The following is a 125,654-nucleotide window of genomic DNA, read 5'->3' as shown; positions in this document are numbered from 1 at the left end:
TTCAGAACTTTGGTCTTTGGCTGATGGTGAAACATATTCTTTGCGTCTTTGTATCTGGTGAAATATCATTCAGTCATTAACATTCTTTTGTTTTGAGACCAAGAAGATGAACTTTTTCCTTAACTACACTGAGTGGATGTTGGTTCTTCGGGGATTTCCCCACTTTTATTTTATTTTTTGTTGAATACTTTCTTTTTGATTTGACTAAATTCAGGACTCTTAAGAATGAACAAACATCTGTGATACATGTAACAGATTTCTGATTTATATTTACTGGTGTGCCTTCAGATATCACTATATGACATATCTACAGTCTGTTGAGACATATCTTTGTAAACTTTATAACTATTATCTATACACTGTTTCTTACTAATTAAGTTGTATATTACACTTTAAAACACCAATTGTTAAAACTTTATAACTTTTCTATACACTGTACTAATTATATGTAAAACACCAAATGTTTAAAATTTTAAACTATTTTCTATACATTTTTTCTAGTTACATGTATATGATTACACTGTAAAAACACCAAATGTTTGAACATTATAACTATTTTCTATACACTGTTCTGCGTTATATATTACAATGTAAAACACCAAATGTTAAAACATTGTAACTATTTTCTATACAATGTTCCTCGTTATATATTGCAATGTAAACACCATATGTGTAAACATTGTAACTACATTAATGTATTTTCTATAACTGTTTCTAGCTATATATTACACTGTAAAACACCACACGTTCAAACTTGATATCTATTTTCTATACACTGTTTATAGCTATATATTACATTGTAATATGATATATTTAAACTTTTTAACTGTTTCTGTATATTACACTGTAAAAAAATAAATGTTTAAACTTTATAACTATTTTCTATATAATTTTTCTAGTTACATTTAACACTTTAAAAATACCAGATGTTTTAACTTTTACTATTTATACCACAAAATGTATATTAATGTAAAATACTGGATGTTTAAACATTGATAACTATTTTCTATTAACACAATGTGGTTCAGTATTGTATTCTGATTTTGGTACAGAGTATAGGTATTGTACTCGTCGACAAACATTTCTCACTGAGAACCACGAGTCCTGTTACTGAAGTTTTACCATTGTAGTTTAGCATCGCAATCCAATGTAATGCTGTTGTCAGGTCAGTGTAATAAGTTAAATATCACAGCTTATAATAGAGCTGAGGACTCACAGATAATTTGATCATTTTGACAAATAATTTGATCATTGTTAGATCACCTGAGGCCAGGACTCAGATTTAGATAATTTAGATTTTTAACTTAGATCTAAACTCCATTCCTACCAAAGGGATTCCAATGGAACCTTAGAGAAATGATCAGTACATAATCCTGATGAAGTGCTATTATTGTTTGGATCCATTTGATATCCAAGGTAATATATAAAATAAGCCTGGTAACATGTCAATATATGTGTTAGCCCACTTGTATCTTTTGTAGTTCAGGAAAAAATAACAACAACTATTAAATGTTATTTTATTATCCTGTATAAGCTCATCTCTTACTTCCAGCCGAAGTTTACAGGTTGAGTTATGGCCCTTTGTAGCTTATTGCCATTTCATCTTGTGAACATGATAATTTTGGTAAATATGAAAAGATTATCATGAAACTTGGCATGCAGCCTTATATTAATAAGACCTCGGCCATGTGCGACATTCCAGCCAATTTGATTGTAACTTACAAAGTTGTGGCCTTTTGTAGATATATTACTATTGGACCTTACTAACAGGATAATTTGAGTAAATATGAACTCTAGGGCTTATTACAGGTTAATCAAGGTAATTATTTTAGCTGTGACTTTGCTTGCATAATATTTTATGGGCACATGCATGTTGAAACTGAAAAATTAAAGATAGCAATGACAGTATGCCAGGTAACAAACAAACGGCAGTAAATTTTAGATTTACCAAGACTTAATCTTTAATTCCAGGACATCAACAAGGTACTAGTAAATTACCTTTAGGTTTACTTTCACTTTCCTAGTATTATACATAAACTAAATAAATCTACATTTACATCATTTCTTTTAACATGTAGGTATACTTAAGGTGAAGCTGCAATATTCTAAAGAATATGAGATTATTTATTTTCACTGAATTTGTTGACAGTTGTGTGTGTTTTAGATTTCACCTTATCATCAGATAGTTCTGTTGTTTACACATATAATTAAAGCATTGTACATCTGTGGTCATTTAATTTAATGATGTAAGTACTAGTAGCTTTAGTGTGAGGAATCAGTGGAATAACAATCCCATGTAAAGCTTTAACATTCGAGTTATATGCAATTTTGTGCAATATATGATGTCAGTTATTGTAGAGAAAATGAAGGAAAGAATGCATCTGTGAAGAGTGTATAGAATATTTTAAATGTCACAATATTGTTGATAGTTTTACAGAAGACTTTAGATACCAGATATGTAATGTTATTGTAGTAGTGCCTTGGTGTGGTGGAATAAAGACTTTATAAACTTAATTCTTGTTTATACTTTTTTTTTACATCTGTAATAGGGATGAGAACAATATCAATTTTATGATACATATCACAACATTGATTTTAAGAACACAATATCAATTTTATGATACATAATATTACCACAACGTTGATTCGAAGAACATATATATCATAGATTAATGTCCTACTCAGGAATCTCATCCAGAGTTGTTTGTATGTTTGCTGTATGGGTTTATCATCTCATGAACTTTGAAGTTGAAGTTGTTCAACTGTTTAACCATTTGACAGTTACCATGTATGCTATACAGGATTAAAATATCACATTCAGATCCCTCTCTAAAACACTGTATACCAAGTTAGGGGAAAAGGATTAACTAATATTTTGAAGTGATCTCGAAGCCTTGTACACATTGGCTATATAGCCACAGTTTATAGACCTGACCAGTTTCGCCACCTTGTGACTAGACAATTAAAGTTGGGTCAGCTTGTCCATTATTTATACAAAATTGTGCTTGCACCAGTGAGCCCAGACAGAGCTAAGACGTGTGGTCTGACTCAGGACATGGTTGAGCAAAAGTGGGAATTAACCTGTGTGGTTAATATGGACATATGGAAAGTGTTTGTTAACCAAGAATCCTGATGTGAACAGAAATGGAAGCCGGTGACAGGACATATGATTCAACAACATAGATGAGATGACGACAATATTTAATATGTTCTACTAATATTACCCGGGAAGTATTCATTTACCAGGTTGTCAGATGGAATATTACGCACCTATTTGAGAACCTGAGAAACTAACCTGTAGAAATTTCTTTTAAACAAATGACTGACCCTCTTTTGATGTTTTGATAAAGGGGAAAAGGAAAAAAATATCCTGTTCCCACAAGCGCTCAAACTATATCGACCGCTTGCTCTTAAAAAATATTCAAGTATTATGCCCTATTGGTATTTGGAGGGAAATTCTGCCCAATTTTAATTGATAAGCATTAAAATCCTAACAAGTATTAAAGAGATCTGTGGGGTTCTGAAAGAATTATATATCTCATGAATGATGACAAGATTTTGTTAGGGTGAGGGGATGATAGAAACTGGAAAATTATGATTATCCATTCGAATATTTACAATTAGGTCCTAAGGCATAAAATTCATTGAGATATAATCCTGACAAAATATATCAATTGATTGGAAACAAAATATGTAATTTGTGGATTTCAATTTGAAAATCTGCCGTGGTATCCAGTTAATCCGGAGGTTTCTGATGTTTTATCAGCATTTAAAAAAACACTATTGGCCCGTATCAGATTTTTAAAAGATTGTTGAAACATCAGAAACCTTTGGATCCTATCAGAATAAATAGATAAATAAATTCAGCAAATAAACATAAACCTGTAGGTAATTGAAAGTCAAAGACCCACTAATTTTTCAGAAAGGGTAATCATGTATCTTCATGGCCCAACATACCTCGATCCTGTCATTAGCACATCCCATCCCAAAATAAAAACCGAAGTCTGATAAATGTTTGAAAGTTACCTGAACCTACTGGAGCGTGAAGTGAAAGTCCAATTTGCCAGCTCTACGTTTCTGAAGTTATGACAACATACGGTCTCTGATAAGTTGATACAGGTAATTTAATTTTGCATACCAACGGAATTTTTGAGTTTATCAATGTGAATAAATTGATGTGAAGTGAACAGCTGTGGATTAGAATACTGCTTGGCCCGACTTGATGTGAAGTGTCATCAGTCATCAGCTCTCTGACATTTCTCAGTTGCAGACACTGAACGATTGGAGACAAATGGAATCTTCGTACGGATCTGTCGATCCAGCTGATGTAAAAACTCGCATCAATGGAGAGGCAAATGGCCATCCTTCCCCAAAGACGACGGTATCAGGTAGTGTGACATTTGATTAGAAATCCGAATACCATACTTAACAATACTTATATATTGGTCTAATAGTAATATTGTAATATAACTGTACTTGCTTTTACATAAACGTGTAACAATAACATGTCACGCGCTACATATACTGTTAGTCAACACATACCTGCTGCAAAGATTAAATAGTATGCTTGATATACAGCTGTTTAAAGTTTTAATTTACAGACCCTGCTCGGTAATAAGCCCATCCCATGAATGAAGTTTTTACAGGTCGTACAGATGAAGGTCATACATAGAGAATACATGGTCAGTGTCTTAAAATATAAGCTGTGTTTTGGCGAGGGTTAAGAAAGACAAAAGTGGCGAGCCTTGACGAGCCACTTTTGTCTTTCTGTCCCGAGCCAAAAATACAGCTGATATTTTAAGACACTGACCATGTATTCTATTTATCCTGCAACAGACATAAAAATAATCATTTTGAAGTGAAACGGTGACAAAAATGACAGAAATATGTTCGCCTTTTATACGTAGTTTCACTTTGAAGTAGATCAGTCGAACTGACGCACGTGCCAAGATTCCAAAATACAGCTGTTTTCCGTCACTGCCGTATACAGCAAAAATATATACGGTGTGTGTATTCCGACAATGCGGTGGCAGTTGCAGGATAAATGGGTATATTCGGATGATCCAAGTGTAAACGTAGAGAATATAATGTCACCTTACTAGCTCAGACTAGTGGGAATTTCCCTTTAGCCTAGTGGTAGGATGTTTGCCTTGAGAGCGAATGGTCGCTTGTTCGAGCCCCAGCGCGGGCAGGGTATTTTCATTACTTCTTCCTATTACACATGTAAATTTTGCTCTCTAATTTTAATTCTGGTTATCTTAATGGTTTATCACAAGTTCAAATGGTTTTAAGTTTACAAGTTCTGCATAAGCATGCAACTGTGTAATGTAGCTTTTCTAAGTTTCACTGTTAAAAATTGAAGTCTGGAAGTCCATCTATAGGTATAACAAAATAGAATTCCCATTACATGCAGAGTCAGAAATTTTATGTTCGAGATGATTCTGTTTCACCATTGTGGCGATTCTTTTAAAAAGTAAACTGAATATTTCAAACTAAAAAGTGTCATTTAAACATTATGTCATGAAGGCTAATAAATTGTACAAAGTGTACATAATATTAACATTATGCATTCATTCTGATATCTACTTTGAAAGAAACACATTGCCTGGGATTAATGAATAATATTTCCAGATTTCCAGATATTGCTATTGCTATTGTTTTTTTCTAATACTGAGATTGACTTAATATTTTATATATACATGTATATCACTATATGTAATTGGTACCATATACAGTGTATTATATACTAAGATATAATTTGATATACCTTCTACCAGCCTTATATATGTGGCAGTACATTGATCATCACATAATCAAATAATAAAATTATGATAGAGTTATTAGTTTTAGCAAACAAGTAGAGCTTTGACATTTTTTTCCATGTATCCAATGTGTGGCTCTTTAATTCTCTTCTATAGGAGCACCCTGGGTTTAGTGTCCGAGTAAATTAACGACTAGAATTAACCTCAGTATGAGTAGAAAGCTCATGCCAGAGTCAGAGTCTGAGGATGAGCTATATACTCAGCTCTCTGGGGAAGGTAAGGTCCCTGTATACTCACATCTTGATGTTGTCTTTTATAATGCTTGGCCGCTGCATAATGTTGTCGGTAGAATAGCATCCCATTTATCTGTATACAGTAAGTGTTGTAAAATTGAGTGTTGTCATATGATAAGTGTTTAAACTTTCACTTTTAAATTTATAAGTCTGAGTTTAGTTTGACCTCTGTCCAGTATTGTCATGAGAGTTTGGTCTCTGTACACTGTTGACCTCTATACTGTGTTTTCTAATGAGTTCATAACCTCTGTGCATTTTTGCCTGATGAGTTTGACCTTTATACAGTGTTGTCTGTTGATTTAGACCTCTATACAGTGTTGTCTGTTGATTTAGACCTCTATACAGTGTTGTCTGTTGAGTTTGACCTCAATGCCTATTGTCAGTTTAGTTTGACTTTTGTCCAATATTAACTGATGAGTTTGACCTTTATACAATGTTGTTTGATGATTTAGACCTGTATTCTGTGCTTTGTTGCCTGATGAGTTTGACCTCTATACAGTGTTGACTGATGAGTTTGACCTCAATGCCTATTGTCAGTTTAATTTGACTTTTGTCCAATATTAACTGGTGAGTTTGACCTTTATACAATGTTGACTGAGTCAGATGAGTTTGACCTCTATACAGTGTTGTCTGTTGAGTTTAACCTCAATGCATATTGTCAATTTAGTTTGCCCTCTGTCCAATATTGTCATGCGAGTTTGACCTTTATACAATGTTGCCTGATGAGTTTGACCTCTATACAGTCTTGTCTGATGAGTTTGACCTCCACAGTCTGATGAGTTTGACCTCAATAAAACAGTGTCGGATGTGTTTGACTTTTATTCATTTTATTTGAGTTTGACCTTAGTGTCAGTTTAGTTTGACCTCTGTCCAATATTGTCTGGTGAGTCAACCTTTATACATGTTGTCTGTTGAGTTTAACCTCTTAACAATGTTGTCTTATGTGTTTGGCCTCTACACAATGTTGTTTGTCTTCTATACATTGCTATTATGATCTGTTGAGTTTGACCTATTTACAGTGTTATCTTATGAGTTTGGCCTCTTCACAATGCTGTCTTTTGAGTTTCACTTTTGTACAATGTTGTTTGTCTTCTTAACAATGCTTTATGATCTGTTGAGTTTGACCTCTATACAGTGTTGTGTAATGAGTTTGACCTCAATGCCTATTGTCAGTTTAGTTTGACTTTTGTCCAATATCAACAGGTGAGTTTGACCTTTATACAATGTTGACTGAGTGATGACTTTGACCTCTATACAGTGTTGTCTGTTGAGTTTAAGCTCAATGCATATTGTCAGTTTAGTTTGACCTCTGTCCAATATTGTCTGGTGAGTCAATCTTTATACATGTTGTCTGTTGAGTTTGACCTCTTTACAGTGTTATCTTATGTGTTTGACCTCTTTACAGTGTTATCTTATGAGTTTGACCTCTTTACAGTGTTATCTTATGAGTTTGACCTCTTTACAGTGTTATCTTATGAGTTTGACCTCTTTACAGTGTTACCTTAAGAGTTTGGCCTCTTTACAGTGTTATCTTGTGAGTTTGGCCTCTTTACAGTGTTATCTTATGAGTTTGACCTCTTTACAGTGTTATCTTATGAGTTTGGCCTCTTTACAGTGTTGTCTGATGAGTTTGACCTCTTTACAGTGTTATCTTATGAGTTTGACCTCTTTACAGTGTTACCTTAAGAGTTTGACCTCTTTACAGTGTTATCTTGTGAGTTTGGCCTCTTTACAGTGTTATCTTATGAGTTTGACCTCTTTACAGTGTTACCTTAAGAGTTTGACCTCTTTACAGTGTTATCTTGTGAGTTTGGCCTCTTTACAGTGTTATCTTATGAGTTTGACCTCTTTACAGTGTTGTCTGATGAGTTTGACCTCTTTACAGTGTTACCTTAAGAGTTTGACCTCTTTACAGTGTTATCTTATGAGTTTGGCCTCTTTACAGTGTTGTCTGATGAGTTTGACCTCTTTACAGTGTTATCTTATGAGTTTGACCTCTTTACAGTGTTACCTTAAGAGTTTGACCTCTTTACAGTGTTATCTTGTGAGTTTGGCCTCTTTACAGTGTTATCTTATGAGTTTGACCTCTTTACAGTGTTATCTTATGAGTTTGACCTCTATACAGTATTATCTTATGAGTTTGGCCTCTTTACAGTGTTATCTTATGAGTTTGACCTCTTTACAGTGTTATCTTATGAGTTTGACCTCTTTACAGTGTTATCTTATGAGTTTGGCCTCTTTACAGTGTTATCTTATGAGTTTGACCTCTTTACAGTGTTATCTTATGAGTTTGACCTCTTTACAGTGTTATCTTATGAGTTTGACCTCTTTACAGTGTTATCTTATGAGTTTGACCTCTTTACAGTGTTACCTTAAGAGTTTGACCTCTTTACAGTGTTATCTTGTGAGTTTGGCCTCTTTACAGTGTTATCTTATGAGTTTGACCTCTTTACAGTGTTACCTTAAGAGTTTGACCTCTTTACAGTGTTATCTTATGAGTTTGGCCTCTTTACAGTGTTATCTTATGAGTTTGACCTCTTTACAGTGTTATCTTATGAGTTTGACCTCTATACAGTATTATCTTATGAGTTTGGCCTCTTTACAGTGTTATCTTATGAGTTTGACCTCTTTACAGTGTTATCTTATGAGTTTGACCTCTTTACAGTGTTATCTTATGAGTTTGGCCTCTTTACAGTGTTATCTTATGAGTTTGACCTCTTTACAGTGTTATCTTATGAGTTTGACCTCTTTACAGTGTTACCTTAAGAGTTTGACCTCTTTACAGTGTTATCTTGTGAGTTTGGCCTCTTTACAGTGTTATCTTATGAGTTTGACCTCTTTACAGTGTTATCTTGTGAGTTTGGCCTCTTTACAGTGTTATCTTATGAGTTTGACCTCTTTACAGTATTATCTTATGAGTTTGGCCTCTTTACAGTGTTATCTTGTGAGTTTGGCCTCTTCACAATGCTGTCTTTTGATTTTGCCTTTTGCACAATGTTGTTTGTCTTCTATACAATGCTTTTAATATATATGATCTGTTGAGTTTGACCTCTGTATTTTGTCACATGATTTTGACCTCTACAGTTTGTTAAGTTTGACCTCTGTACATTGTTGTCAGATGATTTTGACCTCTACAGTCTGTTAAGTTTGACCTCTGTACATTGTTGTCAGATGATTTTGACCTCTACAGTCTGTTGAGTTTGACCCCTGTACATTGTTTTTTATGAGTTTTACCTCTACACAGTGTTGCCTTTTGAGTTTCGCTTTTGCACAATGTTGTTTGTCTTCTATACAATGCTGTTATGATCTGTTGAGATTGACCTCTGTACATTGTTGTCAGATGAGTTTGACCTCAGTACATTGTTGTCAGATGAGTTTGACCTATAATTACAACACTGTCAGTTTGACCTTTAAGTTTGACCTTACACTTCCTCCTTACCTCCCCATCACTATGAAATAACAGCCTTTCTCACTTTCCTTTAACTCTAACTCTAAACTGAGTTATAGCCTTCCATATACATATGTAATCGTGTTTGCTTTAATTCCAATTCAACCTGCAAATTATTTCAATTGCTGCTTCAACTCGATCCCCATATTTTAAACTTCAATTTTAACCTCCAATCATATAGCTTTCACTGCCAATAGCATTTCACTTTACTTTTAGCCACCAGATATATTTAAAGATGCTACATCATCGACAGTGTATACACTGTTTATCACAAAAATATATAAAATGGTACCCATGGTACCGAAGTATATCTAATTATGGATGTAAACAAGTGATAACAATCATTTAAACATGCACAGCGTCCTACGATTGATCGCTTTAGGCCTAAAAAATAATGACTGTTTCCGCGAACATACCAGAAAAAAAATAGGGTAGTTAGGTAGGGAAATCTGTTTATCTTTAAAAACTTTGGTGTTAGGCACACAAATTGAAGGTTGATAGGGTTAGCGGAAACAAAGTAATTATTTTTAGGCCTTATAGGACTTAGAAGAGGTGGTACACAATATATATTGTTTAGGTCATGCAATTATTTATTCACGTTAGAATAAAAGATTGGAAGAAGCTCAAAGGAATAAGTGTAAAGTGTGTAACAATTTGTAATGTCTAAAAATATACAACAGCCAAATCTTTCAATTGATCATAATTACTGACTTTGTTTGGTCAGAGATGTAGCATCTTTTAACTTCTATTCCCGATTGAACTAACCTTAAAGCTAACTATGTGTATTTATTTTCACCCTTTACATTCACATAATATATATAAATCACCACCTTAATGCTACGTTGGTGTTTCTGCTTTCAGATATCAAAAATGTTATAAATAATAATTATTAGTAGGTATTTTGTACAAATCTTTTTAGCACCTGATCGGAACACGTGTGATTTCTAAACAACTTGCTGTAGTGCAAACTACTAATTGTCACACAATTTTGGTGTAGGGTGTAGGGTGTGGGTTCAAAAGGAACTTTCTGCATGGGCATATGTTAATATCTCTACAAACCTTTTGGATTCAAAATGTTCCTTTGACAATTTATCAAGTTTGTTCTAATGAATGACCTTGATGATATCCAATGTCATGTCTATAAATAGCTTTAGGGTCCTGATGTCGACATAATTATCAAATTTACATGATTACATTTGTTTACTGACAAAAAAAAGCCACATGAACTATATGTGAAGTAAATTTAGTTTAAAATAAATTTGGTCTTGAACTGCTTTGAAAGCTAGCTATTACAGATTGTATTACTAACAGCCTATTTAATACATATTACTGGTAGGTGAATTAATATAGGGCTATACTGTAGATATGTATCTTATTCTTTGTATCTTTTTATTCATTATTACATTCAGTCCGATAAGAAAACTTTTTTTAACACCGCTACTTAGCTTCAGTTAAAATCACATGATACAGCTGTGTTTATGGTTGTCTTATTAGTAGTCCCTGCATGTACAGAATTCTGATGTATATAAAAACTATATGACTCAGAGAGAGTTTTGATCCTGCCATAAACTATTCAGTAAAAAACATGTATACCATTACAGATTCACATGGAATGGAGAGAAGATCGAGTACTGATCCAGGCTAAAACATTTTAAAGTCTGTTCAGGGTCTGTTGGTCACATTATAAATGTGTGACTTGAAGTAAAAGTTTGAATGGATATTTTATATATATACATGTTGTGTACACCTAGCCCAGATGTTTGGAAGCTTTAGGCTATATACTTATAAATATGCTGACAATTAGTATTAGATTGTATTTCAATTGTAATATTGAAACTATTGTATTTCATTTTAAATAAGCACAGCTGTCATTTTACCAAAGAAAGAGGATGTGTGCTAAATTAAACTCCATATAGATATGTGTGTCTGAAAATTCTGCAAAAAGACGGAACTGTAGATTCAAGTGATATCTGCAACTCTGTGCTTCTAAAATGTGTATCTTTTTTTTTTTTTATCTAACACTGAATTGACATGGAAACATAAAAAAATTTTGAACCTGGAAATGTTTCTTTTATTGTGCACATAATGGTCTGAATTACAGTGTACACTATATCTATAGACGATCTAGTTATTGTAACTGATGTCAAAACTTGTTTGAATTGTTAATTTTAAATGTTTCAGTTATAAACATGTCACTTTCATTATACTTTAGACACTGATAATCCTGGTCACGTGGTAATATTTAATTGTTCTGTTTTTAGCCTCCATGAGATGATAAACGTATCTTGTCAGCCAATTTAAATACACCACAGTTTATTTCTAATGTACATGTGAAGAGTGAAAAATATGGTAAATATTTTACTGGGCAACATCATCTGTCATGCTCTAAAGTCCAGTTGTGAGTTCAAAAATAACATTTGTGTATAGAGTATTTTATTTATTTCATTCGAAGCAAATTTAAAAACTTGGTTTGAATTAAAACAATATGTACATTTTTATCATGATACAGAAACTCTTTGGTCACTAACCTAAAGAAGGCCATGAGGTTGGAGTCCGATGAGATATATGAATGACCGAAATTTTACCATCTTCATCCTCAGGCATAGATAAGCTATAGAGCCAAACATTCTGCAGCGTTTAATTACATTAATGTTATACAGTTTGGCCTGTAGTATTATAACACATATGTTTTTATGTGTTCTATCGTCATTTTGTTGGCAAAATAAACAGTTGGTCTATTTGCATTACTGAGAGGTGACCTAGATGTGCTGACATAAAGGGGGCCGTGGTGGCCCCGTGGTTAAGGTGACCCGACACTTCGAAACCCATGTGGGGCAGTTGCCAGGTACTGGCCGTAGGCTGGTGGTTTTTCTCCTGGTACTCTGGCTTTCCTCCACCTCCAAAAACGAGGCATGATTATTTTCGCTTTTTGTAAAATTTTGATGCTCACTTCTGCCCCTTGTAATCCTGCTGGGGGAGGTCCACTAGACCCCCATTTTGTTTTTTTTTCTTTCCTATGCAATCATGTCTGATAATTATGATTTGCATGTCCGGTGTCATGCATGATATGTACCCCCCTACCAAAAGGTATCCGGATACTTTTTATTCCTGCATAAACTGTACCCCCCCTTGCATAAAAAATTAATCCCCCATCTCACAACAACCATATAAACAAAATTTCATCTGGCTGATTAAATTAACTCTAAAATGGTGATTATCTTGGCACTATACTGCATACTAGTTTTTGTGATGTAAAAATTGAAACAAATATAGAAAAAAAATACAACCAATCACAGCTGTTGGTGTTTTAGAAGATTTTGTATTCAAATGTTTTATTTTGTTATGCTTTTTTTTTTGGTGACACAGATGATAGTTTACTGAACTCAAATGCAGATCATGATCAGAAAGTCAGTGGCAAAGCCTGGGGGCGGGTGAAGGTTAGTACTAACAAGACACTGATTACCATGTTATATCAACTTTTGTCAATTTGAAGACGAATACATGTACGTATATTGAGGAATCATCCTCGATACTTAATTGGAAATGATCACATATTGAGGAATGATGAAAAAAAAGCTAATTTGATTTTCAAAATTTACAAATTTATAACCTCTCATGAAAATTGAGGATACAAATGGTTATGTATCTGCAATGATGAGTCAGATATTTCAGTTTTTATTAGCTTGTTTTTATTTTATACAAGTACATGTAGCATTATGACTTTTATGTTTATTAACATATTGATAAGCTCATGCACTGTCAGATGTGTTGAGATATTATCTTGTGTGATGATGTCAGTTTGTGATATGGAGTTGATGGTTTACATGTATGTGAATTTAACAATTTCAGAATGTGTTCACAAGAAGAAGGAAATATCCTATCAGCATATTCTTCATCCTCGGCAATGAGTTCTGTGAAAGATTTTCATACTACGGAATGAGAGGTATATTGTCCTATTATAGAATGAAAGCACATTTTCTGGAACGTGAGATGAATTGCAAAATAACCAAACTGTGGCTGCATTAAATTTATGAGCATATTTTAAAAGAAATTACTGAAAAAAAATTGTTGAATTTCTTCTTTAATGAGTCACATTCACCACTGTAAATAAAATGAAGTATTAGGGAAGTCAGGAGATAAAATGTTTTATATTGTATGTGTAAGATATATATTTTATCAAAAGGGATACAGAAGGGTAATAAGATAAGGCCAGTGCATGATCGAGGGTAAAGGCATAATCCGGGTAAGCCCATGCTTTGTGACACATGTCACAGATACATTGGTGTAACAGCTGGAATCCCTAATGATTACAGGGACTTGGGAACAAAATCATCAATTCTATATGCAGAACCCCTTTACTGGCCCCGGAATACGACACAACCCCCTTTACTGACCCCAGAGTAGATCTAGGTAACAGGATAATAGTCGATAGTATAAAGTGTACAGTCTGATAAAGCCGTTACTACAGAACCCCCTTTACTGGCTCCGGAATACTACAGAACCCCCTTTACTGGCCCCGGAATACTACAGAAAACCCTTTACTGGCCCCGGAATACCACAGAAACCCCTTTACTGGCCCCGGAGTAGATCTAGACAAAAGGCTAACAGTCGACAGTATAATAGACTAAATAGCATAATGATAGATAATACTTTGACAATGCAATTATGGTATTACTGTAAAGTACATTATGGCTGTATATCTGGGGCTTGATGGACCTCGAACATGATTGGTTTAGTTTGGTATTGTTTAACATCCTATTTACAGCTAAGGTCATTTAAGGACGGCCTCACCACTGTGTACGATACATGCGTGTGTTGAATGTGTGTGTTTTGGGATGCTGCAGTATGTTGTGTTTGTCTCCTTGTGATAGCGTAGAACTGATGCTGACTTTATAGTGCTATCTCACAGAAGCATACTGCCACAGACACACAGATGTACACCCCACCCGGTCACATTATACTGACAATGGCCGAATCAGTCAATAGATCCTAATCAATTAGGCTTACATGTAGTTAGATGAAATAGAGAGAGACTACCAGTGTATTACCAGTAATCTGACAATATAAATAAATCGCTGATAAGTTCCTTAATAAGTTGTAGCTCATCGATCACATTTAAGATCACAGGGATCTACAACTGTTGTAAATCAATTTAAAACTTCTAATGTATGAGTCTGTTCATTTGATATATAAGTATGGTAATAATAAAATATACTGTTGTTCTGTATCAGCTATTCTTGTCCTGTATCTGACGAGATGGCTCAAGTTCACCGACGACCACGCCACGGCTATCTTCCATGCCTTCGTGATGCTGTGTTACTTCAGTCCATTGTTTGGGGCCATTATAGCCGACGGTTTCCTTGGCCGACTCAAGTAAGTCAACTGTTTACACCTCAGTCCATTGTTTGGGGCCATTATAGCCGACGGTTTCCTCGGACGACTCAAGTAAGTCAACTGTTTACACTTCTGTCCATTGTTTGGGGCCATTATAGCCAACGGTTTCCTCGGACGACTCAAGTAAGTCAACTGTTTACACTTCAGTCCATTGTTTGGGGCCATTATAGCCAACGGTTTCCTCGGACGACTCAAGTAAGTCAACTGTTTACACTTCAGTCCATTGTTTGGGGCCATTATAGCCAACGGTTTCCTCGGACGACTCAAGTAAGTCAACTGTTTACACTTCAGTCCATTGTTTGGGGCCATTATAGCTGACGGTTTCCTCGGCCGACTCAAGTAAGTCAACTGTTTACACCTCAGTCCATTGTTTGGGGCCATTATAGCCGACGGTTTCCTCGGACGACTCAAGTAAGTCAACTGTTTACACCAATCCTCAAAAAATAGGGCATACAAAAACCCAAATTACCCAAAGAAACCACAGGTGGTTGCGCAGATAATTCGTTTTTCATATGATCGGGAATTGAATCCCGACCACTAGGGGAAAGGCAAGTGCATTTCCACTGTGCCATTTGGATTTTCCCAAACTTTAGTTGAATACAAATAAAGTGAACCCTGAAAGAACAAAATCTTGAAGGAAATCTTAAGGTTGGCAAGAAAGAGAATCTATCTTGAACTAAATACCCAGGAAGAGAGAGTTTTACGGATGATTTTCAAAGATATTTCTTCCTGGGTATTTAGTTCAAGATATATTCTCTTTCTTGCCAAACTTGATGATTTAAAAGCAAAAATTCTTTATTTTACTTTTTGAATGATTATGTTTCTTTTGTCCATTTCTGATGACAGAATCTATGCATTATCTACATATGACATCTAATTAGTGTTCCCCACCTGTGATCTAATTTCCAGGTACCTGTCACATGATCAGGAAGATGTTTTATGTACCCACTGAGGCACTATGTAGCCTACAGCTCAGGGAAGGGTTTATAATAGCTCAGACAATTGGGCATCAGACTAACACAATCTCTGGTGATAACCCTAGGTATGCTAGTTTAACAACTCTTACCTAAGGCAGTTTGTATTTCTCAGGCAGCTGAGGTCACAGACCCTCCTATGTTGCTGTATTTGTGTCCTTAGACAAAACACTTTAACAGTATTGCTCTGGATATAGCATGCAATAGACCTCTGGTATGATGTCCAGTGAGGTAGCCACCAGCTACTACAAGGACTCCAAATTAATCTGGATAGCAGTACCATATATACAAGCCCATACACATGTACAAATATGGGAAACACCTAAATGTTTCCCACATGCAGTCATTTGTTTGACAACAATTTTGAAACATGTTATCGACTCACAATAATCACTTTTGTTGACCTGGATGGAAACGTGGAGTTTTTTTGTTGCCACGGTAACTACCTTGGAAAGTTTGAATAATTCCTGGTGCCTGTACTTTTCAAACTCCCCAATATCATCACAGTGATTATACTATATATGGATGGTTAGCATGTACATGGTAAGAAAAAACCTGAAATATCAAGCTCCAATAGTTCAGACATGTACATGTAGATTGGTCCAGACATCTTAGTAATATGTTAAGCAAATATGATATTTAAATCTCAAGCAGTGCCCTAGATATTTTTCTATATTACGCAAAATTTAGCATATAGCAAGAAAAATAATTTGATTATACACTTTTGTTTTCTGCTTTTCAGAACCATCTTATATGTGTCTGTGATCTATGCCATTGGGAATCTGGTGATGGCACTGACCGCTCTTCCCTCCACCAGAATGGTAAGTGAATCATTTCTCACAGCAGGCTTTGGTGTCTGTGTAAACTTGAAATACCGAAATAAACCGAGTGATGCATTGAACCTGATGTCCTGTTTGATACTAGCACTATAAACGAAACACAAGGGATTGAACAGTAGTACAAGGGCTGGCTCAAAATCCCAAACCACAGTACAAAACTATGAATGTATCAAAAGTAGCTAAATATTCGTTGAAAGATTTAACAACATGTTTATATAGTGACCTGTGAAATGTAAGAAATACCGTATTTTACCGGGTATAAGCCCAGCGGGCTAGTGCACTGAAAATGGGCAAAGGTCGGGGGTTTGCTTATCCCTGGATTTACCCTAGCTATGCAAGAAGGGAAAATCGGTCCAATAATTTGTATCTGATTTATAAATTTTGTATTCTTGTCTAGGATTGGTCCAATGATTGGACTAATACTGATTGGCCTAGGTACAGGTGGAATTAAACCATGTGTGTCAGCATTTGGTGCGGATCAATTTAGACCGGACCAGGTAAGATTTTCACATCAAATTTCATGGTCTGGATTGTTATTGTGCTTCTTATGAATTAAGGTAATTGTAATCATATTTAATAACCCAGTATGAGATTATGTCAATTGATGCTCTACTTGAACAAGTCATACAGAATTGTTGGCTTTGTCATTATTATGCTGAGTGTTTCCTTTTTTTAATTTCAGGAAAAGGAAAGGATGACATTTTTCTCCGCTTTCTACTTCATGATCAACCTCGGCAGTATGCTGTCCATCTTCATCACACCAGTACTCAGAGGTGGGATTAGATATTTTATAGCTCACTTGGTTTCAGGCGAGCTAATTCAGTAGCAAATGTTTCCATTGACAATCTTTCATTTAAACAATGTCTTCTTCAGAACCATGGAGCCTAGAGTCATAATATGTGATCTGTAGTTCAGATATGTGAGAATGAAGGAATTGTTTAGTTTCAAAATACAAGTACAGTAATAAAGAATGATCAACAATTTATTTCACTTCAAATATAGCATCATGTTATCTGTTGATGCTTAGTGCATAATCTTAAAAAATTGTTAAGAATAAATCTTATCAATAATACACTTTGATAGTTTTGCTTGGTATCTGAGTACAGTATATTTTTCTCTGCTGATGTTGATAGACCTCTTTGCTACCTTTTCAGCTGATGTCAAGTGTTTTGGGGGAGAGTGTTATCCCCTAGCCTTTGGAGTACCTGCAGTACTGATGTTTGTAGCTACCAGTAAGTAGTGGCATCACAGGAGTTAATACAAGGTTACAATTACATTATCTTTTAGTACATCACGTGACTGAATACTGACTTCTCATTGGCTACACACAGGGTGCTATGAAGCTATAGTGCCTGCTCATCCAGGCACTATCAAATACAGTGCGATGTTCAACGTGGATCGATTATGACATCACTATTACGCCATGTTACTGTTCTGCTTGAAAATGACTGACAATGGAAACGGCCCAAAATTGACCATGTTGTATCACAATAAAACCAATTTTGGTGTATAAAAATGGAAGGGTGATGTACTAAACCCATTATTTTCATATAATGAGATAGTGCCCTCGCCTTCGGCTCAGGCACTATTCCACCCCTCCACAATACTTAGATGGTAAATAGTCACTATGGAAAGTCACTTATATACACCATAGTTATCAATGCCTTATGCCTTATGGTGCTCTCACACAACTTAATATTTTACTATATGTTATTACCAGTGACTCCATCACCTCAATCACTAAAATTGAAGTTCAAATGATTTGAAATCCATATCAAATTAAATTTTAAAGTTTTCACTACCTGACAAATGATGACATTGGATAGGTTTAATGGCATATAAGGGCATAATATGAGTTCTCCAAAGACAGTAACACCCAACACCCTCTGACTGGAATTTACAGCGGGAGGGGGAAATCCCCACCTGGAGAATCCCTTTTTGCACCTTTAATCCTGTGTAATTCTATATTCAGTAGGAGTGTAAGTTTTAGATTTACAATTCTTAACAACTTTCTGTTTATTTTCGTATATTGGACGTACCTATTTCATATGTTAATTTCTCAGGTAAATAGCTACAAACCTAAGAAACAGATTTTCTTTAAGGACTTGGTTCCAGTGAAACAGTAGCTCATCGGTTGAGTTAATTGTGTGAGACTTGGTGTCTTCATGAAGGTTATCTACAGTATATAGTAACGCTATAACATATTCTGTTAGTGCCATTCCAGCATTTGTACCATAGTTTACATTAAGTACATACTCATGTAAAGTATCAAAGAAATTATAACACTGGACTTTGTACAAAATATCTCTGACCTGAAGAGGAAATTATTTTGGCGACTTACATGTTATTGAAAAAGAATTAGAATAACAATTTAAGTAGGACTGGAAGGTTAACAGTAAGTTTTGTGTGTTTAATTTTTCAGTTATTTTCATTGCTGGGAAAAGTCAGTACAAAATCACCCCTCCAGCCGGTAACTTGGTAGGGAGGGTCTACAACTGTATAAAGGTATCGGTGAACTTTATATTATCAATTCCTTGTGAACTGATAAACATTGGTGGGGAGGGTCTACAACTGTATAAAGGTATCGGTGAACTTTATATTATCAATTTCTTGTGAACTGATAAACAATTTGTTATTGTTCAGTATTCTTTCTAAAGATATATATTGTTGTAATAATTATTGACATTGTAATGTGAGTCAACTATATACAGGGTTTGTGTCTATATTTTTAGGCAGGGATTGTAGGTAAAGTGAAAAACAGAGGAACAAGTGTGAAGATGCAACACTGGCTAGACTATGCGGAGGAGAAATTTGAGGTAAGAACATCATGATTATCTCCCCTGAGAAGTAAGAACATCATAATTATGTTCCTGGGGAGAAGTAAGAACATCATAATTATCTCCCCTGATGAGAGGTAAAAACATCATGATTATGTTCCTTCGGGAGTGGTAAGAACATCATAATTATCTCCCCTGATGAGAGGTAAAAACATCATGATTATCTCCTCTGGGGAGAAGTAAGAACATCATAATTATCTCCCTGAGGAGAGGTAAAAACATCATGATTATCTCCTCTGAGAATTAAGAACATCATAAGTATCTCCCCTGGGGAAAGGTAAGAACATCATACTTAACTCCCCTGAGGAGAGGTAAAACATCATGATTATCTCCCCTGATGAGAGGGTAAAACATCATGATTATCTCCCCTGATAAGTAAGAACATTATAATCATCTCCCCTGAGGAGAGATAAGAACATAAATATCTCTCCCAAGGAGTGGTAAGAACATCATAATTATCTCCTCCGAGGAGAGGTAAGAACATCATAATTATCTCCTCTGGGGAAAGGTAAGAACATCATACTTAACTCCCCAAAGGAGAGGTGAGAACATGATTATTTCCCCCAAGGAGAGGTAAAATCATCATAATTATCTCCCCTGAGGAGAGGTTAGAACATCATACTCATCTCCCCTGAGGAGAGGTTAAAACATCAAGATTATCTCACCAGAGGAGAGGTAAGAACATCATACTTTTCTCCCCTGAGGAAAGGTAAGAACATCATACTCCCCTGGGGAGAGGTCAGAACATCTTAATGATCTCCCCTGGGGATTGAATCCATCTTATAATTCCAAGCATCCCAACTTCTTCTAAATAACAGGTACACAGAGTCCGACAAATCCAATGAATATTGAATTATTTTCTGCATCTGGACACAATATCAAGGTTTATCCAGACAGAGAGAGGTCTAGTCGATCCTCCATTGTCAGAGATAAACTATTTTCATGGCACGTATACCAATGTTTATTGATTAAAGTGATCTTTTCCATTTACAATGATAAAGACATTAAGACAAATTTGACGTATTGCATGGCAATTCTGCAAAAGCTGCTTTTGTCAGTGTTTCATGTTATTGTTGTTTGAACCAAGAATTTGAAAAAAAAAGATGTTTTTTGTGGAAATGGTGAAGGACTCACACAACTAATTGTTTTTCTTTCTGTTATTATGACTGACTCCATTCCCTCAATTGCTCATTTGTAGTTCAAATAGTGTGAAATTTATATCAGACTAAAGTTTTCACTTTCTGAGAAATGATGTTATTGTATAGGTTTAATGGCATATAAGAGCACACATTGTACAGGTACTTAAAAGAAAAATTGACAATTTCTATATAAGGTCTTTGTACTTGGATAATATCCAAACTATTGTCATCAATACCTGTTATGATACTTCAGACAGAACTTTAGGATCAAATTCGTTTTAATCATTTTAATGCTAGTGTGTTTTTGTTTTCAGCCTGATTTTGTTGAGGAGGTGAAGACCCTACTTAAAGTACTGACCTTGTTTATACCTCTGCCTTTGTTCTGGGCTTTATCGGACCAACAGGTAATTATCTTGTAAACTGTCTGTATATGTCAGACCAACAGGTAATTATCTTGTAAACTGTCTCTCTGTGTATGTCAGACCAACAGGTAATTATCTTGTAAACTGTCTCTCTGTGTACGTCAGACCAACAGGTAATTATCTTGTAAACTGTCTCTCTGTGTACGTCACACCAACAGGTAATTATCTTGTAAACTGTCTCTCTGTGTACGTCAGACCAACAGGTAATTATCTTGTACGCTGTCTCTCGGTGTACGTCAGACCAACAGGTAATTATCTTGTAAACTGTCTCTCTGTATATGTCAGACCAACAGGTAATTATTTTGTACGCTGTCTCTCTGTGTATGTCAGACCAACAGGTAATTATCTTGTAAATGTCCATCTGTGTACGTCAGACCAACAGGTAATTATCTTGTAAACTGTCTCTCTGTGTATGTCAGACCAACAGGTAATTATTTTGTAAATGTCCCTCTGTGTACGTCAGACCTACAGGTAATTATCTTGTAAACTGTCTCTCTGTGCACGTCAGACTAACAGGTAATTATCTTGTAAACTGTTTCTCTGTGTATGTCACACCAACAGGTAATTATCTTGTAAACTGTCTCTCTCTGTACGTCAGACCAACAGGTAATTATCTTGTACGCTGTCTCTCTGTGTACGTCAGACCAACAGGTAATTATCTTGCAAACTGTCTCTCTGTGTATGTCACACCAACAGGTAATTATCTTGTAAACTGTCTCTCTCTGTACATCAGACCAACAGGTAATTATCTTGTACGCTCTCTCTCTGTGTACGTCAGACCAACAGGTAATTATCTTGTAAACTGTCTCTCTGTGTATGTCACACCAACAGGTAATTATCTTGTACACTGTCACTGTGTACATCAGACCAACAGGTAATTATCTTGTAAACTGTCTCTCTGTGTACGTCAGACCAACAGGTAATTATCTTGTAAACTGTCTGTGTACGTCAGACCAACAGGTAATTATCTTGTAAACTGTCTCTCTGTGTATGTCAGACCAACAGGTAATTATCTTGTACACTGTCTCTCTGTGTACGTCAGACCAACAGGTAATTATCTTGTAAACTGTCTCTCTGTGTACGTCAGACCAACAGGTAATTATCTTGTAAACTGTCTGTGTACGTCAGACCAACAGGTAATTATCTTGTAAACTGTCCCTCTGTGTATGTCAGACCAACAGGTAATTATCTTGTACGCTGTCTCTCTGTGTATGTCAGACCAACAGGTAATTATCTTGTAAACTGTCTCTCTGTGTACGTCACACCAACAGGTAATTATCTTGTACACTGTCACTGTGTACATCAGACCAACAGGTAATTATCTTGTAAACTGTCTCTCTGTGTACGTCACACCAACAGGTAATTATCTTGTAAACTGTCTCTGTGTACATCAGACCAACAGGTAATTATCTTGTAAACTGTCTCTCTGTGTATGTCACACCAACAGGTAATTATCTTGTAAACTGTCTCTCTGTGTACGTCAGACCAACAGGTAATTATCTTGTAAACTGTCTCTCTGTGTACGTCAGACCAACAGGTAATTATCTTGTAAACTGTCTCTCTGTGTACGTCAGACCAACAGGTAATTATCTTGTACACTGTCACTGTGTACATCAGACCAACAGGTAATTATCTTGTAAACTGTCTCTCTGTGTATGTCACACCAACAGGTAATTATCTTGTAAACTGTCTCGGTGTACGTCAGACCAACAGGTAATTATCTTGTAAACTGTCTCTCTGTGTATGTCAGACCAACAGGTAATTATCTTGTAAACTGTCTCTCTGTGTATGTCAGACCAACAGGTAATTATTTTGTAAATGTCCCTCTGTGTACGTCAGACCTACAGGTAATTATCTTGTAAACTGTCTCTCTGTGCACGTCAGACTAACAGGTAATTATCTTGTAAACTGTTTCTCTGTGTATGTCACACCAACAGGTAATTATCTTGTAAACTGTCTCTCTCTGTACGTCAGACCAACAGGTAATTATCTTGTACGCTGTCTCTCTGTGTACGTCAGACCAACAGGTAATTATCTTGCAAACTGTCTCTCTGTGTATGTCACACCAACAGGTAATTATCTTGTAAACTGTCTCTCTCTGTACATCAGACCAACAGGTAATTATCTTGTACGCTCTCTCTCTGTGTACGTCAGACCAACAGGTAATTATCTTGTAAACTGTCTCTCTGTGTATGTCACACCAACAGGTAATTATCTTGTACACTGTCACTGTGTACATCAGACCAACAGGTAATTATCTTGTAAACTGTCTCTCTGTGTACGTCAGACCAACAGGTAATTATCTTGTAAACTGTCTGTGTACGTCAGACCAACAGGTAATTATCTTGTAAACTGTCTCTCTGTGTATGTCAGACCAACAGGTAATTATCTTGTACACTGTCTCTCTGTGTACGTCAGACCAACAGGTAATTATCTTGTAAACTGTCTCTCTGTGTACGTCAGACCAACAGGTAATTATCTTGTAAACTGTCTGTGTACGTCAGACCAACAGGTAATTATCTTGTAAACTGTCCCTCTGTGTATGTCAGACCAACAGGTAATTATCTTGTACGCTGTCTCTCTGTGTATGTCAGACCAACAGGTAATTATCTTGTAAACTGTCTCTCTGTGTACGTCACACCAACAGGTAATTATCTTGTACACTGTCACTGTGTACATCAGACCAACAGGTAATTATCTTGTAAACTGTCTCTCTGTGTACGTCACACCAACAGGTAATTATCTTGTAAACTGTCTCTGTGTACATCAGACCAACAGGTAATTATCTTGTAAACTGTCTCTCTGTGTATGTCACACCAACAGGTAATTATCTTGTAAACTGTCTCTCTGTGTACGTCAGACCAACAGGTAATTATATTGTAAACTGTCTCTCTGTGTACGTCAGACCAACAGGTAATTATCTTGTAAACTGTCTCTCTGTGTACGTCACACCAACAGGTAATTATCTTGTACACTGTCACTGTGTACATCAGACCAACAGGTAATTATCTTGTAAACTGTCTCTCTGTGTATGTCACACCAACAGGTAATTATCTTGTAAACTGTCTCGGTGTACGTCAGACCAACAGGTAATTATCTTGTAAACTGTCTCTCTGTGTATGTCACACCAACAGGTAATTATCTTGTAAACTGTCTCTCTGTGTACGTCAGACCAACAGGTAATTATCTTGTAAACTGTCTGTGTACGTCAGACCAACAGGTAATTATCTTGTAAACTGTCCCTCTGTGTATGTCAGACCAACAGGTAATTATCTTGTACGCTGTCTCTCTGTGTATGTCAGACCAACAGGTAATTATCTTGTAAACTGTCTCTCTGTGTACGTCACACCAACAGGTAATTATCTTGTACACTGTCACTGTGTACATCAGACCAACAGGTAATTATCTTGTAAACTGTCTCTCTGTGTACGTCACACCAACAGGTAATTATCTTGTAAACTGTCTCTGTGTACATCAGACCAACAGGTAATTATCTTGTAAACTGTCTCTCTGTGTATGTCACACCAACAGGTAATTATCTTGTAAACTGTCTCTCTGTGTACGTCAGACCAACAGGTAATTATCTTGTAAACTGTCTCTCTGTGTACGTCAGACCAACAGGTAATTATCTTGTAAACTGTCTCTCTGTGTACGTCACACCAACAGGTAATTATCTTGTACACTGTCACTGTGTACATCAGACCAACAGGTAATTATCTTGTAAACTGTCTCTCTGTGTATGTCACACCAACAGGTAATTATCTTGTAAACTGTCTCGGTGTACGTCAGACCAACAGGTAATTATCTTGTAAACTGTCTCTCTGTGTACGTCAGACCAACAGGTAATTATCTTGTAAACTGTCTCTGTGTACGTCAGACCAACAGGTAATTATCTTGTAAACTGTCTCTCTGTATACCAAGTTATGGTGTTTAACAAGATTTATTTCATGTGAATAGATGGCAACGAAAACACAATTTATGGAAATGAAATGGGGACTATTTTCTGGCATATTAATTTTTAACGGATGTATTGTGTGGGAAATCTGCGTATGAAACGAAGTTTTCAATCTGTATTCTTTGTGATTTCATAGTCAATTGTTTGCTGTTTTTACTTTGGTATGTTCATATAAAGATCAACACTCACAATGTAAATATAATTGAGTATATGCTGTGTCCATTAATTAAATCTAGTTTCTCAGGCTTAGTTGTTATTTCATTTGATCTACATTCATTAAACTTACTACCTACCTTATACAAATGTAATTGTATTAGAGGAATTTAGTTCACTTTGTTTGATCTAGTAAACCATAATACAGTGTACCCTCGACCTATCGCCACCCGAATATACCGCCACCATCGCATACCGCCACCTACACCCCTAGAACGGATGTACATCAATTTACTCATTCCTAGTATTAGCCCACCCATACAGTTTAGTTTACAAAAATTAAAAACGAAAAAATGCTGTTGAATTATTCTGCAGTAATCCCAGCCCCTACCATGAGCCGAAGTTTATGTGAAGGTGGCAAGACCCCCTGGCCTCACTTCATACACATTTAACAGTCTTTTGATGGCATTAAAAGTTTATATGAATGACATGTGTTTGCAGGAAAATGTACCATATTATGTTCAAATCTGAATTGATGCTTTAATGAAAGTACATTGTGTAATATCCATAATAATTGATCTCTTGTTATATGATTATTAAAGAGATGGTTATAGAGTTGTACTTGATTTCAGGGATCACGCTGGACTCTCCAAGCTGCCCAGATGGATGGTGATGTGGTAAGGTCATTCTTTAATGTTATGAGAATGTTTCCTGTGAATGGTGACTTGATTAAGCGATATGGAATCTACTGCTGTGTTTGGAAACTCTTTAAGTGTCATGAGCAATTGCTATTTCTAAAATTAGGATTGATAATTGATTGATCATGAACAATAAGGGAAATATAAACAAACGTTCCTTTAATTAATTAAATTAATGAGGAAAAATATGGTCAATATGTTTTAAGATATCTTGGTGTTTTAAAACATTGTCTTAATTCATTTTGATGTAAACTAATTGTTTAATGATGAATTATGTTTCCTAGGGAGTTTTTGGACGGATCAAACCAGACCAGGTCATGGTGAGTATTTTCTCTACAGTGGAACTTCGTTAACTCAAACTCGGATAACTCGAATACCCCGCTTAACTCGAAGTACCTCGCCGGTCTCGGCCGAATTCTCTCTTTATCTTAGTAAAAAAAACTCGGAAAACTCGAACTCGGATAACTCGAAAAACTTGGATAATACGAAGTGAAAATTTGGTCCCAACAATAAAAATCCTATTTGAAATGAACGAATAACTCGAAGTATAATTTTCGTCGATCGGTGGTAAACGCCGACATTTTTTAAGAGCTAAATTCCGTTTGTAATACTGAACATATTGGCACTACTAACCTACATGCTATTATAAGTGTTTCATAAATTTATAAAAGAAATTGTCGGTTGAATCTTATAACAACAAGTCTTGGTGATAAAAAGTACTGCTTTACTTACATCAGGTAATTTCCTAAGGCGGTCGCCGATATTAGTACACACGATAGTCAACAACTCATCTACCCGCTCGCTCAAGCGGAACTAATCTCTGACACACCGGTAGATCTACCCTGCTGATGTTTTTACAGGTGTAGAAATGAAACAGTCACCGGCGCCTATTAAATCTTTAAACTGCTGAAACAATAGCGTAATTACTGCCGAGGTGTTCATGTACAACTGTAACGGTCAGTGCTGTCTATTAAATCGGATAAAACGCCAACTCAGTCACAGTAACATTTTATACGCACATGCGCAGCCCAACTTCCGGTGCTAATACACATGGAAATGGCGTGGTTATCAATTAAAAGTAAGTAGGCCGATCAAACAGTATTTTATATGTCCAATAAAAGGTAGTGGTTCGGTTACGTTTTGCATGCAATCTGTGTTAAACTTAAACGGTTATTTGATTTGACATGAATAACTTGTTATTTTGTCGAATTCCGTTTTATCGTTTACTTTTTGCAAACATGACTTGCACATCAGATCGTTATTGAAGTGACTAAGTGAAAGAAACTTTATCGTGACTGTATATCGGCAAAACTACACCAAATTACAAGTGACATAACGAAACATTACAAATATATTTTCATGTATTGACCAGTTTTCACACTAAACTGATGAGCGACAGAGCGGAGTTATAATGATTATATAATATTGACAAATATTGACCAAACTTAATTCGAACACTCGGATAACTCGAAGTTTTTTCGTGGTCCCGTCGACTTCGAGTTAACGAAGTTCCACTGTATCTCCAAACTTCAAGCAAGAATTTACATTAATTCCAAATTCAAAGTCAGATGATTGAAGATATTATATCATCAGTACCACAAATTAATTAAGCTGTGCACATGTCAGGACCTTCCCTCACTACATTATTGTAGGTCTACTAGACACGCCATTTTGGATTAAGCGCCCAGCGCGTTGTAATCTGTGTTGTTTTGAGTGGACTTTTTATGATCAAATAATTATATTTCGAGAATATTACGGCACTTTTCTAAAGAATATAAACTTGAATACATATTTAATTAAAACAATTGATTAAAACAATTTTTGACTTAGTTTTTCTTTTTTCATTTTTTTTTTTTGTACCTCGGGTACTTTCGACTATATTTGTCTTGTAATATTGTCTAGACATGAAAGCGGTAAACGTGTGCAAACCTTTGCAATATGCCTCGTTAGCATATATATACAGGGAATGCTTTTCGTAGAAAAAAATATAATAAACAGAATATTTAACGTGAGTCTTCAGTAATACCAGCTATATTTCACTTGTGTGGATGATATTTAAATATTCCTCACTCCTGCTGTGCACTTGTGAAAAATATCAAAATAGTAACCACACTTGTGAAATATATTTTAATTTTGCATTACTAAGACACTCTTAGATATCCTATATTTTTTTTATATAATTTGTACTCCAATTTAGATTATGTAATGTTTAAAGATTTAGTTCTTGATGTCTTGAAGCGCGAGTAGGTTTATTTTATCAGAACAGAAATCAAGTTATGATAAATTTCATTCATTATTCAAATGTATTAAAAATGATATTTTCTCATTAACAGGCTTTGAACCCCCTCCTCATCATCATTTTAATTCCTGTGTTTGAACAAGGTGTATATCCCCTTTGTGACAAATGTGGGATTCTGACAAGGTAACAATTATAATCATCAAACATTTTATGAATTGTGTGAATCTTAAAAGGAAGCTTTATATAAAATATGGTAAGGGAATACTTAACAGATTATTATCATAATAGTCAAAACAATTAGTTGTCAGGGCATCCAGTTCACCATTCATGTTTATGATAAACTGTCTGTTATTTCAGGCCCCTACAGAGGATGGTATCGGGGATGTTTATGATAAACTGTCTGTTATTTCAGGCCCCTACAGAGGATGGTATCAGGGATGTTTATGATAAACTGTCTGTTATTTCAGGCCCCTACAGAGGATGGTATCAGGGATGTTTATGATAATCTGTCTGTTGTTTCAGGCCCCTACAGAGGATGGTATCAGGGATGTTTATGATAATCTGTCTGTTATTTCAGGCCCCTACAGAGGATGGTATCAGGGATGTTTATGATAATCTGTCTGTTATTTCAGGCCCCTACAGAGGATGGTATCAGGGATGTTTATGATAATCTGTCTGTTATTTCAGGCCCCTACAGAGGATGGTATCGGGGATGTTTATGATAATCTGTCTGTTATTTCAGGCCCCTACAGAGGATGGTATCAGGGATGTTTATGATAATCTGTCTGTTATTTCAGGCCCCTACAGAGGATGGTATCAGGGATGTTTATGATAATCTGTCTGTTGTTTCAGGCCCCTACAGAGGATGGTATCAGGGATGTTTCTGACGGGTGTGGCTTTCGTGGTGGCAGCACTTGTACAGATGAAGCTAGATGTAAGTTTGGGTTAGGATAATTTAGTTATTTTAGGGCAATGTTATTTCTGATTATATTCAGTAATACTCTACTGCAATTTCCATAACCCAGAAAAAAAATGTTTTTACAATATTGAGTTACTTCAAAATCAATATGAAAATGCTGATAATCATTCCACTTTAGAATGATTAATTTCATAAAGAGTAGAATATTGTGAGAAACTTTAAATTTTCATAGCATGAATGACATTTGAACACTGTTTACTAATTAATTTTAAATGGGTGTGTGTTATTTTGACAATTTTTGTAAGGAGTTGCTGAATAATCCAAATATAATCACACAAAAATATTCTGATTTATATTTATGTACTGCCTGGTAGGTCATAGCATCCTCGATATTCCAGAGGTTATGATAAGGGTGTAATCTGTATACAACACATTCTACTAACTTTAAGGAAGATAGAAATGTGTGATTCATATGTTTCAACTACCATTGATAACCTGAAGTAGGAGGATGTATTTATGATGACAAGTGATTGGTGTCTGTTTTATAGGTGTATTTATGATGATATTAAAGTGATTGGTGTCTGTTTTATAGGTGTATTTATGATGATAAGTGGTTGGTGTCTGTTTTATAGGAGTATTTATGATGATAAGTGATTGGTGTCTGTTTTATAGGTGTATTTATGATGATAAGTGGTTGGTGTCTGTTTTATTGGTGTATTTATGATGATAAGTGGTTGGTGTCTGTTTTATAGGAGTATTTATGATGATAAGTGGTTGGTGTCTGTTTTATAGGTGTATTTATGATAAGTGGTTGGTGTCTGTTTTATAGTTGTATTTATGATGATAAGTGATTGGTGTCTGTTTTATAGGTAAAGAGAGAAGCCCCTCTCTCGATGTCAGAGAGCGGTGTGACATTCATCAACACATTCCCGTGTCCTGTGTCTCTGTCCTCTCCTATCTACTCTGAGGATCTGTCATTTTCACAGGTAAGTTTGATGTCACTTCCTCCTCCAAGATCTGTCATTTACACAGGTAAGTGTGATGTTACCTCGCCCACTACTCTGAGGATCTGTCATTTACACAGGTAAGTGTGATGTCACCTCCCCCATCTACTCCGGGGATCTGTTATTTACACAGGTAAATGTGATGTCACCTCCTCCTCCGGGGATCTGGCATTTACACAGGTAAGTGTGATGTCATCTCCCCCATCTACTCTGAGGATCTGTCATTTACACAGGTAAGTGTGATGTCACCTCCCCCATCTACTCTGAGGATCTGTCATTTACACAGGTAAGTTTGATGTCACCTCCCACATCTACTCTGAGGATCTGTCATTTACACAGGTAAGTGTGATGTCACCTCCCCCATCTACTCTGAGGATCTGTCATTTACACAGGTAAGTGTGATGTCATCTCCCCCATCTACTCTGAGGATCTGTCATTTACACAGGTAAGTGTGATGTCACCTCTCCCATCTACTCTGGGGATTTGTCATACAAGGTATTAATTAGACATTCATACTGGTGACAATTTAGTCTTTTCAGGTATGTGGGAGAGCTGAATGACTGAAGTGTCTGTACTCTAATTTCTGACCAATGACAGTTTTCAGACAATTTCAGTCCTTGTAAAAACCTGGGTATTTTTGCATTTGGATGATTGTGGTTTCCTTTTATCTATATTTCAGGAGTCTGACTACCTACGAATGTCGACAGGATCCCTGACCCTCTCTGTTACAGCAAATTGTACAGGAGAGACTGTTAAAAACACTGTCACACTTGATACCAGCTCTGCTTACCGAATTATCATTTTAAAATCACCTGACCTGGGTAACTTAGCTGTCTACAAGGTAATATGTAGATCTTCTATCTTAAATTGATTTGAAACCTTTAATGCAACTGTTACAATAGTATTTGTACTTGGAAGCTGGTATTTCCTATATTTTTAATACCAGAATTCCCATGTTGAAAATCTGAAGAAAGTGTAAGATTCTGTATAAATGCATTCAAATTTCAGACAGGAGGGATATATTTTGCTTGGACATTCTTGAGGGGTGTAACATTTTTGTTCCGTAATCATAACAGCACTTAAAAAATACGAGCATTTATTATTTTATTGACCAGTGATTTTAAAGCTGTTGTATGCCTCATACAATGTACATTGTTAATAGCGTTTAAATTTTTGTAGAGCTGACATTTCATTCATTTGAAACGATGTCTTAATTAGTATTTGAATTAATAGAATAAATTAAAAAAAACATATACAATTTCAGACTTACAGCTACTGTAGATATTTTTGTCATAGTAGATGCCACAGCGGTGATTGAATTAGGTCACTGTTTAAGATTGTTTTATGCATGATCTGATGTATTTCAGGCTGAAGACCAGAGAAACAAGCCAAGGGAAGGTGACTCTCTTATCAGGTACGTGTTCGTAGATTTTACCAGCTGAAGAATTAAGTACAAATGTATATCAAATACCCTTTTATAAGAAAATAAATAAACTAAATTTAAACTAAGTAAAATTCAACAACCCTTATCTTTTATTTCATATTAAATTTTGTAAATGATTTTTATTCGTTAACTCTCATCATAGCCATAATTCTATCAATATGGACATAGAGGCGTATGTTTTACCTGCATTCACCATTTACTTATCTTATCTTATCTCATCATTGGTTTGGTACAAACTAATTAATCTATATTATTGTGATAGTTAACCTAAGGACATATGATACATTACACTGTTTATATCAAAAATATTTCATATTGTCAAACACAAACCTTTTATTTGTCCGAGGTTAATGAATCTAGACTCAGTTTTTGTGGTAATTACACTTAAGTCTAGGCAATAGATAATAAAGGATTGTATGACTATACCTGACCTGTAGCTAGCAGTGTTCTAGCTAGACCAAATTAGCAGGGCACTAGGTCCTGCCCTTATATTAGAAAATGCCCAGCATCCTGCCCCTTAACCCAGCCTACTTCCCTGATATGGAGCACTCTATCACTATAATGAGCACCCTGCCCCTATATCAATCATCCTACCCCTAAATCCATCATCCTACCCCTAAATCCATCATCCTACCCCTAAATCCATCATCCTACCCCTTATCCAGCAGAGACCCCGAAGCCATCACAGACCCCAGAGCCAGCAGCAGACCCCGAGAGCCAGCAGCCGACCCGAGAGCCAGCAGCAGACCCCGAGAGCCACAGCCGACCCCGAAACCAGCAGCCGACCCCAGAGAGCAGCAGCATACCCCGAGAGCCAGCAGCATACCCCGAAACAGCAGCAGACCCAGAAAGCCACAGCCGACCCCGAGAGCCATCAAACCCTAATCCTCATCATACCCCTATGCCATCATCTTACACCACATCCTACCCTAATCCATCATACCCCCAATCCATCATCCTACCCCTATATCCATCATCATACCCCTAAATCCATCATCCTACCCCTATATCCATCATCCTACCCCTATATCCATCATCCTACCCCTATATCCATCATCCTACCCCTAAATCCATCATCCTACCCCTAAATCCATCATCCTACCCCTAAATCCATCATCCTACCCCTATATCCATCATCCTACCCCTATATCCATCATCCTACCCTTAAATCCATCATCCTACCCTAAATCCATCATCCTACCCCTATATCCATCATCCTACCTACCCCTATATCCATCATCCTACCCCTATATCCATCATCCTACCCCTATATCCATCATCCTACCCCTAAATCCATCATCATACCCCTATATCCATCACCCGACCCTATATCCACCACATTGCCCCTATTAGACCCGGCACCCTACCAATGTATCCAGCATCCTGCCCCTAAATCCAGCACCCTGCCCCTATATCCAGCACCCTGAATGTCCCTATATCCAGCACATTGCCCCCATTAGATCCAGGTCCCTGCCCCTTTATCCAGGGCATTGCCCCTATTAGATACAGCACCCTACCCCTATATCCAGTCCCCTGCCCCTATATCCAGCACCCTGAATGTCCCTATATCCAGCACATTGCCCCAATTAGATCCAGGTCCCTGCCCCTTTATCCAGGGCATTGCCCCTATTAGATACAGCACCCTACCCATATATCCAGTCCCCTGCCCCTATATCCAGCACCCTCTCCCTATATCCAGTCCCCTGCCCCTAAATCCAGGGCATTGCCCCTATATCCAACACCATGCCCTATAACCAGCACCCGCAGCCCCTTTATTCAGCTCCCTGCCCCTATATCCAGTTCCCTGCCCCTATATCTAAGGCATTGCCTCGATTAGATCCAGCGCCCTGTCCTTATATCCAGTTCCCTGCCCCAAAATCCAGCACCCTGTCCTTATATCCACTTCCCTGCCCCTAAATCCATCACCCAGTCCTTATATCCAGTTCCCTGCCCCTAAATGTAGCACCCTGCCCCTAAATAACAATTAGGACAAAATTTACTCCACTCCGATCCTCTGTTGGAAATGCTTACTTGGGAAGCTACCTAATTTACTTATTATGCTGTTTACAGTGTTAATGCTGCTGTTTTAAAATCAATTTAGAGTTTTGTTAATTAGACTACTTGTCTGTATTTCCTAGTATACTGATGTCGATGGGACCTCAGAAAGAGATCACTGTGAAGCTTGTACCACATTCCTATTCCTATCAGAGGCTTGATGACCGTTCTCCTGGCATCAGTTTTGTTGTCTCGAGTTCCAAACCATCTGTATATAAGGAGGTATACCCTGGTCTGTAAGTATACCCTAGTAAATCACTGACAGGAAAACAGTTTATTCTATTCTACCGACCTTTATTACGATGCACCATATACTTGTTATAAATATTGTATCAGTAAAAGTGTAGTGATGTCACTTCATTGTCTTGTTAAAGGAAAGTACTTATAACAGTTTGAAACTGTATGTCTTGAAGTGAGATAATGCATGAAAAGGACACTCAAGGGAGATAATGCAGTTTAAACATCACTCAAGGGAGATAAATGCAGTTTAAACACCACTCAAGGGAGATAAATGCGGTTTAAACATCACTCAAGGGAGATAATGCAGTTTAAACACCACTCAAGGGAGATAATGCAGTTTAAACACCACTCAAGGGAGATAAATGCAGTTTAAACATCACTCAAGGGAGATAATGCAGTTTAAACATCACTCAAGGGAGATAATGCAGTTTAAACTCCACTCAAGGGAGATAATGCAGTTTAAACATCACTCAAGGGAGATAAATGCAGTTTAAACATCACTCAAGGGAGATAATGCAGTAGATAATGCAGTTTAAACATCACTCAAGGGAGATAAATGCAGCTTAAACATCACTCAAGGGAGATAAATGCAGTTTAAACACCACTCAAGGGAGATAAATGCAGTTTAAACACCACTCAAGGGAGATAATGCAGTTTAAACACCACTCAAGGGAGATAAATGCAGTTTAAACACCACTCAAGGGAGATAAATGCAGTTTAAACACCACTCAGGGAGATAATGCAGTTTAAACACCACTCAAGGGAGATAAATGCAGTTTAAACACCACTCAAGGGAGATAAATGCAGTTTAAACACCACTCAAGGGAGATAAATGCGGTTTAAACATCACTCAAGGGAGATAAATGCGGTTTAAACATCACTCAAGGGAGATAAATGCAGTTTAAACACCACTCAAGGGAGATAATGCAGTTTAAACATCACTCAAGGGAGATAAATGCCGTTTAAACATCACTCAAGGGAGATAAATGCAGTTTAAACATCACTCAAGGGAGATAATGCAGTTTAAACACCACTCAAGGGAGATAATGCAGTTTAAACACCACTCAAGGGAGATAAATGCGGTTTAAACATCACTCAAGGGAGATGAATGCAGTTTAAACACCACTCAAGGGAGATAATGCAGTTTAAACATCACTCAAGGGAGATAAATGCAGTTTAAACATCACTCAAGGGAGATAAATGCAGTTTAAACATCACTCAAGGGAGATAATGCAGTTTAAACACCACTCAAGGGAGATAATGCAGTTTAAACACCACTCAAGGGAGATAAATAGCCTTTACAGGTGGCCTTTATAAATGTAGAATAGATTATGTTATGTGAAAAAGTTTAGGACAGGTTCAACTGTATATGATCAATAAAATCTTGTTTCAGTAAAATGAGGAATCTAAAATTCAAAACTTATTTGATTGTCACATCCTGAGCACATGTCTATAAGCTTCTAAAAACCATACTGGTAAGAACCGGCTATATACATATGTATAGGACATATGTATATATATATATATTGGATGGAGGGATGACTTATTTGCCTCTCAACTACTAGCCAGGCTTTTCCTCTCACAGTGAGACCACTTGATTGCTTCAATCTGAGCATACAAAAGGGATTAATATTTTTAAGTCATTATGACTTCTTTTGCAATAGGAGTTCAAAAAATTTACATTGCTTTTAACAAGTACAATCAACTTAGATAAACATAAAAAAATATACAGCACTGTGACATTCAGTTCAAATGCATTTCAGGTTCTATATTTTCATACAAAAAAATGATGAAAGCTGTATGTGTGAATTCAAAATTTCACAGGTACAATATATGGCAGAAAGTCCTACCAACTGTGAATTCCAGTGAAACTTGGAAGATGACAAATGCTAGTGTCAATGTGGGCACCGGAGCATCTTATACCATCCTTCTATATACCAACAACTCAGACACGGTAGGTTATAGTGTAGGTACCAGAGTCCTGTACCGTCCTATATACCAACAACTCAGACACGGTAGGTTATAGTGTGGGTACCAGAGTCCTGTACCGTCCTCCTATATACCAACAACTCAGACACGGTAGGTTATAGTGTAGGTACCAGAGTCCTGTACCGTCCTATATACCAACAACTCAGACACGGTAGGTTATAGTGTAGGTACCAGAGTCCTGTACCGTCCTATATACCAACAACTCAGACACGGTAGGTTATAGTGTAGGTACCAGAGTCCTGTACCGTCCTATATACCAACAACTCAGACATGGTAGGTTATAGTGTAGGTACCAGAGTCCTGTACCGTCCTATATACCAACAACTCAGACATGGTAGGTTATAGTGTAGGTACCAGAGTCCTGTACCGTCCTATATACCAACGACTCAGACACGGTAGGTTATAGTGTAGGTACCAGAGTCCTGTACCGTCCTATATACCAACAACTCAGACACGGTAGGTTATAGTGTGGGTACCAGAGTCCTGTACCGTCCTCCTATATACCAACAACTCAGACACGGTAGGTTATAGTGTAGGTACCAGAGTCCTGTACCATCCTCCTGTATACCAACAACTCAGACACGGTAGGTTATAGTGTAGGTACCAGAGTCCTGTACCGTCCTATATACCAACAACTCAGACACCGTAGGTTATAGTGTAGGTACCAGAGTCCTGTACCGTCCTATATACCAACAACTCAGACACGGTAGGTTATAGTGTAGGTACCAGAGTCCTGTACCGTCCTCCTATATACCAACAACTCAGACACGGTAGGTTATAGTGTGGGTACCAGAGTCCTGTACCGTCCTCCTATATACCAACAACTCAGACACGGTAGGTTATAGTGTAGGTACCAGAGTCCTGTACCGTCCTATATACCAACAACTCAGACACGGTAGGTTATAGTGTAGGTACCAGAGTCCTGTACCGTCCTCCTATATACCAACAACTCAGACACGGTAGGTTATAGTGTAGGTACCAGAGTCCTGTACCGTCCTATATACCAACAACTCAGACACGGTAGGTTATAGTGTAGGTACGAGAGTCCTGTACCGTCCTATATACCAACAACTCAGACACGGTAGGTTATAGTGTAGATACCAGAGTCCTGTACCGTCCTATATACCAACAACTCAGACATGGTAGGTTATAGTGTAGGTACCAGAGTCCTGTACCGTCCTATATACCAACAACTCAGACACGGTAGGTTATAGTGTAGGTACCAGAGTCCTGTACCGTCCTCCTATATACCAACAACTCAGACACGGTAGGTTATAGTGTAGGTACCAGAGTCCTGTACCGTCCTCCTATATACCAACAACTCAGACACGGTAGGTTATAGTGTAGGTACCAGAGTCCTGTACCGTCCTATATACCAACAACTCAGACACGGTAGGTTATAGTGTAGGTACCAGAGTCCTGTACCGTCCTCCTATATACCAACAACTCAGACGCGGTAGGTTATAGTGTAGGTACCAGAGTCCTGTACCATCCTATATACCAACAACTCAGACACGGTAGGTTATAGTGTAGGTACCAGAGTCCTGTACCGTCCTATATACCAACAACTCAGACACGGTAGGTTATAGTGTAGGTACCAGAGTCCTGTACCGTCCTATATACCAACAACTCGGACACGGTAGGTTATAGTGTAGGTACCAGAGTCCTGTACCGTCCTCCTATATACCAACAACTCAGACACGGTAGGTTATAGTGTAGGTACCAGAGTCCTGTACCGTCCTATATACCAACAACTCAGACACGGTAGGTTATAGTGTAGGTACCAGAGTCCTGTACCGTCCTATATACCAACAACTCAGACATGGTAGGTTATAGTGTAGGTACCAGAGTCCTGTACCGTCCTCCTATATACCAACAACTCAGACATGGTAGGTTATAGTGTAGGTACCAGAGTCCTGTACCGTCCTATATACCAACAACTCAGACACGGTAGGTTATAGTGTAGGTACCAGAGTCCTGTACCGTCCTATATACCAACAACTCAGACATGGTAGGTTATAGTGTAGGTACCAGAGTCCTGTACCGTCCTATATACCAACAACTCAGACACGGAAGGTTATAGTGTAGGTACCAGAGTCCTGTACCGTCCTATATACCAACAACTCAGACACGGTAGGTTATAGTGTAGGTACCAGAGTCCTGTACCGTCCTCCTATATACCAACAACTCAGACACGGTAGGTTATAGTGTAGGTACCAGAGTCCTGTACCGTCCTATATACCAACGACTCAGACACGGTAGGTTATAGTGTAGGTACCAGAGTCCTGTACCGTCCTATATACCAACAACTCAGACACGGTAGGTTATAGTGTAGGTACCAGAGTCCTGTACCGTCCTCCTATATACCAACAACTCAGACACGGTAGGTTATAGTGTAGGTACCAGAGTCCTGTACCGTCCTATATACCAACGACTCAGACACGGTAGGTTATAGTGTAGGTACCAGAGTCCTGTACCGTCCTATATACCAACAACTCAGACACGGTAGGTTATAGTGTAGGTACCAGAGTCCTGTACCATCCTCCTAAATAGTGTCAATAGAGGCAATAGAGCATCTTACACTAGGACAGCAGTGAGCCAAAAACTGGGGTCTGCCTGTTGACTGTAGACGGCAACTGAAAATGAGCGGTCTACAGCATCAGAGCTTCTCTGTTTTAAAAAAGACATTGACGAACTTCAGACAGGAGTATACAGTCATCTCAAAAGCGTTTCTCACAGGAGATGTGGTCATGATGATGATGATGATGATGAAACCCTGACAGTATTGTCCCCTTCATATTTTATATGCGATACATGTAATAGTGTACTATTGTATTATTAGGGTGGTAAGAATGTAATCTGTACATTATACAGGTGGACACTGTGGTGTACAGCAGTGTGACTGCCAATACTGTGTCCCTCCTTTGGATGGTTCCCCAGTACGTCATCATCACCGTAGGAGAAATCCTGTTCTCCGTGTCCGGACTCTCCTTCGCTTACTCAGAGGTATGATGAATATTTTGCTGTGAAAAATTATTCTTATTTCCTATTGTTGCCCTGTTTTATTCTTATTTCCTATTGTTGCCCTGTTTTATTCTTATTTCCTATTGTTGCCCTGTTTTATACTTATTTTTCTGTTAACCTGGACTGGGATGTCCATAATTTTACTTGTGTGAGATTTTCTTATCTCTTACCTTGGACAGTAATATCTGTCATTTTACCAGTGTGAGATTTTCTAATCTCTTACCTTGGACAGTAATATCTGTCATTTTGCCGGTGTGAGATTTTCTTATCCCTTACCTTGGACAGTAATATCTGTCATTTTGCCGGTGTGAGATTTTCTTATCTCTTACCTTGGACAGTAATATCTGTCATTTTACCAGTGTGAGATTTTCTAATCTCTTACCTTGGACAGTAATATCTGTCATTTTACCAGTGTGAGATTTTCTAATCTCTTACCTTGGACAGTAATATCTGTCATTTTGCCGGTGTGAGATTTTCTTATCCCTTACCTTGGACAGTAATATCTGTCATTTTGCCGGTGTGGTTTTTTTCTGATCTCAGCCTTAGTTGAGACAAGCTACACCTGCTCTTTGGACGTTCTCAACAATTACATTTTATCACGTCAAAGATACCATGATGTCATGGCAACAATACAATGATATCACGTCAACAATTTAATCATGTCACACCAAAATAATGTCTTGCCTTGCTGTAACTTCCATATCAGAAACATACGAAGGCTGATTGATATGTTGTGAGCCTCGTATTGAAGGAGGTACTCAAGGGTGCTCTTTTTCCTACTATTCTCTGACTATATAGGGCTGTGTACCCAAGGACTGGTCTCATTTGTTTGATTTATATCGAAGAGGTAGCTCTCTTAAGTAAACAAGACAAGCGGCTTTTGCAAAATGGACAAAATCGGTTAGGGATAGGGTGAAAGAGTCTGTCATTGCCATGGCTGTCATTCACGATTGTTCATGGCTTTAGATATATTGAGCATCCGCCTTAATCACGTGATCTCCCTCCATTAGACTTCCATCTATTTCCAAAACTGAAAACAGCTATTTCAGGCACCCCAACCCTAATCCTAATAGCAGTGGATGACTGAACAGCCAAGAAAAGGAGTTCTATAAAAGTGGGATTGAGGCCCTTAAACACCACTGGTAAAAGTATATAGATACTTAAGGGGATTGTGTTGAAAAATAATACAAGATGTCCGACAAAATTCTAATCGTTCAATATGAGGCTCACCACTCATCAATCAGACTTAACTTATCAACTTATTGTAACAAGGTAAATAGGGTAAGAGAAAAATAATCATTCACCCCCAATAGAAGTAAGACAGGAGAATCCATCCCTCCCCTTATGAGATCCCCTTATCTCATCCCAAAAAGGGGTGAATGATTATTTTTCTCTTACCCCGTTTTCCAATCAAAGTTTGAACCAAATCCAAACGTATGTAAACAACAACACATGGACGGTGGATGACAGTTATGATGAGGCTGCAGCAGACGATGTTGATTTCATACAAAATATAGTTCCGATTTAGCTTGTCAAAAAGAACACACTCAGTTAACTCTGATAATTAATACTTATTTTAATTTCTTTTGTGAACAATATTGATATTTAGCATTCAAACGTTCCGGGTCAGGTCATAGTGGCGTCACTCTATCGAGAACAAGAGCACGTTCAAAGAGCACGTGTAGCTTGTCTTTTCCCTAGGACGAGATAAAAAAATATCACCCCGGTATAACTTCGGATATCCCTGTCCAGGGTGAGAGAATTCCCTGTCTCATCCACAAGGGGTGAAAATTCTGGTAATCTATTCTTGCTGTGCTTTATACTTCTTTCCTTATTATTGCCCTGTTTATTGTTTGTACTTCTCTCCTTATCATTGCCCTGCTTTGTAACTATTGACCCTAGAGAGAATTCATTTGAACCATTACAGGCCACAGACACACAAAAACTTCACATTCAGTAATAAACCATCTTATAGATTAATATATATATAATTGAATATAAAATTTCTTAATTTTTGGCAAAGCTGAAGGCTAATACCATAGTTCTAGGACCTAAGATTCAGCTACAAAGGTTTGGGATCAATAATTAGGCAAAGATAGGTACAATATTAATCAATAATGACTTTACATAAATTACTAGAATGTTACAGACAGTCACAGTTATATCAGATGATCAATGCAGGTCTATTCCCCCACTTCCTCAGTTTTGAAAGTTATCAAAATAATTCATGACAATCTATACATTTGTATGCTACGAACCACATAGAAAATAATAGATACATGCATGTATATAATATCTATTATTAATGACTTCCATTCAGTGTTAAAAATCCTTGTTTATGTGTTACAGGTGTGGGTATATATAATTCCAATGCCACTTCGTTGTTTATGATAGTTTATTCTCCGTTAATAAAACCCTACAATTACAAGAAATACTAATCATACACACATACATACTAAACTACAGACATGACAATCAAGGGACATAACTCTTACATGTAACATATTTGAAACGATAACAAAGAGATGACACAATAACTGTTATAAATATGTTAACAGAGCCAAATACTACCAGTTATACATTTATGTTTTTAGAATACACATATCGATAACTAGAATATATCAAACTAGTTATTCACTCTATAGAGACAATAGATATATAAATATCAAATTAGGAAATTATCCCTACCTTTCTCAGTTACATTACTATTAATACATATAAAACATGGGTAATTTTCCTACAGACAAAATCACCAAGTACATAATGTACTGTACAATTCATATAATTAAAATAACCATAACTACAACTCACCCCACATATCATATGGAGGTTTCCGGAACAGTTTTCATTACAACCAGATTCACAAGTAATCACCAGCTGTAATCAATGAATAATCTGGTCTAATATATATATACAAATAAAAAAGTCATATACAAAATATATTGCATTATGATATTTATCAATTTCAATTAAACATACATGAAGCACATAACTTCTGACAAAGCACCAGATATGCTTTCTACCCAGATCTTTTCAAGATACTTATTAAAACACAATATTACATGTTGTTTAATAATACAACATTAATATATACTTAGTTAACAAAATAGCATCAAATGAAAGTAAAAACTCACCAGATCTTCAATATAATTTAAGCTCTGACTTCTAATGTGTTATCAGAAAGAGCGCCAGAAGAGAAGTGATTTGAAATACTAAGAGGATTAAAAACATGCAATACAGGTAAAAACTGTCCAATGGAATTGTCTATGTCAGGTCACATGTCATACATACTCACATTCCTTTCATTCCTATTAAGGTTTCTCACACCAAACAAATACCAACAATACATTAAAGATGCACACTCCATGAAATATAACATACAATGATTTTACACAAAATATAACCCTGTCACATATGTATTTGTTGTACATTGCAGGCCCCTAAGTCAATGAAGTCTGTTGTACAGGCAGCATGGCTACTTACTACAGCAGTCGGTGATCTCATTGTGGTTATAGTAGCAGAATCACAGCTTCTACCTAGCCAGGTAAATTGTTGTGTACTGTTAGTATTACATTAGAATTACTGCTAGATATGTTTTTATACTTCAGCTGAAGGTATGAGTCTTTAATACTTAAGAATTCTCTTGTTGAAAATGCATCATTTCTAAAAGTGAAAAACATATATATCAATGACATACATATCATAGATATAAAGTTGCTTTACACAGTTTCTAAAACAATTTATTTTAGTATTAAAAAAACTCCAAAAAATTATACTAAATACAATAAATAAATATTAAACAACATCATGCCTTTGCTTACTTAAAGAGGCTTACCCGCAGACGGACCGGTAAACGGCACATCTCTGATCACTAAATAAACTTCAGTACACGTTTCTATGTGACAAAATTAGAGGCTTTCCGACTTTATTTCTTGAAAACAATTACAGAATACCAGGGTATGTATTTAAAAGACGTTTTAAAACTCAACCTGAGAGGGAAATGTATGGAATATAACGGCAAATCTTCTTTGTAAATCGCCGCTGCCTTTGAAGTTATCACTGTGCGGCACTGTGCACGTGCTTGTTTCTTTGATGTGTCAATCAAATTAGACTCCACTTTATAGCGGGGACTTATTGCGGGTTGCGATTAAATAAATAATATTTAAAAAATGAGGTTTTAATATCACTTTTCAGCGTTTTATAAGGAAAATAAAATGAAAAACTCAACAATTCCTACAATCTGTCATGTGTAAAAAATCTTTTTCTTTTAGCCAATTTTTCTGATCTCTCTGCGGGCAAGCCTCTTTAAGAATTTAATTTTGAATTTAATAACATTTTAAAATTAAGTAATGTGTTTCTGTATTATCAGCATAATGAATTGTCTTCACTAATTCAGCATTTACTACAAATTATTCTAAAAGTTTTAAAGTTTTTTCCAACCAGAGGGTGCAACAATTGGTGCTATATTTGGATTGTCGCGATGCAACTGAGTGCATGATAAATTAAATTTGAATCATTGTCTCCGCTAGGGATCAAACCTGGGAACTCTGGGTTACTAGTCGTATGCTCAACCGATCAAGCTAAAGAGAAGCTCTCTCTAGCCGAGCGGTATATTGCGGGCTAGTATTTACCACGTTTACAGCTATATTTGACGTGGAATTTCCTAAAACTTAAAACTGACCAAAACTGCAGAGTGGCTATATGGCAGACACTTTATTTTTCCTCAGGATATATATTTTCTAATCTTTTTGAATCAAAATATCTATGGTTGACTGTCCCTTTAAGATTTGAGAGCTATGGAATGTCTGATAGAGATATGTTTTTCTTTCAGACGGCTGAATTCTTCTTTTTTGCTGCCTTGATGACAGTCGTGTCTGTGATTTTTATGTTGATGTCATATTTCTACAAATACAACACTACTACAATTTTACCAGATCCTGGTACTGATGATACCGCGGGACTGATTACCAAGGGGGATAACTCCCCAGATATACCTATGCAACATGTACACTCAAGTTAATAATGTATTGTCCAATTAAATAATCAATTTGCTTCAAAAGCATGTTTAAATTTACTTTAGCAAAAACATGACATGGATTACTTTCTACTATCTAATTGTCTACATTCGCATTGTTAAAATTATTTATTTATGTTGAATTATGTCTATATGGTACAAATATATTTTTCCTGTAATAAACCCAATGGACAGACATCTCAACTTTGACTCACAATAGGATGTGTACTTAAAGCCGGCCATGGAGATAGCATTTTCTAGCACCTTACTGCATCGCCATGGGCATAGATATTCTTATTATCAGGCCTGGACTTACTACCAGATAAATACTCGACTGTTCTGTTACTTAAATTTTACATGCAATACTTACTTCTAATTTTTTAGTGTTATATTCTACTGTTTAAATTATTGGTATGTTTTGTGGACCAACATATATTGTAAGGTGACTTGAACTTCAAAGTGTAAGCAAAATATGTTGTATGGAGAGATGATTAACTAAATCATAATTCTTAGTCGAAATCAATAAGTAGGTTAAAGTTACAGATTATGGATATACCAACAAATCTTTATTTTACTTAAAATTTCAAAAATGAGTAAAAGGGAGTGCAAAAATGAGTAAAAGGGAAAGATAATTTAGCAAACATAGAATATTAATATTTAAATGAAATCATAATGTTATTTAACTCAAAATCAATAAAGCGAGTGTAAAACACATTCTCAATGGCCAATTCCTGCTACACAGTTTACTGGACGACGGTTTGGAACGTTGACAACAGGGTTAAGTCTAAAAAGAAACTGAGTTGATTTATCATCTATTGAAAACAATGGATGATCTATTATCATTTTTTTTTCTATATTGCTGTGAAACATTAATTAGGTCATTGTATGTAATTATAAATACTAATATATACTTTTTGACAAAAACAGTAAACAGTCTTGTTTTATGTGATCTTGTTGAGTCATGTTTCCAGTAAATGATTACATGATCTTGTTGCCAGAAAATGATGTTATTGTTAAAGTAATGATATGATTGTTTTAGATATGTTGTGAAATATTGTTTGGGAACTCATTTTTGCCAAAATCAATATTGTGAAATATTTTTAATCAAGCCAATTTAGAAATAAACTAATTAGGCTATGGTTATTAGTTGTTTGTATAAGTAGGCACCCTTTTAAGAATGGGTGAATTACTGCAAGTTAATGAAACATTTAAAGTTATTTTCACTACATTTTGCCAAACAAAGAACAATCATATTAAGCATTATTTTGATATATCTTTTAGGAGGTAATATTTTGTAAGTTAATTTACTAAAATGACTATAACCATAGGTTCCCTGTGAAATAAAAACCTGCCCTATGAATGTTTTTTTTTTTTTTTTTGTGAAAGAAATATTGCCTTAGAGACATACAAGTTGATCTGTTACTGAGAGTTTTGATCTGACACTGCAATTGTGATATTTTGAGGATGACAAGAATGTTGATTGTGATGTAAGAATATTGAACTTTGTGTTCATCAATCAACTATGTGCTGTTAAATCAGTAATTAAAAGTAATCAGATATTTCCTTATAATGAAAATGTATTTTTATAATAATTATATTCTCCATCTCATTCCAGATGGAGTATTTGTTTTAAATAAGTTAAATAGAAATAATATATGTTCAATATGAAAGTTTTCAGCCTACTTTTTATTATGAAATTCAAACATGTATTGTTATTATTATGATTTAAACTTTTGATTTTATTTGTGAAATAGTCCTTCAATATAATATCATCATACAATAATTCAGAATTCTCAGTAGAAATATTAATGATTTTTATTGTTTGGTTCAAATGAATTTCAAAAATAACATCACATACCTACTTACTCTGAAAATCAGAATTTTATGAATTTGTCAAAATAGTTTTATTATTGAAATGCTTTCTAAAATCATTGTTTATGTCATTTATACAGTTCTATAATACTTGTTTTCCATTTAAGGGAATATTTGATATCTAATTGACTTCAAAAAGGATATTCCTGATGTCATTTATTTTTTAGTATTTTATGAAAATGATACTTTTCACATACTTGATAATGATGTTTAGTTGAAGTTATGCATCAAGTACACTTTTCTGTCGCATGCTTCTGTTTGTCTACATTAGTTAAAACTACAATTTTCACTCAAGTTTATTCCTAATTTCCCCCCCAATTGCATTGCTAGCAGTAGATATTGCTCATTTAGGTAGCATTCAAACTAGTTCCTATTTCCAGCCGTCCCTATCTTATATTAATTAGTCAATATCATTTCCACGGGAAATGCCAGTTTTTCAAAGCAGAATTGCTGTACATTCTTCCATTCTCTTTCTATATTTTGTGACAGATTTTAGATATAATCAAAAATACAGTCTCTAGTACATACAGTGTAATGTGTTAATACGGTTTTGATATTCAATGATGTAATTATAAAGAAAGATTACACATGGTCAATAATAAATTAGACATTGAAGTAAGTTAAGTTGTTAATTGGTATTGTATACATACCATTGTATTTTGAATGAGGGATTTCAAGTAAATGCTGTAATTATCTAAAACAATTGTCTTTACACAAAATATAAAAACATTAATTTTGTATGGTACAGTTTCATCTTTAAAGGTGCTATTTGCATTGTGTCTACAATCTTTCCTAGCACATGTATGCATAATACGAAAAGCTTTCTTGTGTTAGTTAGATTAGAGATTAGAGACCCTGTGTATCATCCTTAATTTCTCATTTGTTTCAAGCTTAATTTTTGTATTATAATTAAATGTTGGGTGTTTTATCACGTAACATAATATATAGATAAATAAAGGTATATTTCTCGCAAACTGCACAGGGTGATCACGTGGTTGCTAGGGATGGGATAGGTCAATCTCACATGATGTATGGAATGACAGTGTTTCCGTGTCGCAAATTGATAACGCCATCAATTTTGACACACATTTTCATGATGGCACAATGGAAAAGGTTCACAACACCTTACACTTTGTTACTTTTTAATTACAGTATATCTGTGAGAAAAATAATCAAACATTGGTCTATACCGTGGACAGCGATATTCCGACCCTCGTGTCAGAGTTTGGCTGGCCAGCATGAGGCTTATCCCGGTCCACGGAACAGGCCCATGTAAGATTCTATTATCTACATCTCTATCATTAATATTATTTATTTCTCCTTTTCCGAAGTGTTCAAGCTTACACTGTTGTAATAAAGATTATATTCAACGTGTATCAACATTAATTTCTCAATTTTCAATGTTCAATTTGCAACAGCTTTACGTTTGGTAATTAAAATTCACTAGCAGCTTATGTCTGAAGATCGTTAAGAAAAATTAGGTTGTTGAAACCTACAATGTTTATTCACCGTATATATAAATAATTTATGATTTTCATGTTGGCGACTTTAGTTCTCCTGTTGTATCGTTTATGATATATATTTGATTGACAGAACATGTATTTGTTTGACCCTTGTCCCTATTGTTTAGAGCTATTTATAGACAATCAAGTGCAGAAATTGGAGTCCCCAAGGTTTGTTATTATCTTACATGCTATTATGCATAAGCACCATGTCGGAAATACACTCATATTTTCTCTTTTGAATTACATTAAAAATACCAAATTGGTTGACCTATAGGATCAACTGTACGTCCCTTTCTCCGTTTTACCAAATGTTTTAAGCAGTGCTTGATTTTCTAAACTTTCTATATGGAGAACCCTTTTTTTCTATGGAAGCGATGAAGGGACAGTTTTAGTTAAGACTTATTTGTTGTCTCTTATTTGTTATAACTTATGTGTTATTTGATAATTATGACAAAACATTGAAAGGCTGTCCAGTATAATGGACTGTTTCAGCTGTAATACGTTAGTCTTGATAATACTCATTAGCAAATGAGTAGTAACTAAAAATGTCCCTTCATGGCTTCCATATTTTTCACTAGTAATAAGCCCAACAAGGAATGAATAGTTTAATGATGCAGTTGTATGTATTATTTGACATAAACCTATTTCTAAAGTCATGTTTGAAAGCGCTATTACTAGTAATCCGTTTGCCTTTTGCATGAAAATAAATAAATGAATAAACAAGCAAAGCAAAGCCAAATAATCAAACCATATTAACAGTCAATGACAAGTGCAAGTTTATTAACAAAAAGGCAAATCTTCTGCTTTATGAAAAGGATGTGAATTGTTGATGTTGCTCTTTATATTACCAACTATCGATTGATTCTAACAGAATTTATGAAAATACAAAAAAAAAAAAATATTCTTACACGATCATTTTTGCGTCATGCCATTTATATACATTACATTGCTCCTTTTTTTAACAAAATCGAGATTGAATTTAAACATACTGCTGGAAATATTTAAGAACAGTTTATTTTATTGCTGCTACTTTATAATTAAGTATAATAAATTTATTAGTACTATTTGTCAAAACGTGTTAATCTCATCGCTTCAAATTACAATGTTTTTGTATAATGTATTAGCTTTTTAAGAAGACTTCTGAGTTTGATCAATTTAATTTCTATTAATAATCTCTCATATTTCACCTGTGTTTGTTAGGTTACAAAGGGTAAGGAGAGATATGATTTTAATTATATTGATATAACTGATTATTTGTGCACATTTATGATGTTTATCGTACATTTTTGTAGTTATAGTAAAATCATTAGTTTATTCAAATGTAATCATAGACTTATTGATGTAAACATTTATATTTTGGCGCATTCAAACTTTAGTGCATCAAGGAATTGGCTTATCTACAGTATAAATGTAGAAACAATATACATACAGTGCAATTAGTACTATCATAATACTAGTGCAATGCTTTAATGTAAGATCACCCCTAAAATATGTACGTTTACAATTATATAGGTGTCCGATGTAAGCTTTTGTTTTATTTTATATCTATATTGTTCATGTGTCCTGTGATACATAGAGTCGTAATATACCTCACAGACTTAGTCCGTGATCATATAGTGTCTTATTATATGTCCCTGTTTAGATGGACAGCGGTTGTGGGATCAATTTTTTTAAGATTTATCGAGTATGTATTTTCTTATATGTTTATATCGCAGATTAGTTGACACTGGTCCCTGTGGATCAATCTGATTGACAAATGTACAGAATGGTGCGTATGTCACAATTATAGTTTGTGTTGTATAAGTTCAAGTTTAGCAGGCTTTAAAACACTTATTTTTGTCAGCATATTCGTCCAGGAAAATAGTAACGAAAAAGGAACATTGTGCATGATCTGTTTTATTATTTCCTTTTTGCGTTTATATAAAATGTAACTAGCAGTTTACCTAAAATTTCAAAATGCTACGACACTAATATGCCTATTTCTTTTTTCTTTTTCGTAATTTCAATTGAGAAATTCATTTGCGATACACTTTTTTTTCATTTGCGATACACTTGCACGCGCTTCTGTACACCCACAACTGTATCATAGTGACGTAAATGGCTCACCGTAGGTTACAGGTATTGGGGAACTGCTACGTTTTCTATTTCCTAACTATGCAATTTGCTTCAGTTACCATATTTTGAGAGTTTGTATGTTATTGCATGATGAATTCAAACATGATTGTTTTTCGTTATTAAAGAAACGATCGTAATGTCTAGTTTGATTTATATACATTGCATATAAAGATGTTGCCCGCAAACATTACACATAATTAGTCTGGGGTTGTACAATGCATGTGTAGATATGTAAATCCGCTCATAATCATATTATGTTTCAGATATTGACATGTGCACACAACGGTGACATCTCCACGCGTCCCATAAATATGATAGGAAAATGTCTTTAAAAAAATCTATTTCACGATCGTTAAATTTCTTCTCGTCAATTAATTTTACCAATGATTTCAGTTCCTCGGTTAATTAACGATTGTTAACCTAACATTTCTATCCCAGAATAACGATGAACAAAATCAAATTTACCATTAAATCAATTGCCATCATCACTTTGTGATGTAGAAATAAGCTGTACGTATTTTGATCACGTGACCACTGTATTGTTACATCGTGAATCATATAATTGATTAATAGATTTTACAAGCCCTCCAATGTCTATGGTCATGTAGAGCATAAAAAGATATATCACACTGGAACTTAAAATTCTGTATTAATATACATGTACATTTAGTAATAAAACTGGAAACGATTTGGAAGTTTGTAATACTAATATTTTAAAATAACCCATTGATAGGTAAAAACTAAGTATGATTACATTTAAAATAAAACAAATGCCATTAAGACATATAGCACAAGTATGACGCTGTCCTAACAACGTACTACGAAATCAAATGTTAATATTTAAGCATCAAACTGCCTTCTTTGGAACGCCATTGTCCTATAATTCTCACAAGGATTGGAGACCAATTGAATAACGCGCATTTGTCTATAATCGTGTGAAAAATATATAGGACAATAGCTTATTCTTGTGACGTCAAGAAAACACGCGACCGGTCCCGGCAAAAAATAAAGTTCGTGGAAAAAAAACAAAAAAAACCCATCAATTTCATTTAACTTTCTATGCAACATACAATGTATCTACACAAATGTGTGTGAGTTAGTGTTCAATCGAGATTTTCAATCCGGTAGCACGCATTTTCGTGACGTCAAAAATACACTTAATATAGTGATCTGAGGCAGCGACGTCATTTAGACACGACGTTAGAGCATTGTTCTTCATGTTGCTACATCAATGGGAATCATATAATATATATATATCATGATCTGATCACTTTCTAATTTGCTTAATGAAGTTATATAATGACAAAGCAGAGCAAATTGAAAAATATGAAATTAAAGTGGATTTTTCTCTAAAGTGTTAATGCTTTTAAACCACTTGATTTGTGAAACCTTATTTCAAATGTACAAATTAAGCAATTATCCTTGAATACTTGTTGATAACGTTTGCATCTTGACGATTCAAAATGAGACTACCATATTGGAGAACTATTAAATAGATGCCTGTTGAATCTACCTGAAATTTCTAAAACGCAGTAGAATGGCAATATCTGCAGAGTTCGGAATCGGGCGACATTTTATCAGTGGCATATACTTATTATAGGTTGCTACCATTAGGTGGTTGGACATGTGTAGAATAGTATAGTCTTTACTCCTGCTGGACAGGACACATATGTATACATCCATATATGTTAGCGGTTTGACATTTCTCTGTTAGATACTGTGTTAGTTAGTTTTTGTTCACTGTTCCTAATGAATACATGATTAGATAATGTGAAATATTTTTCAGCTCCCTATCAAGATTTTGGCATTTCTTTAAATATATTTCGAGTTTTATTTTAAGTCGCCTCCTCTCGCCAACACTTAGACATGTAACATCAATTATGAGTCTTAGAATGACTAAACAACTGTATGATGTCCCTAGCATCATGGACGAGTCCCAGAAGTACTACACAACTGTATGATGTCCCTATCATCACTAACGTGTCCCAGAAGTACTAAACAACTGTATAGTGCCCCTAACATCACTAACGAGTCCCAGAAGTACTAAACAACTGTATAATGTCCCTAACATCACTAACGTGTCCCAGAAGTACTAAACAACTGTATAGTGCCCCTAACATCACTGACGAGTCCCAAAAGTACTACACAACTGTGTAGTGCCCCTAACATCACTGACGAGTCCCAAAAGTACTACACAACTGTATGATGCCCCTAACATCACTAACGAGTCCCAGAAGTACTAAACAACTGTATAGTGTCCTTAACATCACTGACGAGTCCCAGAAGTACTAAACAACTGTATAGTGCCCCTAACATCACTGACGAGTCCCAAAAGTACTACACAACTGTGTAGTGCCCCTAACATCACTAATGAGTCCCAGAAGTACTAAACAACTGTATAGTGTCCCTAACACCACGGACGAGTCACAGAAGGACAAAACAGCTGTATGGTGAAGTTGCAGTCATTTTAGCTCTACTGTGTCTAGCTCCCAGTTTAGTTTGAATATGCTACTATCTTGTGTTTCCTATTCACAATTGTTTTTGTCAGCCAAAATCAGCTCGTTTACAGAATTATTGGACAAGTATCATGGCAAGGACTAGATTGGACATAGGTTTCACTATAAGTGAACGGCTGAGTGCATATAAGCTGGTTGTATGACATCATTACTGTGTCCTTGACTGTCGCTTGTCGCGGCAAAACTTCCTCATGTACACATCGTATCTTCGGAAGATTCCGTTCCTACAATTTCCATTACACAAGTTTCTTCATCATCAGTCCTTATATTTTGGGTTTCCTGTTAAACCGAAAAAATACAAGTTTCAGTACATCATTTTTAACATGCATGCAAACATGGCCGATTTTAGATGTTTATTTAGGCAAAAAATTAGAAAGATGTATTGTATCACTCAAAAACCAAACTTTTAAAAAGACAAATATGAATGAATAATAAAATGAAACAATATATTTATAATTTAACGTACATGTAGTTTATTCAATGATATTTGGTTCTGTGTTTTGTCTGTTAAAAACTGTGTAGTGTGGTATATTTTAGATGAATTTGTGTTGGATTTTATAATTGTAAGTTTGCATTCATGTATCAAATTTGTTTATTAATATAGGAGTTGCTCCGTCTTTCCATATATGAGCGGATGGATACTTTGCACGATTTGAATAATATGACCTCCATTATCACCTCACCACTTTTTCTCTTTCCTTTTTGTTTATATCTAGCTCCTCTAAGAGTTGACATAAGCACCTCTCTAATACCATCATCGGATGCCTTGGACTGTATGTTTCTTGGATGCACAAGTAGTTTTCATGATATCTCCACATTATAATGGCTTCGAATAGCGATTCGCACCTTCTCTAAAAGCAAAGCAAATGATTGGCATTGATAATTAATATCGGATATCGTTTAGGATTTAAAACATGTTTACGTCGATAATTAGAGTCAAATACCAGAGATTTTGACAATATTCTAATATTCTTATTATCCTCACAGTCAATATTGTGATTACTACATGACAGCTAGGACGGGGAAACAAAACGGAAGGACAATGAAACATGCTTTTGTGGCCACGACAGGACAATTTTTTCCGTCGCCCATTCATATGTCAACTTTTCCTAAAAACGCTTGCCCTGAGGGACAGTGCTTGATAATGGAAATATAGCAAATGTTTTAAAATCCCTCTTATAACGCGTCTGATAACAACATAAACACGTTTCTTACCAACTATTCTGATTGTAGTCTAATTGTTTTTTTCTTTTTATTTTGCTTTGCTATAATACAAACTCAAAATTTTGTAGGTATCCATTACTGAACATGACAGTTTATCTGTACGTCTGCGTGTGCTTGGCGCAAGGTTATGTATAATCTGTTTCTTTTTCATTTGTGATTACGATTATACAGCTATTGTGCATATTTGTTACATTTATATTTTCATGACAATAAATGTTATTATGAATAAAATCTGTTGTATTATTGAATATCGGAATTCATCTGTAATAGACACACATAGACATGTATATGTAGCTGCGAAACACGCAGTACAAAATACTTATGTTAGTACTACTAAATGATACGAGCTGTAACGGGAGAGGCTGGCGGGACATGTTACCTACTCCTTACTAGATTATCTATAACGGGAGAGGCTGGCGGGATATGTTACCCCCTCCTTACTAGATTATCTGTAACGGGAGAGGCTGGCGGGACATGTTACCTCCTCCTTACTAGATTATCTATAACGGGAGAGGCTGGCGGGATATGTTACCCCCTCCTTACTAGATTATCTGTAACGGGAAAGCTGGCGGGACATGTTACCTCCTCCTTACTAGATTATCTGTAACGGGAGAGGCTGGCGGGACATGTTACCTCCTCCTTACTAGATTATCTGTAACGGGAGAGGCTGGCGGGACATGTTACCTCCTCCTTACTATCTGTAACGGGAGAGGCTGGCGGGATATGTTACCCCCCCCCTTACTAGATTATCTGTAACGGGAGAGGCTGGCGGGACATGTTACCCTCATCTTTACTAGAATTATCTATAACGGGAGAGGCTGGCGGGACTATGTTACTCCCTCCTTTACTAGATTATCTGTAACGGAGAGGCTGGCAGGACATGTTACCTTCCTCCTTACTAGATTATCCTGTAACGGCGAGATGGCTGGCTGGGACATGTTTTACCCTCCTCCTTACTAGATTATCTGTAACGGAGAGGACTGGGCGGGACATGTACCTCCTCCTTACTAGATTATCTGTAGCGGGAGAGGCTGGCGAGGACATTTACCTTCCTTCCTTACTAGATTTATCTATAACGGGAGCGGCTGACGGGGATATTGTTACCTCCCTCCTTACTAGATTATCTGTAACGGGAGAGGCTGGCGGGACATGTTACCTCCTCCTTACTAGATTATCTGTAACGGGACAGGCTAGTGGGACATATTACCTCCTCCTTACTAGATTATCTATAACGGGAGAGGCTGGCGGGACATGTTACCTCATCCTTACTGATTATCTATAACGGGAGAGACTGGCGGGACATGTTACCTCCTCCTTACTAGATTATCTGTAACGGGAGAGGCTGGCGGGATATGTTACCCCCCCCTTACTAGATTATCTGTAACGGGAGAGGCTGGCGGGACATGTTACCTCCTCCTTACTAGATTATCCTTAACGGGAGATGCTGGCGGGACATGTTACCTCCTCCTTACTAGATTATCTGTAACGGGAGAGGCTTGCAGGACATGTTACCTACTCCCTACTAGATTATCTGTAACGGGAGAGCCTGGCGGGACATGTTACCTCCTCCTTACTAGATTATCTGTAACGGGAGAGGCTGGCGGGACATGTTACCTCCTCCTTACTAGATTATCTATAACGGGAGAGGCTGGCGGGACATGTTACCTCATCCTTACTGATTATCTATAACGGGAGAGGCTGGCGGGATATGTTACCCCCTCCTTACTAGATTATCTGTAACGGGAGAGGCTGGCGGGACATGTTACCTCCTCCTTACTAGATTATCTGTAACGGGAGAGACTGGCGGGACATGTTACCTCCTCCTTACTAGATTATCTGTAACGGGAGAGGCTGGCGAGACATGTTACTTCCTCCTTACTAGATTAGCTGTAACGGGAGAGGGTGACGGGACATGTTACCTCCTCCTTACTAGATTATCTGTAACGGGAGAGGCTGGCGGGACATGTTACCTCCTCCTTACTAGATTATCTGTAACGGGAGAGGCTGGCGGGGCATGCTACCTTCTCCTTACTAGATTAACTGTGACGGGAGAGGCTGGCGGGACATGTTACCTCCTCCTTACTAGATTATCTGTAGCGGGAGAGGCTGGCGGGACATGTTACCCCCTCCTTACTAGATTATCTGTAACGGGAGAGGCTGGCGGGACAATCCTTACTAGATTTCCTGAAGGATATCGCCGAGAGCCAAAAGGAGTTTTCATATATATATATATTCGTACCCATTGGTACGGACATATATGATAATTTGAATATGATATATGATATCGGTTGTTTGTCCAAATGCATGTTAAAGTAAATAGTTTGGTTTGTAAAGTTTTTTAAATCTTGGTAATACTTGATTTTTCTAATCTTTATGTACATTTATACACTTTCTATGGTACACAAAGATATGAAAACGCGTATCATTTTGTCATGCTATTTTCGGCTATCATGCAATCCTCTTTAATTTTTCATAAACTAGAGTGGGTAATATCAATCCATTACATGTCGTAATGGACTATTTCTTTAAAGTCACATCGAGTTACAGCATATAAAAAGATTCTGTTGAATCAATGTTATATTTGAAAATTTAACATACCGTTATAAATTTTGATATATTTTCATCTTTAAAACAAAACTACAGTTCATACTTACATTAATATACTCCTCTGAAGTATCCGACCACTCCACGTGTTCTTTAAAGTAATTCTAAACAATGGAAATAGTATACAGCAATATCAGCAGTAAGTAATATAATCCCATTTGACCTTGCCTTTTATCATAACGTATAACGACATTCGAAAATTGTGAATGTAATACAAGCTACACAATATATGACACGTGCCTTTCTCTTACCCTGAACAGGGATATCGACCATTTTACCCGACGTGATTTTTTGATCTGCTATGCTCCTATCTCCATATCCTAGACTGAGACATGTTACATGTACCTGTGCTCTTTGCACGTTCTCAACAATTGCAATTCGCGTTTCATAACGTCACCATGCAATACAATACAATGACGTCACGGCGACAATACAATAACGTCACGTCTACAATTCAATCACGCCAACATTTCCTTGTATTGACGTAACGCCAATATCAGATATGTAAGAGAGTAAACAGGATAAGAGAAAAATAACCATGGAGATAAGACAGGGGAATCTCAATTCTCGAAGTAAGATATTTAAGCTGCCAAACACACTCGGCAAGCTTCGTATTTAGCAACCTAAATATATCTCTCTCAGTATTTCCTCCCTAATTGCGTGATGACAATACGCTAGCAAATGTGCATGTTACACGTGTGGTACTTACCCAGCAGGGAGCTATATCGTAGTATATAAAGACAATCTGGTAACATATCAAGGATCAAACAAAAGTAGAGTAGAGAGCATTTGTTTATAACATGGACACCATTATGTATGTATTGTATTTGCCTATCAGGGACTGAATCAAATCTAGATACTCGGTTTCTTTATACGTTACATTTTTTAGTTACAATATTTTGAAAGGCGTTTCAAGAATGTGGATATCGTAAGAACACAAAATGGGACATTTTAGTCTGACCAATACATTTGTACATACATTAGAACACAGGACTACTTCGATATATTCTTCAAATGACTTTTCTGAAGAATAAGAATAATAAACCAGGGTATTGTCATATTAATCCTGAAACTTTTCAAAACATTTACGAAAAATCCCTACTGTCATTGAAAGTAAATCAATAAAGAAAAGAAAGAACGATACTTAGCATCGACATGAAACTTGCCATCGCTGTGGTTATGATAAATTGAATTGACACAATGTTGTTAATTTATACAGCAAAGATGGCAACTCTAGCGTTGATCTGTTGAATTGCTGATGAACACATTTGAACAAATTCGAAAATAACATCTTGTATTTGAGGATACACGAAGCTCTCTGTCAGAAATAACGTTCTTCATCCTGGGCAAAAGGAGGTACTTGTTTTTGAAGTTCATGTTGGCTAGAGAAATGGACCGTAGGCCTCCATTTATCTGATAAATAAGAAAAAAATCTTTCAAATTCCTTATGCATTTAAATCAACAGTTAAAAAATATTAACACATATTAGTGACAATGAATTGTAGTGATATATTTTCTTTGCAATATCTATTATGCAAATTCATCTACCATGTTTATGAATAAAATTAAAGAAAAAACCTATTCAATATGCATACCTATCAAAAGATTTTTTGAAATTATCAAAAATCAGAAATCATGAAATATATTAGATTCGCCCCTGATATATTTTGCCATTTATTCAGACCCAGATTTTCATGGATCGCCTTTTGTTTTGTGCGAGTCATTATTCTCCACTCACTAATTACAAACTTCGTTGAAATCATTTGATATTAATTCTGCTATTACTTACCTTTCTTTCAATTCTCGTTTGCCACTTTCCAAATATTCCCAAGCAAATACATATGCCTACTGGTAACGCTACTAGCGTGCCAATGATCCAGTACAAGTAAACCTGAAGTGATCCATTTCCCCAATAAACGAAGAACAAAATGGAAAGTATGAACGCTAGGCATCCCAGAGACATTCCACACATAACAAATGTCTGTTTCCTTCGTTCAGAGCACGAAATCATAGCATATCGACTTAAAAGTCTGGTCCTGTGGATTTCCGTTTGAAAGCATTTGTAGCATGTGGCCGAATCCTAAATGCAAACAAGATATCTTGACAATAGGTAATAAAACATGAACTATGGCGGTTTAAGTTACATGTGGTGTTTACCTGACAGGTATAGTACATGAAGCATCAGACCATTGCCTTCCAAAACACCTGGTATTATTGATATTTCGTTCTCGGTTTATAGATTTTAACTAATAATTAAAATGCTGTTTGCAAGTCTGTATTGTCTACATGTTTATAGTCATTCATTTCAAAAATAGGTTGAAAATAATTTCATCTGGAGAGTTAAGTAACGGTTCAGTGGATTTCCTGCCTTACTTCTGTTATTATGTTTAAAACATATGTTTTATTGTTTGTCATTCTGAAACGGCATTTCATCACTGGAATTCGATCTTTATCTATTAACTTGAATTTTACAATAAAATGATATTCCGCAATCGTTTATAAAGATAACCTCTATATACCTCTATATGAGAAGACCTCAGCTGTGCCATTTCAGTCTCCGACAGGTCTGGAAACACATATTCCATCCCTCCGAACAAACTAGGTGATAGCGTCACTGGATATTTAATAAGTATTGTTTTTCCATTGTTGCTGTCCTCTACAGTATCAGCTGAACCTAAAATAATTTTGATAATCGTAAAGCATTATTTAGGCGACTACTGCCTACAATGATTTGTACATAAGTTATTGTATTCATCCAAGTGTTATAAAACACCATGCTCAAATATTAGAGGTATAAGACAATTTTACAAGTTTTGGTTTGTTTTTGTTTAACGTCCTATTAACAGCTAGTGTCATTTAAGGACGTGCAAGGTTTTGGAGGTGGAGGAAAGCCGGAGTGCCCGGAGAAAAACCACCGACCTACGGTCAGTACCTGGCAACTGCCCCACGTAGGTTTCGAACTCGCAACCCAGTGGTGGAGGGCTAGTGTTGAAGTGTCGGTACACCTTAACCACTCGGCCATCGCGGCCCCCTTTACAAATACCCATTCATAGTAATACGGTCATCTTACGTTTAAAGCTAAAAGCTAAAACACATACACATATTAACAGTAGAAATGCCCAAATGTTTTCCTTATTTTATCTTTTGCTTTATAGAAAATTTATTTATAAAACCCCTAAGTAGACTTCTACTTTGGTTGATAAGTACACATATATATATTGAGGTTCGTCAAGATCTATTGCAATGTAAGCAGATCTCATTTTTTTTCATTCATTTTGTATGGTTTTATTTAGTAAGTAAACAGTTCTATTAGAGTCAGAAGGTTTTTAGTATTTGTTTTTTATTACTTTTTGTCAACTACCGAAAAATGTATATAATATGGACACCCTATGTGAATTGGACTTCTGCTGATATAAATGTCAATTTACCAGCTTATTGTTTGCTGATTCCATTACTGTTGACTTGACTCTCTGATCTTTAAATGCGGACATGTTATGACATATCACATATTGTCGTCGTTCCTTACTTGTGTTAATGTTAAGTGAGAAACATGACTAAAGTGTTATTTAAATACCACGTGTTAGTCACATCTCCTTGTCACACTGACGAGTCCAAGGACGAAACAGCTGTATGATGTCCCTGGCATCACTGACGAGTACTAGATTGACAAAACAGTTGTATGATGTCCCTAGTATCACTGATGAGTACTAGAAAGACAAAAAAGCTTTATGATGTCCCTAGAATTACTGACGAGTCCTAAAAGGACGGAACAGCTATATGATGCCCATTACACAACTGACGAGTTCTAAAAGGACAAAATAGCTGCAAGGCAAGGTTGATTCATTTTGGCTCTGCTGTATAATTATCACAACTCACAATTTGTCATGAAAGGATGTTCATGTCTTTTTGTGTCTTTGAACAATGTCATTTTATTCAAATAATGTTTTGTCATTTAACAGAATAACCAATGGTAATATTTTGATTTGTTTCAAATACCTCATTATACTTCTATCATTCGTTATTTTGATTAAAGTTTGAGAGAGTAAAAATGTCTCAATTAGAATTTCACAAAGTATCTTTGACAAATGTGTCATCATTTTCCATCATGGTATGAAAATACAGTGAGTTGTACTTCTTCGGTGTTCATACATCCACTTGTCTGAATTTTATAAACGTGGAGTCCATATCGCCCAGTTGCTCTTAGTTTAGAAACATGGGACCATTATGGTTTATATTGACCTACATGTGAAATGTTTTTATCGAATCAGAACAAAGGGAATTCCTGGCATATGTAGTATTAAGATTTTGATCTTGTATCCAATTAAGAGTCAGGCAACGTTTTTACACGAATTCAGTTTGCTTTTATACCAGAAATAAAATCAGAATTTTGTGATTTTACACAGTGACATAAAATTAACAAGTTGATCCTGTGGAGGGCAGGCTTTACGTTAAAGGATTTATCCTCGGACAATAATTTTTATGACTAGTTAGACATTTTTTTTCATAAAAAGCATTACAATCTTACCAGATCCAATAAATGCCGTGTCAAATCTGTGTCCGATTGATTCGATGTCGCAGTTAGCACCATCAATATAAGTACAGACGCGTAATTTTCTGTCTAACGGACTGTCGTCGATTTTAAGAACAATCATGTAATCTTTCTGTCTATTGTCCATTGCATATGTGTACGCGACAGCTACCTCTCTTTCACAGTATCCACTTTCCAAAAACTGCTTCGATACAACAAACAAGACTTTTTCACATCGGTCGAACGAGTTGGAAATGTTGTCTATTACGAGTTCTCCGGGTGTGAAATGATGATCAGCCAGCATACACCTAATTAAGTTGTAAATAAGTGTTTATTTGATGTTTAAATAATGTGGATAAACTATATAGATTTGTAGGAATATTCGCCTTTATTTTTTATTATTGTATTTATATTCATACATTTCAACAAACAATTCAATTATATTCTTATGCCTAATAGATAATTTATTTTTAAGCAGCCTTCTTGTGAGTTCCCGCGCTACCCACGATGGAAAACCATAGGCTATGTGTCATTTTGCATTGGCTACGAAATCTATCACTTTCTGTAATGTTTTGAACTGAAAGTATAAAATAAAACATTCACTAGATATAGTTAAGTTAATAGTTTGGTGCTGCAGTAAAGGAATATTTTTCTACATTCGCTTCATTTACAAAAAAGATATATCTTCAAGGCAAGAATAATAACTGATTATTAAAATTATGTCTTTTGGGAGAAAACATTACTTTTGTTGTGAAGGACGACCGAATTCGATATATATAAATATCCGGGTATATTATGCCAACAATGGCAATTGTAGTTCGCATAAAGCTTGGAAAGGTGTGGACTACGCCGATAGTGGTAACGCGCAGCCGAACCCCACCTCTTGGACAAGCCGACACAAACACCCTCGTTAAGAAGTCCGCCTGCAACTTACGTTAACAACACATTTTGTAAAAGGTAAATCATTTCCTGACTTGAACAATACTTAATAACAATCAGAAAGAGGAAGCTTTGACGCCGAAAATATTCTTAATAATGGGTTTGTAATATAACGTGAACATGAACAGCGCTAGCTTCTTGTTCATGCTATTTTCTTGTAACACAGCCGACGTTTGTATGGTGTTAAACCCGCAAATGTAAATATCTGTTCATCAGTCTTTCATATGTTTATATTTCACAAGCTAGAATATTTCCGTAGTTTGATTAAGATAAAAAAATGTGTACGAAAGCTTACCTGAAATTCAAACTACTCTCGAGATAATTGTGTAATTTTGTGACGAATTCGGCGTTTTTAGAGCTGTATGATATAAAGACATGGAAATCCTTGTTAGCTGGTAAGCCTCTACTGTCGTTTTCGCTTTCAGTTTCAGCTTGTTCTGTGGCTTCATTTTCACCGCTAATTAGTGGTACTAACGCTTCATCCATAATGCACTATAAGAAAATGATGGAATGAAGAAAACAAGAGGCCCAGGGGCCTTAACGGTCATCTGACTCTAAATTAAAGATCCTTATACTATTGTAGTATGCATTCTCTGTAGCAGGTTTAGTGGCACTGTTGGCCATGGTGGCCATCTTAGATTTCTGACTGACCAAATAAATAACAACACTTGGCCAGAACCATCTCAGGATCATTTCTGGCAAGTTAGAGCTGAATCCCACTGGTGGAATTTGAGAAGAAGTTTGAAATAGGTATTGTTCAGGAAAAACGTTGATTGCGCAATCATGTTAAAAAATTGCCACCATTGCTGCAATGTCAAAGCTTTTACGAAGCCGAAAAATAACAACACTTTGTTGGCTCTCCTTCCTTAACATCCTCACCAATTTCCAGCTCAATGGCACCAGTGGAACTGGAGAAGAAGTTTAAAATGTGTTTTTCAAGATGGTTGCCATGGCGGCCATCTTGGATTTCTGACCGACTTGAAAAATAACAACATTTGGTCAGGACCATCTCAGGATAATTTCTGGTAAGTAAGAGCTCAATCCCACTGGTGCAATTTGAGAAGAAGTTTTAAATATGTGTTGTTTAGAAGAACCATGATTGCGCAATCATTTTACAAAATGGCTGCCGCTGCTGCCATGTCAAAGTTTTTACGAGGCCGAAAAATAACAACACTTTGTTGCCTTTCCTTCCTTAACATCCTCACCAATTTCCAGCTCGATGGCACCAGTGGAACTGGAGAAGAAGTTTAAAATGTGTTTTTTCAAGATGGTTGCCATGGCGGCCATCTTGGATTTCTGACCGACCTGAAAAATAACAACACTTTCTCAGGACCATCCCAGGATCATTTCAGGCAAGTTTCAGCTCAATCTCACCATTGGAACTTGAGAAGAAGTTTCAAATGTGTTTTCAAAATGGCGGCCATGGTGGCCATCTTGGATTTCAGACTGACCCGAAAAATAACAACACTTGGTCAGGACCATTCCAGCATCATTTCAGGCAAGTTTCAGCTCAATCCCACTGGTGGAACTTGAGAAGAAGTTTGAAATGTGAAAAGTTTACGCACGGCGGACGGCGCACGGCGCACGACGACGGACGAAACATGATGACTATAGGTCATCCTGACCCTTCGGGTCAGATGACCTAAAAAAACAAAACAAAAAAACAGATATTACTGACATTATAACATAAAATAATTCTAACTCAAAATCGATAAAAACGAGAGCAAATATGAACGCAAATATAGATTTCCATATATAGAGACCCTTGGAAAAGGATAACAAGACATGGGGTTATACGTTTATGTCTGCCCATTCTACCACCTGGTTATCTATTTCGCATTTCGGTTTGCCTTTGTACAATTCATATTCTAAATAAAACAGGTGGTCAGGCAGCAAATATGTTTACACAAAGACTAACATCGGCTAATACTGTTCTTTAATTAGAAACGGTTTGGTATGAAGCTTTACAATAACGTGTTCTCACTCGCTAGTTTTATGTTGTTTCAGCTCCCTTTTACAGAGCAATAACTCCTTCAATTATTTTTGTTTGTTTTAGACTCGTTGCTCGAAAAGTATTAATTCTAACTTAAAGCAAATGAAACTACTTAAAGTTAGATCACATAATGGACATCTCAACACAACATTCGTTTAATGAATATTATCCGGAATTTCATTATCCTGTGACTCTGGAAATTAGGGGTGCTGGGAAACTGGACATAAAGTTCTCAAAAAATATCAACTTTATTACAGCCAAATCTGGAATATAGTTGTATTACAGTATCAATATCTCAACACAACCTACACATTACGTAAATTTTAATTTTTCACTGTAAATTTTGTCTTGAAAACCTTAGTTTTTGAGAAATCGATAATAAATGGTGATTATTTCTCGAATTGGCTTGCAAATCAGTTTAGAGACCAATTGGAATAAAATTTATAACGTATCCTGCATTTTTTCTTACTTTACAGAAAGAGTGATTTTTGGGGTAAGCATGTCATATTTCGATAAATTTTGAGAATGAACTGTGTCGCTAAGTTTGATTTTTTGTTTTACAATGCATCAATATTTACTCGTGTCTATAACGCATATGGGTGCTTCAATACTATCAAGTGGTTATCTATTTATTTTTGGTGCTTTTTGGGAAAAATACCGAAATTTTGGTGAGTATTGGAGTTGGCTTAAAACTTACTATGCTGACAAAGCGGGGCATGGAATAATATACTTTTTGTGTAAATCTTGCGTTTTAACATGTTACATGTATATATTAAAACGTTGCCGTAGTTGATGTTTCAGAGTGTTGAGATATTTTGAATTAGTTTTATTTCATGTTGTCGGGTTACATTCGATCTGCGTTTCCTCATAATGTTCTATGATTTCATGAGTTACGTCACTGTGTGCCGCTCAGTGATAACTGTAGCGATTAGCGTTTACAGTATCATGATTATATATTTACAGTTACACTGCAGCCTCACTATATAACTTTACCAAGCCCACTTGAAGGTTACGAGTCCATAACTTCCAAATCTTTATTATGACTTCATTATTATAGTGACGTCATAATTGTCACGTAGGCGATAACGAAATATGGCTGTTGAAAAGGCTGTTCCGTCTTTGACGATAATAATATGTTCGTTCATCATCGGAGCAAAATTCCTGGATATAGTCTTTAAAAATCGTTGTCAAATGTAAATATAAGCATTGAACTGCTTTCATTTGGAAGTTATGGGCTGATGAATGCTAACTGGACAAAGGCAAATTCAACATGAAGATCGCTCTTCATTAAATTTTCCTTTGTCAAGTTGGCATTCATCAGCCCACTACTTCCAACTGAAAGCAGTTTAATACGTCTGAACTGCCTGTCTGTGTCGACGTGTGTTTGATATATTTGTACAGATTGAAGAACTCGTAAACCACATCAGGGAATTTGCCATATGAGCAAGCCGCGGTTACAAGTATTTAAATGACTTGTAGAACTCTGGTCGTTATATAAATAATCTGCCTTTAGATCTCTCTGATTCACTTGACTGACTTGAACTGCAGGCAGTAGTCAGACATTGGCTTAACATGTGCCTTAATCGTCGTAATAACCAGTAATAATAGTAGGGAAAGTGGGGTTTCTGGCACAGCACCACCCACTATATATTAATAGTACTGGCTGGAACCACCCCAGGGTGGTTCCAGGGTGGTTCCTTATGTGACGATGACGTCACGGGATTTCCATTTCAGATCTATATTTAGACGGCGGATTGCATGAATAAACAAACATGTTTTGACATGTTGTAACATTCACACAGCCTGCCATGTTACTACATATCAGGAGAAAAAACAATAATCTCCCTGTACAACCGTTTTATTTCTGTCGTCGAAACAAGTTAATGTCCTGCGTTGTATATACTGAAATCTTACGCTATGCTTATCAACACATACAACTCGAGTCGAAACTAGGTCAAACACTTTCAATGTATATATAAACGTATAGTATACGTTATATTTCGTTAACAGAGATTAAACAAACGACAGTATTTACGATAACCTATCGTGTATCTGAAATAACCAACCTTTAATGGTCCAAATGATTATTCCTCCAACGAATATAACAAAATACAAAATGTCGTATATACTGTAGGCCTAGTCCGTATGTTGGACATACGTATGTGTGTGTGTGTACATGCGTATAAGATTTTAAATTCCCTAGTATATACACATCCGGTGTGTTAGCCTTGCGGGTTAACGCTGGGTCTATGAATAATGGGGATTTTTTTTTTTTTTTTTTTTTTAAATATGTACATTTTTTTTTAATTTTCCCCGTCGCGATGGAATGAATATAGGTCGGAGAGCCATCCCACATCCATCCTTACAAATAATACCTACTCTAAAATGGACAACGTGATTTATTTACACTACTTCGGAGTCATCATCCGATTTATCAACTTCAGAGTCATCGTCTGATCCATCATCTTCGGAGTCATCGTCCCACAACTCTTCTAAAACATGACGATTCTTTTTAAGTGCCATCTTGATCGCTTTACTATCTCCATATCCATCGTCTATGAATTCAGTGACATCTTCCATGATCTTTTCGTGGATCATACCATTTCGTAGCTGAAGAATGTACTGGATAATGGATTTATAATTGTGGTGAAAATTGCTTCATAACTTCAGATTCCATCTTCTCGTTTGCTTTTGTTTGTGCTTCGTCATCAGACATGCCCTCGTTTACGTATTTCTCATACTTTTGATTCCATTTATCCTCATTCAAAGACTCTGCTTCATTCATCAAGGAATTAAAAACTTCATTTTCTTCACTTTCGATAGTATCATCTTCGGATTCTATTTCTTCAAATGGGATCCATCTTTTGGATTTCGGTTCCTCTTCTTCATCTATGGATTCTCGTTTTCTTTTCCTAGAATCGTTTTCTGGACACCAGGTTTTCAAGTGTCTCTGTAAATCGTGCATGTCTTGGAACATGATACCACAATCGTCACAGGCAGGCATATCTTCTTGTTGAAGATGTGTATCGTCTAGAGTTTGCTGCTGCTGCTGCTTGGAATACGTCTGCTTGGTTGGAGTGTCAGCCTGAAAATGAGCCTTAGTTTGATCTTTCTGTCCTTTTACAGACTGCATAGAAAAAATAACACCGCGCATGCGTAATGCCTCTGATGTTGATGGCTTCAAATCGACGAGAAGATATCCATATGGCTTTTGGGTGGCATCTTTGAAGTATCTCATGAGGTGTTTTCGGGATACATCTGTCTGGCTAAAGTCTGTTGTTTATCGATAGGGTTATTGAACAAAACCAAATAGTGACAATTTCTTCTCTGCGTTGGGTCTTTATTATAGTAGAGATTCTGATTGATGGCAATGACAGACAGGTTTCTGTGGTGACTACCTTCCGTAAACAATTCGTTTATACGAGGGTCCTTGCTCGATGTCGACATCAAATCATCCAAGATGATAAGGTTCCTTATTCGTGGATTTAAGAAGGAGTCCTGTTCTATATCCAGCGGTATCCCTTGGAGAAATTCTACCTTTGGTATTACGGTTGCCTTAATGACATCATAGAGAGGTTGCCATCGTTTGTACAGCCATATTATTCGCTGTGGAGCTGGTTTTATTTTGGTCAAGCAGTTTTGTAGCAGTAACTTGACAAAGTAAGTCTTTCCACAAGAAGTAGGCCCCGATACATTTGCAGTAAAGGGGTGTTCAAAAACAAAATCCTGCTGCTGCTGAGGTAATACATCATCTACAGACTGCTCCATAACGTCTATATAAGATGGCTTCCGCTGCTGCTGCTGCTGGGCTAATACCAAATCGTCTGACTGCTTCATTACATCTGTGTAGGAAGGCTGCTGCTTGTTGAATTCATCATCATGACAAACTTCCATATGTTTTTGTCTTACGTGGCGTTTTAAATCATGTGGCCAAATGTATTCTCTGCAGCAAATATGACACTGGTGCTTCATATCGATGTCTTCTCTTCGGTGTCCAGGTATGAAATGACAAGTTTTCAGGCTTTAGGTCTATTTATACTCAATCTGGCAATGCATCATGGCAAAAGGTGTACAAGCGACACAGATCATCTGAGTACCATAATATGGGTGATAGATGGCTCTCAATTAGTTGTAAATAAATCACGTTGTCCATTTTAGAGTAGGTATTCTTTGTAAGGATGGATGTGGGATGGCTCTCCGACCTATATTCATTCCATCGCGACGGGGAAAATAAAATGTTGTACATATTAAAAAAAAACCAGTCTTTTTATTCTATTATCTATAGACCCAGTGTTAACCCGCAAGGCTAGCACATGTGTGTATACTAAGGAATTTAAAATCTTATACGCATGTACACACACACATACGTATGTCCAACATACGGACTAGGCCTACAGTATATACTACATTTTGTATTTTGTTATATTCGTTGGAGGAATAATCATTTGGGCCATTAAAGGTTGGCTATTTCAGATACACGATAGGTTATCGTATACACTGTCGTTTGTTTAATCTCTGTTAACGAAATATAACGTATACTATACGTTTAGATATACATTGAAAGTGTTTGACCTAGTTTCGACTCGAGTTGTATGTGTTGATAAGCATAGCGTAAGATTTCAGTATATACAACGCAGGACATTAACTTGTTTCGACGACAGAAATAAAACGGTTGTACAGGGAGATTATTATTTTTTTCTCCTGATATGTAGTAACATGGCAGGCTGTGTGAATGTTACAACATGTCAAAACATGTTTGTTTATTCATGCAATCCGCCGTCTAAATATAGATCTGAAATGGAAATCCCGTGACGTCATCGTCACATAAGGAACCACCCTGGAACCACCCTGGGGTGGTTCCAGCCAGTACTATTAATATATAGTGGGCGGTGCTGTGCCAGAAACCCCACTTTCCCTACTACTATACGTTTAGATATACATTGAAAGTGTTTGACCTAGTTTCGACTCGAGTTGTATGTGTTGATAAGCATAGCGTAAGATTTCAGTATATACAACGCAGGACATTAACTTGTTTCGACGACAGAAATAAAACGGTTGTACAGGGAGATTATTATTTTTTCTCCTGATATGTAGTAACATGGCAGGCTGTGTGAATGTTACAACATGTCAAAACATGTTTGTTTATTCATGCAATCCGCCGTCTAAATATAGATCTGAAATGGAAATCCCGTGACGTCATCGTCACATAAGGAACCACCCTGGAACCACCCTGGGGTGGTTCCAGCCAGTACTATTGATATATAGTGGGTGGTGCTGTGCCAGAAACCCCACTTTCCCTACTACTATACGTTTAGATATACATTGAAAGTGTTTGACCTAGTTTCGACTCGAGTTGTATGTGTTGATAAGCATAGCGTAAGATTTCAGTATATACAACGCAGGACATTAACTTGTTTCGACGACAGAAATAAAACGGTTGTACAGGGAGATTATTATTTTTTCTCCTGATATGTAGTAACATGGCAGGCTGTGTGAATGTTACAACATGTCAAAACATGTTTGTTTATTCATGCAATCCGCCGTCTAAATATAGATCTGAAATGGAAATCCCGTGACGTCATCGTCACATAAGGAACCACCCTGGAACCACCCTGGGGTGGTTCCAGCCAGTACTATTAATATATAGTGGGCGGTGCTGTGCCAGAAACCCCACTTTCCCTACTACTATACGTTTAGATATACATTGAAAGTGTTTGACCTAGTTTCGACTCGAGTTGTATGTGTTGATAAGCATAGCGTAAGATTTCAGTATATACAACGCAGGACATTAACTTGTTTCGACGACAGAAATAAAACGGTTGTACAGGGAAATTTTTATTTTTTCTCCTGATATGTAGTAACATGGCAGGCTGTGTGAATGTTACAACATGTCAAAACATGTTTGTTTATTCATGCAATCCGCCGTCTAAATATAGATCTGAAATGGAAATCCCGTGACGTCATCGTCACATAAGGAACCACCCTGGAACCACCCTGGGGTGGTTCCAGCCAGTACTATTGATATATAGTGGGTGGTGCTGTGCCAGAAACCCCACTTTTCCTACTACTAGTAATGATCATGGATAGAAGCCAACTCCAAGTGATCGTTGTCATGATAACGTTTATGTTTACACAGGTAAGTTCACGCATACACTTAATGATTAAGTAATATAACTATAGAGAATCGTTTGTAAACAAAGTTAAAATATTCTTACCTGTATTATCTATCGCCTACTTTTGTGGCCAGTCCTCCGTTCATGGTGAATACACAAATTTCAATATAGTACTGTACTCCGCAATACCGGGTGCGCATATAATATTGTGTTTTATGTGCTATAAGGGTCATCGACACGTATGTGTACACACTGATTGGTGCATAGACATATCATTAAAGGGTGTATTGTTTATCTTTAAAACCCACCTGTATATGAAACATTATGTGTGCATATTTTCTTTCGAAAAACATTACAGAATACCTGCATTACGTTTGTAGTTGGGATTACAGTCGTCGAACTGAATTCCACTACAAGGAACAATATTATCAAAGAGTGGGACGTATACATATTGAGAGAAATGTTATTGGTGCTGTTCTCCATAGCAAGAGTTTTCTATTGCGAGGGCATTTTAAAGGAAGGTGTAATTTTAAAGTTGAGAGTATAACTCATCTTTTCACCTTGAGCTGGTTAAATTTTGCTTTCGGGGGTAATGCATATAATTAATCAATGTCGTGAATAAGAAAAATACACAGAAATACACATATAAAACAATATTCTACCAATCATAGGGGGGGACTATCAAATACGCAATTAGTGTTTTTTACAGAACTACTTTATTACGTAACATAAAATATATCAACTTTCATACAGGTAAGTAAACACCAGCTTAAAGGAATATATTCAATTTGGAGTTGTAGAATTACAAGTGAGTTAACATATGAAATAGTGCTTTTGTGACATGAATTTTATCATATGTTAGTTTTGTTGTTGAAATCATGAAAAATGTTACATGTCAATACTGCTCAACTTGCCACTTCTCGTTTACAACTGAACGATCATTATTCTGCATACTGATTATACCATATCTATCAGGAAACCCATATTTAAGATATGTTTCTCATTTATTGGTTACATTCTTTGCGATGACTGGTTTGTCATATTCTTTTACAAACATGTTGGACGTCTTTCCTGTAAGTCAAGATGATTGCTGATGTAATGTACGTACACGTCGTTTAAGAGGAAATAGAAAAAAATATTTGCCTTTCGCAAAATTAACTTTACTCGGCAAGAAATATACATTGAATTGATATTATTTTTTAAAATGGACTACCACTCAGTTAGTTTCTTATGATAATGTAGATAGAAAGATTTGTGACGTAGATTGCATGATCCTGTATATAACATATTTTCATTTTTGAAACCGATATTGAAATACTAATACAGTTTTTTCTGCGTTAGTGATGCATACAATCTACACTACCATTACTATTCAGGGCACCAAGTACTATCCATTACTGAATAATGAAGTAAAACATATGTCATTATCATGTGTATATGTAGCGGAACTGGACTGGGTCGATCATCGGCGACCAGGTAGCTCAATCGGTAGAGCATCCGGCTAGTGTTCGGAGGTCCCGGGTTCGAACCCCGGTCTGGCCGTGCATTTTCCCACTCCTATTACATATATACATGTATCTGCCAATTACTGCATAAAGTGTTTAATGACTTTTTTTCGAATTTAGATCATTTGGAATATCAGAGACAACCTGGAAAAATGTCAGCATTGAGATTTTCTGTTTCAACGAAATTTGTCTCTCGTTTGTGCGTTTATTTGCAAATAGCACAAATAATGGTAACGTAGATTGCAGCGGCAATGCCATTCAATATGACAACTTCTGTGTTGTAAACATGAGTTCTGAAATATTTTCTGTCAGGATTAAAAATCAGGCGGATACATAACAATTGTTTCTTTCTTATTTTTTCATTGTCACGTTCTTAACTAGAGAATAGAAAATGGATCAACGAAAAGAAAATTAAGTATTGCTTTACGTTTATATATTCACAGCAACACCCAGGTGATTTAAAAGACAATGCGCTATTCCGTTACAAAGGTCACACACTAGCAGAATGTCCGGAAAATGCCTTCCAGATTGAGTTTTCATCTAATTGCACGGAGACATGTCCAGGATTTGCACCTTTTCTGTTTCAAAATGTGTGTCTTGCTTTTTGTCCTATTGGCTACGAGGAGGTATATGGCTATTGTGTAAAGAAAAACAATTCAACTCCTTCTGAACGTAACAACACCAAAGAAAATTTGCTTTGCCAGAACGGATTTTGTCCTAAGGAGAAACCTTTTTGTGATGAATACCGATGCGAGACTACTTGTCCAGAGGGTATGTTAAGCGAAGAGTTTTCCTGTGTTTACACTTGCTCAAACTTTAATCCTATCATTTTCAACAACACTTGTGTATCAACTTGTCCTCAAATGTATCCTTACACTGAAAATAATCATTGTGTTATAAATTGTTCTAAGTGGAATGTTCTTTCCGGAAATGCATGCGTCAAAGCGTGCCCTCCAGACAAGTATAGAACTGATACACATTGTGTCGATTCCTGTCTTTCAGAAGACAAGTACGGGATGATGATATGGAAAACTCATGTTTGTTTAGATAGATGTCCAGCGTTCACCAATATTAACGGCAGTATATGTCATATCCAATGTCCTCGAGGGTTAGACTTCCTGTCGAATAGGTCGTGTGTTCGACAATGCCCGAACTCTATGCCATTTGTTTATGTGCTGTCGAGGCGATTTTTTCATTATAAAAAACCCATTTGTCTACCCTTCTGCCCCGATCGAACGTATATCGATGGAAGAACATGTGTTGACAGATGTATAATGGGAATGAAAATCTATGATCGGAGATGCGTTCAACAATGTCCGGAATCACATAAATTTGTCCATCAACAAATGTGTATTTCGACTTGTCCATCAAATTTCGTGGCGTATAATGACACATCGTGTCTAAGGCGCTGTCCTACGAATGCTGGATATACATACCATGGACTATGTGTTGAAAGCTGCCCATCTGGATATAACATTCTCAATGATAAATGTGTCGATGTATGTCCTGATACACACGTTTTGTTCCAAGGAGAATGTTCAACACGTTGTCCTACTTCGCTGTTTGCTTTTAACGGTTCGTGTATCCACAACTGTCCAAAAACCCATCCGTACAGAGGGACAAAAGTAGTTAATATCGTAAATTTTGCATACGCAGTAAACGCATGCCTGAAAGTATGTGTGTTGCCAAAACCTTATCTTTATAATATGACGTGCCGTTATGCATGCCCATCAAATCTGTTCGCATACAATAAAACATGTGTTGAAAACTGTTCCAATGTTAGCAGGTTTGGTTATGAGCAGAAATGTGTTACGACCTGTCCTACTGATTCCGTTATCTATAATGGTTCTTGTTTCATTTCGTGTCCAAAGCAAGCACCGTTCCTATTCAACAAAACCTGCCAATATAAATGTCCATCGACGCATGCATTGCATCTCTCCCGGCCTCCTAGACACTGTGTTAACACCTGTAGGAGTAACATTAGCTATTCTGACAGATTGGAATTTAATGGTACGTGTGTTATAAGGTGTCCTGATTTCACGATTTATTTCAATGGAACATGTGTGGATAAATGTCCATTGTCACACAGATATAACTTCACTGCTCGAAGATTCCAATATCTCTTCCAATGTGTTAATAGCTGCAAAGATGTTAAAGCCTCCTCCTTGAATGATCGATGTACTGACCACTGTCCAATGTTCTCATTCAACTCCTCATGCCTCAACAGTTGTCCGCAGTCACACAGATTTATATACTATGGAGAAACAGGCGGGAATTTGATTCGTCACTGCGTCAATGAGTGTCCGGGAAATACGTATTCATTAGATGATAAATGTTTCAATGGTTGTCCGAAAAAGTTCGTCTCTTTCCGTGGTAACCTTTCCTGCTTACATCAATGTCCTACAACACACAAATTTCGGTTTTTATATTCAATCAAGAAAAATCTGTTCCGGTGCGAGAAGACATGTTCTAAGCCACACTTTATTTCTGGAGATCAATGTTTACAGAAGTGCCCGGTATCGAAGCAGTTTTTGAATGGACAAACCTGTTTGGGTAAATGCGATTCTAAACACAAATTCTTCCATCCTCGAACAAAACAATGTCTAAAGGATTGTCCAGATCCATATGTCATATCAAACAACACATGTATTCAGAGCTGTCCATCAGATTCGCGGTTCCTGGTAAATAACGTGTGTACAAAAGCGTGTCCGGAGGCCCTGAAACTGTGGTCACCACTACAGAAAGCAAATATCTGTAGTAATACGTGCATTGGTCCCTTTGTACAGGAAAATAACACCTGTGTTTCCTCCTGCTCCGATGAAAAAGTAATAATAAACTCCAAGTGTATTAATTCCTTGTATTGCCCTCGCGAATATAGATATGTTGAGCAATCACCACAAGGGAAAATATGTCGAAAGGCGTGTGTGAAAGGACAATTTGTTGCAAACTTTAACTGTGTTACCAAATGCAGAAAGTTTTATGTAAATGACCGGTGTGTGGATTACTGCCCAGCGACACACCCATTTACAGAAAACCGTCCGAACGATGCAAAATGTCATGATAAATGCCCAGCTTCTAAGTATACGGATGGAAAGAAATGTGTCATCTTTTGTAGTGACGACAAGTTAATTCTTGAGGACAATAAAACCTGTGTTAAACACTGTCCAACTTCACATCCATACAGAACGGAACGCCTCTTCAGTACATATTGTGTTAAAACATGTACAGGATCGTTGCTTATATACAATAATACATGTATGCTGAAATCAGAATGTGAAAAATCGACGAATCTGCTGATCTTTTATGACCAATGTGTACACAGATGTCCCCCACACTCATTCCTTGATGCGTCAAAAAAGAACTGCATATCACTGACAGCTGGTACCATGATTGCTGGATTTGTTCTAATGGCTATCAGCATCATCTTGCTCGCGTGTGTTTGCAGTATTATCAAGTGTAGGAGTCCTTCACTGCAAGTAAGTTGATTTAAGGTAATACGACATTACTGCCTCAGCAATTGAACAGAGCTTGGTGTCAGTCTTGAAAATTCATTCCTCCATTTCCTTTTCATACCAATTTCATAGCACACAAAATACAAGGATTTTATCATTTGGTCCGCCTGTCCCATTTTGTCAGTATAGTAAATTTATAAGCAAACTTTAAAATTAATCAAACTTTCCTCACTCATTCCATAAACACACAAGTAAACCTCCAATTTGATAAAGAGATATTACCAGAATAGATATTATAGACATGTGTAAGTATTGGTGCATTGCAAAACAAACAACAATTCAAGTAAAATGCCTGCTTCTCAAAATACACCTAAATATGAAATTTCATTCTTTTTGAGATATAGGAAGGCACTACAGCTGACAGGTCATATACCTTGTTCTTCCAATTTTATTACAAACCACTTCATGGCAATTTGGAGAAGCATTGTAGATCTTATATTAATTTCTGAAAACCTACAATCTTAACCAAAAAGTTCATGCACACACAAATACTAATGTTTCATGCACAAAGAAGTAGATTTTGCAATTCGATTGTCTCATCAAGTGGACAGGGGAAAAAAGGAAAAAAAACTCATCAAGATAATATTTTCCTCATTATAATTTTATTATAATTTTCCCCATGTTTTAAATTTAAGAATCAGGGGTTCGATTGGCAAAGCATTTGTTTTGGTGTTAACATATTTAAATAACTTCAAAGATTTGCTGACATGGTCAAAGAATAAAAACAAGTTATGTCCTTTCCTAGACTGGTAAATGCAGTTTCGAAATACTTCTCCTGCTGAAAATCAAATAATAATTTAAAACCTAACGATAAAAAATCATCTTTATCATCCTGGATACTAAATAATCTTGTCAATTGCAAAATGCAGAATCTTTATCTCGTATGATTTTTACACACCCTCTTAGCATTCCTAAATAATCGATGACTTGAATTTCATTTCAGACCAAAATCATCAGCAATTCTGACGAAGCCCTTTTACTAGACAGTGAAGACAATCGTCCATCAGAGGACAGTCAGGAAATCTACGACACGTCATCGGAACAAAATCATCAAGAGAATGGAAATAATCCTTTTGTTCTCGGACAGGTTTCTTTGGAAGACGATTCCTTACCTATGGTACAGTTTCACAGGGAAATGGAAGAAACACCATCCTCTTCTGACCAATTCACAAATATCTAAGAAGTTGGAAATTATATCGATGAAAACACCCACGCAAAGACAATAAAGGACAAGGCACATTGATCATTTGATAATAATCCAAGGTCTCTCCTTGAGCCATGATCTTCACCGCGTACATCAAACAACTATTTAATTTATAAGAAACTTGAAAAGTCGGATTGATTAATAAGAATAAGCGATTAGAATCTTGAGAAAACTCGATACATTTATTTGTTTACTGATCTTGATTATTCAGTGAATACGCTCTATCAGTATACCTTATATTTGTAACAATGCCACTAATTAGTTTGAACGCATCACGTGACATGGAGATAGATAATCGAATCTCATCTCCAGAAAATCGGATGTCCCGTGTGCGCATGTCCTCACTGTAGTTCACTGTCGTAATATGCGTGGAATAAGACAAAACATTTCGTGATAATATAGTGAACTGTTTTTGGTATCATTGATACTTTTATTAACGTATCTGTACTATCCTGGGCGAATAGCCTCACTGTAGTCCATGAGTCTCAAAGGTAGTCGACTAAGTTAACAGATATAAGCTGGTCCTTTTATACATGTGAACAGGCCAATTCTGCTGGCACGTACCATCTTAAACTTTTGAACTCTATTACATCAAGCCAGGCGCGTCCTTAAATGACACTGGCTGTTAACATGACGTTAAACGAAAGCAAACAAACAAACAAACAACATACAAACAAACATCAAACTATTACATGATCTTATAGGGAAATAATTGGCCAGCTTGACTCTATGCACACACGAAAGTCAAAGGGTCGGTAATTACATATTGATGTACAAGAACACTTTGGCCAGGTAAATACAAGGGTCAGGCAGTTTATATATTAATCAATTTTACTTATTACACTACTATATCACATCGGAAGGGTAAGCGTTTTACACCAAATCGACGACAACCACCGTGCAAATCTAGGTTATATTCTCTAAATAAGATCTAGTATAGTGAAACCTGCGTAATCGTGAATGAGAAGGAATACAGACGATCTTTAGAATAATCGTCAATCCGTCACATAGAGTGTTTCTTAAGGGGTTCATCACGACGAATGTATTCTTCCATGATCCAAAAAGAAATATAATGTCCTGTCCATTGTTTTTCGTTCTCATTCTAAAAATAGCTTAATCAGCATCAGGGGTAATTAAAGACCTATAAAACGTCGTTATTAGTTTCACAAAATATATTCCTAATTGGATGATTCTGACAGAAAGAACCTTCACCAACATACGATTCCATAATAACTATTTTGCAAGTTGTCCTATCAATGGCACTTGTGTTAAATCAATTCAATCGTTTTCTCGTGTTTTTTAAAGACAGCATAACTAAAATAAATACTCTATTACTGGACTACATTTATACGCGCATCATTACTACATCATTATAGCTGTATTATTTATGCTTATTTATGGAAAGTGTGATAGGCGTTTAAAATTGCTACAGTGTCATAATTTTTAAGATTTGTATGTATGATGTTTATTTTTCTATTGATATATAATTTTTATTTTTGAACTATTATCATTTTGACTTTATACTCTAATAAAATATGATGCTAACAATATTATTCAATGATGTTTAACATGTAGCATGTAGACCGGTAGTTTTTGTGTCAACTTTCAACATTTTTTAAATGGCTGATGTTTTGTTGGATTATCAAAGATATTGTGATCAAATGTAATACTGTAAATCACTTATATTTCGCGTGGGATTTATTTTCGCGTTAATTCGCGAGGAGAGTCAAATGCGAATTCAAATCCCTCGCGAATATTTGTATAAGAATGACAAAAATACTAAGTGGCGTCCATTTTGAATCTACCGTAATCTTTAGTTGCCGTTAAAGTAATAATAGAGTGATAGATTATATACTTATATCAGAGTGTGTTTTTATATCGCAAAACACCAAAATTTCACACATAAAAAACGCCACTGAACACTGATATTGTGGTTGAACTCGGACTTAATTAACTTCTAGACGACGTTTTACATGTAGTTAATTTAAGTACAATAGGTACGGTCTCGAGGATCCTGGATGGTCACCCGGAATACGTCCTACTTTATTACCCACGCTGTTGTAAGTTATGTAAGGTTTCATGTATATAGCACTTCACATCGCTTGATTCTCGAAAAGATATTTACCATAACAAAGTTGAAATCAAACAAATTAGTTATTTAATTCAAACATTCAGAGCAAATAATCGCCTGGAGTATAAATCATTCGCAATAGACTGTCCCGAGAACTGTTCATCGGTATCACTGTATACACACGTACGTTAATTACAATGTACGTTAACTCAAAACCTATTGTAGTCCCGTCATCGTCCAGGCATTCTTAATGAGCCGTGGGTTTTGTTCAATGTCTGACACTGCCTTTGTAAGCCATTTAGCATGTATACAGGTACGGTAAATACAATTCAGTATGTCCAGACACCGATATCACATGATTGAATCACATGACTTTTCTTGTACCGTCTCATGACTCTCATAAACAAAATGGCTACCAACATGAAAATATCGCCGACCTGTAAACATCATTCGCGAATTTAAAGTCATTTTGAGATCAGAATTCGCGAAATAATGTATTCGCGAATAAGTCAAAGGTGAGTTCGCGAAATTAAGTACCCGCGAAATATAAGTGATTTACAGTACGTCTCGTTGCATTCTTTTTGGAATTTATTAAGATATGTTTTATCAAGTTAAGAAAGTATCAAAATATGTATTTTACGCCTATCTCCGAAAATATCTTATTTATCGACAAATGGTTGATTTGTTTAATGCAAGCAATATTTACATGTAAATTTTAAAAAGTTACGAAATAGAATCTTAAATATCCTCTCCTCTTTTTCAGAAACTGACATATTAAAACTAAGGAGTACAATTTCAACGAGGCAAATAGCGATAATTAGTTAACACTACATAAATTGAGATTTAATCATTTGATACTCGAAAAGGTAGAATACATAGAGCATTCCAAGATTTGAAGGTAACTCTTTCAAAAACAAGAATAAGAAATCGTGTCTGATTTTAAAATTAAAACTTTTATGGCTAGGTGTGGCATTTCCCATTGACACTTTAATACGTTCCATCCTGATGTATACGCAGATGCCCTGGGGATATGATTTTATTGATTTGAATATAAAGTAAATGTACATTAAGATGCAATGACAATTGTAGTTCCCAGCATGAAGTAAAAATTGAAATATTTAAGATGACTTTTAAGATTAATACACGCAAATATATAGAGGCTATCTAACAGTGTCTTTTTTTAAGGTACAAGAAATTTTATTGCCCCAGAACATTTAACAATTTGGACTGCTGCCAGGGTTGAGGCCCTGGATTCAGTATCCTGACAAATATGTCCTCGTGCAAGAGGGCTCTCATTCATCACCTTACATTCATTTACACTTTATTTTCATTCAATGTATTACACACATTCATACACACATATATGCACACCGTCGTTACATAATACATTACACAATACATACATGTATACATGGTTCAAGCTGCTATCCATTGGTATTTCCGGGAAAATGTTGGGAGCAGTACAAGCCTTGTATCGTGATGTTAAATGTGCAGTGAGACTTAATAACCACCTATCGGAATGGTTTACTGTGTCACAAGGGGTAAAACAGGGCTGTAATATCTCCCCGACACTTTTTTCTATATACATCAATGACCTTGTGCATGACATAAATGGTCTGAACTGTGGCATACCGGTAGATAACATTTACATTTCACTCCTCCTATACGCCGATGATATCGCGCTGATGGCCCCGGATGAACACTCTCTCCAACGTATGTTAGACAGTCTCGGCGAGTGGTGTAGAAAGTGGCGCTTACAGGTTAATCAGTCAAAAACCAAAGTGATTCACTTCAGAAACCCGTCGGTGCCTCAATCTCTCGTGAGCTTTACCTGTGGCGACCTTGACATTTCGACCGTGGACCGTTATAGGTACCTAGGACTATGGTTCACTGAACACCTTGATATGACTATTACTGCACGTGAACTCTCAAAATCAGCGGGTAGAGCTTTATGTGCCCTATATACTAAATTTATACTAGCTGGTGGAATGACATATTCAGTTTTTAAATCATTGTATGAATCGCTGGTTGAGCCTGTTTTATTTTACGGCGCGGGTATATGGGGCCTAAATACGTACAAGTTTATACAAACTGTTCAAAACAGAGCATGTAGATACTTTCTTGGCTGTGGAAAAAACGCATCAAATATCGCAACGCGTGGCGACATGGGCTGGGATTCCTGTATGGTGAAACAAAAACTTGAAGTGTGTAGATTGTGGCTAAGACTTCGTAGTACAGATATGGACAGAATAACGTATAAGATACATGCATGGTCTCTGTCTACTCCAAAGAGTTGGGAAACCAAAACTAAGAAATTTCTCCAGGATCGTGATCTTACAGACTTTTTAATACATGATGTTGATAAAATTCATTGTTTAAATATTGCTAAAATAGTATTAAGTAATGAGGATAGAGGAAACTGGTATAGAGATTTATGGAATGATATTGGTAATGAGAACGGAAACAAACTTAGAACTTACAGAAAGTATAAATATTGTGTTACACCTGAATATTATGTCACCACGATTATCAGTAGGCACCACCGTAAATGTTTAGCGAAATTTCGCTGTGGTAACTTAAAATTGAATATAGAGACCGGTCGGTACACTGTTCCAAAAACTCCATTACAAGAACGAGTTTGTCGATTATGTAGTTCAAACCATATTGAAGATGAAACTCACTTCCTGATTGATTGTGATTTTTACGATGATTTAAGAAATACTTTGTTGGAGCAAGCAGGAGTGTTTAATCCTACTTTTTTTGAGCTTGACTCCCAACATAAACTTATATATTTAATGAATAATAATGCACTACAGTGCTCATTATCATCTGTTTTATATAAAATGTACAGAAGACGGCAATGCTTTTAAGGGTGAGATATTTTAGAAATTGTGTCAGATTTATCTGATTTTATCATAGTTGAATATTTTATGAATTGGATCAGGTTTATTGTACATTTTAAAATTGTAATATATTGTAAGCAAATGTGACAATACTTTAGAATATTTTAGCATGTATTTCTTAAATTTAGTTAATGCATAGCTCTTATTAGATGATGATATGACAGTGTCTCATAGGTCGAAATCGGCCGGGTGTTTTAATAACTCAGTGATGAAAACTGTATTTTATGTATTGTATTGAAACATGTGACACTTGAATAAACTATTTACTTACTTACTGTACCCACTGCCAGGGTTAATGCCCTGGATTCATTACTTCCTAAATAATTTTTCTCACCATATATACATATTTAATTATTACGTCACTCACTTGATTGCATCTCGCACATTGATTTCGCATATACATACATACATACATACATACATACATACATACATACATGCATGCATGCATGCATGCATGCATGCATGCATACATACATACATACATACATACATACATACATACATACATACATACATACATACATACATACACCGTATGATATTTCGATACTTTAATCATGATCACCAGCTGTGAGTCAGTCTTGTTATGGTCTAGCGTGGAAATCCACACTTACCATTACTGACCCACAACCTGTAATCGCACTTGATTGACCCATACCACACATACATAAATCTAACAGTGTTTTCGGTAATACCAAATATATATTTCACGAGTTTTGCTAATATTTTGATACTTAAAAAATGTGAAATATTAGCCACACCAGTGAAATATATTTGGTATAACCATCTCTGCCAGAATTCATCGCGGTCCCCTATCAACGGCTCACAAATGTACGCCATATCGTGACGTTATGTATTCTATCTTTCATTCTAACACGATTCGTTTGCAACGCGTGTTTTGATTGGTTACAGACCATGTTCTAATCTGCAATACAACCATGATCAATCATGTTAAGCCCCGCCCATCGCGATTAAGCCACGCCCCGTTTCTAATCGAAACAATATGGCGTCAAGTCGACTCTTAGCGAAATTAATAACTCATTTCACAACATTTAGGATTAAATTTTAAAATACGCTCAGCAATATAATGAAAACAGTTTCCAGTGGCGCATCCCTAAATCACACATACGCCAACCATATGTGTTAGGGCTACATCAATAACTGTTTTGTCGCACGCGGGAGTAGAGTCAAGGGCTATTATGAGAATTTCAAGTCACCGTAATGAGTCGTCACTGAAGCATTTTAATGCTGACAGTTCGGAGTCGCAAAAATAGCAATACTCTAACATTCTCCAAGCTAGACCTGGTGTTAATCAACAAGAGGCCCAATGGGCCTGTATCGCTCACCTGGCTCTACAACAACTTTGAAGTCTATTGATGTCATTTCTACAGAGACTATGCTGCTTACATCGTTATTCAAATATCAGAGTAGGATAGGCTTATTCATATCAATAAATTTTCTAGCCCTTCATTCCAGCATACTATTGGCCTAATATCCGGACACTCTTGGCTATCGCAAAATTATTGTTTACAGATTTAAGCCGATTTCGCCCCTGTGACCTTGAATGTAGGTCAAGGTCATTTATTTGAACAAACTTGGTAGCCCTTCAAGCCAGAATGCTGCAGGCCCAATATTAGGTTCCTGGGCCTCTTGGTTATTTAGAAGTCGGTTGCAGTTTATTGCCTATTTGACCCATGTGAACTTGATTGAAGGTCAAGGTCATTTACTTGAACAAACTTGGTAGCCCTTCATCCCAGAATGCTACAGGCCCAACATAAAGTCCCAGGGCCTCTTGTTTATTGAGAAGAGGTTGTTTAAATGAAAAAGTTGACGCCGGACGGACGCCGCACCACGGCATAAGCTCACTTGCCCTTCGGGCAGGTGAGCTAAAGACCATCATGCCCGATGCAACGTCCTGAACAAACGTTCATCAACAACCCCCTTCACAATCAGCTGGTTCGTCAGACTCAACAACAAAATAAACGACCTTGCCTTCAGCCGTCTGACGTCACTCAACAAAGTCAACTTATCTTTCATCAGAACTCTCAACAAAAGATCCCAGAGGGATCTTGGCGCCCACCATTGAATGATCTTGATAGTTTCCATGTCAGATTGATCTTCTCCCTATTTTTCCCCTTCCTCTTACTAATCTGTATAAATTGAGAAACATCCCTCCAGTACTTTTCAAACAAGGGGAACTTGTATAGGAATTTTTTGAGATTTAGCGATAATAGCTGTCTGTCGACCATGTTGTTTTCAGATTGGTCCCAAATTGCAATACGACGGACCAAGGGGAACCTACATATGAAATGTGAGAAATATCACTTCAGTACCTTCTGTAAAATAGCGATAACAAACTTCAATTGTCAAAATCCAAGATGGCTGCCTGTCGGCCATGTTGTTTTCTCCCACTGACATTGGCAATTAAATCAAACCGGTCTCTTTTGGGAACAAAATTCCTTTCGGCATCTGCTGAATGACTTATTTATTGGTTCTGTTAGCGTCCCTTGGTGATCAATTAGCAACAATCTGACACGAAAGCTGGTCCAATAGGACAGGGGTCCATACACACATTTGACACTCTATAATGAGCATAAGATGGGCACCCCTACGTCAAATTGGATGAAAATTCTACCTGATAAAATCTTAATAGAAATTCTAAAAGTCGGTTCCATGGTAATGTACTAGGGAATCCGCCCTTGTTATAACTATCAACATCTTAAATATATGAACATAAGTATCACTTAAATCTTTGAGTCTACACTATTATGATAACAGACAATAACTGTAGTCGGACCCTATCGCTAGCATCTTGTCATGGTAACATATAACATAAGCTTTAACAGAGACTAAGATAAACATATACCGACCATCTACGATCAATTCTACACTCTCCTTGGATAATTTCATGGCGAAATGGAGGGCATAAAACTAGCTTTTTTGATTGATATCAAGACAATATTCTATTCTGACCAATCGCTGATGCGAATCCTTTGAAGATAACATAGAACGACAACCAAGTTTCTTTTGTGTAATTTTAGAAAACGACATATAAATATATTGCCACTCACAAACTTGGTACCTAGATGATGAAACTATGGAACGAGCGACGCAGCCTTAACCGGTTTTAACAACACGATGATACGTTCTATACAGTACATACATATTTATTTACACACTATATATAGATGATATACAACCAAGTTTAACTATCAAATACTCACACACACTCGCATACCGCACAAATGTGTGTACAGTCTATGGATGTCTTGTTGACTCCATTTTTGTAAAACCTTACTCCTCTGTAACTCGGGTGTAAGAGCTGTTCATCTATTCGAGCTATGAGCCGAGGCTGCGGTAGCCTCACATAATATCCTCTTCATATCAAAGTCAGAATCAGAATCAACTTGGAATCTGTCAACACATGGTCTACTTGAACAATCTTCACAGCTACTCGTGACCAGAGTAGTTGTCTCCCAAAATACTATCATATACATATAGTCGATGAAACTCTCGGGTATTTGGGGTGATGTACCGCCTCTGTACTGTACACATAAATGACCCTGTCATGGTCAAATCTGTCAGAAGTGATGTCGGCTGGTCTAATCATCATTGTCTCTCAAATAATTCCTTAGTGAAAAACTGGCAAAAGATCTAAAATCATTCCGAATATGTGTAAAATCCATTAAAATCCACGAGAATCCGTTCATTTTGAATGTTACTTCATATATTTGAATTATATCAGTATTTCCCCCACGCCCTTGCATACGTTTATAATTCTAACACACTGAGTCTCCTAATTCCTAAAAGAATAATAATAGTAAGGATAATTACATAATTTCAGTCACATAGAATACACTTAATCCTGAGTAACATACTAATCGAAATTGTAGCAAATTAGCAATTAAGAAGTGGTCTGGTCCACGATATATAAATAACTAATATGTAACCTATAGGCCTCCGTACCTACAGCTAATGCATACGCACAAATAATGGAAATAGTGCAGCAGAAAATTTATTCAGTACCCCAAAATATAGAAATTTATCACCAAGAAATTGTCTCTATAGCAGTTGTTAATACATTTTCATTATAAAATATTTACCAAAGATGACATTGACCTTGAAAATTGTGAAAGTGATTTTTAAACTGGTACTTCCTCTGCGTGGACTAGCTGTGGATGATGCATGTACGTTATATTCTTTATCACGATACCAGTAATGACCTTATCAACAAGAATCATACCGATATGATAGCAATTTGGTCCCATCACTCCAAAGGTGTTGTGGTTTAAAAGTTCAATTAATCTGTCAATTTATATGTGTCATAATCATATGCTTAACTAAATATAACTATATACTTATATCGCCATGTGCATTTCACAGAAAAAAATGCTGACATCACAAGAGAAAGAGAACGAAGGCGTTCCTTAATGTTATGACACGGACAGAACTTATAAGAAATAACAATTTCCTTACATAACAGATCAAACGCCCTTTTGTATATTATTGTGATACATTGTAGAGCGTAGTGTATATTTTCCTATATTGTTTTTCTTGATTTTTTGCCACATCTGATTGGCTGAAAAGAGGTCACGGGACCACCTGATAAAAGCTATATTGACCGCTGTCTCCGGAAAAAGTGTGTAGAAAAACTATAATGCACGGTTATTTTAAGAAAGCATCTAGATCAAACGAGCGCTTAGCGCTTTGTACGGACGATATATTTGATACAAGCGTTTGAGCGACCTGAATAGCGTGTAAACAATCAAAGATGGCAGGTGACAACCGTTTCCCCAATCGGTCTGAAGACGATATCAACAATATTCTTGAAAATGCCGACGCTTTTAACACGAAGCGAGCTACCAATACAGTTGTGAAGCTTTTTCAACAATACCTTACACCCAGGAGCATGCAGGACAACTTCGAGGCATATACTCCTGTAGAATTGGATGACGCACTGTCAGTTTTTTTATCTTGAGATGTGTGACAGGAAAGGGCAACTTTACAAGAAATCGACATCGTTGGCTTATAGAAGCGGCATCCAAAGACACTTGGAGAAAGAACGTGATGATATAAACATAAGCAAGGTGGATGATTTCAAAACATCCAATCGTGTTTTTAATTCCATGACCAAGGAGTTAAAACGCCAAGGTAAAGCGGTAATATACCACCACCCTCCCATTAGTGACGACGATTTGAAAGCAGTATACCGATATGAGTTCATTGCAACCACTTTCTGATTCTCAGACAGAGAATCTCATAGAGGATCTTTAAAATGAATATGACGGTGTTGATGATTTAATCCGAACAGTTACCATTCCAACTGACACTGAATACAGAGCATTGGTATCCCAAACTAACGGGTTTCAGCCTCCAGCACCTATGTTCAACCATTGTTCCAATCTTACAATCAACTACAACATAATTTCTAAATAGATAAACTCTAGTGAACTTTAGCTCTTCTTAAGCTGATTAAACACTATGAAATGTATCGTATTATGAATATAACAGGATTTAATCGATTAAAAGTGAATATTGTTGTCTAATTCATATTGGTTTATTCAGTTATCTTTTTGGAATTCATATCTAGAAACCAAATGACAATTACTTTGAACTAAAAACCAAATGACAATTACTTTGAACTAAACTTTAAGTCTATATTGCCCGATATAAAGATTTTTCACAAAATCAAGAAAAATAATAAAGCAATTATAGCATTTAAAATTCGGTCGATACATGGTTGTATCAACAAAAGAAAAAAATAAACGTCCTCGGTCAATAATTTTTCTTAGGTCGATGTAACCATGTATCGACCTCATCAAAATGCTATATTTGTATAGTTTACACTTAAATTTTGTTGTTCGACAACACTTAAAACATCTGCCTTACGAAATACTCAAAAGGTTCTACAAATAAATGTACATTTTGTATTTGTCACATAAACTGCCCATATATACTATATCCTGACAAGTACTATGGACTCATATGTATGCGATTTCGGCTTAGCAATGTACACAGGAAGTTGATATAGAGACTCGATAATGACTAGCAGATTACACTGAAGGCAAATGTTATATCTCCATTAAAAATTATTTGACAAGCTCACCAACACTTCGCAAAGTATTTAAACGTTTCTGTATATAATTATTATGCCATTATTAACTATGATTAAAAACCTCACCTGGATATGAAGTATAAGATCTTGTCTGCTTTTTATTTTTTTTTTCATTTACCAATAATTGGCTCTTACCTGTGTTAGTACAGTCGATACCAGAGTAAGAAAGACTCGAGATCGATATCGTTCCATGACCTTGTTTTAGCATATACTTTATATGTTACTAAATTTGTACACAGAAGCTACTCGGGTGTGTTTTGTAGTCTTTTGTCATACGTTATAAACTGTTCGTACTTGGACGACTAATAATTCTAGCGAGAACAGTCGTCGTAACACACACGTGTTTACATACACCTTAATTCAACACTGCTGCAATACACAGACGGTGCGACAGACATAGATGTTATCTAAAATAACGTTTGTATGATAGATGTATAGTAATTGTTTTATCCCTTTGCTTAAAGAATAGTTAAAATGTTGTTTTATATGGCACATGTTACAGTGTACGAGGTGTTTCGGTTGTAATAATTCACACTAAACGTAGATAGGATTTCATTTTTGAGGTTAGTCAACCATGTAATACAAATATACAGTAAACATGTCCTTGATACCGTAGGTCACTATACAATGACAAAGATATTGAGTGTTATACATTCAATATAACACACGGAACTATTATGATGGGTAAGTAAGTATAGACGTTATTGCGCAACCTAATTATGTAATATCAAAGGATTAAAATGTGGTAATGGTCACAACAACTGACATATTTTATGCTGCATAATGTTACATATTGTAGCCTGGCGTGTATAAATGACCACTCGGACGATTTGAGGTAGTTGTTAAAGGTTTAATCAGAAGGCAGATGTACAAATACGGTATGAACAAAAACAAGAACAGTGACTAAAGAGATAAATATTTGAGACGATTACTTGTAAAAATGTTTGATCTCCTTAATATAAACAAATATATCATATTGATAACAGACTTTACCGGGACAGATGACTTATGTAACCATGTTGTAAGCCTGAGTGCCGTGCCTTGAATGATATGAGACTGATGCAGGGTATTGAAAGGTGTTAATCATGCACAAACATTCACCTGCTCACTCAAAAGACCAATCAGAACAGCTCCCTCACATACCTTGCACTCCAATGTGCGGTATTAGGCGCGGGAACTTACCTGTTGGTCAGTTAACCCTGACCCTTATTATTATGTTACACAATAACAAGTGTCACGTATATCTTCAACTGGCATTATACTCCTCCTCCCTGACGACTCCTTGCATATAATACAATGTATAATACTGTATAAAAACATTATGGTTTATGCATATTACACGCTGATCTAGCACTTGCTCTAGAAAAAACTGCAACTAAGACTTGGGTCTACAATAAACCAATATTTTGGAATTCAATCACCAGCCATTGTAAAGCCAGGATTTAAATTGTAATACCATGTGCTACACATACTACAGTGAAACAAACCGGTATAACACTGGAGGTTGACCTAAACCAATCTCCACATATGGGGTTATTGGCTTTCAGGAAGTTCAAACGAAATTAATGGTAAAATCAAAATTATGGCAACTTGTTAGGCAAAGGTTCATGTCAACCATAGCCAGTCCTTACCAGCGCCACTTTGACTACAAGATGGCTACATGAACTATAGAAATCAATCATCAATTAAATTAACATGAAAAGGAAACAATTAAGCTACAACATTGAAATAAAAATTACTACTACACCTGCTTAGGACCAACCAAGACGTTATGACCTACCGTTATGGTTAAATATCAATAGTAAAATACACATAAAGATACAATATTTACGTCATCATAGAAATATTAGAACACAGTTCCGTCTATATTCAAGGTTAACTTCAGATCTTTGTAATGGACACTGCAGAGGAAATATCCATTGACCATTACGATCTGGAGGTTATTTTGGTCAAACTTACCTTCTTGGTCAACAACCTTTGAACTGCCGTGTTCATGGTCAACTGTTGATTCAGCTGTGGCATTAAGGCTGGACACTGGATCCTGATATAAGTCGCTAGGCACACTGGTTATGTCTGCCAAAACTGAATTCCTTTCAAACTTGTTTTGCTTTATCACGGATATTTGGTCAGAAATGTTAGACTCAGGTTCACTTCATTTGCACGAGGTTCACTTCTTTTCATCAGTCCATGCAAGCAACAAAAATCACAATCATTCCTTTAGTAGACGCTTTAGTGGTTTTACCAAGATTTATACTACGAAGTTCGAAGATAAAATGCAGATTTATTTTATACACATATACTTTTTGTTTTTATTTTACAGAGTAATGTCTAGGGTGGAATTTATTCCTAAAGTAAAAAAACAAACAAAAAACTTTGATTAAAGCATACCACAGAGTTGTGATAAGGCCCATGTTCAAAGAGTAGGTGTTCGACCATGGAAAGTTTATGTTCATATCGCAGTCATCATTAGATCAGGATTATGCGTCTTAAAACGCTTTTAAATAATTAGGTTTCAAGTATGTATTTTCCTGTTCATCGATTGTAAACTGAATACTTTGAATTCAAATAGATGTATTAAAACTATATTTATTGATTGAATATTTATTGCCAATGTCAAAATCGTTTTTGAGAACCGTGCATAAACATTTATATTGTTTTTGATAAAATGTCATTACTGATGCTGCGGATCAGAATATTGAAAATATACAGTATATATTAATTTCTTTATGTAAAAAAAATGTAACATGAGGTAAGTATCCGAATTACCATATGGAAATAACTAATGATTGCAGTGTACAAGGTGTATTTATGTTTCAGATGTATGATGTCAGAACTTGACTTTATGCTTGGATTTTTCAATATACAGAACATAGAAAAAATATGAGGACATGTCGCAAAATTCTCTTCTAGTAACGTAAAGTTTCCTATCGAAACAGTTTTGTGACATAGAGGTAGACATTTCACACCAATACGCCGGCGATGATACCCGAAACGATTAAATCATAGTTGAACGAATGAAGGAATGTGAAATGCCTTTGAAGCTGAATTACATTACATTTATTAATGGAGTAAATGTGAAGGTCAAGGGCGTTGCACGGAAAGGAGATGCATTTGCTAGCCGCGGTAATTCATACCTACTGTTTAAACCGGCTTATAGAAATAAGCTCCAGTGGGTATTTTTTGTGGATTGAAATTGTTCACGACCTAGGTATACTATATACATGCTTGAATTAGTGTTAGACTTGAAAACAAATGAAGACGAAATATTATTATAAACTTGGTCAAATCTAACGCCTTCTTCAATCTGTTGCAAATATTTTCAGCACTTGACATTTGTCACGGATATTGTATTATTAGATGTACGAAATAACAAAATAATACCATATTGTGAGAATTTGAAGAGGCTAGTAACGCGAAATCATAAAAAACCAACAATAGAGAGTAGAATTAAGAACATATCAGTTTATTAATATATTTCTATCTGATTATGTCAATTATGTACCTAAATATGCATATGCATGCTGGTTCTGTTCTCAAAGGTCTTAGAAGCTCCATTGTTCAGTACCGTAACAAAAACAAAATTGTGAGTTGGTTTTCAGGTAAAATCTTACATTGTTTGTAAATTACTTTACTGAACATTAATTACCAGTTAACCATTTATGCATGTTCCGTTTTACCCAGGGATGATTTTGACCACATTTAGACAAACTCCATTTCCTCCCCGATGACTTCATGATTCTATTATTTGAATGACCTATCTTTGTTAACCCTATTAAGCCCCGCTTTCAAAGGGCCCTGCAAGGATGGTCAGAGCCACCATTTACGAAAATTAAGTTCTACGGCCCTCAAACTTGCTTCTGGCCAAATCGGATAAAATTCAACCCAGTCGTTCATGACGTGTATAGATTTAAATGAGTGAGCAGTATGCAAAAATGTGTTTCCCTTTTTCAAATATTTAAGGTATAACCTCTTTTTTCTATATTGGGTCCTGTCTCTCCTGCACCATGTGGGGGAAGGGGAGGGGAGGAGGAGTCACAATGTTTGCAAAATTTGGTTTGCATTTTCGTAGCCGATAGATGGAAGGACGACGGAGGTCGCGTTATGGAACAAGAGTAATCGAAAGAGTTTTCATCTTGTGAGTATTTTTGTTTGGTAGTCTTTTGAGATTGCATATTCCAGACAACCCTGCAACAGTGCAAAATATACTCATTGGCTTTGTTTGAAATTCAATACTGCAATTTACGACATTTATTTAACTGCAACTTAGGATTTTGACATTTCTTTCGATCTGTAAAAAATTTAGTTTCCAATGTCACCTTTTAGGTAGTTACTCTTAAGGTTCCTAGCATAGATTCGAGCGGTGCGATGCATTCAATTTTCCATATGCTGGATCTTGTTCTGAATTTGAATTGAACATTGGTATTGTACAATCCTTGTGAACTCTTTTTTTACGTCCTTACACAGTAAAATTCAAAATATCTGGTCAGTGTTTCTGACTGTAGACTAGATTGATATGATAATATTATCCAATAACAATTGAATGTATTTAGACTATATCAACTGCATTTAGAGGATAGCCGGGTTGGTGTCCTGCATGTTGTTGTCTTCGGTATGGTTCAGTGAGGTAGCACTATAAAGTCAGCAACAGTTCCGCGCTATAACAAGAAAATACAATCTTGCAGCAGCCACTCAAAACACTCACACTATACTCATGCATCATATATACCGGAGATATTCATCTTTAATGACCATAGATTATGATAAAACGTTAAACAATACAAGCAAACAAACCAAGTGTTGAGCAAATACTTTCTATAATATCTATTTAACCAGCTGAAATTATAATCTGGAATACCAGAAATTGTTTATTTGTAGATTGATTGGCAAGAATTTCCAAAGGATGTATAGCCGATGTGTTTTTACACGGGGACCTATAGTCTTAAAAAAAACCCAGAGGAACCCGGTTCTATTTAAGCGTTTGTCTCTTCGTGTTTAAATCGTATTGCTGGTCCTACAAGGTTATTAAACTTTAAGCGCAATTAAACATACATTTCAAAAACTCAGATTTCGTAAGCATTCTGGATGGAAAGATGACATCATGGTCGATTTTGAAAGAGCTTATTCCAGACGGATCCATGTGACACATTAAAAGGTGGCATTGTGACCGACTATGAAAGAGTTTAGTCCTTACGGATTCATATGGCAACAGCAGAAACATAGAGAAACACGGCTCGATCGTATTTGTTTACCTAGGTACCATAAAAGCAATTAACACATACACTGTATCGTGTAGAACGTATTTGCTTATTCGTAAAACCTGGTAGGTTTCAATACAGCTTCAAATCCTCCGTCCTAATCGTTGTCTAAACGGCTGCTCCTGTTTATACTATCAATTCACCACTGAGTGTAAATACAAATAGGCCTAGGTGTGCACCCCACACGGAAACTGACATCGTTCGTAATATAATATATTGCATTTTTGCCAGTGAAATATAGAAATTTATCAAACTAATAAAACTTATATTTTCACTGCAGCTATTAGTGAAATTATAAATTTTGAAGTGAAAATATAAGTTTTCTATTTTTGACCAATCAGAGTTAACTTTTTTATTGCATTTTTGCCAGTGAAATATAGAAATTTATCAAACTAATAAAAGATAGATAAATTGGTTATTTTGTTGTATTTCTGAAATTTTCAGACTAGTTTTTGACAAAATACTCACTTAACGTTAGCTATTCATGCACATATTCTCCTATAACAGCAGCAAACGCTTAAATTGCGTTGATCAAGCCTTTCAAAATGGCACCGTCAAGTTGACGTGGAGTAACGTCACAAAGAGATGACGTCATTACTGATTCCCGCACTTTTTGACACTATTAATTTGTCAATGCTTTCAATTTGTTTTTTTTAAAGTATACGAAATGCAATAAAAAGAAAATTGAATGGTTTCCCGTTTAATATAACATATTTCACGAGTATGACAGAATATCGATATTTTCACGATTGCGAAGCACGAGTAAACAATATCGAAATATTCTGTCATACTCGTGAAATATATGTTATATTAAACGGGAAACCATTGAATATCCACTATATACGCTATAAATAGATAAGATATCTACGTTGGGGAAGCAAATAAAACGAAGTTTACCTCTTTACTATATGTGCAACAGATATATGAAGCAATTTATTTTTTCATCTACTGTGTCATACTCTTAACTTTTGATGAAAGGTGCTACTATCTTGTGCATCTTTTGTATAGATTAATAAAAATCATCTATACATTAGTGTTAAAAAAAATCTGCATGTTCATCTCGACTCTGCATATCCATTGATAATATCAGTGTCCAATACCAAGAACCTGAGTTGAAGGTTTGTTGAAGCCGTGACTGCATCAACTCATGCAACCTACACTAACCAAGTTTATTGAAAATTACTTCATCTCAAAATATCGACCGTAGAATCGCGCGTTTACTCATGATCACAGTTCAGGAAATTTGATGGCTGCAAAATATGGGCAGACGTAATTAAACTTAGATTAAAATAACACAACGACCATTGTAATTAACTTCATTTATGTATGTCAAAGTACATCCATACATGTTTTTTTATTTATAGCAGCAATCGGTTGGATTCTTTTTCCATAGGATTAGCATTAAAAGTATACGAGTTATTCCCCTTTGTACGATGTCCCAGGTAGTACTATACTTCTATATGCCATGAGTTATTTCCCGTAGACACGTGGGTAGGGGCGCCAGGATATCTTCATCTCGATCTCATTTCAATCCACAACACCATCTTAATTTAATATATTAACTTGTACGAGGACAAACTGAAGTTAATTTACTGAAGTCCTGCTCCCATGCAGGCTTCGGTTGTCTAACATTATTATGTTCATAACTGAGGTGCTGTACCCACAGGCGCTTGCATATAGAAAATATCACTTTCGATTTTTTTTTGATATGACAGCGGTATGTGTAATCTGTTAACCTGAAGGTTGGCAACTACGCCACGAGCGAAACGGCACCCCATCTCACTTCAACCGGCTAAAAAACACATTTATTCAAACTGACACGGCGCACACTATATGCGACCGTCATCAGAAAACATTCATCTTTAACCTACCGTGCCACTCAATATGAATTGTTACATCCAAAACACAATAATCCGTGAAAACATCGCCGAATTCCTCGCTCAGAACGCCATTTCTCAAACGGCTCCCTGAGCCTGTCCAGATTCTTCATTTACATACGGGGTTCAAGGGTCATGCGATTATATGATCGTCAGTCGTCAGGTGTACTTTTGGGGGTCATCTCCGCATGCATTTTGTCCGCAAAATGCTTCGGCTCGCTGAAGAGTTTCGTCTAAGTTACGATTATTTGAAGGGTTTCGTCGATGAACGATGATTTATAAATTATTTGTTATTTTGAACGTTTGATTACCATGCACCGTATATGACAGTACACAGCAGGCGCGGATCCAGGAATTGGAAAGGGGGGGGGGGGGGGGGGGGGGGGGTCAGTAATTTAGTGGTAATGTGGTAATGGGAGCGCCATAGGCGGGAGCCGAATTTTTTTGGCGAGGGGTCTGGGGGCCAAAATTTCGGAAAAATGAAATGATTAAATGATTATAGCAAATTTTGCAATCTTTCGAGAATAAGATTTTCGATAAGTGGAAGGGGGGGGGGGGGGGGGGGGGGGGGGGGGGCATATATTGATTCACACAGAACGTCACTCTCCTATCGTTTTCTAAATAATGAAATAATTGTCACAAAGGTAGAACAAAATGCTTATTTATTGATTAACTTTTGTCAGTTTACTGAAATCTGGACGAACAAAAAGAAAAGTGAATCACGAATAAGACTGTCATCAGGTTACTGGAACTATACATGTGTACCAACATTACTTACTTCAGACCTGTTCATTTATTTCTGCACATTTTACAAATATCATGTCGTCGTCAAATACGAAAATCATACTTCAGACCTACCAAACGATTTGTACGTTGTGATCTATGATCCATCATCAATTTATTTTCATTTCCCACAATGTTAGATTTAATGTTTGCTAGAAGTTCTTCGAGTTCAATCCAAATTTTATGAGTTCATCTATCACTGTATGATTATAGAAATATTGAGTTCCTTCAGTCATTTTGTTTTAAACCCCTTTTTATTCAAATTTTCGAAACAGTATTACTTTCTTACGTTATTTCGGTTTTAATACACTCGATATCATCAGTTTGCCCCTTAGTTTTAGTGTCTACAATCAGGGGGAGGAGGGGGAAGGAGTGTCCGCCGGTCCTCCCTCTGAAAAATAGCAGGTTAATGCAAAATCCTGCATTCTAGTGTATTTCACGATAGATTCATACCTGGTGTGTTTTATAAAAACAAGTATATGAGAGATGTTTTTAATGATTTGATATTGTTATTTCGCTGATTGATACGGGAATTCGTTTTTTAAGATACCCTTACTTTGACAATTTTAGGGGGTGGGGGGGGGGGGGGGGGGGAAGGGGCTTTAAATCCACCAGTGACAATGTCAAAGAGTTTAACGCATTGTAAATGTAAAATATATTCAATTATCCATTTATTCCACTTTACATCGCTCGCATATATAAAATTTAAGTTATTGATGAATTACCTTATTAATTGAGTGTGTGTAAGCATCAAACGCTACACTAATAATAATCAAACTGGCTGAAGTGCTTACAGAATTATGAAACTGAATTAAAATGAGAAAGAAAAGAGAATACTTGAGGGGGAAGTAGTGGTTATTTTGTGTCAACGCCAGACTTTTATAGTATTTTAGGGCTAACGCCAGAATACCCAGAACAACCTCTTATTCTTATCGATATTGTGTGTGGTATACATTTTTAACTAGTCATGTAGGGGTCAATTTTTTTAAGAATTGAAGATTGGCATAGCCCTAAATAGATGGCAAGTACAATAAAAAATCAAAATATCAAACAACTATCAGCTATTACCCCATCCAAATTTTAACTTCGAAAAATTTAATTTCAACTGATACTGCTTGTTCATGGTATACGTATAATGTCCCGGCCCTGTCTTGAACAAGTTATTGAGCACCGTTATATGCAATCTTTTTGATTGAAAACGAAGTTCAGCAACTACCGAAATGATGCAGTTGAAAAAAAGGAAAGGACGATCTCATCACTGCATGGCATTAAAACATGCTATCTTATTAGTAAGTGATATCGCAAACGACGTCCTGTGCATGCACCTGTAAAATAAAGTATGCCGAGATGACCCCAAAAAGTGCACCTGGTGACAGTCGATTATATAATCGCATGACCCTTGAACCCCGTATGTAAATGAAGAATCTGGACAGGCTCAGGGAGCCGTTTGAGAAATGGCGTTCTGAGCGAGGAATTCGGCGATGTTTTCACGGATTATTGTGTTTTGGATGTAACAATTCATATTGAGTGGCACGGTAGGTTAAAGATGAATGTTTTCTGATGACGGTCGCATATAGTGTGCGCCGTGTCAGTTTGAATAAATGTGTTTTTTAGCCGGTTGAAGTGAGATGGGGTGCCGTTTCGCTCGTGGCGTAGTTGCCAACCTTCAGGTTAACAGATTACACATACCGCTGTCATATCAAAAAAAAATCGAAAGTGATATTTTCTATATGCAAGCGCCTGTGGCTGTACCCAGGCCTTGGTTGAAACATTTTAAAGTAATGTAATTTACGGTTTGTCATCTCATCTGAACACAAGTATTGGAAATGTAAACTGTGAAATTGAGCTTAACTTTATTTGGCGACAACTGTGCAAGTTATCTGTTGGTACCCTAGTTGGTAACCGACCAATCTTGAGAAATTTTGAACTGGAAACACTGCATTGAACTAAACTTTATTTGTGAAAAACAGGTGCAAAGGCAAATTATTTGTTGGTGAACTAGTTGGTAACCAACCGATTTTGTTAATAATTATCTGTTGGTAGCATACCAACCAATTTGTCAGTTATCTGTTGGCTGCCCGAGTAAATGGTAACCAACCAAACACAGTTGATGTTTGCTAAATTATAAGCCGTGGCCCAAACATTGCCAAACCTTGAATGATCAAAATAAAATCATGTGACAGGGTTGTGTTATCTCTCAAGTATTATTTTATTGTTGAATGTCTGAAATAAATCGACTTCAACACGTTCAATGTATACAGTTTGTTGAAAGATGCCTGTTTTCACAAAGGTGCTACTTTAATTATACAAGTCACATACCCCTTTAATCACTAACGGCTTTGTGTGCAATGCTATCTATGTACTTAGATTAAAATTGTTTTTAGGCAATATGCAGAGATGAATTGTTTTAAACAAGTATCATATGTGTTAACATACAACACCGAAAGCAGAAGTCATGCGCCATGAAACTGCCAAGATTAGGTATTGCCTAAATCAAATTTAAACGGCATCTTGGGCCCAAAAAACATCAAGGTCGAGTGTCCGTCAAGGCAAAGTAAGTTTTACCTTGTCGGAAAATGTCAGATTGGAGCAACGTAAGTTGTGAGCATGTTCAGTTATAACACCGATACATTGTACCCTGTACAATGTGTTACGTTTAATATATATTAATATAAAGGTAGGTAATGTTATCTTAATTCGTCTAAACAAACGTGTATGATCAACTTCGTATTTGATTTATCTTTGGATCCATTTCATTACTTTTTGAGTTTTAATTCTAACAGTTCAAATCAAGATTTACCAGAAGCTTACGAGGCAATCTTGTAGAATCAATTTTGAAACCAGGCATCGTAAACGAATATTTTTGATTTTGTTTTGTAGGGTACAGAGAGTGATCCATATGAGAAAACGTGTGTTCGTACACTTGCACCAAACAATGTCGAAATTTGAAACTCCGCCATGAACAACAAAGTGTATCTCAAAAACGACAAGGAGGGGGCTTTGTTAAAGATCGTTTGTGGAATCGACAACGTCAATTTTGAATCAAAAGAGGATAATGAGGAGGCAGTCGTGGTGAAAATACGGAGTTATGGACATCTAAGAATTCCGTCTAGTTCATACGATACTTTTATGACGGGAGCGGTAGTAGAGGTACTCCTCTTTCAAAATCAAACACGGAACAACGGTTTGGGGGTAGACATGGTTCTCACGTACTCGATGAAGCTATAGTTGTGCACCAACAAATGGCACATGAAAGGATTAATCTGGACGAGCACGTAGTGAACCTAAGTGATATCGGACTAATCCAGTCATTAATTGGTTTTGAGAGGGATGCGAAATTATCGTCTGAGGATGAGGAACTATGCTTTCGCGGAGAAAAAAAAAGTCGACGAGGAGGAACATGCTAGTTTATGTATACAGTAGAAACGATTACGAAAACGGTTGAAAGAAAATGCTTGGTCGTAACACAATCATGTTAGCACAAAATAACTAAGACAAAGATGTGTATTTCGTGCATATGTTCGAAGAAAATGGTTTGATATGATTTTAAGAATAGTTATGATTTATATATATACAAAAAAACGTACTAATGACATTTGGTGCCCCTTGGTTTCTTTGTTCATTATCACTTTGTACCGATACGGTTGTATAATTTTCCTGTTATGTTCATGTTGCTATATATAAATACTTTCTTCTTATTTATTTGGATTCAAATCATTTTAATATATATTTTCGTTTCTGCACAACTTATTCTGGCTTTACTATCCGATGTAGTCACGGTTTTGAGAATATGCAAAATGTTTGGTGATTGTAACGTGTTTTGTATAATTTATGAGCAAATGTATGCAATGTATGAAGAATAAACGAAATACGTAGGAAAAAATAGCATAACGATGTACATAATATAAAACAATAGATCCTACATGTTATATATCATGTTCTATATATTAAATAGTATGACGAAAAATAGCACAGTATGCATAAAATATAGCACACTGTGCTACTGTCATGCTATCAATATCGTAAGACCTATGTTAATAACACGATTGTGATATAATATATAATCAATGACGTTGATATTATGCAGTGTCCGGGATAGGAGTGTAACATGTAAGATAGCATATACAGTATGAAGGATATGTAAGATTATAAGACTCTTTCATATGTGTATATGTAGGATAGGGATATTCCACCCGAGGGGTCACAAAATGTAACCCGAGGCTTGCCGAGGGTTTTACCACATTTTGTGATCCCGAGGGTGAAATGCTATGTAAGATAGATTTATCTTACATAGCTATCTTACATGGGAAAACTCTATCCAACATGGCGAGATATGAGAGAAAATTTGAGCAATGTAGAACAAAGTGTTGTTTTTAAAGGGGGAAAAAAGAAGAAAAAAAATATATCTAGACCTTAAACTCTTATACAGCGCAACAAGATACTCATTGTATGATTAAGAGATGATTAGCAAGTGAGACACATCCAGTGATACAGAGTTTTCCTAGATACCGGTTGTCAAGGATGGTATACAAATTTCCTATCCCTTTTTGTACGAAGAATAACTACATGTAGATCTCTATCAAATATCAAATGTGTGCAGCATACTTAGGGACCTCCCTTATGTTGATAAGTCTATCTACCATACTGAGATATCTGATTGATACTGAAAAGAAGAGCATTCAGCATGAAACAACTCAATATAAAACTGCCACAACACTACTCTTCTTGTTCAATATATCGATTCAGTACCTCATTGTTGCGAGTAATACCAACTTTGGAACCTGCCACAGGTTTTACATTACAATGAAGGTAACCAGTATCAAGAAAGCACAAGTCGAACAAGTACAGTCGAACCCACTTAATTTAAATTGGATATATTGAAATATCGTTTAATTTGAAGTGAAATAAAATCCCCGTCCAAATGCCTTCTTTGTCTTTGTATTGTTTCATCGGTTATTTTGAAATCGGTTTATTTGAAGTATCGATTTATTTGAAAGGAAATGATTGCCCCTGGCAATGCTAAACCATTGTTATGTATCGCTTAAATTGAAAGTCGCCACGACTGGCTCAAATAATATAATTACCGGCCGTTACGGTACGTGCGTCCGATCAACAGATAGGTAAAAATGAAATTCTGATTTACACAATACAAATACATGTAAATTGTGACTTTTAATCATTAAATGCGTTCGGTATGAGTATGAATCTGGATTTGTTTACGAATATACCTTGAGGGACACAGCATTTGTTGGCTCCTGTTACATATATACATCGAAATTGACTCTCATTTAAATACACGCGAGACAGTTACAAATGACGAGGCCATAACCAGAACAGTGATATTGACAACGACCCTCAAACAATTCGTGAAAATCATCTATCATCGACGCACATGTCCGATTTCAGACGGTAGTTTCTTGGAAAGTAGCCCGGATGTACCGGAAACTGTTCTCACGCGTGTCCGCGAACTCAACATAAACAAAAACAAGCAACGGTCGAAGACTTCTCCCGTCGAACTTAACATTATTTTTAATAAACTGTGAAACTATTACCCTTTCGGAATCGATTGTAAATACTGACTAAGCAAAATCCACTATATTGAACAATGGTGTGTTGTTTGACGTAGCGCCTGAAATATGTCAGCAAAAGCTAGGCTGGATCCCGATTATAATGAAAACCGGTTAATTTGAAGTATTTTTCCATTCCCCGAGCATTTCAATATAACCGGGTTCGACTGTATATAAAAGCTACTTTATATGACAAATAACCTGTTTAAGAACACCTCCTGCACTTTCTATCAAAACCAATTCATTTACAGAACCTCTATACGAAGACCATCTGCAAAAAAAAAAAAACAAAATTAATAAAACCACCTTTTTATAAAGTCCATGTTTCTCTGACTCACAGAGTGACCTGTTAATATATTACATACCCTGTACATAAGTTTGACCTCACGACACCCTGTTTAGATCTGGTAAAATACCGTACTTGTTTGACTAATAATTCATCTCCTTCGAGTCCTCAGTAAGCCCATTATATAACAAATTAAATATGCATACATTCTAAATGACCCTGGTGTCATTAGTTAGACCACTTAGTATAAGAGTTAATATAATAACATTCTAAAAGCGTGTTTACATTCTAAAAGCGGTAGAGAGCAAATAAATTATGTACCGAAAAGCGTTAATTTATTTAAAGTTTACAATAACATCGTACCACTGTGTTCGGAATTATTGACTGCGGTAGGTATCGTGTGAGTTTTAGACTGATAAGCCTCGTTCCAAAGTACAAGTTCTAAATATTAAAATATCAGAATGGTGTGTCTTAGTGCCATTTAATGCTATAAATTAGCATGTTGACACGTGTATACATTGACACAAACTAAACGGAAGTGAACGGTTGGAGCCTCCCTCAATTCTCATTGGTTACATTCTGTTTCCGGGTACCTACTTCTTGAACCAGCAATCAGTTATTGGTGTCGTAACATTTGTGAAAACTTTCGATCTGGCAACAATTGTTGTTCGCAGACGGGCCGCTTTAAAATGGATCTTCAAAAAATTCTCCATTTCACAATCAACTTACTTTTGGAAGTATCAGTCACTGTTTCTAGTGGTACAATACTAACTGATTCCTCTATATTAACGGACTTTCGTCGGATAGTTTTCGGTAAGACGATATGTTGTGTCACCCCTGTGGAAGTGTTGTTTGGAATTTCTCTTCTGGAATGTGCCAGACAATGTTTATCATTACAAGCCTGTACTGTCATGAGCTACCAGCGGCGGTCTTTAGAGTGTAGACTGTTTGAAATTGATTCGGCAGACTCAAGCTTCGAGGAAGAAGATTCGAGCTACGTCATGGCCTACACTAACCAATGGTCTAAGGTACTTGTTCTCTAAGCGTCTCTTGCTTGTAGTCAAGCAGTTCGCTATTGTCGTTTTCTTATGCATTAACCGATAGAACAGAAATACTTAACTCGATTTCGTTATTACAGTAATTTTACAATTTACTTGCAACATTCACTTTCAAAGATATAATGAAAAACTAACAAAACAATTTTCGAGAAATGTAGGTTGATGAAGATCATCGGAACGTTTTTGTTTTTCGTCAACATGATGCTCTCATTTAGAAATATTATTTATCCCATAACAACGCTTGTATCACCACTAATATGGCACGTGATAAAATTCGTAGCAGTGTGTTATTGTTTTTGTTTACACACCGCGGTGTGTAACATCTTTCTAAGCCTCCGATTGGTCATTTGTGACCCACAACAAATCTGATTGGCTAACCTCTGGCCTTTGATCATGACCACGGACTATTTTTACTGCTCTCACTTATTCTTTTTTGTTATCTGTCTTCAAAAAGATCAACATGGACACGTGTGGTTTAATTGCCGTTGGTCAACATAAGCATAACTGGGTGAGAGGGATGTCCACATGGAAATGTCGATTAATCAGGGGTTTGAGTCGTAAGATACGACGCACGGAAGCGGGATATTGCCAACCAAAAACTGACACCCACCTCCCTTTTGATTCTCGATATGCAATGGACCCCAATAGCCATCTAACGTAGGCAGTGATAGCTACAGTTCGGTGTTGTTCGGTACGGATAGCCTATTTACCAACAGGGGAAAAAAATCAAGAAATAAACACTTTCTTATCATTCCACTTACCTTTATTACGAATATAAAATCCAAACCCAAAAATATAAAAATCATTTTGGAACATTTGTCTCGTGTCAGTAAACTGATGAGATTTCGTGTTAACACACTGACAAACGTGAAATACATACTGTATTGCTCTGTACTCCAGCTCGGTTTCCGAAATATTTGTTAGAATGCACGGTGTCTTGAATGAATAAATCTCAGAATGAACATTTAACATCACAATACCGTGTAATAGCTACCTATGAAATCCAGGAAAGGATCGATAATTGTATCTGACAATGATTAGTCTAATATTCAGTGGTGACGTTCGACTTCGCGATGACGGTGTCGTCTTCGAATATATTTGAGGAGAGTCATTTAAACAAGTAACCTATTAATAAATCACACAGACACAAGGATTGTCCAACTAATATTTCTCTTTGTAAAATTATATCTTTTACAAAAATAGTACAGAAGATATGAGTCGTGCATGTGAAATAGATGATAAGCTTTCATTCATAACGAAATATATTTTGTCGCGTAGTCATTCAGTTCACATAATTTAGTTGCCACGTTGGGAGAATTTGAACTTGACAAGCTTACATTTGTAAGTAAAACAGTTTTGGGATAAAAAAAAAAGTTCCCCAACTCGTGACGATTGTTTATCATTTTATTCAACTCTCGCTAAAGCTCGTGTCTTTTCAAAATTAGAAAATTAAATAACTCGAGTTGGATAAAAATGATAAACAATCTCCACTCGTTGGGGAACATCTATATTTTATATGTTTCTATTTCCGATATCAAGTCAGACGTGTTAGATGCTTAGTTATATATCTGATAGTGCCGTTGTACCTTAGCTATCTTTTTGAGAACGTGATATGACCCGGATTTGATCTAGATTTGCACGTCAGTTGGTTTATGAAGTGTTTCCATTTGAAGATTTTCATTTTTCGCATTTGCCATTGATTTATTTCGTTCAACTTTCTAATGATGTTGATTTATATATATTTAACGTATACCACAATAATTCCATACATTTCATGGTCAATTTTGAATAAATATTTTTTTTGTTAATGGAACATAACATAACATCAGCTAAATATAATGCAACTACATCAAAATGAAATAAATATAAAGGAAAATATCAACCAAATTTAATGTTCTACTACAGGAGCTGATATCACCCTGTATTGGACATTTGTGTTCCGGGTCCACCAGATGCGCTATTCTTTCTAATGGAACTGCATACTGTACTCAGTCAGGTATGTATATGTGATTAACCGAAACGACAAATCATAACTGACAAATACTTTTACTGTAGAGGTTGATTTTATGGTATAAATGCTCGACAAAACGTTAAAGCAATAACGGCGGGATAAAACGGCTAGTTGAATCTATTTCAAGATTTTCCTTCTTGACAAAACCGAAATATAGATATCTTTCGTCGCATGCGTTATGATAATGCTTATTTGGTTTGAAATAAACATAAATTGATAGTAAGAACATGACATTTGTATAAAGTATTAATCTTTTGATAAAATGTATCATATACGAATTCCACAGAATGATAGCGTATTCATAATAGTATCATATTTCGAGCAGGATGAGTATCAGTAACCGTAGCTCTGTATGGGTATAGATATTGCGTAAAGACAGCCATTCTAGTAAATGCATCTTATACCGTTATTGTACAGAATTGTATTTGCTTTCTCCATTCATTTCTTAAACTGACCAAAAACACTCCTGGACATTTTCCTTGTTCAGTCCCGACGTTAATCGAAGTCTGGTTATCATGTTTTAAATCATTGTAACATTGACACGGTTCAGAATATATACATCTTCTAAAATCAAAATCCTGAAAATTATTTAATTTATTGATATCATGTGTCAATTTTGTACATACGCTTCCTGAGTCTGACATTGTTTTTGACTTTTTATCTTTGGTCGCCTCCTATGTCCACTTTAGGTCCCTGGCAACATTAGTACAAACCAGCTTCATGATGAAGTGTATTTCCATTTGGGTGTAGTTAGAAGGTAGAACACTGAGATAGAAAGCAAACAAGTGTTTTGAAAATAAGCATCAACATTTAGAACTTTGCATGAATAAATGCTTTAAAAAAAAACGAGGTTCCAAAACACCCTATATAAAACTACGAAATGGATTTGTCCTTAATATAAACATGCATAGTCTATACCAAATGTCACATTAGTATTCTGCTTTGGGTCATACTACCATATGCCTGTTTGATAATATCCTGATTTAAAGATCATACATCCGGCTATAGGTCATAGCAAAATAGATGAAATCATATCAACAAACACTGTTATAAATTGAAAATATCATAGAAAGGGGAATATACCTATTCTGTTCGGGGCTTAGTTCCCCTCAGAAATTCATAGATTTTGGCAATGTTTGCAGTACAGGCGTCATATTTTTTTTCAACTGAACATTATTTCTGAAATCCTTTCTGTGAAATCCATTCTGTAAAATCCATTCTGTGAAAACTTGAAACTTGTAACAAGGGTGACAACTCCTAAACTAATCGTAAATCGATGAAACACGACAGTTGTACCAAACCCTCGATTTGTTTTGAAAGTTGTCAATGCCCTGCCTGTGTGTCTTTATTACAATACTTGTTGTCATCTTACCCAATCTAATTAAAATCTAGATGGTCATTCTCACTACGTTACATGCACTACCGATCGTGATTAAAATCTTACAGGACCTCATTATGATTTTAATTACAAAATGTTTCCTTGTGCTATATGGAGATTAATGCCCTTTATAACCTATGGTATATGGGCTCATTTCCAAAATTTAATACAACACATAAGAAATACAGATATCATAACTGACAACAACATTTAAATAGACAAACACTTACCGTACTCTCAAACAATTTGTTTGTACGAAAACTGTAGCACATGTGCACCACTAATTATATAACTTATCAAAAGAATATCTTATCTTTTTTTTATTATTACATTATTATTTTTGCGGTAATTTTATTTTTTCTATGATAACTAGTTAATTGTCCGAGGTCCATTTCAAAGTATTTGTAGAAAACTGATTGAATATGTATTAAACCTGGAACGAAACTGTTGGAAAAGTGAGAACGTGAAGTCGGTGAGTAGAAGCCCTCCTGTTAGGTATCGGGGATTGTAACATTCCGACAAACCTTATGACCGAAACCTTACCTGCATTTTATTGTCTTCTGTTTGAATTCCTGTCATTGTAACAGTACATTTTACCCCTTGTTTCTTGTATAAACAAAAAATATTGACATAAAAACCCGAACCGTATTTCTAGCAAAAATCGACAAGCGATCGCAAAATATATATATAAAAAAAAACGATTAATTCGAATGGAAGGTCTTCAGGATTGTATTATACAAATGGCACATTTCTGCGTGGTTTGTTTTTATCAAATTCGACTTAGAATTATGGTTTCAATTGCTTGTCATTTTCTCTGTTTGCTTTTAACTTTGCAGTAACGACATTTTCATGATAAACGTTGATAATCAGGTGAATACAACTATCACTAATGTATTGTATATCTGTTGTTTACAGAGAAATTGGTCAATCAATGGAATCTTATTTTTGAGACGGATGACATCGGAAGAATAGTTTCTGGACGGGAAGATATCCTGATATCTGCTTTCCAATCAGCTTCCGTCGTACGGGTGTATGTGCCATCCTGGAATCAGACCTTCAACCTTGATGTGACAATTGTTAAGACTGATAAAGGTGTTGCTTGTTCACAGTCACTGTTCAATGTGGCAAAGAAAGACTGGAAATTTTTTTCTGAGAAACTAACACGTGTGTTTTATATGTTCTGTACATCCGGGTTTTATCACACCACTAGGATTTATCTTGGAGGCCTTTCCGGACCTAGCAATCCAGATGATGCCGGAGTTATTGGAATGAAATGGTTCATCAGGTAGGACCTTCCCTACGATGGTAACACATACTTTTACCACTACTCCCCATCCCAACATAGTGAGGGACTTTTCCTTTCTTCTTTCATTCTACGCACCCACCTAAAATCAAAATCCATTTGGTCGAAACATGAACACTCTCCAACGTTGATCAAATTCTACATAAAACATAAAACATACTCGTGAAGATTCGACGAAGAAAGCAAATAAGCATGCATGTTTATTTTATTATTATTATTACTACAAGCTAATCGGCAATACGTATTTATATATTACTGTATCTAAGGTGCCAAATGAAGATTACAAATATACTTTTGTTATTTTGCCTAGGGCAACAGACATCACTGATTACAAATATTTTACAGATTAGGGGCTACAACGTATAATCAACCCTTATTATTCAACCACTCAGTAAAAGACTTCCTCTTTAAGGACTGCTCTAGTGAAATGTCAAAATTTTCTGATGACTATTTTTTAAATCGTTATACTTCATTTCAAAGGGGAGAGTTCAGAGACATAGAAAAAAGAAAAACAAAATCATATGTCGGTGTGCCTGTATTTGAGCTATTGTTAATAAAAGATTAGAAATTGACATTACATGTGATTTTACGTGAAATCTGCTATTTTGACAATACACACAACAGATCAAAGCAATATCTTAAAAATGTATCATCAGGTAAGTATGAATGTTCTTGGAATTGACAAAACTAGCATATTCTTTTTGAAATTTAGAAGTTAAATTATTTTTAATCAGAATAGCAATTTATATAAAATACCCAATTTTTCACCATTTTTTCTAGATTTAATTGTTAATATAAAAAGTTCTGCGGACAAACCTTTTACGGTACTTTGCAGATAAAATGGGGAAATGGTTTTCTTTCTAAAACAGATACAGAAATGTGGGGTCAGTGCACATTTTTTTGTCATGGGCTAATGTGTTATTTTTCAGTTTTTAGGGAAAAGATTTTTAAGTGTTCCAGTTTCACTAAAGTGTGAAACTAACATGCAAAACCTATGTAATTTCCCTCTTTGTTGTATACTATTTTTATTGTATTGAAAATTGCAAAAGGTTTCACAGCAAAAATGAATTAGAAACATTCGAAATTGCCAACGTAATGATGGTTTAGTGAAAAATAGTTAAATCAAAACATGTGAAAGGGAAGCCTTGCACAAAATGCCAGAAATCGCAATTTTCAAATTGACCGTCAAATGGACCTTTTTTTTGAAAATCTAAAAACAAATCTATTTACATAAGTATAAAAATTTGACACATTTTTGAGATGCAATCTTGCTATAATATAGCCATTTTTAGTTATATATTACAAAAACGTTTTATGCAAGATCGAAACGAGACTTCAACGTGACTGAAACCTCAGAAAAGTTGATCCTTAACAACATTCATGCCTGCAAATAATCAGACTACTTCAAATATATCTGTATAACACAAGTAATAAACAAACACATTAAAGCATGCTTCTTATTTTCAATGTAACATTGTGATTGCGTTTGACAATTTTCACCATTAGTAGGAACATATACATGTTAATATAAAGGCCTTGGTTACTTTAAACCTCTTTCCCTGATAACAATGGAATAAAAATGGAGCATTCCACAATATGGATTTCAGATTGATAATTAGGGCTTTTCACCAAATGGTGAAAAGACCTATTGTTTTTGTTCTGTTTATTATTATTTTCTTCTTCTTCTGCACTCTATTTTTCAGAACGATTCGATCCACAATGGTAAGAGGTATAATATTTTCAATATATTGTATGACATGTGTCAAAGGAGTGAACTAATGATTAACAAGAAGGTCAAGAATCCAATATGGCCGCTAAGACGTCATACATAAAAAGTTTTAAATGGCCATAACTCGAAAACTGTTGAATCTACAGGGTTCATGCAATTATATTATTTGTAGAATATGTTAGGGGCTTACGTTTTGCCATGCCATGATAAAACGAAATATGCCTAATTAAAAAGCTCGCAAAGGCGTCAAGTTCGTCTATTCTTAGTCATTTTTCAAGATTTTTGACAAATGATTGTGCAATTATTGCTAAATCTTTAAACAACATCTTCTCAATAACCAAGAGGCCCAGGGACTCGATATTTAGTCTGTAGCATGCATGGGTAAAGGGCTACCAAGTTTTTTTTATAATGATTGACCTTGACCTACATTCAAGATCACAAAGGGTCAAATAGTCTAAAATTTTAAATGATCTCTCCTCAATAACCAAGTGTTCCAGGGACTTGATGTTTGGCCTGTAGCATACTGGGATAAAGGGCTACCTAGTTTTGTTATCATCGGCTCGGTCCGAAATCCAATATGGCCACCATGACGTTATGTATTGAAAAGTTTAAAATGGCTATAAACTATTCATTTTCCAGAGGTCATGTAATTATATTAATTGTAAATAATGGCTAGGGCTAATTTTTTATTTCCTACCAGTTTTAAAGTCAGAGGTAAAATAAAAAAGTTCACTATGAGGTCAAAGGTCACCAAATTTCCAACTTTTTCATTTTTTTAATTGTTTTATATTGATCGATGCAGTATGTCATTCTGATGATTTTGGTAATTCCAATTTTTCTTTAGCACTTCCGGTTTAGGTTGTACGCCATTTTGAAAATTTCCATGATTGCGCAATCATTACTAAATCTTTAAATGACATCTTTTCAATAACCAAGATGCCCAGGGAGTTGATATTGGGCCTGTAGCATGCTTGAATGACGGTCTAACAAGTTTGTTTAAATGAATGACCTTTACCTACATTCAAGGTCATCAAGGTAAATGCTCCCTTAAGTTTGTCAAAGGTGTGAAAAGCCCGTCAAATTGTCCATGACAATTTCTAGGTAAATTTTGCAATGTTTACATTTTACTTAGAAAAGGATGATTAAACTAAACTTTTGGATGAACATACATCTGGGAGTTAGCAATGGCATGCATCTTTATTTTCTATTTAAGATTGAATAATAATATAGAAAATGTTGAAGTTAACGAGATGTAAGTAAAACATATATAAAACTGATAACTGACAAAAGAGAACGTTTTGTTACGAGGATTTTGACATGTTGCTCATTGAGATTTGTGGTTCTCACTCTTTCAAGCGCACATTTGCTCTAATTCGTGCGCATTTCAATATTTCAGAGATGACTGTCAACATCTGGAAAACTATCCAATCTACTGCAACGACAAAGAAGGTTACAAAACCTGTGGTTCTTTTCCTAAACTTGAGTCAGCTATTGTTCATGGCGCTGAAGTCCGCATCTTTGCTGGTAACTTGTTATCTTCGCCTGTTTTAGACCAAATCGTTTTCAGAAACGGCGTAATCAGTTCACAAATTCTGCGACATGTAAGCAGTGTTCAACAGATGTCATCGAACAATACATTTTATCGCATGTTTTCAACAATCAATCATAAATGGACGTACAGCATCTATAGCTCTGATGGTACATCCGATAAAATGAGATGGGCTATAGGGAAAGGCAAAGCATCACACACCAATGCAGATAAAGGTGTAGACTGGTTTACAGATATGTGTTGGTCAGCTGTCTCCTCGCATAACCAAAATGGCGATTCTCTTGACGGATCCGAAAACAAACTTCGCGCTAGTGTTCTTGCTGGCAACAAAATTCGCCTGGTTTTAGGCGGAAACGAGACGGGAGAACTTGATAGTGTGTTCATAGATATTGAGGAGCACGTGACTGCCCAGCTTCTGAATGATATATCCGTTAATAACCAGAGTCATTTTCAAGGAAATGCTCACTGGATATGGAAGATGATTTCCTCATCGGGGTTTCAAAATATTCTAAGAATATATCTAGGATCATACGGTGTGATGAATACTGAAGATAAGAAGACCAGTGTCCGGTGGTATGCAGATACGCGTCCATGGCGGAAGCGTTTAGTGATATCAACATCAGGAGTCGTTATCACTGGATCGAAGTATCAACTGAGAAAGTCATTGGAATCAGGTGGCATGTTACGTTTAGTAGTAACATTTCCGAACAGGACAGTGATGGCTTTCTCTCCCGACAATATCGAGTATCATGAAGGAGAGGTCTCTGCAATATTTGGTCGGTATATTGGACACGAACAGAAATCGGGGTCAACAGAGAGGATATTTCCTACAGCGCCTTACTGGAATTTTCCATGGTCACTACAGAGGGAACGCTCATTTCTTATCTGTGTGATGTTAGAACAAATGAACAATTCTATAACAGCTCTGTTAGTGTCAAAAGTGCATGGTTTGTAAACTAACACCTTGTTTATATTTGCACGGCACATGCTTAAGGGTGATATCATTTCTTTAAATCATCAACAGGCTCTGTAGACTTGATCGCTAATGTGCTGAGAGTAGACTGCATTTGTGACGAGTGTTATAAACTCTGGGCTTCAAGCCACTCTTCCCTAGAACATAGGTATTCTAGACTCACTGGCAACAGACGATAATGTGTGTTGATTAGTTGTTTCCTCACTGGTGACACGTTGGCCTTGCCTGTGGACTTTCCTTCAAAACAGCTTCCCGTAGCGGTGTCATGATATTTTCATTTTGTGTGGCAAACTTTCTTTTAGCATTGTCACCTACTTGCAGGAACGGCTGTCGTGGTATCTACTCAACGTGTTCTCAAGATATTTCTTGGATTTATTAATAAGTCGGTAAATGTCATCACTGATAATGATATGTTGAAAATTGTGGTTAATTGCTTTACTGACATGGATTTAATACAGTTCATTATTTGTATGGTTTGTAAACTTTCTTCTGATTGGTCAGAAGTGCATCACGTGTCGGTTTATAAATATCGATATTGACTTGGAGCGCGTGTAAAATAGATATTGACTCAGGGCGTCTCATTCGAAAGCGCCTTTGTATCTGCATACGTTTTATCATGGCGGCCTCGGCGTTTTCGAACGGTGTAGGACACAACAACCTGGACTCCTTCATTTACACAAACTTTTCAAAATATTCTAAGAATATATCTAGGATCATACGGTGTGATGAATACCGAAGATAGGAAGACCAGTGTCCGGTGGTATGTAGATACGCGTCCATGGAGGAAGCTTTTAGTGATATCAACATCAGGAGTCGTTATCACTGGATCGAAGTATCAACTGAGAAAGTCATTGGAATCAGGTGGCATGTTACGTTTAGTAGTAACATTTCCGAACAGGACGGTGATGGCTTTCTCTCCCGACAATATCGAGTATCATGGAGGAGAGGTCTCTGCAATAATTGGTCGGTTTATTGGACACGAACAGAAATCGGGGTCAACAGATATGATATTTCCTACAGCGCCTTAATGGAATTTTATCATGGTCACTACAGAGGGAACGCTCATTTCTTATCTGTGTGATGTTAGAACAAATGAACAATTCTATAACAGCTCTGTTAGTGTCAAAAGTGCATGGTTTGTAAACTAACACCTTGTTTATATTTGCACGGCACACGCTTAAGGGTGTTATCAGTATAATGTGACCGGGTGGGGTGTGCTGCTGGGTGTCTTCGGCAGTATGCTTCAGTGAGGTAGCACTATAAATCGGCAAAAGTTCGGGCCTATCACAAGGAGACTTAACACGAACATACCACAGCCTCCCAAAACACACATACGCACTCACTACACGCATGCATGTCGCACGCACGGGAGGCCCTCCTTAAATGACCTTAGCTGTTAATAGGACGTTAAACAAAATAAACCAAACCAAATGATGGTTTTAGTGAAAAATAGTTAAATCCAAATATGTGGAAGTGGAGCCTTGCACGTTATGCCAGAAACCGCATTTTTCAAATTGACCACCAAATGGACCATTTTTTGAAAATATTCTAAAACCAAATCTATTTACATAAGAAGTATCAAATTTTGACGTTAAACAAAATAAAAATAAACCAAACCAAACCATTAATCCTCTGATTTGCAATGAACAGCATATGTTTACGCGTAACAGATTCACGGTTACCAATCTTACATGTTTGCCGATTTTGTAACTGATGCCCTTGACAAAAAGATTGATGTCCATGCAGTGTACACAAATTTTTCAAAAGTATTTGAGAAAGTCAGTCCCACACTTGTATTGTATAAATTACATGCGTATTGTGTAAGGGGTAGCATTTTGAATTGTATCGCCAGTTTCTTTAGCAATAGGTGCCAGAGAGTTGCGCTGTAAATGGAGCGACATCTGGGTGGCTAATGGTGTTTTTCGGTGTCCCCAGGTTCAATTTAAGGCCACAAATTATTTTTGATGTCTATTAATTACTTACCTGCTTGTTGGCCGATGATAGTAAATTTTGCGAAAGAGTGTCTTATATATATAAATGTAAGCAATAACATGATGACAAAAATAGAGTGTTGGACTGGTGTAATAAGTGATGTATGAAAGTCAATATTGACAAAGATAGAGTGTTGGACTGGTGTAATAAGTGGTGTATGAAAGTCAATATTGACAAAGATAGAGTGTTGGACTGGTGTAATAAGTGATGTATGAAAGTCAATATTGACAAAGATACGAGTGTTGGACTGGTGTAATAAATGGTGTATACAAGTCAATATTGACAAATATAGAGTGTTGGACTGGTGTAATAAGTGGTGTATGAAAGTCAATATTGACAAAGATAGAGTGTTGGACTGGTGTAATAAGTGGTGTATACAAGTCAATATTGACAAAGATAGAGTGTTGGACTGGTGTAATAAGTGGTGTATACAAGTCAATATTGACAAAGATAGAGTGTTGGACTGGTGTAATAAGTGATGTATGAAAGTCAATATTGACAAAGATAGAGTGTTGGACTGGTGTAATAAATGGTGTATACAAGTCAATATTGACAAAGATAGAGTGTTGGACTGGTGTAATAAGTGATGTATAAAAGTCAATATTGACAAAGATAGAGTGTTGGACTGGTGTAATACGTGGTGTATAAAAGTCAATATTGACAAAGATAGAGTGTTGGACTGGTGTAATACGTGGTGTATAAAAGTCAATATTGACAAAGATAGAGTGTTGGACTGGTGTAATAAGTGATGTATGAAAAGTCAATATTGACAAAGATAGAGTGTTGGACTGGTGTAATAAGTGGTGTATAAAAGTCAATATTGACAAAGATAGAGTGTTGGACTGGTGTAATAAGTGGTGTATACAAGTCAATATTGACAAAGATAGAGTGTTGGACTGGTGTAATAAGTGGTGTATACAAGTCAATATTGACAAAGATAGAGTGTTGGACTGGTGTAATAAGTGGTGTATAAAAGTCAATATTGACAAAGATAGAGTGTTGGACTGGTGTAATAAGTGGTGTATACAAGTCAATATTGACAAAGATAGAGTGTTGGACTGGTGTAATAAGTGATGTATACAAGTCAATATTGACAAAGATAGAGTGTTGGACTGGTGTAATAAGTGGTGTATAAAAGTCAATATTGACAAAGATAAGAGTGTTGGACTGGTGTAATAAATGGTGTATACAAGTCAATATTGACAAAGATAAAGTGTTGGACTGGTGTAATAAGTGGTGTATAAAAGTCAATATTGACAAAGATAGAGTGTTGGACTGGTGTAATAAGTGGTGTATACAAGTCAATATTGACAAAGATAGAGTGTTGGACTGGTGTAATAAGTGGTGCATAAAAGTCAATATTGACAAAGATAGAGTGTGGACTGGTGTAATAAGTGGTGTATGAAAGTAAATATTGACAAAGATAGAGTGTTGGACTGGTGTAATACGTGGTGTATGAAAGTCAATATTGACAAAGATACGAGTGTTGGACTGGTGTAATACGTGGTGTATACAAGTCAATATTGACAAAGATAGAGTGTTGGACTGGTGTAATAAGTGGTGTATACAAGTCAATATTGACAAAGATAGAGTGTTGGAGTGCTGTAATAAGTGGTGTATAAAAGTCAATATTGACAAAGATAGAGTGTTGGACTGGTGTAGTAAGTGGTGTATACAAGTCAATATTGACAAAGATAGAGTGTTGGACTGGTGTAATAAGTGGTGTATACAAGTCAATATTGACAAAGATAGAGTGTTGGACTGGTGTAATAAGTGGTGTATACAAGTCAAAATTGACAAAGATAGAGTGTGGACTGGTGTAATAAGTGATGTATGAAAGTCAATATTGACAAAGATAGAGTGTTGGACTGGTGTAATAAGTGGTGTATACAAGTCAATATTGACAAAGATAGAGTGTTGAACTGGTGTAATAAGTGGTGTATAAAGTCAATATTGACAAAGATAGAGTGTTGGACTGGTGTAATAAGTGATGTATGAAAGTCAATATTGACAAAGATAGAGTGTTGGACTGGTGTAATAAGTGGTGTATACAAGTCAAAATTGACAAAGATAGAGTGTGGACTGGTGTAATAAGTGATGTATGAAAGTCAATATTGACAAAGATAGAGTGTTGGACTGGTGTAATAAGTGGTGTATACAAGTCAATATTGACAAAGATAGAGTGTTGAACTGGTGTAATAAGTGGTGTATAAAAGTCAATATTGACAAAGATAGAGTGTTGGACTGGTGTAATAAGTGATGTATGAAAGTCAATATTGACAAAGATAGAGTGTTGGACTGGTGTAATAAGTGATGTATGAAAGTCAATATTGACAAAGATAGAGTGTTGGACTGGTGTAATAAGTGATGTATAAAAGCCAATATTGACAAAGATAGAGTGTTGGACTGGTGTAATAAGTGGTGTATGAAAGTCAATATTGACAAAGATAGAGCGTTGGACTGGTGTAATAAGTGGTGTATAAAAGTCAATATTAACAAAAATAGAGTGTTGGACTGGTGTAATAAGTGATGTATGAAAGTCAATATTGACAAAGATAGAGTGTTGGACTGGTGTAATAAGTGATGTATAAAAGTCAATATTGAGAAAGATAGAGTGTGGACTGCTGTAATAAGTGGTGTATGAAAGTCAATATTGACAAAGATAGAGTGTTGGACTGGTGTAATAAGTGATGTATAAAAGTCAATATTGAGAAAGATAGAGTGTGGACTGCTGTAATAAGTGGTGTATGAAAGTCAATATTGACAAAGATAGAGTGTGGACTGGTGTAATAAGTGATGTATGAAAGTCAATATTGACAAATGTTGAGAGTGTTGGACTGGTGTAATAAGTGGTGTATAAAAGTCAATATTTACAAAGATAGAGTGTTGGACTGGTGTAATAAGTGATGTATAAAAGTCAATATTGACAAAGATAGAGTGTTCGACTGGTGTAATAAGTGGTGTATGAAAGTCAATATTGACAAATGTTGTACCTTCAGTTTTACTTTAAAACGTTCTCCTATCCTCTACTCTTACATAAGGACAGGAAATATTTTATCCAAAGTCACCCATGATAAAGATTTAGGAGTCTAGATCTCGGACAATTTTAACTTTTTTTATCATGTCAAAAATATTGTAATAAAAGGTACGCAAATGCTTTGATTTTTAAAGGGTTTTTGTAAATATTTTGAAAACGTTTCAGTAATACGGTCATTATATGTCAGTCTGTTGGAATATTGCAGTTAGATCTGGTTATCGCAGCAAACTACCTTAATTCACCCACTGGAATCGGTCCAAAGAATATGCTTGAAATATTTGTTTGCTAAGGCGAACTTTGATTACCAAAATCAGTGTTATTCTTATTAAAGTAAACATTTTAATCTGCCTACATTGGAAAGCAGACGGCAATCATGTGTATTTACTTTCTTTTTAAATTTATTCACGGTCATTTTTTTTATAGTCCGTTCTAAGTAAAAAAAAATATCTTTTTAGATATTTTAGCCCCTAGAAGATGTTTACGTTCTTATGGCGTTTTAGAATTTGTTTGTTCGCCTAGTAGGATTAATCTTAGAAATTCAGTACAATTAATCGTGCAGTAATTTCTGTTAACAGACACGCCGGTGACCGAGGCGCTATATTTAATTGTCATTGCCTTCTTTTCGCCGTAAGACAACTTGTTTTAAATGACCCTTGTTTTACATGTATTTCTCTCTTATTTTACGAAGGTTACACATCTATGTATCTATGGTATCTTAATGAACATCTGTGTGTATTGTTATACATTCTGTAATTGGACCTTCGGGTCTGTTAAATTGAATAAACAATAAAATTGCAACAACAAACAAGAGCTGTTTGAGAACAGCATAGCTCGTCTCGAAAATGTTTGTCAATAAATAAATAATTTAAAAAAAACAATGTGTTTTTTTCCCCAAAAAAATATTTCAGTTTAACTCCGGCAAGGGATAGTTTAACCCCCACAGGGAACCTAATACCATGTATTACTATGCCTTTCAACACTCACAATATAAACTTAACACAAAGTCCAAAGATTTAAAAACAAAAACAAAAAAACACAGATTTAAAAAGAAAAAATCCATTTTTTTTTTAAAGTTTTACTCCAGGAAGGGATTGTCTTACTCCATAGGGAGTCTATTACCAATTATCAGCACCCTAGTACAATTATAAAGTGATGTATTAAAACCTCTTAACACTTGCAACAAAAAATTAACGCAGAAATATTCTAAGTCCAAAAATTTGAAAATTCTATTTTTTTCCCCAAAAAATCTTTTAGTTTAACTCCGGCAGGGGATAGTTTTACCCAAGAGAGAGTCTATTACCAATTATCAGCACCCTAGTACAATTATAAAGTGATGTATTAATACCTTTCAACACTTGCACCTAAAACTTAACGAATTTTTTTTCAAAAATCTTTTTTTTTTCCAAATCTTTTAGTTTAACTCCGGCAGGGGATAGTTTGACCCCCACGGGGACCATATTACCATACATTACTATGCCTTTCAACACTTTTTAACATTTAACATTTAGAAAACCGACGCCGACGCCGGAGTGACGACATAAGCTCTCACTCTTCTTCGAAGAGACGAGCTAAAAATAAAACTTGTATCATGAAAGTATACACTAGTCTCCATCGGAAAAATATTTGTGGACTCCATATCAACATCTGGGGTTGCTATCCCGGACTATCCCTAGATACCGGTTGTAAAGGATATAATACAACTTTCCACTTCTATTTTGAACACAGACAAGCCCCACCTTTATGAAATATTTAATGTGTGCGACATGCTTGGGGGCCGTTGATGAGTCTGTTAAACCTACCGAGCTTTCGTGAGATGCTTTTCGTAATCCTTACACATACATAAATCTGTCTTTGTAATGCATCGTTAATTTTTCGTGTTGATACTGGAAAGGTTTGTCTTCGGCATGAAACAACTCAATATTGAACTGTCATAAAACTTCTATTTATTATGATATATCGATTCAGTACCGCGCTATCATCAATATTCAATTTACTGTATATAGTTTGTGTCACCCTATCATTCAATAGAGTTAACAAGAAGGATCCCAGGTTCAATGTCTTTTAATGTATAGTAGAGGTCAGGTACACAACTCCAAAGGCACGCCCAGCTCCGTGAAGTCTGATGTTGTAGCGGCGGAAGTTGTACGTTGGTTCAGCCTCCAAAACCAAGTGCGGTGAGCAGATAACCTGTTCCTGAATTTATAGGGCCAACCAAACATTGGGCAACTACGCAGCTATAAACACCACAAGAACAATGGTTGATCTTAGCGACCTAAGCACATCAAGATTCTGTCAAAATGATACATTTTTGGATTCAAACTGCAGAATCTTGGCGCCATCTGTTATTCTACATGGCGACAGTGCTGACAGATTGGGGATGCACATTTAGTGCGACAACCGTTGATTGGTCAATTCCCCAATCCTAAGCCGCATTGACGCAAGTGACATCCAGGTGTTCCAGCAAGAAAGACCACCGGGATACCAGTCACTATTTATATAACATTTTACTTATTTTAATTTTAATTGCGCAGATAAAACCATCTGCTGTTTAACTATAAACATACTGTAGTAAACATTACATGATACATGTACTATTTCATGATACGTACATGTAACATCACTTGCTTCAATAGTATGCACTGACCTTTAAGGTCGGCCACCATAAACATTGTTCATACAAATATGCCGATTCTGAAACCACTGTTTACACACCGGTCTCCAGTGCATATACAGTACTGGTTTGCAAAGGTCATTCATGTTTAGTGCACCTATTGTATAAACATTTACAACACCTAAATCCACTACAACTGTACACTTCATAAAATCGTATACTCCAATGTTTATATTATCTCTCTACGTATATTAAACACAAAACATTCAATAATAAAACTTTTTAACACTTATTTAAATCTCCCTATTTGCAATAAAGCATTATATACAACAAATACGGTCTATCTGTTTCCGGTTCAGCCAGTGACACCTTTAATAGTGTCACACCTGATATTATGATCAACTTTCTAACGGTATATATCCTAGAAGCAATTAAAATGAGAATGGACACGAAGCTTCAAATTTTGGTGTCTCTTTGTCACCTTTGTCGACATGACTTTCTTTTACGAGTGATGGCAGCAGTGGCGCCTGCCACTGCTTTCACTTGTCAGTGAAGGTAACCAGTCTATACAGACGTCATTTATCAAGTAAAAAATCTATAAAAGCTACTTTATATGACATTAAATCATATCTATGATGTCATTCATTGTTCTTTCTTTCTGCGCTGTAACTATTGACGTCTTTGACAATTACCTCTAACTGTACTTGTCACATGCCATTGTCTATATTTGCATATAGTTATATATGTGTTTTGAATTACGCGCTCTTTTCTTAGTTCGTGAGTACAAAGGTAAGTTACGCATGCGTGAGCAGGTGAGAACAGAGGACACGCAGGTGAATGACGAACACACAGTTACAGTACTATATGGCACCTTTTACTGTCTTAGATATTACCATCTTATATTACGATTACATGTAAGCAAGTTGTAGGGGGGGGGGGGGGGGGGGGGGGTGTAGGGCGATTTACTGGTAATGTCTCCATTATCCATTAGGTATACACACAAAACAAAGCAATACACACAGTTATCTTTTGTTTAATTGAATTCAAATGTAAACAAATGAATAAATAGAACAAATTGTCAGGAATCGAAGAAATTTTGTTTCCTGGCATAAAACGTATCCACAATATTACCCAGGGTTTTGTTCTAGAATTTAAACGTGACACACACATCTGGAGCACTGAGACTGAGTTCTTTGTTGCCTGGAGCAATGGAATTCTCCTGTTTTTCATACAGTACTTTTACCTTTTATGGTAGTGACACGGAATTTAAACTTCCTTGTAATACTGAACTTACATGCACTGACGGGTCATCACAGGTATTTTTGTATGACCATATGAATGGTCTATGGTTATTTTATTCGACATTTGGCCACTAGTTGCTCATCAACTTCAGCATCATACAATCTTGTGGCTGCAGTTGCATTAAGGGAATGGTAGGTGTAAAATCCAGTAGATCATGCCGTCTTGGAGAGTCGCGATACTGTATGTTGTAGGTGGTGGATTCCAACAGGAGTTTCTGAGTACCAGCAATCTGGTAAAAGGTATTCCCTAGCCCATAGTTACAGTACATCGTACTTCCCATTCCTCAGTCTATAAATGTAAAACAAGTATCATAGTAAAGGAATGTCTCATAACATGTTAAGTAATATGAATTTCAATGCTTTTTATTTTAATACTTGTTTTATAAGCTTTTTTAATGACATAGACTCGCCAACCATATCATATCACTGGAAAATGAAGAACCAAATATACCCAAAACATAATTTCATTTGATGTGTATAAGACCGACAACTTGTACAGAAAACATATTTATTACATTTTTACCAGTGAAATATCAAAAATTATTCATTCTATAAAAGTGATATTACTTTTGCTGATTTGACCAATCAAATTAATGATTAGGAAATACCAAAATAATTGACCAATCAGAAAGACCGACATATATGTCAGCACCTGGACAGGGGGAACTACTTTTTTTGTTTACAAATTATCGCTGTAGGCCTAGTTAGCATACGGGGTAGGTTTTTCGTTGATGAAAAATGTAATAAACAGAATATCTAACAGTGTCTTCAGTAATACCAAATATATTTCACTCGTGTGGCTAATATTTTGATATTTTTCACTCGTGCTGCGCGCACTCGTGAAAAATATAAAAAATATTAGCCACACGAGTAAAATATATTTGGTATTACTGAAGACACTGTTAGATATCCTCTATATCTTCGGGCAATGAAATGATGGTAAATCCCGATGAAGTATCTCTCTGGGAAAATGTATTCTCATAACACCTGGTGACATTTGGTGCCTATTTGCTATATAACGGGGCAGGCTACCGAGTGGTTAATGTGTCCTGACACTAAATCACTTGCCCCCCCATCTCTTGGTCGCGAGTTGGAAACCCACTTGGGCAGTTACCTGGTACTCACCGTATGTCGGTGGTTTTTCTCCGGGTACTCCGGCTTTCCTCCTCCTCCGAAACCAGGTACGTCTTTAGATGACCCTTGTTAAAAGGACGTTAAAAAAAAAAAAAAAAAAAAATAACGAACAAACTACTTGTACTAACTAGTTCATATATGTAATTTGGTTTAAGTTCTCGTCCGTCTTTGTTTCTACTTCAATCACAAAATAACTTAGACTTCGGTTCAAGTCAGAAATCGTAAACTCCCTGATAATCTCTCCAAAATTCCGAATTATCTTGTTGTTTTCACAATGGTATTGACGCAAATTAACCAAGATTCAAAAGCCCTGATGGCCAATTTGGTTTTGTACTCAGTATTTTGACAGTCCTTTTCCCTCAACGTTTTCAAGGTCACCTTCCCATAGTGGGCCATGAAAGCTTCTTTCCTGTTGCTTTTCTTATTGGTTCATTTCCTGTGATATCTCTTGCATTTTATTATCCGCAATATCAGAAAGCATTTCATTTTTTAACCTGAAATCCATTTTTGATATGTTTTCAAGCTCGTCTAATGATAAAACATCACGTAAAAAGCTGTCTGTATCCTTGTAAAGTCCAGGATAGCAACCCTACATCTTGGATCGAGTGAGGGAAATTCCTGTATAACTGTCTGATGAATGTGCACTCCTAAAGCATGCTTCATGCATTTAGTCTATTAATGCTTTTCATCACATATAACAGAGGTAAATGTAATACTACCTGGGATGTTTCTTTTGTCTCTAATCTATGTAATGAAGGGCATTGATATGGTTTGACGCACACAGATAGAGCTACCTGAGGTCATAGGCAAAAGGCTACAAATCTCTATTATATAAAAAAATATTGAGGTTCTATATTGAATACAACGGGTTATTTAAGTTAAAGATAAGCCTCAAACTACGATATATATGTGCCAGAAAAGAGATATCGGCCTGGTCGGGCCTTTACTCTGTATATTGGTACAATTCCGGCTTATCTCCAGAACCTGTTTACGTATACCATCTTTAAAAAAAATCAAAAACAAAAAACAACTGTCTAACAAAAATACTTCATAAAACAGAAAACTATGAAGGTCATTTGCTTGCTCCTTGTAATACAATTCATTAGTGCTTAGGTCTGAAACATATCCGTACGTATCATTTGTGAATAATTCATCTCCTTTGTGGCCTCAGTTATCCCTTTGTAAACCAAATCCAATAAAAATACATTTTCAAAGATTCTGGTGTCATCAGTTTGTTCCCTGAGTATTACAGCTGATAAGTATACTTTATAAATGCGGTAAAGAATCTGCGAATAGATCGTGCTTGGCTAACCTACCGGTGTTTTACTTCGAGTTTACAATAACATCGTAACCTACCGAAGTTTTTATTATTGATTATTATTAATGGTAGTTGGTATTTTATTTTTCAACATATTTCAATGTATATCAATTTCGTCCTAAATGTAATGTTTTGGCGCCATCTAGTGTTATCTATAGGTATATTAGGACGTATATACATTGCCACAATCTACACGGTAGATAATTGATTGAGCCTTCCTCATTTCCCATTGGTTGACTTCTTTTTACATGTAATTAATTCCTTAAGCAGCAGTCAGAAGTGCCTTGACTTTGTAATAACATCGTATCATTCACGGTTTTTATTTCAAACAGACGACACAATTGTTGTTCGCTCGGAGACGGGCCGCTTTAAAATGGGTCTCCAAAGATTTCTCCATCCCACGATAATCTTACTTTTGGTAGTATCAGTCACTGTTTCTACTGGTACATTATTAACTGATTCCTCCATATTAACAGACTTTCGTCGGATAGTTTTCGGTAAGACGATATGCTGTGTCACCCCTGTGGAAGTGTTGTTTGGAATTTCTCTTCTGGAATGTGCCAGACAATGTTTATCATTACAAGCCTGTACTGTCATGAGTTACCAGCGGCGGTCCTTACAGTGTAGACTGTTTGACATTGATTCGGCAGAACCCAGTTTCGAGGAAGATGATCCGAGCTACGTCATGACCTACACAAACCAATGGTCTGAGGTATTTGTTCTCTGGTGCTTCTTGATGATAGTCAAGTAGTTCGCTATTGTTGCTTTCCCTTGCATTAACTGATAAAACAGAAACACTTGTCTCGATTTTTTAATCGTGTAATCCGATAGCTCATTTTCAAAGATACTACTAAAATGCTTTATAAATGATTAAAATATTCCTGTCAGATATGTAATTATAGATTATATTTTTTTGATATAGATGTTTAATTTCTCGAGCTTCCTGTCTGAAGTACTGTAGTCCGCACGTATACAATTTTGGGTAAAGTCGCCATGTTGCCATTATTGCGTTAAACAAGCAAACCCGTCTATACATTTTTGTGAACGCATGCTAAATACTGATAATTCGTGGTATAGATATTCGCAGGGTATTTTTATCGCGCAGAATTCAAAGATCACGAACAAAGCGAAAATAAACACCACCACCAAAAATATTAATAATCCATGTCGAAAATGAAGCCCAAATACAAATGTATACACATTAAAAGAAAAAAGAAAAAAAAAAAACCAGCAAAATAATAACAAGGAATAGACAAAAAAATCCTCAAATTAATACAAACCCTGTCCCGGCCTTACTTTTTATCCTGGTTCCATAGAAGGTTGGGATTACGAACCGTCCTTTGCTGTCGTTAATTTTTCCATGTGTCCTTGGGCTGGACTCATTACACAGGCCAAGTGTCCTCATGTCAAAATCAAGTCAACTTTATTTCAAAAGTTTTAAGGTCAAATTTGGTTCATGTGCAGAAATTGATCATATATATCTACTTGGTAAGCTTTATGTTAACGTGGACCAAGCGTCGGTTGTTTCTACGGGCAGTGAAGACTGAACAAATTGATTACACAAATATGATTATGTTTATTTACAATGAAAGACAATATGTATAACGTATATATTAACAATACAACCATACACTCTCATTATCTCACACACTCTCAACAATTATTCTAAGAATGTCTATGTAGCATCACAACACGATGAAAAAAAACCCACTCAATCCAAAGCCAAACAGTCTTTCCAATAATGTATGTAACAGCTCAATCCAGAGCCAAACAGTCTTTCCAAAAGTATATGGAACAGCTCAATCCAGAGCCAGTGAGTATTGCTACAAATACTGGAATATATATATGTATATATATATATATATATATAGCTCAATCCAGAGCTCACATATCAAAGAGGAGATATCACCAGAGTTATCACTAGTGTCTAATAGACGACTAGGGTTTTCAGTTCCTCAAAGCAAGTGATGCTCACTTGAAAGTCGCCAACCTTTTCCGCATGGAAAAGCCCTCAGTAGACCCTTGCTGACCTTGACCCTGATGGAACAGGTTGAACATACGTTCCTGGTCGGTCCTGATGCTGAGATGGTATAAGAGGGATCATCCTGCCCGGTCCTGACTAATCCGCACGGCTTCAACTCCCGTCATGTGAAGCTACAATAATTAATTAATGCCTATATTTAACCACATCACTCACATTTTCATACTTCCACAAAGTTTATTCTAAGTACAGAATAATAATCAAATAACCCTTAATAAATACAACTAAGGTGTATAATTACATAATAACCTTCTAGATTATCTTTTAGATACAAAATAATAATGTGCGGCTCCACAGTATACATCAAATTCCATAAACTCGCACACTACTCAAAGTTACACTCCAAGGCTTCCATACATTTTCCACCCGCGCGCGAACACACTATACTTTACACTATGACAGTGGAACTGAGCTTCCATATATTTATAATTGTGTGAAATCCACAATATATACTTAAGAATTTCATATACAACAATCAAATATATTCATATAGTAATATATAACACTAATACACACAAAATATATGAAATCTAGCATGAAATAGCATAAAAATAAAAAATTATTACTGCCTAAACGATAAACAATGGTCACGGCTGACTGGAGCGCACAGATACCTAGATTGTTTGACTTGGTAATAATCAGGTACAATCCAATAATACCCACTAAAATAGAATATAAATGAAGTACAATGTACACTTACCACAGTCTGTATTCTGTGCCTGGTTCACATGCCGTTAAATGTCGATAAATCCATACCGGGTACACAGAACAAAGGAACCATGTCTGTCCTCGTTAACAACCCAGCTCGTGCACACTTACCCGTGACGCATTTCCGCCCAAGAGTACCTATTACTTTTAAGGATACTTACCCCGGCTTAAGTTAAAATCAAATATTTACCAAAAAACTATACAACTAATATCCAAATATACATGCTAGCGTGACACTTTAGAATTGTTTTTTTTTACCTGAAATTGATTTGAAATTATACTTCAGGTCATTTTTATAGCCTCTTCAGCGAGTCCCTGAGAGATTTTATCGTCTTAATTGTACCATTTGGAAAAGCCCCTATACCAGTAGTTTCTCAAGAAGGAAGGTACACATTTGTACTCAATGCTGCTGTATACGTCTAAATCATACTTTACAGTATGTAGCATGTCTGCAGAATGAAAACAGATATACAGTTTATAAAAGCTTTTAATTACATGTCGCAACCTGTTTCTTACTCGCCGCAAATGTAAACCCATTATGTTTCTACTCTCGATTTTAAAAATCAACTCCTTTTTGGCGAGTGTGCGAATGCTTATTTCGACCAATGGCCACACTCTTAATCCCGACCGTTGGCTGAAATTTAGCGTCTGTGCCGCCTTTGAGTATAGGCACTGCTAATGGCTGGTAGATTTTACGATTGTTGTTTCTGGGTGAAAGCTCCCGAGTTCACATATTGTTCAAATGCTTTTCCAATCACTACTTTACATGGAGTTGTACCTTCCAAAAGCAATATAATTAAAATCTAGATGGTCGTTCTCACTACATTATATGAACATCTAACAACATCCCATTATGGGTCAGGTCAGGGTGACCTTTCAGATTAGCCAATAAAATGACTACTTCCAGAATCTTGGAGGTGAATTTTATAAGTGCCAATGAGCATGACTTAAAGAGCATATCTTGCATTATCTGTTAATGTGTTTCGAGTCATTTCGTCCCGTCAAGCATATATCTAAATAACTCCTGTGCCGAAATGGTTTGCTTCAGATGCATGCTGCGACGAAATGGTTTGCTTCAATTAGTTAATGAGTTAATGCCGCACAACACAAATCTGGATAACATGCGCGCAATATAATCTAAAGAGTTATGATTAAATACAGCCACGAGAAAAAAAAAGT

The 125,654-nt window shown here is 36.1% G+C and overlaps 2 protein-coding genes across 2 annotated transcripts; both read left to right on the top strand.

Moving 5' to 3' along the window:
* The first annotated feature begins 4,279 nt into the window (after positions 1-4,279).
* On the top strand, positions 4,280-53,305 carry LOC117317382 (solute carrier family 15 member 2-like). Its single transcript, XM_033872187.1, is given in 25 exon segments — positions 4,280-4,388; positions 5,919-6,038; positions 12,870-12,940; positions 13,353-13,446; positions 14,735-14,876; positions 16,614-16,677; positions 16,679-16,692; positions 17,108-17,207; positions 17,393-17,483; positions 17,865-17,942; positions 19,133-19,215; positions 19,443-19,526; positions 21,001-21,090; positions 25,849-25,893; positions 26,199-26,234; positions 28,248-28,336; positions 29,006-29,087; positions 29,942-30,058; positions 30,756-30,917; positions 31,444-31,490; positions 33,659-33,811; positions 35,640-35,769; positions 38,679-38,810; positions 42,265-42,372; positions 43,660-53,305. Coding segments are annotated over 24 exon segments (2,268 nt in total). The 5' UTR covers positions 4,280-4,388; positions 5,919-5,971; the 3' UTR covers positions 43,849-53,305.
* A 13,809-nt stretch (positions 53,306-67,114) lies between these two features.
* LOC117317446 (proprotein convertase subtilisin/kexin type 5-like) lies at positions 67,115-77,191 on the top strand. The gene is made up of 3 exons (XM_033872257.1): positions 67,115-67,136; positions 71,138-74,232; positions 75,212-77,191. Exons 1-3 carry the CDS (start codon positions 67,115-67,117, stop codon positions 75,446-75,448), a joined length of 3,354 nt encoding a protein of 1,117 aa, XP_033728148.1. The 3' UTR covers positions 75,449-77,191.
* The last annotated feature ends 48,463 nt before the right edge of the window (positions 77,192-125,654 follow it).

The sequence above is a fragment of the Pecten maximus genome, chromosome 19, assembly GCF_902652985.1.
Source record: "Pecten maximus chromosome 19, xPecMax1.1, whole genome shotgun sequence".
In the NCBI taxonomy this organism is placed as follows: Eukaryota; Metazoa; Mollusca; class Bivalvia; order Pectinida; family Pectinidae; genus Pecten; species Pecten maximus.
The sequence above is the reverse complement of the archived record's forward strand: the minus strand, read 5'-3'. Positions and strand labels throughout refer to the sequence as shown.

Bases quoted from the DNA above. Each gene is read 5' to 3' on its own strand.
- LOC117317446 (XM_033872257.1), top strand. From the start codon at position 67,115: ATGTCTTCTCTTCGGTGTCCAG. The intron at 67,137-71,137 runs GTATGAAATGAC...GTTCTTAACTAG, and splicing joins GTCTTCTCTTCGGTGTCCAG to AGAATAGAAAATGGATCAAC. The intron at 74,233-75,211 runs GTAAGTTGATTT...ATTTCATTTCAG, and splicing joins GTAGGAGTCCTTCACTGCAA to ACCAAAATCATCAGCAATTC.